The sequence below is a fragment of the Helicoverpa zea genome, chromosome 11, assembly GCF_022581195.2.
Source record: "Helicoverpa zea isolate HzStark_Cry1AcR chromosome 11, ilHelZeax1.1, whole genome shotgun sequence".
Lineage (NCBI taxonomy): Eukaryota > Metazoa > Arthropoda > Insecta > Lepidoptera > Noctuidae > Helicoverpa > Helicoverpa zea.
The window spans coordinates 3,165,032-3,309,210 of NC_061462.1; the positions used below are offsets into that span (position 1 = coordinate 3,165,032).

General features: G+C 34.8%; 3 protein-coding genes and 2 long non-coding RNA genes across 12 annotated transcripts in view; 2 read left to right on the plus strand and 3 right to left on the minus strand.

The window, feature by feature from the left end:
• The first annotated feature begins 31,207 nt into the window (after window positions 1-31,207).
• Window positions 31,208-88,437, plus strand: LOC124634773. Of its 3 annotated transcripts, XM_047170446.1 has the most exons (6): window positions 66,545-66,639; window positions 79,089-79,208; window positions 79,564-79,746; window positions 82,270-82,490; window positions 82,776-86,928; window positions 87,009-88,437. In XM_047170446.1, the coding sequence occupies exons 2-6, from the start codon at window positions 79,133-79,135 to the stop codon at window positions 87,956-87,958; spliced, it is 5,583 nt and encodes a 1,860-aa protein (XP_047026402.1). In that variant the 5' UTR covers window positions 66,545-66,639; window positions 79,089-79,132; the 3' UTR covers window positions 87,959-88,437. The 3 variants fall into 3 exon arrangements, with proteins under 3 accessions (XP_047026404.1, XP_047026403.1, XP_047026402.1); XM_047170448.1 differs by lacking the exons at window positions 66,545-66,639; window positions 79,089-79,208 and adding an exon at window positions 31,208-31,456; XM_047170447.1 differs by lacking the exons at window positions 66,545-66,639; window positions 79,089-79,208 and adding an exon at window positions 56,505-56,577.
• LOC124634775 lies at window positions 74,015-75,623 on the minus strand. 2 transcript variants are annotated; one of them, XR_006984910.1, is made up of 3 exons: window positions 74,674-75,616; window positions 74,383-74,596; window positions 74,015-74,265 (listed from the first exon to the last, which is right to left on the minus strand). It is a non-coding gene; the product is annotated as an uncharacterized LOC124634775 (long non-coding RNA). The 2 variants fall into 2 exon arrangements; XR_006984909.1 differs by having other exon boundaries at window positions 74,383-75,623.
• Window positions 88,438-88,990: 553 nt separating the features above from the next.
• On the minus strand, window positions 88,991-96,904 carry LOC124634774 (vacuolar protein sorting-associated protein 72 homolog). The gene is made up of 9 exons (XM_047170449.1): window positions 96,499-96,904; window positions 95,907-96,030; window positions 95,267-95,426; window positions 94,717-94,893; window positions 92,209-92,284; window positions 91,642-91,751; window positions 90,504-90,645; window positions 90,076-90,237; window positions 88,991-89,698 (listed from the first exon to the last, which is right to left on the minus strand). The coding sequence occupies exons 1-9, from the start codon at window positions 96,627-96,629 to the stop codon at window positions 89,506-89,508; spliced, it is 1,275 nt and encodes a 424-aa protein (XP_047026405.1). The 5' UTR covers window positions 96,630-96,904; the 3' UTR covers window positions 88,991-89,505.
• On the plus strand, window positions 91,069-92,086 carry LOC124634776. Its single transcript, XR_006984911.1, has 2 exons — window positions 91,069-91,244; window positions 91,341-92,086. It is a non-coding gene; the product is annotated as an uncharacterized LOC124634776 (long non-coding RNA).
• Window positions 96,905-102,547: 5,643 nt separating the features above from the next.
• LOC124634547 (peripheral plasma membrane protein CASK) overlaps window positions 102,548-144,179 on the minus strand; it is a 232,416-nt gene continuing 190,784 nt past the window's right edge. For 2 of the 5 annotated variants that reach the window (XM_047170163.1, XM_047170160.1), the window contains 13 exons: window positions 111,304-111,495; window positions 110,332-110,496; window positions 109,927-109,995; window positions 109,559-109,588; window positions 109,007-109,105; window positions 108,786-108,924; window positions 108,143-108,145; window positions 107,148-107,192; window positions 105,978-106,097; window positions 105,503-105,613; window positions 105,079-105,186; window positions 104,595-104,770; window positions 102,548-104,236 (listed from right to left, as the gene is read on the minus strand). In XM_047170163.1, the coding sequence (XP_047026119.1) occupies window positions 104,057-104,236; window positions 104,595-104,770; window positions 105,079-105,186; window positions 105,503-105,613; window positions 105,978-106,097; window positions 107,148-107,192; window positions 108,143-108,145; window positions 108,786-108,924; window positions 109,007-109,105; window positions 109,559-109,588; window positions 109,927-109,995; window positions 110,332-110,496; window positions 111,304-111,495 (1,437 nt within the window). In that variant the 3' untranslated portion in view covers window positions 102,548-104,056. The remainder of the gene's footprint in view (window positions 104,237-104,594; window positions 104,771-105,078; window positions 105,187-105,502; window positions 105,614-105,977; window positions 106,098-107,147; window positions 107,193-108,142; window positions 108,146-108,785; window positions 108,925-109,006; window positions 109,106-109,558; window positions 109,589-109,926; window positions 109,996-110,331; window positions 110,497-111,303; window positions 111,496-144,179) is intronic. The other 3 variants (XM_047170161.1, XM_047170162.1, XM_047170164.1) reach the window with 3 other exon arrangements.

Here is a 144,179-nt window from a genome sequence, read left to right on the forward strand (position 1 = left end):
CACTAAATATATGGCGGAACAATTCATTCATTATTCGTAAGGTCCAGGTGTTAGGGTCAGTATATCGTCGACAATTACTTAGAAAGTGTTCCAACCACTGAAACTGCGAGCAAGTAAACAGGATCCTTTTACTGCCATACCACTTAAGGGTTGTGGAGGAAAAGGCTCTGATTGGGGGCAAAGTTCAAGCGGTTAAGAAAGTGTCTTAAAGTGGCATAATTTTGTAACCTGATAGGTACCTAATATTTTGATAGCTGCTAACTTGAGAAACTACCAAACAAAAACTAACAAGCAGTTATTAAAACTTCTTAAGTATATTTATATTTTAAACAACTTTTTGCAAAATCCTTGAACTTGAATTAAACACTTCATCAACATGCCGTCTGCGTTAAGCTTGTTGGAATCAATGTATAGCCACAGATTATATAATAGTTACTACGTAACAGATAAATCACTCCATACAAAAAAGTGCATACCTACTGTTATAAGCACCTACAAGTTCCCCGACTACCTACAAATTCATAGCTGCGTTAGAAAATGAACCTTAAAAGCTCCAGCGCTCGATTGTTATTTCAATGCGATAGCGCACAGTTCAGTGACCGCGACCGTGCCGACAGCGAGCGTAGGGTTGCCTCTTACAATTAAATAGGGAAGCAAAGTTACGCTTATTTGTAACTGACTCCCCAAATCAATGGAGGTGCCCAACTACTTTTCGAGCACAGAACACGCAAGTATCCTATACTTACCTATTACCCCTGGCACAACACCGCTGACCGCTGATACATACCTACTTAGGTACCCAAAATTGGTTTCTGCGCAGCGATATATGCAATGTTCCAAGCCACCATTTAGTTGGACGAGAACTACACCTACTTATACTCAAAATGTTTTTAGCTACAAAACTCGGTAATCATTGCATGTATAAGTGTAAGGTATAAGTATCTATAATTTAAGTATCTAAAGTAAGTTGCTTATTTTTAAAATGACAAAGAAGTATTTTTACTTTAAACAATAGAAACCTATGTATATTCATACATAGGTATAAAATATTTCTAAATGCCTATACATATATAATAGGAAACCTTTATATTTTCCTACAATAATCACATATACACCTACACAAATCAAAATAGTTCTTCAGTTTATTAGATAATTTTAAAAACCAAATAAAAAATTAACAATAACTGACCTGTCTACATCTATAGGTAAATGGAAAAACGTAAGCCTTATATTTTTTCTTTTACTTGATCTGCAACCAAGCACAGCACATAACTGGCCAGAGGTCGTCATGTTCACAAATAAAAATAATAAACATAAAACGCGCGCGTCGCGAGCGGCTGTTGAAAGCCCTGTGCCGCGTGGGGCTACCAGTAACCCAGCGAGCGGTAGGCATTTATCGCGCGCAACTACGTCGAGTGACAGAGGCCTGGTATAGCTCTTCTCAAGAATTTTATCTACCAGTATCCTATATAACATTCCTATATAACATTGCCAACTTATATCAACTGCGCTGACATGCAAACTAAATTTTCATTTTTATCGCCGTCACAGGCACCCTACAACTCGGTCGCGGCGACGACACAGAAAACCCTAGTAATTTACGGCCCAGTAGTTGGTACCGCCTAAGGAAACTGTTTATTATCGCCTAGAGAGTGAGAGTTTGCACTACACCGCTCCATCTTACGTTTTATGTGCAACCAACTTGTTTATTTATTGAAATGCTTATTGCACTGCTCTTCATGGCTTTTGCTTGTTCGCTTTTTATGGAGATGCGTCAAAGCTGTTCCTTGGGTTAATGGAGATTGAAGGCGCTTCATACGAGACATAAGTCGTATTTGGACTTTAAGAGTAGTTGTGGCTAGCTGTGGTTAGCTATTAATCACAACCACTCCAACTCAAAGTATTAAGGATCGGTGCTCTCGAAAGTGACTTGCAAAAAAATATAATAATCTAGTATCCACTAGGTAGGATTCAAAGAATATGGTCTATATAGTCATAAGCCATCCCAGTCCATTCTTATTTATTGAAATGCTTTTTGTCCTTGGATTAATGGAGATTGAAGTTTCTTCATATGGAGAAAAGTTGTTTGGACTTTAGGAGTAGTTGTGACTAATAGATAAGTATCAAGGATCGGTGCTCTCGAAATGACTTGCAAGTTTCGAAAAAATGTAATAACCTAATATTCCACTAGGTAGGATTCAAAGGTCAATTGACTCACGCATATTAAAAGACACGTAAAGGTACCTACAGTAAAAATGAAAATAAAGATGATTATTGCGTCATGATAAAAATAAATTATTGTATCAGCAGCGATTGAATCTTGCACACATTTGTATCACGAATTTCAGAAGCGTTGCCTGCCTCTAGGTAAGTTCTTTATTCATTATTGACTTTTTTCTGATTTCTTTTTTCGCCTATCAGGTTAACCGCCTTCAGTTCATACAATTGAAGGAAACATAAACAGTATTCGATGGGGTCCCATAAATTCTTATAGTCTTATATTCGGCTAATCGCCATCTTGGCCGATAATAGGACGGTCGTTAAAACTAATACCCTTGTTTATTAGGCCCATTATCGTAAGTAATTGGATTAGAAAAATTGATCCGTAAAGACTTATGAAAGTATACCATGTTCTTTCATTTGCTCTGGAGTTTATATGTAGAGGTCCACTTAGGTATGTAGAAGCCCTCGAACTTTAAGAATGATTTGGCTATATAGTCACAGTAGTTGATGACTCAAGTATCTGGCTATGTTTGGTACAATTGTCCACGATGAGTGATTACATACTGAGACACCAAAATGCTTCGGTTGGTTCTGCCTACCATGTAGGTCTTCGATTGTTGTTAGGTGCACAAATCTGGAAGTAGCAAAGAGTCTTGCCTAAATAACCCGACCAAGAAATGTTACACTGAGTATTTATTCTAATGTTATTTTTGTGCGCTACAGTGATACTCCAAATAGAAGGTACATACAAAATTCATGCTACGTCACGCCTTCATCTTCAAAAAGGAAATGCCAAACATACTTTTCTTCATCATAACGCCTCAATACAGACTTTATATCTCCAACAAAAATGATCAAATATGCACCCTAAGCTTCCCTATCTATTTCTCCCTTACCAACGAACCTCACCTCAAACTCGTTAGCAAAGGAATTTTCACACCATTGCTGGCTTTGTATGATTCATTTTGTAGAAGAGTCATACTAAACCATCGATGGATGTAAGATAGGTAGTTTTTGCCGTGTTCGTACCTCGCTATCGAAGAATAAAGTGACGTGACATGATGTTATCGATAATGTGCTTTCAACCACAAGCAACGCAGGGGTGACAGAGAAATTTTCAATGAAAGGCTTCAAGGACAATGTATTGTGGGTACAACATTGTTCTTAGTGTCTGGACGTGCCATGAAAGCGTTTACTAGATGGCTCACGTGATTGGCTCGCTTTGAAATCACCATGCTTTTCATCATGTAGGTCCTATAAGCTTTAGAAATAGGATCAAAGTACACAGAAGATTAAGAGAACATAAAAGAATTGAATTACTTTTAAATCTGATCTAAGAACTGTCTACCACAGACTTGCAAAGTGAATTCAATTGTTTCACAAATAAAACAAATCCCGAACTTAAAAAAAACTCACTAAATACAGAGTAAATACAAACCAACAAAAACTACGAAACAGATAAAAGTTTACGTCCAAAAATGTCCAAGATATACGCGTATTAGGGCATTACCCGGCTTTCCGGGTGTCACAGTTAACCCGTAAACTCTGCTTAAAACTTGGTACAGTTACTCGGGGAATATGGGAACAACGTTTTGGACCAAACCCTTTTATGTCACCCGTTTAGCTGCATTTTAAGCCACGGAGTTTGTGGGTGTAGCGTGCTCGTAAAATAAATAATATTTTATTTTTTCTTGCATACTGTAACAGGTGAACAATGTATGAATATGGTGATGGCAGATTGTATTTTGATTGAAGTACATACGTGAGGTTTTTTGTGAATTCTGTGATGCCAGTAAAGGACAATGCTATTCTTTGTATGGAAGTTGGGCTCAAGAGTTGCCCACAGTAACTGCATAGTGTATTATGTTCCATAGGCTTATAATAGGTCCCAGACCGAAATATTTCGAAATCTATCCCAGGAGTGCTGAGAAAAACTGGTTTGACTCTTATTCAATACTACGAAAAATATGCTTACGAACTCTTAACTATTCCACTTTTATTACCTTAATTGAAATGCATTATAATATTAATCGACAAATACGAGGTATTGAACGAGATTTTTTTTTACCGACTTCAAAAAATGGAGGAGTTTCTCAGTTCGTTTGTATTCTTTTTACGTAAGTACGTGCATAACTCCGTCGTTTACCAACCGATTTAAACAATCATTTTATTGTTTAAAAGGATTTACTTTCCAAATAGTTCCAGGGTCCAGGGTCTGGTGATAGAAACCTTAAAACATTATGGAACTCTCGGAAATTGTAAGCACATATCGAATAAAAACTTGTCAATCGGGTATATGTCTCCGACACCACAAAACTGTGGAGGTTAAGACCTGACCTGACGATGGAGACGACAGTGAGACGAGGGAACTCCTCAACGGTATCTATTTACTACCTCGTGTTTGAGCTTATTTTATTCGTCTTGATAAGATTTTTCCATTGCCATTAAGGATATTAATTGCATGACGCTACTCGAACTTAGGACTGATTGTGGTAGATAGAGACTGAAAAGCAAGAGAAACAACAATTACCTTTAAACGTCTATTTCTGTTTTTTTTTTTTTTTTTTTATCCTGTTAACAGTGAAACCACTATATATCTGATATATATATATATCTCTATCTATCAAGAAAAGAGGTTGTTAGGTTTGTGGCTGCTTAAAATGGCTTGCTAACAATGGCTGGCTAACATTAGAACTGGTTTTTCTCGGGACCTCTGGGACCGATTTCAAAAATATTTGGATTCCGTCTTAAGAGTGAAGTAAAAAACCTATTTTAATCATTCCCACTACTGGGCAAATGGCTTGGGCTTCATAAACTGACTGTTCAAGTTGGACATTAGAACCGGGTTTTCTCGGGACCTCTGGGACCGATTTCAAAAATATTTGGATTCCGTCTTAAGAGTGAAGTAAAGAACCTATTCTAACCATTCCCACTACTGGGCAAATGGCTTGGGCTTTATAAAGTGACTGTTCAAGTTTAACATTTGAACCAGTTTTTCTCGGGACTTCTGGGACCGATTTCCAAAATATTTGGATTTCGTGATAACAGTGAAGTAAAGAACCTATTCTAACCATTCCCACTACTGGGCAAATGGCTTGGACTTTATAAAGTGACTGATCAAGTTTAACATTTGAACCGGTTTTTCTCGGGACCTCTGGGACCGATTTCCAAAATATTTGGATTTCGTGACAACAGTGAAGTAAAGAACCTATTCTAACCATTCCCACTACTGGGCAAATGGCTTGGGCTTTATAAAGTGACTGTTCAAGTTTAACATTTGAACCGGTTTTTCTCGGGACCTCTGGGACCGATTTCAAAAATATTTGGATTCCGTCTTAAGAGTGAAGTAAAGAACCTATTCTAACCATTCCCACTACTGGGCAAATGGCTTGGACTTTATAAAGTGACTGATCAAGTTTAACATTTGAACCGGTTTTTCTCGGGACCTCTGGGACCGATTTCCAAAATATTTGGATTTCGTAACAACAGTGAAGTAAAGAACCTATTCTAACCATTCCCACTACTGGGCAAATGGCTTGGACTTTATAAAGTGACTGATCAAGTTTAACATTTGAACCGGTTTTTCTCGGGACCTCTGGGACCGATTTCCAAAATATTTGGATTTCGTGACAACAGTGAAGTAAAGAACCTATTCTAACCATTCCCACTACTGGGCAAATGGCTTGGGCTTTATAAAGTGACTGTTCAAGTTTAACATTTGAACCGGTTTTTCTCGGGACCTCTGGGACCGATTTCAAAAATATTTGGATTTCGTGTTAACAGTGCAGTAAAGAACGAATTTCCACCACTTTCACTACTGGGCAAATGGCTCAGGCTTTGTTAAGTGACTATCTATGGAGACCATTTGAACCGATTTTTCTCGGGACCTCTGGGACCGATTTCAAAAATATTTGGATTTCGTGTTCAGAGTGCACTATGGAACCAGCTGAAACTACTCCCACTGCTGGGCAAACTTTGAGCCCACACCCTGGCATTGTCCTTTGAACGAAGAAACTTATAGGTATGTGATTTTGAATTGAAAGGTTTATTACTTCAAATTTTCTTTTGTTTTTAGCCGACATCCTACATAAACAGTTTTTCATATAAATTGCATATTTTTGTTTAAAAAATAAAGTAATAAAATATTGTTAAGATATCCCATTTCATTGTTATAAACTTCTGTAAAGTTCTTCTATAAAGTAGATATTCTTAAAGGATGTTTTGGAAGCTAGTTCTTCTTTCGTCGTCTCCTTTAGTCGAAAAGACTAGACAAGTTACGTTTAGTCTACACTAACGAATCACACTCACGACAACAAACAAGGAATGTCCATTACGTAAACTAATACCCGTTACAGTACCAACATTGTGGAATGAAAAGCACCTGTGTGTACACACCTTATTTACGGTGTAAAAAGATGTTATTATTCTTTCAAAATGTACCGCAAAATATGGGAATGTAAATATGGGTCTATAATTTTTTGGTAGAACAGAGGCTACATTGATAAGTTTTATTCTAATGTGCATTAACTGTAGTAATTGTGAGGACGCCACCAAAGACCAATACTTACCATAAAATATACTAAGTATAGTAAGAAAATTAATGGAATCAATATAGATCAAATTGGCGCAGAATTGGATCGATCTCAGTGGCGTGCACTTGGAGAGGCCTATGTCCAGCAGTGGACTGCGATAGGCTGATGATGATGATGATGGCGCAGAAATTCGACTTGGATACGTTTATACAAGGCTAAACTAGAACTTGGAAATTATAATTGGTGATCAATTTTACAATTCTGATAAAATATTGATAACGCAAGACCAGTACCCGCCAACATCCCATAAGCTGGACAATATATCACATACACAAACACAGTCTTGCCACAGCTGTTCATAGACCACCACATATACTCATAAATTACTAGGTGAAGGGTAAACAGAACCACTTAACCTAAAATTAAATATCGATCACAAAAACACTATTCCACATACAAATTGTCATAACGGTTACAACATACGGGGTCACAAGAACCACGTAACTCATATTTAATCAAGATTTACAACATTAAAACACGGGTGTTATTGTACCCCAAAATATACGGTCGGGTCGACCCCGTGGTTACAGTGACCCCGGCAGATGTTCACTGGGTAACTTGTCGCTTGCCAAATTGTAGGGTTAATTATTTTAATTTAAAATGTTTAACGGATTTTAGTGTCATATATTTTGTTAATTTTTTCTCTTTTTTTTTGGTGGTGTATATTTTGCTTGTGGGATTTTCACGCTAAGAGGATTTGTGTATCTATTTCTAGACAGCTATAACGCAGTAACTCTGAACCTACTGTTTCACGAATAAATCTTGCTTTGTAAAATGCCTAGGTAAAGGTAATAATGCTGTGAAACTCAAAAGAAAGTCACGCTATTAAATTGCATTTATTACAAGTGCAAATCTTTATAAAAACTTTTAAATTTTATCATTTAGTAATCTTCAATAATTAAAATCTGAAAAGTCTTGTTCGGTCTTTCCAAAACTAAATCATGAAAAATTCTATACCTACTCACAAACTTGACCTTCACGCGCCACCGTTTTTTCTTCTAAAAACCCTTTCAAGATAAGCAAAAAGAGTTGAACGAATACTAACGTATATACCATCACCTTTTTTCGAAAAACAAAGGGAACCTGAAAACGCCTACAAAGATTACCATCCGCGGTAGATTTATCGCAAATTGCTGGCACTCCCAGTTCAGGCGCTCTGTTATTTCAAATGAAGGGGATTTTTTGGTATAATTTTCGGAGATATTCATGGTGTTTTGATCGAGATGGTGTTTTAATAAGGCAAGTACTTGGTTAATTTGTTTGCTATTAGTTTATTATATTGCAAGCAATATATTTTTTTCAACGGCTTAACTTGGGAGAACAAAAAATCAAGAGTTTTTGTTTTTGTTCTAAGATCTTTATATGCATTTTCTTGTGTTCAAATTAAAGTTAGCTGTCTTATTGTGGAACTAAATGAACAATATCGCTTATCATAATAATAAAGCTTCGAAAGACCGATAAAGGAAATAATAATAAAGTTTACGATATCTTCTTGGGAAAATTCCTTAAATTCACCCAATAAAAGCTAGGGTGTAGTATTCCATAAATCATCGTCCTCCGTAACAATAAATGAAAAAATGGAATCGGCTTGTTTGGACTATTTTAAACGATAAGCGAAAAGCGATATTGATATTTTTACGCCTGGAAAATTTTACTTAGCAATATTTATATTTAATAATAGTTGCCTGTAATGTATACTTGATATAAAAAGAGGAAACATTTTTTTGTTTGTTTGTACCTACTCTAAAGGCCCCGAAACTACTGAACAGATTTGAAAAATTATTTTGCCATATTTTATCCCGGAACGGGCAGTAGCTACTACGGGAAAACGAACAAGCAACATTTTTATTATCCTTTATATTATATTAGTAGCTATAGATGCGATATGTAGGTACCTATTTGCTCGTTAGTTATTTTCATTTTTACGTAGCTTTTGGTAACAATTAAAGCAGAAGTCGGTAATTTTTTAGGTAAATAATATAGGTCTGAATGTCAGATTTGTGAATATAATATCTCCTATTAACCCCTACTGCTTTCCAGAGCTGCAAAACTCACATGCATTGACTCAGGCCCGTATTCAACGCAACGTAAGTTCATAATTCACGCCTCGCCGAAAACAAACGAGGTCAATGGGCTATGGAGATGCTATGGAATAGGTAATTTGACATAAATCCATGGAGAGCCATCGACACGCCTTCCTCCTTCAAATGTATTGCCACTACTGGTAGGTATTACTTCATAGAATTTATCACCTTTTGGAGTATTTTTTACTTCAATTTATAGGTGCTTCATAGTCAAGGCTTGTTGACTGTTAAACTATTATATTGTTTGTAATTCTCAAAATAATGACTACCTACCTATTTCGTTTAAACAACGACAAAGCTGAGTGTTTAATGTGTGTTTTTGGAGATACACCTAACACTAAACTCAAACTCACTTAACGATTAGCTTATAAAAGGCTGGAAGCTTTATGAGCGTGGTCACTATGGTAAAGTGCAATAACAAACACATAATATTGTAATTACAAGATGTCCATTACATATTATGAGGACATTCTTGTCTAGTAGCATTGTACAATAATACAAGTAGGTATCTATAGTTTAACCCGCATCTCAAAAGAACTACTTATATATAAGCTACATTGCTGAAAAGCTCCACCAAAATCCATTTATACCTTTAAGTGAAAGAATAGCAAACATCAAACTTTCACGTCTTCATTTTATTGAGTGAGTTCGTTAGAATCTTTTGTTTTATGATATGTGATAACGATGACTTCATCATCAAAAAATTAGCTACAAATTTCAATGAAAACCACATCAACTCAATACAAACCACGTTCATATTGGAACGTCATCAATAAAACGTCCGCATATAACCCTAAAATGCATTTCACCAATTCCTAAACTTCAGTCCAGTGTAAAACTACATAAAATCGTTGAGAAACATCAGGTGCCAAGCCTCATTATACAGCACTAACCTACGGTCCCACAGCCAAAAGTTCACCGACTAAAGTTATGCAAAATATGACCCATCCGACGAAATTAACTGGTCAAACTTTAAGCTTAGTAGATAATGTTTTAATGCGACGGTTTCAATATGGTGGTTCAGTTTGAAATTTTGTGTGTGTGTGTGTGTGTCTTTTGTTGTGTGTTATGGTGTAATTATATGACGTTAGGCATGTATGCTGAAGGTTATTCCTATTTGTTGCGACTTAGAGCTACACCGGAGAGACTAGCTAGTAGCTATTGGTTGGGAGTAAGATCCGACGTCGGTCCCTGTGCACGTTAAAACTATTGAACCGATTTAAATGAAGTTTGATACACAGATAGTCCCCAGTCTAAAACGTAACTTAGTGAGTGATTCTCTCGAACGTATAACCGCGAAGAGCAGCTAATATATATCATATCATGATAACATAAAAACAGAGATAAATTGACACCTCCCCTGACAGTCTAAAGTCGACATTAATCTCTTCCATCCGACCAAACAGTGACCGAAACCTACAATTACCAGTCATAACATCTTCACAAATCGCGTGATTTCAGCCAGTATATTAAAAATACATTATAACTATAGTAACACATCCTGTATGCGTGTCCTGTCAGATTGTCACAAGTGACAAGTGCTACTTACAAACGTTTGCTTAGACTAAATGCTTGCACGCCTGTCGTACATAGTTGTACCGCGTGCGATAGTTCTGCTTTGCATGCGTGAAACTAAGTTCTAGGGAAATGTGGTTGGTGAGGTGACTTGCTTGTTGAATAAATTCTTCTTTTAGTTGAGTGAGTTTAAATTACAGGACTATCCGCAATACATTCTGTACTATCCGTACATTCAGGTACACATGCACTCTCTGAAGATTCTTGTCATACATATCTATCTGATCCTCGAAACACGGTCCTATCCTATCGACACGGCACTGATGTGTGAGGTTAGGCCTTACCTTAAATCATCTAGCAAGCACTAGTGCCATAGTGTTTTCAAATCTGCTTGACGTTTCCTGACGTGATACTTTAACAATGAATGTAGCTTCTCAGGCACATGGTTTTCAGATCCCGGACTACTTTGTGAACCTCTAAGAACCCTCAAAACTTAGCATCCAATAATAAAAAAATACTATCGAATTAAACTACATAAACTGTGATAATGCGTTAAATAAGCGACGGCTTAACTAAAGATACAATCAAAGAACAGTTAGGAACAAGAGCATTTGAAATCCCGTAACAACAATATCTCATATGAGTAAAGGTGTCAGCCTCCCAGAAGGTGCCTGTGGTTGAGGTAAACCCGAGGCGAGATTTCCTAAACTTATTGTTTTAAATTTGCCGTCGCCTTCAATCTTAGACCACTCACAACAAGGTCTATTTTTCTTTGATCCAAGTGCAAAGTAACTTTGTGAAACTGCAATTGAAATTCTACTATTACCAGGTTCAGTATTCCCGTATAAATAAAGGTGGAATTCGCATACGGAGAAAGATAAGTGATTTGCAAAATTACGACTATTACAACTTTTGTCTGACTTTGAACAGCTGTAACAATTTCGTATATGCGAGGATATTCGTTATAAGGCATTTTATGCGTTGCTTATGTTTCACACAAAATGATAAATAAGTACCTATGGTTAATGGTACTTTCTACATGTATGAACAAGTATATCCTGACATATTAATTGCTAACAGCTATAACAATATCTACGTGACTTTTTTATATATTCTACGGTTCATAAACGTTATCTGTTAATTTTTATGGCTAAGTTACCAACACGCACCATCTTTTCTAACGAGCTAGCCATGACACGCTTTCAAATTTTCCATTGAGACACGGTTTTAAAGAAAAAGTGGTGTTTTGAAGGCCATTTTTAAGTGTTTCATGGGATGGTAGATCATGTATGGTCATGCATTGGAAGTTATAAATTAGACACACGAATCTGGTCCATACAGGGAAAGTCGTAGACTAGAAAATTATTTTACGGGACTTGAAGCACTTGAAAAGAAGCCTGCTGTCATTAGATACTAATTTATCCCCAATTACCAATTTAGGCAGTAGGCAAAAAACCTTTGCCATATTTTATATTCCATATTTCATATTAATGAGCATGTTGGATCCATGTGGAATTTTCAATCCAAGCACAAGGTCCTATATGAATGTAGACATACGGTCATCAATATCTATTGCAGTTTGATTGTTACAACTTGAGATACAAGTAATCTTGGATTGCGGATCAGTTCACGTGAATTTTTCGTGTACCATTGTATTGATTCGACATAATAAAATATCTATCGTGCCAATATAATTAATTGCCGTATAAGAAAACAATGCAAATGCGTGCATATAATAGGCAATTACAACTCTTAATTATATTGGAATCGCAAATGTCATAAATGATCTGAGGTTAATTAATATTTCTTTCCTTCCATAATTATTCTCTTTAGTTGTTTGTTATTTTTATCGTTTCATTGTGAAATATACTAAGTTTTCTCGGATAATTCTGTTACAGTGTAAATGTTATCAAAATCTCCACGGTTCTCAAGTTCAAATAAAATGTATGTACTTTACATGCAAAACTCTACAATGTTGTTTGATAAATAAAGTCGTAATATTCCTGTTTTGTGGTAACGCATATAAAGTTACAATTTAGTTTACCGTAAAAAAATATAAGATGTTCCCACCTCTTAACATAAAAAAATAGGAACTACTAAACAACTAAGATTAGTAAACATTATACACACCGTTATACATACTGTTTACAAATTGTTTCCTTTCATGTTGCAATACGAAAATGGAAGGTTTTACAGTAGTAAAGGTAAAAGCTTATAAATTATCTATCTTAACTGAATTTTATTAGAATCTTTCTGTCAATTTAATCACGAAATTAGAAATACACAGAACAATTTTGGCCATCATAACATTAGCAAGTATACACATTGTTTATTCCCAAACAAGTCGCAAGAAATTCCTACTATCTTAACCCTCAAATGTCTACTCTACGAGGACCAAAAGATAAGAATAAAAACAATTGCGCGCAGATTATTCGTACAGTCGAGGTTAAAATCCTTCGGTCGGACAATTATGCGAAATTAGAGGGAATTAATTCTAGCGTATCGCTCGTGTGTACTTTACGTGGCCTTATTTGCATTTCAAGTGTTAATCCCGACGCGTGATAGCAAACAATGGCCGTGATTAGCACGGCGACATTTTTGGGAGATATTTGTGTAAGTTTTTGTCATTTGTTTTGAAGTTGAAATGTTAAAGTTCTTTAAGTTGTGTTATTGGTTAACTTCGTCTAATGTAGGTCAGGTTGTTTAGTTTTTATGTTGAGTTTGATAACTTATTATTTTTAGGAGTCCGACATTTTTTTCTTAATTTTACAATAAAGATTGCTGTGACATTGTTCTGCTCGTTTTTCCCCCAAATTCGCTCTTCTTTTATCCCATTCTTAAACAATAGCAAAAAAATATTGGTACGAAAATCGAAGTCAACATCATTGCTAATGCCAACACTACATTATTTCTCAGTCCCCATCACCTTCACTCAGAAAATCCTTTAAAACAACAAGAGCTAAACCAGACGTCTATTTGAATACATCATAAATAATGCATAGTCGTCACATTTTTTTATTCCATTTTATCATAATATGGACCCTAAAAATACAGCGAAGGTTGTCTCATTTGGAATTCCGACAGACATTGTAGAAATAAACTAAGAGCGCTTTAGTTGCAGTGTGAATCCGTCTAGGGAAATATATTTGTTGGAATTAAACGCTGGTAACATTCCGTGTAATGGACAAGAAGATTTGAATAGGAATTTGGACCGCAACAATAGTGAGTTAACCGTGGATTATGGTAAGCACTGGATAGGAAACTATAGGCTTTAGGTACTGTTCATGTGAGATATGCAATTTTGCCATCAGTGTAACATGGCGTTCTTGATTTGTATTATACAAAAAAAAAAAAAAACAAGATCTAACATTTTCTGTTTCTGATTACACTTCTGACAAATAGCCTATAGGTACAGTATCAGTACCATGAGTGATCCTAACTTCTGAAAGTTCTAGATCGCTGAGTACAATTTGCATTGCAAGGGTGCCTTAAAATGCAGAAAAAAGGTAAACCTCAAAAAAATACCAAATTATATAAATTCATAATATTAAAATATATATCTTCGATTTATAGACATAATAGTTGTCCGAGATCATATATTGTGTACAGCACTGTTTGACTCTTATCCTGTTTCTTTGTACATGGAGCTAAGTAAAGTATCCTTAACTTCATGTGGTCGTCTATGCAGTATAAAGGAAATGTGTAATTTCCGCATTTTGCTCTAGTTTCTAGAACAACATCCAGTCCCAGCGGTGGGCAAAGATAATATCTGAGTTACAGTAGATACCTATGTTTGAGCGTCCCTACTACTATTCGACATTTTTAAATAAAGCCAATAGTTATACTGAGTTTTGAAACTGATAGAGGACTTGATCTTCCAACATGAGGATTGATTCTTTATTTATCCCAGAATGAGGTATCAAAGTGGAAGCACAGATATTTCGAATGCCACAAAAAATGATTTAATTAAAGTGAGTGTATCCCGAGAAAACTTCTTTTCGAAATAAAAAAAGTCTGTCATATAGGATTTGTGCAGCGTCTCAAAAGTGAAATCTTCAAATCGGCTCAATTGAGTTTCAGTGCCTTTTGGGCACAAAAATCCTCTTTAAAATATTTGCTAGCAACATTTACTACATTGTATTATAAACGCTTATAATATTTAACCATTTTATCCAATAATTTCGATGGTTACAATCTAATATCATATGCTTCATGCTCTCTCCTTACGGTTTAAGTGGAACCAATTCATTTATAAAGCTTTGTGTAGAATTTTACACACGATTTATCAAACAGAAGTTAAATATGATAAATGGCGAATCTATACTCGTTTGCAGAGAAATAAATAAACATAAGGTCGACGACCTCAGTCTAAGCATAGATATCTGCAGTCTCTTTAGGTACTACTATTTGTAAACTCTTAAAAAAATTGTTTATAGTGAGTAAATCCGCTAGTAGAAAATGTTTTAAATGAGTATTTTCAATTTATTTATGTAATTAGGTAGACTTTTATTACCGGAACTTATTTATTTATGCAGTGCCGTAGGTATATTTTATAATAAATTGACTGGATTAACATCGCCTGCGATCTTTATGGCTATGCAGATAATGTGGGTAATAAATTAAATTATAATTAAAATTCATCTATAGGTACTCTATACTAATATTATAAAGAATAATCTTTTCTAATTGTTTGTTTAAACCCAATGGCTCCGTAAATTCAGGACCGATTAGAAAAATTATTTCACTGTACAAAGCTACACTCTTCCCAAGTAACATAGGCTATATTCTATCCCGGTACGGGCAGCAGTTCCCATGGCCAGTGGGTGAAACCGCGGCAAAACAGCTAGTATCTAATTTATAAAATGGAACTAAGGTTCTATATGAAAATTAGTTAAACTTAGATATTAAAAGCAATGTGTCGCATGCAAATACCAATAAGTTTTTATTAATCAACACTCAGCAAAAAGTTTTTAATTAAAATATGATTTGTCTATTTATCAGCCAGTCAGTTTAGAATCTAAATTAAAAATCTAAACTCAACTAATTAACTTAATGAGGTTGTACTTCAATTTATTAAGGGCTGTAGTTCTCGAGATTAAAGTCGTTAAACCGAAGTTATGACCATACTGACTTTTACTTTAATATCCCACTTATTATGAACGCGATAGTTTATGTGGATGGATAGACTGATTTCTTTCAGGCAAAAAACTAAGGACAAGATTTTGATGAAACTTGGCAGTACCCGCGACAGTTAAAAAACACAACCCGGTGCAGGAATTTGCTCCTACGGGACGCTGGTCAAACCACCAAGCATAAGCTACTATGGAATACGTGTAAATTCTAGTGGCGAAGTGGCGCTTCTTGCCAGTAGAAATAACAACCAGATGGCCACAAGATTTAGTACAGTGGACTTTATAGAGTACATGTGGTGATAAGTTACGATTATTCATAACTTGCTCATCAAACGCTCATCTAACGTTTCTTACGTTCACGTAAAAAACTATACTGAACAGATTTTTTGGATTGCGTTTCAAAAATGTATGAAATTTGTATTCGCTTTTAAACAACTGCAAGAAGGAGGCGTTTGCTCAACTTATTTTACTTACTTATAAAAGTAGGTGTATCTAATATTTTATAATTTTGATATTTTTTCCAAAAATAACTCACCAAAGTACCCTAAGTTATTCATAGACCAACCACAGTAAACAAAGCATTATAATGTTGTAATATTTTTTGGGTTGCGCTAGCAAGGCATGAAATTCGCTGCGGATTTTGGCCAGCGTTTTGAGGAAAATACCCCTGGGCTTGTATTTTAATTTTGTACCTATTTGCAGCGGTGGTATAGAAATTTGTTTAGCGATAGTAAACAGTGGTTTTTTAAATTGTTTAAATAAATTGAATATAAATTCTTAAGATTGCTAACTGTATTGTAAAATGTAGGTATATATCAATGTGTGTAAGTATACAATACATGTAAGTATACTTTTTTATTAAAAAAAAATGTCATTTACTTTTTTGAGGTTTTGCAATTCCACTTCATGCCAGAAAAAACATTGTTTATAATATATATATATTTTTTATGAATTCATGGTATTTACAGTATTTGATTTTCAGCGGGACCGATATAAAAAATCAGCAATTTTCACACAACATGCCCGCGGCCCCGTCATGATCCTAGCGGACGGTAAAAACACGCCATTTTATGCAAGTATTTAAAATTACCAGACCGACTTTATCAGGCAAAGGGAATTAACTCCATTCTGCCAGTTCAAAAAAAAAAGAAATACTTTTTGTTTTATTCTTTCAGTACGGTTGCCAGTGGGCAGTGAAATTTTAATTAGGAAAGTTATTTTGCTTATTCTCCTTTTTCTGAGTCCTTTGCTCCCGATTTTCTTCGCACCTAAACCGACCTTAAACAAACAAGATTAAAGTTGAATTTTGTTTGCATAAATATTTTCGCCCCACTATAAAATTTTATCTGTTGTATTTTTAAAGGCAAACGTCAGTACGGCACGGTTTACTTCGCAATGTCAATGCTTTGAAGTTTGCAAGAAAGTTGTAAAGGGCACTTTTTTAGTATCGGGTGTACTTGAATGAAGGGCGGTCAAAACAAAGTCTGGAGACGTATTGCGTAACTATAATATGATTAACATGTTTTTACATGTCTGTCAATCTCAAATGTTAGAATGAGATGATGCCCTTAAGTATTACTTATATTTAATTCACGTTTATAAGTTAGGCTGTATGTTTGGAATCAAGATTTTTTTAAATATTTTTTTTAACCCACCACCGACTCACCTAAAGACTTAGGGCCTTACTACAAAAACTTTAAACCCCGTTTTACACTTGTCTAATAAAATTTTGGCTGCAAAATGAACCATATGTCAACGTCATAATTTGACATTTTTTTAGACAAGGCATAAACTGACGTTTAAAAGTTTTTGTGGTAAGACGGTGAATGTTTAGTCTTCAGTGTGATTAGTTACTTATATCTGACTAGCTTCCGCCCGCGTAGAGTTCGGTTATGTCGCGTTTACAAGAAAATTCTTCAAAAGTCCGGGATAAAAACTACTCTATGTTCTTTCTCAAGATCAACTCTTTGTCTGTACCAAATATTATTAAAATCAGTTCAGTGATTTAGACGTGAAGAGAGTAAAAGACAGACAGACAGAGTTACTTTCGCATTTATAACATTAGTAGGGATAGAAGAAAGAATTAACGCCTTGTTCTAGGAAATCACATGAACCAACAATACCTCAAGTTCCGTAAAAGAAGTATAAATAAGAAGACTTTCAGAAGTGAAAGGACAACGATTTCATTGACTTCCCTCGATAATTAATTCCTAGAAAATATAAGAACTAATTAGTAAGTGGGTGCTTTCAAGCTCCTATTTATATTACGGAAGTTTTCAATAAAGGAAAATATTTCTTCTTTGAAGTGGTTTATACGAAAAAAAAAATTGTGTATGTGGAAAAATGGCTTACCTTTGGTACCCCGCAGTTTTATCCGCATCTCGGTTGAACTTCTTCGTACCTGGACAAAATAATAGCCTATGTTACTCAGGAATAGTTTAGCTTTTTAACAGTGAAAGAATTTTGCAATTCGGTGTAATAGTTCCGGAGCCATCAGGGTACAAACAAACAAACATGTTCCTTCTTTATAATATTAAAACTAGCTTTCGCCCGCGGCTTCGCCCGCGTCAAGTTCGGTTATATCGCGTTTCCAAGAGAACTCTTCAAAAGTCCGGGATAAAAACTATCCTATGTTCTTTCTCAAGGCCAACTCTATCTCTGTACCAAATTTGATTAAAATCAGTTCAGTGGTTAGCATAACAGACGGACAGACAGACAGAGTTACTTTCGCATTTATAATATTAGTAGAATAGAAAAACCTGTAGAGTAGTCCCTCTTTAAATTACGTGAATAAAAAAATTTAACTTACTCTTTTTCTACCACTACTTATTATAATGGATAACACTATTAACCTACAAATTACATCTAAAAACAAGACTGAAGACGTACAAATATGCTGTACATTCTTTCCTATGGTTTCTAAGTGCACTACTGAAGAGATTCCTACATAATTGCATTATTGTTGCACGTGGCATGCATGCAGCAACCTTACAAGTCTTGCTGCTTGCATTTTTATAAAATTATAATACTTTGTCTTTTATGATGCTCTTTCCTTCAGGAGGGTATCAGGACATAGATAGATTTATTATTTGCACTAGCTTCCAACAGCGGTTTCACCCGTTTTCCGTGGAAACTACTGCCTGTATTAGGATAAAATATAGCCTGTATTACTCAGAAAGTGTAGCTTTCCAACCGTGAAATATTTTTTTAAACGGTTTTATTTAGCTCACCCCGTTTTTAAATCGATACAGTGGTTTCAAAGCCTTTAGAGTAGAAACAAACAAAAATGTTTCCTCTGTTTTATGTTAGTATAGATTTACTCTAGCTTCCGCAGCCGGATTAATAAGAAGGAAGACAAAGAATAAAACCTATATACATATAATCCCTGAGTATTGGTGATTTTACGACATTGACTTTTTAATATTTTGTGGCCATGCAATGTCAGAGTACATAATTTATTCGAAATTTAATATGTATCTGTTATCCTTAAGTCGTGGTGGCCTAGTGGGCAAAGACCCAACCTCTCGAGTATGAGGGCGCGGGTTCGATTCCAGGTCAGGCAAGTACCAATGCAACTTTTCTAAGTTTGTATGTACTTTCTAAGTATATCTTAGACACCAATGACTGTGTTTCGGATGGCACGTTAAACTGTAGGTCCCGGCTGTCATTGAACATCCTTGGCAGTCGTTACGGGTAGTCAGAAGCCAGTAAGTCTGACACCAGTCTAACCAAGGGGTATTGGGTTACCCGGGTAACTGGGTTGAGGAGGTCAGATAGGCAGTCGCTTCTTGTAAAGCACTGGTACTCAGCTGAATCCGGTTAGACTGGAAGCCGACCCCAACATAGTTTGGGAAAAAGGCTCGGAGGATGATGATATCCTGATCATCCCGTAAATTGGGTATGCACATTATCAACCTACACACTGGTCGGAAATCTAACAGCATTATCTATATTAAATCGCTATCCGCCATCCATATATCAAGTGTTAACAAATTACCCAATTAATGTTGCGTAAAGTGTAATTAATGCAGCATGCACGTTAATGTTATCAACAAATAACGACTATATAATTATTTATTAGCTTTATATTATATCGTAGTGGTGGATTATCATTTCGGTTTTTATGCACGCGAGTGTAATGACTAGAGTTATCCAGGTTTTTGTTTGTACAAAACCATGTATTATGTTGTCCCAATTTTTCAGTATTTTCCGAATATATTTCAATTGAAGCTAGCTATTGTCCATTCAAAATCATCGGTTTATCAACAAGACGGTTGACCCACTGTTATGAAAGCTCACTTTTGTGATTAAAATAGACTTCTTGATTCATTAATCAAATTCGCCTTTTCTTATGCAGGTAGTTTTTCAAAAGTAGTTTGACAAAAGTCTAGTCATTGTATTATAATCTCATATTTTTATAATCCGTAATTATGCATATTTATATTACCACACACACTACATATTATGTAATAGCATGATAATTTCGGTTTCACTAGTATTTTACACAAACCAATCTAATTTTTCAATAGTCATGCCAATGAAGTTAAGTTTAAGTTAGAAATGTACAGTCAACCACAAAAGCTCTCTAAGTAAGACTATAATATATAATTTTAAAAAATATTAATCACATAAGAAAAAATATTACAAAAATAGGCCAATGCTATTTTCAAAAATATAAACCATGATAGCTTTATCGGACTCAACTATTTTCAACAATGTCACATTATATTCTAACAATACATTAATAATCCTTGTATGCTATATAGTTTACATTATTTTAAGAACAATACACTTATACAGCATTTTTAAGGCTTCATACTCATGGCCATAACCTTTAACCATTCATGAACTCGTATTTTAAATTAGGTAATACTATGTGTCATTATCGTCTTAAAAATTATAAGTCTTACATAAGCCTTGACAGTGAACATCGTCTACGTAATACAAAATTATTTAGCACATACCATGGCGAACAAATGACGAACAGAAATATCATAATGGAAAATCACCTAAGAAAGGAAGAAGTGTGAATTCGAGTGTTCGGGGAACGAAGAACGGCTATTCTTACTTACTCCATTTTGGAACCCACTCATTTTTGTAAAACCAAAAATCTTCGAGAGATACATCAAGGAATAAGCAGGTCTTGTTACTGATCGTTTTGATAAAGCCCACTGAATGTATTTGACCTAGAAGAAAGTGCCTGACCTACCTGCATTATGGCATCTCCGCTCATCTTTCTTTCTTCTGTAAATTGGTGCTGACTGTACCTATGTACATTTTATCAAATCATTGTAAAAGCGTTTTGGGTATCATTCAAAACGTCATTTTGTCAGTTTGTTACTAATGATTAACTTTCTTATTTTTACGTATGTTATGATGTATGATTTTTATTATATGAAAATATGAGTATTTTATTCTTATGTTATGTAAATACTAGATTGTACAATAAATCTAATAATTATCTAATACCTATCATGACAATCATAATTTTATCTATTTTCTAAAAATACTAAACGAAAGTTACTTTTTGTAACGCTTTCACATGCTGAGCCGATATAGATGGCTAAAATTAAACTTTAATACACATAAGTCCAGCGATTCCTAAAAGTGAAAAGCAAAGATTATAGACGTAATGATATCGGTTTCTATAACAATTACGTACATGATCGGATTATTAGATGTCATTTAGTAGAACTTTTTCTTCATAGTGTAATTGTTATAATTATCTAGTCACGTTTGAAGAAAGGTAATTTGTATCAAAGCGTCCATCAATCCGACTGTCTATTTTTTGCTTGAACTTATGCTTCTTTAATATAATTATTTTTGTCTATTTAAAAACTGGCACTCAACTGTATCCGGTGAGACTGGAAGCCGACCCCAACATAATTGTAAAATACAAGGCAGATGACAATTTTTTTGATTCATTGGAGTACTTAAGTACTTTGTCAAATGCCCATACTCATGTCCAAATGCTCAAAATTATTTCGATAGTATCTGTATACGTTAACGACGAAGTAGGTACGCGCTCCATAAAAAGCAAGTGGCATTAGAATATACCCATACATAGCAAAGACATGATGGGTTTTAGATAATTGGAAGTGGTAAACAGGCACCGATGTTTATGGGGGTACTACTTCAGAAGCGGTAAAAGTTAAAGGAATTTTTCAATTTCTTCGTACAAATTGAAACTTAAAAGCTTAGTAACTATTGGAGATAGGACCACAAAACGAGACGAACAAATCAGCATTAGAATTCCTGCTTGACAAATTAGAAGTATTTTATTTTTTCTGAAAAGAAAAGTTAACTTTCTCAACAGATTTTACACTTACTGAAAAGGATTTTGTAAGTGTAACCAAATTCTTACATATTTATATTTCTTTACAAGAACGAAGAATACAGAAGTCTCCTACTAGACATATTAGTAAAACAAAATTCCACCTCATTTTCAATACAAACTAGCGTATCTGTGCCAAGTTTGCTGTGTCGTGGTGGCCTAGTAGGTAAAGGACCAACCTCTCAAGTATGAGGGCGCGGGTTCGATCCCAGGTCAGGCAAGTACCAATGCAACTTTTCTAAGTTTGTATGTACTTTCTAAGTATATCTTAGACACCAATGACTGTGTTTCGGATGGCACGTTAAACTGTAGGTCCCGGCTGTCATTGAACATCCTTGGCAGTCGTTACGGGTAGTCAGAAGCCAGTAAGTCTGACACCAGTCTAACCAAGGGGTATCAGGTTGCCCGGGTAACTGGGTGGAGGAGGTCAGATAGGCAGTCGCTTCTTGTAAAGCACTGGTACTCAGCTGAATCCGGTTAGACTGGAAGCCGACCCCAACATGATTGGGAAAAAGGCTCGGAGGATGATGTATCTGTGCCAAGTTACGTCACTAAAAACAATGCTTTGTCCATCTTCTTAACACGAGCGGAACCGCGAAATTAATTGCTATGTAACATCGACTGCTCTCGATTTATTTATATCGATTGTATCTCGATAGCGAATCGCGTTTTACATACATCATCGCGTGGTTTGTAGTGGTTGTACAACGCAGGATGAATGTAGAAGGTTAATAGTTTAATACTACTTAGCAATCAAGACCAAATATAGCATCTTTTCAGATTTTCATAAAAAAAATATCGAATAAATGAAAAGCCAAAGGGTTTTTTGATGCCATTTTATAATTGTTTTTATTGTATATGTATATAATTTTATTTTTTTGGTCATGTAAATACCTAGGTATAATTCATTATTAATTATTAATATTTTTTTTTGGTGGAAAAAAAAGCCAAAGAAGCAGAAATAATTGTTTCAAATCCAAAAACAACATCTTTTAGGAATTGTTGTCCAGAACAATAGGTATTGTTGATGTCATCAAAATATGGATGGAGCAAGAACCAAAATCTCAGTTCCTTTTTAGCACTGGCATCTGGATAACGTTAGCGTTCCCTAGAAACACCACAAATACCTGTTCATTCGACGAAAGTAAAAACAAAAGAAAGATGGCTGACGAGCATTCTTCTTCATCGTCATCTTCCGAGCCTTTTTCCCCAACTATGTTAGAGTCGGCTTCCAGTCTAACCGGGTGCAGCTGAGTACCAGTGTTTTACAAGGAGCGACTGCCTATCTGACCTCAACCAAATACCCCTTGGTTAGACAATCATCCATTGGAGCCATCTTCTTATTCAGCCAAATAGACCTTTTGTTTTCCAAGATTCAGTGTTAGTTGTTCCGTTACGAGCGATTAGTTACAATTATCGAGTCTAATTGCAACCCGGCGGGAAAAGTCGAGAAATAAAACAATGCGATTTTTTTGCAGTCGCGAGAATGATAGTCTTAGGTACTTAGTTACTGCTTTTTAACTGTCTTCAGGTATAATGGCGAGAAATAACGTTATTCAGATGTATTCTATATTTTTTATTACCCTTTGGTTGATTAATCTTGTGATTGCGATGCGACCAATTACTGCAGTGACTGCCGTTACAAATTTTTGATAGGGCTAAAATCGTTTTGTGGTTTTTAAGTAACTCTTCCAACTTCCTGCAACCGGATAAAAAATTATCCATGTAAAATCAAAATCAAAATCTTTTTATTTCACATAGGCCTTTGCAGGCACCTATGAAACGTCACATTAGTTGCACGGTTCCAAAAAGTTGGTCTCATGGAGAAGAACCGGCAAGAAACTCCATAGACACTCTTTTTAAAAAGTAATATAGTCACAGTACAAACAGTCTATTACATAACAATAGTAAGCTCACAGAATTATACAATGCAAGAAAGTTAAACTGTAAATCTATACAATGCAAAGGGAGAAGAAAAGTCGTTTAATTGCCAGGGAAGACACACATGGAGAGATGAGTTATCGCCATATAATATCTTTATCGTCAACAAAGTCTTGAATTTTATAATAAGCTTTTTTAATTAGGGTGGATTTTAAAGTGTTCTTAAATTTTATATCCGTGAGATCGGTTATACACTTAGGCAGCTTGTTGTAAAAACGGACACAATTCCCTAAAAACGATTTATTTGATTTCGTTAATCTGAATCTCGGAACTACTAGCTTGTGTTTGTTTCTTGTATTAATGGAATGTATATCACTTTTAACACTAAATTGATTTAAGTTTTTGCGTACGAACATGATATTTTCTAGTATATAAAGAGAAGGTAGTGTCAGTATGTCAATTTCTTTAAATAATTCTCTTAATGACTCGCGAGGGCCGAGGCCATAAATTGCACGAACTGCCCTTTTCTGGAGAACGAAGATTGAGTTTACGTCAGCCGCTGCCCCCCACAGTAAAATACCATAGGACATAATACAATGGAAGTAAGCGAAATACACGAGCCTAGCAGTAGCAACGTCAGTAATCTGTCTTATTTTTCTGACTGCATAAGCTGCGGAACTCAGCCTCTTTGACAGTGCTGAGATGTGGGCACCCCATTGCAATTTAGAGTCAATGGTGATGCCCAGGAAGACGGTTTGATTAATAACATCTAATTTATTATCGTCCAGAACGATATTGAGCCCTACTGGTGTTACATTAGGTAAAGAGAATTTAATGCATTTCGTTTTGGAAGAATTAAGAAGCAAGTTATTCGCGGCAAACCACTTGCTCAGAGTAACCAAGCTATCGTTTACGTCTATAGGACTAGATTCCTTTCTGTTAATTTTGAAGACAAGGGAAGTGTCATCAGCAAATAAAATAATATCAGAGATCACAGACATCATATACGGGAGATCATTTATATAAGCTAAGAATAAAAAGGGACCTAAAATTGAGCCCTGCGGCACGCCCATTTTTACTAATGACCCAGATGAAGTTGAGCCACTTACGTCCACTACTTGCTGTCTATTTGACAGATAAGAAAGGACGAGCGCGAGAGCTTTACCACGAATTCCGTAGTGGTTCAGCTTACAAATGAGAGTGTCATGGTCAACGCAATCGAACGCCTTAGAAAGGTCGCAGAAAATGCCCACAGCATCCCGCGAATCTTCCCAGGCGCTTAAGATTTGGGTGATCAATCTTGCACTTGCGTCAGTGGTAGACCTACCCTTTGTAAAGCCGTACTGACGGTCATGAAATATGTTGTTTAAATTAAAATGTCTTAACATCTGATCGAGCATGATCCTTTCGAAGATTTTGCTAAAGGCTGGAAGGATTGAAATAGGTCTGTAGTTGGAAGGGTTTTTCTTACAGCCTGATTTAAAGATAGGAACAATTTTGCTGAGTTTCATCAAGTCAGGGAAGATACCGTTGTCAATGCAAAGGTTAAAAATGTCACTAAGTATTGGGGCAACACTCTCAATAATGGAATTAATGACTGTGACAGAAAAGCCCCATAAGTCCTCAGTCTTTTTTAGATTTAAAGACTTGAATGCTCTTTTGATCGTGTAATCAGAGACATATTGAAACTACAAGTCAGGTATATTTCTACTGAAGTTCTGTCGAAGTAACGTCTCAGCTAATATTGAAGATGAATTAAGGGACTTGGTAACCTCTACGGGAATGTTTGAAAAAAAGGTGTCAAACGCATTGGCAACCTCTACCTTATCTGAGATAACAGCATTATCAATAACTAACCGCGGGTCAGCATCCCGCATTTTAGTTTGGCCGGTTTCAACATTTCTAATATTCCAGACCGTTTTAATTTTATTGTCTGATTTGGCTATTTTATTACTAATTGATTTCGACTTAGCCAAAATACATACCCTTTTAAATATCTTCGAGTAGTTCCTTACATAGTCATGAAAAGTTGGATCAGAAGTCAATGACCTTTCGTGGTACAAGTTATATAGGACATCCCTGCTTATCCTAATCCCTTTAGTAGACCATTCACTGAATTTAAATTTGTGAGTGATTTTAATAGTTTTTTTCGGACATGACTTATTAAGTTCCTGGCAGAGTGTATTTAATAAATGTTTAAATAGTTTATTTGGTTCTTTACAGTCCATGTTAATAGAATTTAATTTATCCGAAGTATTATCTTGAAATTTTTGCAAAGTTTTTTTGTTCAATGGTCTAAAAGTAATTATCTTATGTAATAAATTTATTTTATTAGTTTTAAAACTAACAAGCTGACCTTTGTGGTCCGACCGTACACCAGATATTAAGGAAGAATGTTCGATATTACTGTTATTAGTAAATATATTATCAATACAGGTACTAGAAGTAGCCGTAATTCTAGTGGGATCATTAAATAAATAATAAAGATTAAATGAATTAAATAACGCTAAAAGGTTACATTTATCAGATGACTCAGTGAGAAGATCTATGTTAAAATCACCACAAATATAGACTAATTTATTACTTTTAATAACTTTTGAGAGAATATCCTCCATATGAACGAGAAATAAAGAAAAATTTGATGCTGGTGGTCTATAAACGCATACTATTATATGGCTTTCTATCTCTGCACATGCTACTTCGCAGACGCGATCAACAGAGCCAGAGGTAATGTCTAATCTATTTTTAAATTTTAAATTACTCTTAGATAAAATTATTGTACCTCCACCCTCAGCTGAAACTCTGTTAAACACACTGGCTGTACTTCTTCAGGTTCTAGATTGTACCAATAAATTAATTCGTAACAGCACGAAAATGGACACAGCTACTTTTGCATTGTAATATGTATTGATAAGAAAAAACTAAGGAAGTTTTCCACAGATACGGAGGTTACAGTAACTATAAATAGCAAAAATTAGCACCTATATGTATATAATATTTAAATTTTTAATATTTACATTAATAATTTACAGAACCATATTCATCGAAAATACTTACATCCGCCAAACTGGTCCTTTTCCGTTCAAAAGGACCAGCTGCTAAATGCTGGAATTAGCAAGCTACATGATTGGCGTTTCAGAATAGAAACTAGTTCTTAAGTAAGATTATGTGTTTCCTCACTTAGAAAGTTGATAGGTTTTCCACAACTTAATTATAAACTGAGAGGCGAGATTCCGTAGTAACTATAGGTATTGTAGAGATGTAGTATTTAGTTAGAAACTTTTTCATTGTAAGGTTTTATTTATTATATTTGGTACTGCCCGCACAATCATTTTAAATTCGTTCTATGAAAAATAATAGATTAGATGACGATAAGTCAATAAAAAAATAATAAACACCAATACAAACTACTTTACAAGTACATACACACTCTCACGCACACACACATACCCAACAAACACACACACACACACACACAATAAGATAAGAATATAACATATTAATATATTTCAGTTTTTTTTTTTTTAGTAATAAGTATAGATTTAATAAAACTAAACTAGGTAATAAATAAGTACTGCAAACCTCTCCTACCTCTTTATGCTGTGCCCTACCGGGTCCATATTGTTTCCAATATATTGTTTAAACTTTATAAAAATACCACCTGTATTACATATGGAACGCAAATAAAGATTTGAATTTGACATTTAAATAAAACTACTTTTACGGATTTTATCGCGTTATATTAATATTATTTAATCACGACGTTTCGGATCCTTTACAGCATCCATGGTCACGGGCAGACTAAGGTGTTGGTCGTCTTGATATATTAGTTACAAACAGCTACCCTACATTTTGTTGATTATTATTGACAATCCGATTCACGCAAAACGAGCTCACTGTATCCATAGGTCGTACCGACCGGTCGTAAACGTCGGGATTAAATAATATTAATATAACGCGATAAAATCCGTAAAAGTAGTTTTATTTAAATGTCTAATATTCGCGTAAGTGTCAGAAATCAATTTGAATTTGAATTTGAATTTAGGATTTTTATACTGAAGTATGTCACTTCACCACTCGAGCCCGTACAATAAACGTCGTGATCTTGAATCGAGTTTTTCATTTGAGCAAGCGAATAGTCTCCCGGTCCTACAGTACTATCAGTAGAGATTTACTAATTCAATACTTATAATTAAGTAAGTACCTATTATGCATCCAATTCCTTACATGATTTCTGCATCTTTTGATAATGTTTATTGAGGATACCTCAAGAATATACAAGATAGTTTAATCCATTTCAATGAGGTAGCTCCTTTAGGAAGCAAAAGGAACCACGTTATACAAACACTTTGATTTGAATTTTCAATACCATCCTTTGAGCTACCGTGACAGGTAAAACTAAAACCTTAAACAATCAATGTATGCGGCAGCCTGTCATTATATAGGTGATTTATATGACCTTCAAAAGGTTACAATTAAAAATAAACATAGTTTTTTTCCCTTAATTAAGTAAATCGATTTTTGTTATCGTTCACACAGGATTTAATAATGAGGTGTTATCTAATAAATTATCTGGTTGAAGGTCGGTTAAAACATTGTTATATTAGTTCTATTGTTGTTATTGAGAATGCGCTAAATAAATAATGTCGGGACACCTTTTCACACACGGTCGGTTAGCCCCATGGTAAGTTATTAATTAACTTGTGTTATGGGTGCTAACATAACTGATAAACTACATATAGCTACATATATATGTTATGGACCATGTGATTAATTCGGGCATTATTTATAATGCCCGAGCATTATGAATAATGTCTAGCTTTATCGGGCCAAGTGATTAATAACTATCTTAATTATTTATCACATTGTACGGGCATTATTATACTGCTACATAATAGTTGGGCAATTTGATAATAAAGCTATATTTTATGCGGTGCGAGGGTGGCAGTTGTTCTAATGAATAAATCCTGTTACTTGCTACATATTTTATGATTATTGTTTTAAATTATATGTTCTATTTTAATGGGAAATTATAAGTCTAGCCACAAAATTATTAATTGGACAATTGTCTTCTAATTTACTAACTCTGATCTCATTTTTCTTGGCTCGTTTTTTTTTAATGGTAGAATTTAATTTGGATTCAAAACATTGTATTAAAAATTTAACTTAGTGACGAAAATGAATCGCTGCAAAACCGACTCCACGTAGTCTTGTCTGCCCTACCCCTAGAGTGCAATTCAAACCGCGTAGGCGCGGAGGGGCGAGGCGGCCTGCGAGGTGAGGCGCAGATAGTTGAAGCGCTCGCCGCCGCGGCTGAGGCTGGCCGGCTGAGCCGGCCAGCAAGCCGAAGCTGCGGTGATGAGCGTGAAAACCATCTGCGACGATAAGCTCGCATGGGACCGCCGGAGCCCCGCAGCGCCGGAGCCGTGACAGAAGCCATGCTTGCTGCATGTTGCATGCTTACTTCCATGCATAAATATATTTTATGATGTCATTTAAGGCAGAAGTCCTTCATAATTAATCCAAATCATGAGGCTGATTATTTAAGTGGTTTAATATTTAGTTTATTTTAAGTTAAATGTCAATAACAATAAAAAAAAGAAATTAAATATGTTTGTATTACTTTTCCCAAAAGGTTACGGGCAATATGTATAGTGCCCGGTCAATTTGAATAATTATTATCAAATTGCACTCTCATATTGGGCATTTTTCATAATGACCGGGCATTATGTATACTGCCCAATTTATCACTTGGTCCATAACATATACATATTAATAAATACATATTGTAACACCCAGACCACGGCCAACAAGCATGCTCATCACACAAATGTCGACCGAACCGGGAATCGAACCCGGGACCTCAGGTTCGGCGGTCCGGCTTGGTGACCATTGCGCCATCGAGGTCGTCTTAAATTCGTCTAAAGGGCATGGCCTTTAATAACTAGTGTAGGTATATTTATTAACTAAACCTAGTGACTCCTAAGCTCTTATGTTTGTCATGTAGGTATATTTATTAAGAGTGATATCTGATAAGCGGTACTGTTGGAAGTTATTGGGATCCTATAAAGGAAAAGTTGTTATTTAGTGATTATTTTTCCGACCCAAATATCGACCAATAGAATTGCACCATTCGACGTCACGTGGTACAACCTACATGGTATTATACTGATTATTTTTCCGACCCAAATATCGACCAATAGAATTGCACCATTCGACGTCACGTGGTACAACCTACATGGTATTATACTGAAAATTTTTTGAATATTTTCTCTGGTCGTTGCTACGTCAAACTGACAGGTTGTGGCCGACATTTGGGACGGAAAAATAATCTCCCGAATACCACACGAGCTTCATAATTATCTGGCATTTCCCTCAAGGTTCCCTGCAAACAAATAAAGTCGTCAAGTTTTTCAGGAAAAATCACTCGCGCTTCGCGCTCTTTATTTTTTAACCTGAAAAACTTGACTCCTTCATTTGTTTGCAACGAACCTATCGGAAAATACCCGATAATTTTGAAGCTCTTGTGGTATTATAAGTGAAAACTTCATAAAAGTTTTTAATGGTACCAAGTCTTTAATCCCGACATCTATTATCAACTCATTGAATTTGAACTTCTGTCTAATAGTATTAATTAAGCTTTTTATCCATGTAAAATAATTTCAATCTAATTAGAACATACTTTAAACATTAGTTACTAATGTTACGAAATAATATACCCATCCTTCGATGCTGGATGGAGTGAAAAATAACGCTTTGCCAAAGTAAAGACTTTACAACTACAGAAGTACAAAAATACACAATTTTCATAATGTGATCTGAAGCGTTAAAAAATGATGTACCTACACAAATAACTCTATTATTAAACCGTTACAGTATGTAATAAAAACTTTAAACAACGGTAAATTTATACTACAGAAGCGCATAAGTGCCACTTCTAGCACTTCACAAATAATGACCATATTCTAAAAACACACTAATTACTGAAAGAAAGACACAACTGTTCTACATTCTTTCGCAACACAAACTACGTAATCAATGTCAAAATGAGAACAAACGCCAAAACTATAACGTTTACTCTAATAATTATGCAAGTATTACGGAAACAAAAGAAATGTGGGAGTTTGTTACGCAAAAATTCGGAAGTCACACACTAACTGTAGACTGTAGACTGTCCGGCTGACGGCTTTCATGCAAGATCACAACGTTTTCTATGCTTGTTTACAATTATTATGCTCATTCCAACCATTGGTACTTGCACTTTCGAATCGACGCGAATGACTAAGTAAGTCTGTAAAACTTTCTCTCTTTTAACATGTTACCTATAACGTCCATCCAATGGAGCTTCTTCTGATCTCCGATTTGTTTTCTTCCATTTTTAATTTCATTTGTCGTGACGTCACAGCGATTGTACTGCTTCAATGCCGCCAGTCATTTGCGTTCTAACATGAGACCAACGCGGCCGCATTCGCCGTTCATAGCAATACCATAACAGCTAACAGCGCGTTCGCTGCGTTACGCGAAAATCTCTTCGGTATTCACGGTAACGTTGTAACGTTAACGCGCGCGTTTTCAGTTTTGCTATCGTTTCGTGTGTTGATAAGGATTCTGTTTTACGTTTTTCTGTTGTGACTGATGGGGGATTGTGAGAAAATTGTGGCGTTTGCAGGAAATGGAGTGTCATTAGCGTAAAAGGTAAGTTAAGGCGGTTTTTGTTTCTTATTAATGATTGTTTTTGTTTTGTTAGAAAAAGATCGTTGGTACTCGGTTAGACCGCGAGTTGTTGTAGTACCGAAGTTTACAAAACTCTTGCTGAGCGCTCTGTATTTACTTTTAAAAGGAAACTTCGTGTTTCGAATTACAATCGGTGTTAGTTTAATAATAAACATAAACTATAAGTGAAAACTTTTACAGCTGTACCTGTAGAACTCTGAATTGGTGCTTGTTGTGAAGTTTATGAAACTGCTCTTGTTTCTACGCACACAAACGTACTCGAAGGTAATAATTAGGTAAACCATAATTAAAAGCCGGTCAAACTTAAATAACATGCTTCTTATTTAGTACGCGCTAATCTCAAGAACTAGGTACTGACCCGACCTAAAGATTCTTTCAGTGATATTTTATTTATTTATTTATTCTTAGAGAAGGCTTACGGACTAATCACAATATTATAAGTAACATATTATAAAACGAAATTGCCAACAACAAGCCTCCACAGATAATTTCAACCTATCGATATAGTGTTTACAGAACAGAACTCTTCAGGTCTCTCCAGTCCTGAAGCCATAGCGCTGGATAACGCACTTCTTCCAGTCTGCTCCGATTTCCGGTATCTCGGTTCGCTTATTCAGGGCGATGGCGAAATAGATCGGACAGTTACGCACAGAATTAACGCAGGATGGATGAAATGGCGGCAGGTAACGGGAACAACTTGTGACCCTCGTATTCCCCTTAAAGTTAAGGGGAAAATTTACAAGAGTATGGTCAGGCCTGCTGTCTTGTATGGATCAGAGTGCTGGCCCACAAAAGCGACGAATGAAACACAATTGCATGCGGCAGAGATGAGAATGTTAAGAGGTATGTGTGGAGTTACGCGAATGGATAGAGTGAGGAATGAGTATATAAGAGGAAGTTTGAAAGTAGCACCGGTATCAGAAAAACTGCGTGGAAACCGGCTGTCGTGGTATGGGCATGTGATGCGGAGGGATGAGAGTCATGTTGTGAGGAAGGTGATGAGTATGAACGTGGACGGATATAGTGGAAGAGGAAGACCAAAGAAACGATGGATGGATTGTGTGAAAGTAGATATGGTAAGAAAGAATGTTACTTGTGAGATGACGGCAGATAGAAGAGTATGGAAGAAGAAAACATGCTGCGCCGACCCCAAATAAAATTGGGATAAGGGCAGGAGGATGATGTTTACAGAACAGAACATTTTATATTATATAGAAGATGGTTAGATAGGCTGTTTTTTACCCTGGTAATTTAACTAGTTCCCACAAAATGCGGCATGGAATAGAATCGCCGGCAAAAGCCAGTCTTGCTATAAAAAAGAAACCTTAAATACTTCATCAATATACTTCCTCTTTTACCATGAAATAAACAACATAATTTACATACCTTAAAACCACCATCGCCTTTGAGCCCTTTTAACCAAAGGGTAGACTAACTCAAGGTCAAATTCCTTCGCGGTGTGTACCAAAGGAATTTGACCGACGTCATTAGAACAAGAGTAGGTATACTGATGTTCTTACCTACGTATGAAGGTAAGGTTTATTACTGAAAAACAATTGAAGAGTTGTAAATCGTAAACTAAAAAAAACTGTCTGTAAGATTATGGTCGTTGCTATTTCGTCTTGTAAGAGACAATCGCTATCTCATAATTTGCCTAGCCGTTTCCTTACTTTGATAGTGGACTTATGCCCATTTTCACAAACAATCTCTTAATCTAAGTGCCACTTAGAATAAGGGCTCTCCCAATTTTGACATAAATAACTATGGATAAGGGATACCTAAACTTTGGTGAAAACGAAATTCTTATTAAGTGTTCCGTAAATGCTCTTAGGGGATCCCTTAATTTAGGTATTTGTTGGTGAAAATGGTCACTACAGGCTAATAGGATAATAGAAATATAAAAAGATTAAACTCACCTATTTTATAATTATGTATATTGGATTATTAATTTCAATAAGCAAAAATAAAAAGATCTTAAACTACTGTTTACCCAAATGCATGCTTGGATTTTTTTACTCATTAAATCTAACCCTACCTGTCCTTCCTGTACGGTAACTTTATTTTAATAATATATTTTTTTAATCTAATAATAATAATATCTAGGAAAGATAGATCAAAATTAAACATGTATCCCATTTTATCCCAAAATCAATAATTCCCATTAATATTGTACACTACATTGCAACAAAACGTAGCACAAAAAATAAACACAGATTAGTATAATCATGTTATCGTGACTCTGCACTGTAAACAGTTCCACCGTGAACAATTTACGTAGGTTCGGTCCACATTGAAAACAACGTGACCCAATGATATTTAACTATTTACTGTAGTATTCATGTATAATGCTTATGGTAGAACTACGCCCGTGGATAAAGACATTAGTGACGATGAAATTACTAGGTACAAGTTACTTATCGGTGCCATGGTTGGCCTTCAAATGTGGAAGCATGTAGTATCAACAATTACGTAGTTTTTATTGCATGAGTATTTGATAACTTCACACTGGATATTAAATAATCGTAATCTTAGTCAAGCAGTCGCCCAGAGCGCCATGTTCGAGGTTGAGGGAATAGAGAGTGCATCTGTGTCTGCGCAAAAGCTGGTGCACCATATTATGGCTTGCGCAAATTTCTGATCTCCTTTTGGAGTTCAGCGATGGCCAAGAATTGGTCTGGACTATTAGTATTGATAAACTTTCCTATGTTTGTAGGCGGATTCCAGGCTATCAAGCTGAAGCCTAAACATAAAGTTAATCACAGTTTTTCTTAATAGTTTTAACAATACTTCTTAAAGAGTAGTTTAATGTAAATGGTTTTAATTGTACCACACAGGTGTGTCCCGGACACATAACACACACATTAATACCAATGACACACATGAATGCAAAGCCAAGGTCACTTCCCGAATCTTTTCATAGTACACAGCCGCCATGATGAAACACATTATAAATAAGATAATTGTCATTACAATAGATACCATGGCTGGCGGTCACGATTATTAAAGGAACTCGTTTTTTTTGCAACTTAGTGTAATATGGTTGAAGTGGTCAGTGAACTTTGCAATGTCGGTGCTTAATATGGATTGAACTTTGTAATTATCGTTTTGGGACTTTGTTCAAGTTATGATGGACAGAATCTAAGTTTTATTTATTGCAAAAGATTTAAACTTGGCTTTCGTAAACTCCATTTACTGTTTGTGTTGTTTAAACGTTGCTTATCTGGAAATTTGTCGTACCAGTATTTGGTTAAATATTTATAACCTACTTCATTCATGTAACCTTTCATATATTTTCTTACAAAAATATTCAAGATTCACTTTAACAAAGTTCTTCAGAACCTCAAAATCTGCAGATAATTTCATCAAGAGAAAATCCAAAAACATTTTAACTTTGAACCCAAACTGACCTAAGTAACTTAGCACCTTTTGCAACTACACTTCATTCATTGATCAACCACCAAATTTCCTCAACCAACAAGGAAATAGTCTAAGAGTTACATTTCATAATAGCACCCTATTTACTCTATAAAACTCTTTACAGTTTAAAACACGATTAGTCAAGGTTAGTCTAGCTTGAAACCATTGTGTCACTGAACTGTAAGTCGAAATAGATCTATACAGTATTTACTTAATTGAATAGAATCTTTTTTGTTAGTACACTTTGTTGTCTGTTAATACAATAGATGACAATAGATGTCTTCATATTAGCACATTGTTGATCGTCTACTGTTATGTGGATTGTTGTTTTGGTAATGATTTAATGTTGCGTATTAGCGCCATTATTTAGGGCTATGAGCAACTGTTTTAAGTATTTAGTGGAGTCTCAATTTCATTTTTATGTTTGCTTAGATTCTTTCCTTACTATGTTGTAGTCGGCTTAAAGTCTAACTAGATGTAGCTGAGTATTATTGTTAAACATGCAAAAACGTGCTTAAAAATCTGACTTCCTAAGCCCAATTACTTGGGCGAGACTATGTATTTAACGGCCAGTTTTTTCATCAAAAGTTAAAGTTAAAGTAATGTCTAAAGTAACGGTCAAATACGTTTTTTCAAGGCTAAAGTGACAGCAAAACTAATAGAAAAATTGAATTTGACCGTTACTTTTATTTTAGACATTACTTTGACTTTTACTTTGGCTTTAACTTTTGATGAAGAAACTGGCCGTAAGTCTTTTAGTGATACTGGCTGGCAGACTTTCAAGATTCTGACTACTCGCAAACTTGATACTGCCAAGATGAACAAATGACAACCGGGACCAACAATTTAATGTGCTTTTTTCTAAAAAATTAAGAACGCATTATGACATAGATGGTCAACCATCCAGCCACAAAATTAAAATCATCACCTTTAGATCTTAACATCTTATTAAATTAACGTTTAACACTGTTAAACAGACCGAATATAAATAGTTTTTGGCATAATAGATAGTTATTATGTTCCGGGCAACCTTTCTAGCATCTGAAGCTATTTATTAAAGTGTTACATCAATGCCTTATCTTATTACATTATAATTATTTACCAATTTCGTCTAGATATTACAATCGCCTAGTATTGTAGTGTCGTTCACCTCAATAAGATTGCCAATGTTTTGTAACTGACATTATTATCTAGAATAATCTTAAATAGGAATTATAGATGGTGGAATTTAATCTGATGGAGCTGTCCTACTTTTGTATAATGAAGTGGTCACCCTACCCTTCTATTACTCTTTCTTATTATTGTAACTATTTAATTGTTAAATCATTATATGGTATTGCTATGTTAAACGCGAGAAACAAAGTCTAAATGGAATAACTTCTTTATTAATCCTACTAATTTAATTAAGAGGAAACATTTTTCGGTTGTTTGTGCAACAGAAGTTTGTAAAGGTTTCGGAACTACTGAAACGAATTGTAAAAATATTTTACTATTGGCAGGCTGTTCAACAGTAACGGAGGCTATATTTTGTGTGGGTACGGAAAGAAACTGCGGGGAAACAGCTAGTTACCTAACATAATTAAATGACTATTTTCCATCGTAAGATAAACTTCATCTAGCTTTTATGATAATTATGTTTTCTTGTTATAACTGTCACTTGATTACAGTACTTTACAACTTCAGTAGTAAAAGCAAAGATTTCTTATATTTTAATCATCATTAATTTTATTTAAATTATGCATGGTAATTACTAATTATGGTTTGGCTTTCTACTATGGTAGTTTTCATTTTGCTTGTGCGCATTTTCTATGTATAGAAATCATAATAATATTAACATAATGACACACTATTATTTCAACTACTTGTTTTATAATTCAGCCCTATCATCATCACATTAATATGAAACTATAGTTCGGCCATTCAGAGAATGCGTTCCTGACACGTCGCGATTGAACTGACGACGTAACTTTGCAATGGCGTTGCAGTTACGATAAAAATATTTTTGCTGGTTGTTTACCGTTTTAACAATTGAGGAGCATTAAAACAACATTATTATATCAATAATCAATGAATGTAGTTACGTCGTCAGTTCAATCGCGACGTGTCAGGAACGCATTCTCTGAATGGCCGAACTATAATTAGAAATCGCCAATAGTAATAAAAGTAAAAACACACAATTAAAATAATACAAGCCAATAAAAAAGAACTTATTTTTTTCTTTTATCGAAGAAAAAAATAATGTTAACTCAATTAATTATTTGCAATAAAAATTAGCAGTACCTATCATAAAAAAAAAAACTTCAGTAATTTTAACGACGCCTTACAAAGCAAATAAACCGGCCAAGTGCGAGTCGGACTCGCGCACCGAGGGTTCCGTACAAATGCTGTATAGATAAAAAGTGAGTTTCGCGCCAACCGTTCAGTTTAGAACAATCATAGTTATGGTAATTTCGTGAGAGTCAAAATAGTTAATATTTTTTATTTTATAATATAACTAAAATAGTAGGCCAGTACCTTGTAAAAGTTATTTATATACAACATTTTATAGTCATCATTCAGAAATCTGATTGAAAATAACTAATTATGTCTTAAAGGTCATGGGGCATATCTGACCCGCTTTGTAAAAAGTGGCGGACATGAATCAAAGTCGTTTTAAATCGTGGAGAATGGTATGACGTTTCTTTGAATATAAATATTTTATTAAAATTCCATGGAGACGAATGTCCAGGATCGTTTGAAAAATATAAAAGACAAGCAGTTTCAGAGGATTGTACAGGTTGCAATGCTAGTTTTTATTGGTAAAGACATTTCATAAAGAAGGAAGGTGCCAATCCGGATGACCAGGATCTGATGAGGATCTGGAAACCCAGAGAAATCGAGGGCAATTCTTGAATATTGTAGGCACGCATCGAGTCATAACCAGACATGTGAGTGTATTTTTGAGGGTACTGGTAAACTGAAGGTTTGGAGCTGATTTGATTATGGAGACTACAGAGAGTCAAGGGAACTCCCGAACGGTATGTTGCAACTACCACGTGTTTGGGCTTATTTTATTCGTATTGGCGAAGACTTTCCACAAAGATAGGTTTGACTGCCATTGTGGGATCGACAGCTAAGATCAGATATAGTTATGGGAACTCCTTTACAATTTATAACGTAACCTTGTGTTGGAGCTTATTTTATTTTAGGTGATGAGAATTCACTACTAACTTGGGTTAAAGCAGCCATTGCAGGAATGGGATCTTTTATTTTTGAGGGATTAATCACCTAAAGAGCCCCAGTTTCAGGTTTTTTTCCGCCTGGTTTCTAGAGCCTTGACAAAAGTGTAATTCTGTCCCTTTCTTTGTTTTATAAAGTCGGCATTATTTTATTTTGTAGCATTTTACAAACAAATCCAACTTCAAACATATAAAAAAGCAACAAGAAAACAAAAGCAAGAAAGAAATTAAAAAGATGTTAGATGCATCGGTCTAGAAGTCGGTGTCTAGAGGATGCATCTATATTTATTTAACCACCGAGATCTAGACCGATGCATATAAACAGTTTTCTTGTTGTTTTAGAAGTTGTTTTTTTTTTGTAAAAAGTTTTTATTTTTATAACTTTTGTGAAAAGTTCTCGTCAATACGAATAATATAAGCCCAAACACGACGTAACTAAAACATACTGTTGAGGAGTTCTCTCGACTTTCTCACGTCTCCATCATCAGGTAAGCTCTAAACCTTCACTGTTTGACAGTATCACCAGACATACATCTGAGAATCAAGTTTTAATCCTATGCATGCCTACAATTTCTGATAGTTGCCCTCGATTTCTCACGATTTCCATCATCAGATCCTGACCTGATGACAATGGAAATAAACGGCGAGTATACTCTTTCACTACAAAGAAATGATTTCTCAATTCCGTCAAACTTGGTCGTTTAAATTCCCCATTGAAATGAGGAAAATATTTAATGTTTACACCTGATTTTCTCTAGATTCCCATGGTTCACATTGATGCGACTAATGCCATAGTAAATCAGAGCCTTTATCATTATACTGTGCTATATTTCGTTCGTATCCGCCGTGGGTATGGTTTTCATACTAAGGTACCCAATGACCATTGAATGATTTAAAATTTTTCACAGTTTAGAGGCCATTATATTTAAGAAGTGTTTGATATGAATTTCACTTTTTATTCAAAACGTTAATATCTCTACGCGTTCATGTGAAAAAGGGTAGGTAGTAAGTTTATAATTATTAAAAAAATATTTTATGTCATGTAAGCAAAAATAATATTTTAATATTTTATGTAACTTCAAATTTATCATTTTCGCAATTTTTCCTTTATCTGTACTATATAACGTTGCTTCGTGCCGAATTTTAAGATTCTGAGTTCACGGGAAGTACCTTGTAGGTTTTGATTCCCTAGCGTGTGACGGAAATTCGTCTAAGGTGTCGGTAAAACTGCTGTATCTTTTGATCGCGTTAACTTAGAAGTTTGATTTTTTCATTGCTTAAAGGGACAATAGACCTAGGTATTTGGTATAAATTTCAATTTGGTACCTTTATTCGTTCGTGAGAAATAAGGTAGTAAGTTTCATTTTATTAAAATATTTTTTTTATATTATATAACAAAAAAAATGAGATTTTCGCAATTTTTCCTATATTTGCATTATATAACAATGCTTCATGCCAAATTTCAAGATTCTGAGTTTACGGGAAGTACCCTGTAGGTTTTGATTCCTTTGCGAGTGTCGAGAATTTGTTGAAAATATCGACATAATCGGTTGTATCTTTTGATTGGCTTGGCTTAGAAGCTTGATATTTTCACAGCCTAAAGGGACAATAGACCCGAGTATTTCATGTGAATTTCAGCTTGATACGTCCACGCGTTCTTAAGATAAAGGGTCTTGACAGACAGACAGACAGACAGACAGACAGACAGACAGACAGACAGACGGACAACAAAGTGATCCTATAAGGGTTCCGTTTTTTCCTTTCGAGGTACGGAACCCTAAAAAAAAAACATTATAATTAGCAAAGAAGCGACAATATTATCAATAATTTTCTCGTACACTTAATTGCAAAATCCTCATAAGCATTTACAGTTGGTTGCATTAACATACTTTGTACCGGCGGCGGCGCTACTTACCGACAGAATTTTAATACCGTTATGTAAAGGTGCATTTGCACTTGCATTGATGCGACAAAATATGCGTCATACTGTGTACAGCTCGTGGCTTTGGTCACATTTTTTTCAGGTGAAGATATGGCCCGAATATGTGAAAATTTAATGATTAGAAAAAAATAATCCACTTTAAATAAATGAAAATAATTATTAAATTATTTTTAACCTTTAGGAAGTCCTTCTTTTCCTTTTTTGTGGAAAATTATCAAATATTTCCGCTGCGGTTACAGCGTGAGGGAGTGTCAGACTCTTACTCAATAAAACCCACCATGTTCCCTCTTAAGCTCTTTGTGTACCAGAGCCGCGGTAACTGTTTCGAACAATAGTATAAATATTATAATTCATTTAATTCCCGATTCCAATATACGCTGATATTCCGTAAATAAACTTCCGAAAGACGTATTGACAGTACAACGTCAAAGTTATTTAAATACAAAGGTTTTGGTGTTTTTTTTTTTTGATGGCAATCTTTTTATAACAAGTATTTTTATGCCATTTCAAAAATATACAGCACAAATTGTAAGTAGGCTTAATATAATCGCGTTTTGAATACGTGTAAATTGTTACATAGCCTTAATGACAACGTCAAAGTAGCCATGAAATGACTGAAGGAAAAAACGGGGATAAACTATAAAGCAGAAATGAATACATGACGGAAAGTTAATAAAAATACTTATTACTTTCATTAAACAAAAGCAACAAAAACTTTAATTAATCCGTCAGAAGTATGTCAAAATAAAAAACACCCAACCGATTAAAAGATCCGATTTCTCGATACAGTAAAATCGATATCGGAATCGGAACTCGTTTTATGTAACAATAAATACAGTTTATGTGCGTACGACACGAAAATATCGTTAATAACGATTCGAAATGAAATAAGTATAATATTTATTAAAATGGTTGTCCATGAAATAAGTCGTAAAAGTTTGTTGTATTTTGAAATCTCATCTGTAGAGAGAAAATTGAAGTACTTAAACAAAAGAGGCATGAAGAACGAAATGACTAGCGGAGATGTCATAACGCAAAATCTCCTAAGAAAGTAGCGCGCCAAAATGCGGTTGTTCGGGCGTTAAGGTACGTTACTAGCTCTGTCCCTACACACCATATGGAACCCGCCCATTATTTTCAAAATAAAAACACCAGTCAACAAGGACCAATCTTTGACAGTTCGGTTTCAATTTGACAAGGAATCGTAGCGTCTCGTTAGTCCTAGTAACTGGTCACACCTTCTGTACGTTACTTGACCTATAAGAAGGTGCCTGACCTACCTTCCTTGTAGCATCTCCACTATCTTTTCTTCCTCCGTGGAAAGAGGATGTAAAAATGAAATATGTACACAGCAATTATATAAAATAATTAAAATTTTAATACGTTCTGTAGGAAATGGCTTTACGGTGCGCTGTCGACCTCGTCGTATGCAGATAAATTATTATAGTATTTTTCTGTTGGAGCGGTTCCTGTTCAGCTGTTGTAATACAGCGTAATTAAATATATTTCTGAATATATACGAATCTTCCCTATTTCTGTATATTTAATTATTCCTGATCTGAATGAGATTTTGCAATAGTGAGAATAGAAAAAGAAAGAACTTTCGAAAGAAAAAGAGGAAGAAGCGAGAGTAAATACAGAATCCGCAACATTCTTGATAGAGTGGCTTTCTTTTATTAGGCTCAGACACGACTAAAGCGCAAAAACCGCAAGTTTAATAAAAAATATGTCAATTATACGACCCGTGACTGTTACAAAAAATATTCATACTTCTAATATTCATAAAGCTCCAACTATTGTGATGTGCTGTAAAGAAAACCAGTTTTATCTGTCAATTAGGCTTCACCAGCCTAAATAAGTGGCGGCAAAGTCGCATTAGTCACCGCGCCGCGTCCGATACAATTGGGCAGACAGGCAGCGAATCGTATTGGATCTACTATGAAGAGCTACGGGAAATATAGATGGTCTAAAATGTCTGAACAAAGAGCCTCATTTGGTCTTTAATGTAGAAGGTAAAATTTTACTGCGTTGATAATCGCGAAAGAACTTTTAGCATGCAGATTTCTTTTCTTTAAACATTTTTTGATACATAGATAGTTTTTTCGACACGTTTACTACTACTACACACTAATGACAAGTTTACTAGCTTAATTCAGCAGTTTTTTTTTTCTGACTGCCTACTGAAAAATTGTTATTGTGTTTGTCGCGTTATTACTCCTTCCCAGCAAAAACATGTAGGAATACGTGAAAGGCAGGCTTTTGGATTCCAGGTTGCGGTCACAAAAAAAAAGTGAATAAATGTTTTTAAGATGGAAGTTCCAAAAAGAAGAAGAACTTCCAAAAAAAAGATGGAAGTTCGACATAAAAACTATATCCTTCAAGGTTGTTCTTTTCCAATTTCCAATGAATCTGAACATCAAAATCTACTCTGAGTGCATCATGCATACTTTAGTGTTCTAGCTAAAGCGTGTAAAACAGACAGTTATTTTCGCACCCATCATATGATTTATTTAAGTAGGTTACGATACAACAATATGTTGTTAAACTTTGAAATGACCAGTTATTTTCAAATACCTATAGCTAGTCAGGTCTGCCTAGTGACATCGATCCATGGAAAACCAAATGATTAGCGGAGGTGCCATAACAGAAAAAAGCCTAAGAAAGAAGCGCGCCAAAATGCGGATAAGCGGGGGACCGGGGAACGTTACTGTTTTCGCCTTTACACACCTTCATTGGACCCGACCATGTCTCTGACTGACTATGTCTCAAAGAACCTAAAAGCTTTGTTAGTTCACTCGTAACTGATCATTTTGGTCATGCCTACCGTACGAATTTGACCTAGAAGAAGACGCCTGACCTACCTGCCTTATGGCATTTCCTCTCATCTTTCCTTGCTCCGTGCATCAAACGCAGAATTGTACACATTGGTACACATGCACTGTGAAGGACTATTGTCAGCTTTGCTTTGACACAAACGGAGTTGCGTTTCGAAAGTGTGGAACGTGGTTGCCCGATATTCTAAGTTTGAAATATGTCTGTACAGTCAACTGCACAAGGTGTTTGTTGGTTTTATTTCTACAAAAGTTTAAAACCGTAGTTGATAATTTCTCTGTTTTAATCAAACTTGAAATTTTTAATTTTAGATTAGATAATAATTAACTTTTAATTATGACGTTTAGCTAGTTTTATACTACCTATGTTGATGCAAACTAAATTGCAAAGATGCGGATTGGAGGCGTAACATTACCTTTGATGAAAGAGTATAAACGTTTTATCGGTGACTGTACTGGCCGCTTTGTAACCGCTTTGTGCCTTCTGTGGCTTGAAAAAAAAACACAGGATTTGTGGAACACCGTTGCCCCTTTGAAGCAGTATAAGCAAGGTGTCAAAGTATGTGAAGTGCATGATACTGATCCCGGTTACGAACTTCAAAACCTTAACCATTTTTTGGCGAGCTTATTGCCAATAACAACGAAAAAAATCTTGAATAAAAGTGACTGAGTGAAATTTTTTTATTGCTTAAATATTTTTATTTAAATTCAGATTTCATGTATTTTATTTTAAATATGGGATTTAGTGCTTAGTATTTTGCAGTTTGCAGACAGGTACAGTTAACCTGTCAAGTAGAAAATAATATGAATTGAAAAGTTATAAAATACATTGAATTTAGCAACTTTTTTCAGCAGCTTACAAAAATACATATAGACCATATCTTTCCTCTACACTAAATTTTTTAGCGACAGTTACAAAAGCAACATTTTGAAACAATGAAAAGTAGAACATCCACACAATATTTCAATCAATTGTTCTTTCATTGTTATATTTCAATGGTCGGATCATTATTACTAATACTTATGATGTCTCACACTGTAATTCAATAAGGTGATGAAGATAGTGTATGAGCATTGTATTCAGTGGTTTAGTGACCTGGAACTAAGATTTCAATTTAGTCTGCTCATGAAATATTTTAGTGTCGTGGGAGTGAAATATTGTAGTAATTAACCTCTTCTTAGTATTTACACATTGTATTCTGAAACTACGTAGATGTACAAAAAAGAGTTCTAGCTCTAAGTAATATGAACTTTTATCAAAATGTGAAAGCATCATAAGGAAAATACCAGCCTAGAAAAAAAAAAGCCTAGAAAAAAAGTACAACAGTTTAAATGACAATATAAAACGTTCTAATTAGAAATTAACGATTTCTTACACCAAGGTGGGCGGTGTACTTGAAATTAGAGCCGCACTTTCCTTTTTGTGAATTCGATACCAAGTTGTCACTTTATACCCATTACTGTTTTTATTACAACTGATGAGAAGAGTCAAGAAGCTTGATATATACCGCCTTGAAGATGAGGAGATAATGTCTGTTACCTTTAATGATAATACTAATCATAATTGAGGTGAAATAAATGAGTCAATTTGTACATAGAAATACTCTGTGCTTACAAAAATCTACAGGTTAGTTACTGGATAAAAAGTAGATAATGCGAGTTTTGTAAGGCCGTAAGCTAAAAACCTCGCAGATAGGAAACTTTCAGTTGGCAGATAATTTGTTCACCCATCTGAAGAATTTTTTACAAGAGTAAGGAATGTTTCATTTCTTGTTTTGGGCTATTATCAAAATCCAACAGCGAATAGTGATTCCACGAAACACCAATGCAGGAAAACATTGCAAGGAAACTTAAACTTGAAAATAAAAAATAAACAACTATGAAATTGGTAATCTGAAAGCGTGATGATCAATGCTCATGCCTTTTCTTTATAGGAAAACCCAACTGTTGTATTGTAAATAGACCGAATTTTATTTTAGTTATAGCTATAGCAGCCCGCGCTCTTGCTTGCTTTCTGAGCGAACCACTTCGCGCACCCGGGTAAAAAGCCTAACCTACCAATAATATACAATAAATAGGTAACGTATGAACCTACTTAACTATAAAATATTTTTTGAAATCAGTTGATTTAAAAGTAGTTTCTTCCGTTTTATAATACAAGTTTTTACGGATAAAACTATGATATTTTCTTAATAGTTATTCTTTGTATTAACGCAAAGTAAATAACTATAAGTAACAAGACCGCCTGACTATTCTATTCTACTTATTTAATCAAAGTATATAAACTAGCATTCATTCTCAATTTAAACTTAAAAAAGTCTTGTTCTAAACTCCTATTATCATTTTCTCAACCTTGTTTGTCGTCTACACTACTCTTAAATAGAAAGAAAACCGTAGGAAACTGCTCTAAGCCAAGTTTTGCATAAACTATTGTCCTTAATTACCGTAGTTTGTAAAGTTTTAAATATCAATGAGGTTTTCTTATGTACTTTGTAGAACGGATTTTGTATCTGCATTACAGCTTAAATAAAATGTGTTTGTCGTAAGTATATTCGAAAAGTATAGGACATTAGGTATAGTTAAAACGAAAAAAAAATTGTAGTAGTTATCAATTAGGAACCCAAATTGTACCACTTTTTGTAATAAAAAAAAAATATTATAACAAAAAAAAAAAAATTTTACTACTAAATGAACACAACAAACATTTATTTTTAGATCCTTTCCAAAAGAAAATGTTTATATTATTCGCCCAAATCTTTCTCGTATCTTTATTATGAACAACACCCACGGTTCTATTTATAATTTACCAAAAATTCCACCACCCAAAATTGGCATCAATTTTTCAGTAAAAGCTTATTCAATTACATTTCTGAGACGTAACATGTAACAAATAACGACACAAACAATCGAACAACAAGTTCAAACGTTTCCTCAACTTAATAAACGTAATTGCACCTTCAGTTATGGTGGATTTCTAAAACTGATCCGCTGTTTTGCGATTACAGATTGAATTGTGACATTATCATCTGTCTACGCTTTTCCCAACTATGTTGGATTCGGCTTCCAGTTTATCTGGATGCAGCTGAGCACCAGTGTTTCATAAGAAGTGACTGCCTATCTGACCCCCTCAACCCGGGCAACCCTGGGTAAGACTGGTTGTCAGACTCACTGGCTCCTGACTACCCGCAACGACTGCCAAAGATGTTCAAATGACAGCCGGGACCTACAGTTTATAATGCCCTCATAAACACGGTCATTTATGTCGAAGATATACCTACTTAGAAAATTTGTATAGGTATTTAGATGGTGGGGTGTCGTGTTCAGAGATAAGTAAATAAACCGAATACTAATTAATACACTTTTATTTTCTGACTCCAATTAGGTTACATACGATTTGGTACAGTCACAATATTTAGTAGCGTGCGTTGGTAGTGCGATATACGGGACAACTGGGGAGGCGAACACAATGCAAGTACAGTATGAACAATATTGATGCGTCAACAATTAGTGTAGGTCCCACTACAGGTACACACATCTTTACGCACTAGGTCTATTAAATGAGCTCAATAGATATTATGTCTTCCCATCTCTACACAGAACATGGATAGATAGCTTATAGAAATTCGTGGTTAAACCGCTCAATTCAATCTGTCATTATTCATTATGAATGATTGATTTTTGTGAAATCTATAAAATTGGTGTTGCGTTCAGTGAAATGATTTAATGTAAAAAAGCTAGACTGAAATTATTGCGGACATATCGTGTCTTGGTTTAGTGGTTATTGATAAATGGCGGTTTGTGCAGACATTTATATTGTATACAATATTTGTGTAATATGTTACGTAACTAAAAGCTGTAAATATAAATTTCTAAGATTGTATTGTGATATATTTACAAACACTGAGTACTGAATTGTAAATGTGTAATATGTTTTTTTCTTATGCATAAGTCGTTTGAACTCCTACAATATCTTAAGGAGCAATAAAATTACGGCTACACATAATTATCTTAAATATAATTGTATGAACTTATATAGCTACTTATAATGTCTCAGAGCCAAAAGCAATATTTAAACTATCGCTTTGTAGCATCCTTTTTATTACAAGCTTTTATTTAACTTGCAATGTATGTATGTATGTATGTATGTATGTATGTAACTATGTGTGTTCGGGTGGAATTTTACAACTCAATTTTAAGGCACTTGCCCTCAACCGATTGAGCTGCAATTTTGCATACATGTTTAGTTTGGATGACAATGCATGTTAAGCTATGTGACGTCATCCTAAATCCAACATGGCTAAATATACAAGATGGCGGACTAGTTATTTTTAAAGTACCTATACAATATGGGTATCAAATGAAAGGGATTGACTAGTAGAACACATTGCACTTTACGAAATAAAAATCCAAGATGGCCGCCGCTACAAAATGGTGAATAACCTATTTTTTTCAATCCCATCCATATAGGTATCCAATGACAGGCAAGTAAAATAAAGTGCACTTTACCAAATCAAAACTAAAAAGTATAAAATAAATTGAGGTAAAAAAATCTTTAAAAACAAGCTTTTATTTAAATGCGCTAAAAATAAAAAAAATAAGCTTTTACTGTAACTTTACTGATTTATGTTTTAAAAGCTTGTTGCGATTTTACTAAGAAAGTAAATACGAGTACTTAAATGTCGCGACAAGCTTTTAAAACATAAATCAGTAAAGTTACAGTAAAAGCTTATTTTTTTTATTTTTAGCGCATTTAAATAAAAGCTTGTTTTTAAATTTTTTTTATTTTTAGCGCATTTAAATAAAAGCTTGTTTTTAAAGATTTTTTTACCTCAATTTTTTCTTACACCATTTTATGCTAATCAAACATTAAAGTCAAATTATTTTTTTTTTTTTAATCAAAATAGGTCTACAACAACTCTTTCGAAACGTCTAAGCTAGTTGCAAGGTTCCAAAGAGTGGGTATCATGGAAGAGAACCGGCAAGAAACTCCATAGATACACTTTTCAAAAAAAAAAAAAACAATACTTCAAAATTCTTATCCAGACCAAAGTTTAACGTAAATTCTCAATGCATTTTATACAATATTTACATTTACTGGAAGATGTTCCGTACTCTACTGCGAGCACTAACGGGAATGCAATGTGAGTAACCTCTTTACGTCTTTAGCAAATCTGTATTGAGCGCCGCGCCTACTTGCATGTTAATCAGAGGTGGGATTTCATTTGTTTTTTTGTTTGTTTGTTAATTGAATTATGAGTTGTTTATGTATCGTTTTATGTGAACGATTTTATGTAATTTTGACCACTTCACTGTCCACGATGCAGACTCAATAGGTAAACAATTGGTGTACATCACATAAATATGAATCCATGGGACAGGGAATTATTAAGTCAAAAATTGCATAAATTCGTCAGCGATCAAAAGTGTTTGAAGGTCAATTATACCAACAGTGTTTTTTTTATGAACTTAAAAACAGCCTATCAAATGATGTTTATTATAGTGATGGAGACTTTTTAAGCAAATGTTTTAATCCAGTTCATAGATAGGTACTTTACAACATATAAGTAGGGAACGTTAAAGAAACAAATAGTAGGCCCAAACTTCTACCAGAGTTAGATTACTCGTTTAGCGACACTTCCTACAAAATCAAAACAAAAAATAGGACACTACTTGCCCAACTATAGTCTAGACATTGACAGGTCATTAACCTCAACACCTGACGGCTATTGACCTTTTTACAAGCTTTTTTATACAACTGAAGTGAAGTAGTAAACAGTACTGATCTACCAACACTTTCTTAGAACAAAAAACTGCATCAATCGTAATGCCGCTTCACTATTCCTATTTTAGATTCATTGACTAAAACATTCGATTTAAAGCTTTATCTTATTGACTATAAGCATGAATTTTCTCTGATGACAATTATGAGTATTTTTTCTGTTTCAGTTATACAAAGACAGAAGCGTTTTTCTAAGAATTACATAGGTTTATTTATTGACATGGCCATTATAAAAAAATACACCTAAATAGTATGCTCTATATCTGGAAGCCATTAAGCTCATTCGTCGTTTTATACATCACATTTAGAAGAATATTAAACTGTTTTAGTATCGAAAAGCTCCTAAGAAATGACTGAACAGTCTTAGAACTGCATAGCAGAAAAATAAGCTCAGCTTTTCCTTTAAGCCCAGTTCTTATAAACACGAAACATGTAATTTTATGTAATAAACGTTCAAAACTACATACGTAAATGAACCTCCATTTATGCACTAACCATTATCAAGAAAGAGTATCATGTAATAGGGCACTAACTCCAAGATATTTACCAAATACAGAACTCATTCAACAAACCTCTTTCTACAACACCAAGCCATAAACAACATTAGTTATTCTAAAACAAAAAAGGTTCGATTCAAATAAATTTGAATTTATTACAGTACCAATGATAACGCGAGGTGTCGTGCGTGAGATGTTACAATGAATAATGCAATCAATTAATTAGTATGGTTAATTAATCCCGGGTATTATACGCTGATCTGTATATTGTGATGGACAAGGGACCGAGTTTTAATTGTTATCAAAATATTATGTTATTGCCGTGGTTTCACGAGCGGCCTTAATAATGGTAAGTGCATCTGGAATGAAACAATTTTTTTTTTTTAACGACGTCAAAAATCATCAAATGACCCCTCCATCTGTGGGTTAGCAGCGGTGAGGGAGTGCCAGACTCTTACTGACTAAAAACCGTCGTGTTCCGTCATAGGCCTTTTATGTACCTACCAGGGTCGCGGTATCTCTTTCGAACAACCCGCAGCCCCGGCAGGCCTTGGCCCTACTGGGCCCCGCTGGGATGAAACTAGATTCCATCAGTGGTTTACGACTTATAGGAGCAACTCCGCTCACCGGGATAAGAAGTAGCCACTAGCCTTCCTCCATGACTGGGATCTCTAAAAAGGAAAAAGAGTATTTCGGTCCAGTAGCTTCTGTAATGGCGCGTTCAAAAAAACAAACTTCAGTTTTATAATATAAGTATCTATTGAAATAATCTTGCTTGTTTCAGCCATTTTACTATAATTAGGAATTAGTTAAAAATAAATAAACAAACAGTCATACTCTTGTCACATATTTATAAGTTAAGTTTTATTCTATGAAAGATAGACTTAAAGTGCTGTTGCTACTTAGAAGTCAGAACTAGAGACTAAACTTCATAAATATAAGTAGGTTTAGAAACCAGACCAGCAATGACATTTTGACAGTCATCTATCTTTCGTTTGTCATCTACTAAATGACGGTGACGAAAAAGGATTTAAAAGCTGACTAGGTCTTAGAAAGCAAAAAGCTTTATAATGTGTCTGAAACCACGCAGAATACAATTTGATCCGCAATATGAACCATGTTGAGTCACTGAGTCACTGGTTCAATTTCTGATACGAAAGCATCCTCTTACTCAGATATACTATACATAGATAGAAAGTATACTATACATAGATAAGTGTCATATAATATATGTGAACATGAAACATTTTATAGTTCAAGGAAAAACTTTGTACCAGGGTTGAAAACGTACATACATAGGATCTAAGATAAGTAAAGAAAATTTTCTAATCGGATTGACTTTTATGAGAAAGTATTTGAGTCAAATTGGCCCTTAGAATACATAGCCTAAGCTTATCTGTTTAAAGTAATTAAGATAACGATATATGATATAACCTGTCAACATAATAACCCTTTTAGAAGATAAAGCTTTTTAATGGACTTGTCAGTCAATGAGGAAAAATCTTATAAATAATATTTCTCTAAATACGTCTATTAGTGAATACAAAAGATACAAACAACAATATAAAATTTCACTTTCTAATCATAACATTCAAAACAGTGTCTCATTCGATTCGCTCTAATTCTTACTCGATAACTCTCAATGAATCGATTGAAAATCAGTCCGAGCTTAAAAAAAACGTAGATTAAAAATATAAATTAGAGGTCGACTAACGCAGATGCAAATCGATAATGCAAATCGAATAGACTCGACTCAATTGCATCGAAAATCGAGTTACGTATAGCTTTTATAGAATATTGTTAGTATCTGATGGTTCGCATATTTATTAGATAGTTTATTTTGTGTCGGCATAACTCTATTATTCCGATAGCCGTTAATTAAAAAAGCAATTTGGTGTCTATGGTTACATCGGTGCTCTATTGATTTTGACGAGCTTGTTGTTTTAATTGATAGTGGGAGTTCTTTATGATAACCTTAAAATTAAAATGATGTATAATTTATGATAATTTTAAAACAAACATGACCGTCATAATTTTGTAGCCATAATAATATCTTACATCAATTTATGTAAGACATAATAAATACGCAAACCATATAATTCAAGTCTCAAGTAGGATGGTAATTACAGTGTTAAAGTTTCGAATGCAAAAAATCGTAGGTATCGATATAATTTACTCGTCAAACGTTCGGCGCGTCTCTAAAAGAAATTCGAGTAATTAAGGCAGTGGTTTTTGAGGTCACCCAGATAAATGAGGTCGAAAAAACTTAATAAAGAGAAGACAATAATAGATAGTTATAGAACTCACACCTTCACAAACCGAATCTTTTATTAACGAACCTTTTTTACGAAGTTATTTAATTACCTTTTTGTTCTATGAGTTTTCAGATTTCTAATTAGTGAAAAGAAAGTTGATGAGCTTTAAATATGGTCGCTCAATATGGCTTGGTTTAGGCAAACATATCTTTAAAAGTGGGAGGCCAATTGGCCATTTGTCGTATAAGGCATGTTGTTTAAACTTTTTTGGCCTTACTACAAAAACTTAAACGTCTGTTTTACACTTGTCTAAAAAAATTGTGGCTGCAAAATGAACCATATGTCAACGTCATAATCCGACATTTTTTCAGACAAGCCTTAAACTGACGTTTAAAAGTTTTTGTGGTAAGACGGTTTGTCTTTATGAAGGTTCCTAATAAGAGCAAAGAATAGAATCTCTCTAATTTGTTAACCTCAATTTCTATGATAACGTAGGCGATGCGTAGGCTAATTACCTTTGCCTGTGATGTTAGACTTATCCTCATTTAACTTATGTTCATAAGTATAATCATAGCAAATACAACAAATAAAAAAGACATCAAATAACATCTGTAATTAACAGACTGATATTTCAAAGCGCGTTCAAAGAAAAAACTTTTCCACTATATAATATACTTTTTAGTACAGAATGAAAGTGAATCGAACAAGCAACTATGTATATAAAACAATTACTTGAATACCTATTACAAAATAACACATTGCAATAGGAAATAAGATTATCGTCATTACACGTTCTGGCATATTAACGTGGACAGTAAAATAATGAGTAAATTCGTCACGCTATGCAATGCGCACAAGTTGTAAGTGAAGGAAGTGTTCAAGCATTATATGATAGATATATATCTTATTAAATGTTATATAAAAACTATGTTTCTATTTTTGTTAAATATTCTTTATCATTTATATTTTTTATCGAATATAAAAAAGACGTCAAGACAACAAGTCAACAAGAATTGCCAGATAGTTTTAATAAATTCCAATGGCGTAAATTAGCGTCTTTCGGTCTTAGGCCTCGGCCTCGAATTTTGCGGGGCGGCAGCGACGGCAGCGCGGGCGGTCGCCGTTTGACTGGAGCGCACCGCTCGTTGCCCGCTCCCGCGCCGCTGTATTCGAGGGCCGGTCCATTTTTATTATACGCGTAAGATCCTGCCGCTCCCGCGCCGCCGCCGCTGCCGCCCCGCTGCCCGCAAAATTCGAGGCCGAGGCCTAAGAAACTATAAGTCCTGAAGTAAGGCCTCGGCCTCGAATTTTGCGGGCAGCGGGGCGGCAGCGGCGGCGGCGCGGGTGGTCACCGAGTGCACCGCTCGTTGCCCGCTCCCGCGCCGCCGCCGCTGCCGCCCCGCTGCCTGCAAAATTCGAGATCGAGGCCTTAAGGCGCGCGAGATTACTGTAACATGTATATTTTTACACAAACATAAGACCATATTTTATTCCGTTACGGGCCTAGTGCCCGTAACGGAATAAAATATGGTCTCGAATGCGTATTCACACGGGATGCGGGCGAAAATGCGGGAAAACTGCTAGCAGGTATTCAGTAAAGAAAAAAGTATTTTTTCTACTAATCCTATGCGACATCGTCATTTAAAAAATACGGCTGATGCAGTTAATCCACTAAACGCACAATTAATTAATTAATTAATTTTCCTTATCGAAAATTCCGCTAAACAAACATAAAACTGCATGAATACGATTTTTAAAACGAAAAATAATAAACCAGTGGAGTTGTTATGATAGAATATATTTTTATGAATGCTATATTTATGAGTCGTGATATTTACCTACTGAATTATAACATTACGAATAACGTATGACGTTATTCATACAACTTCAGTCATAATACATCAAGATTTAACTCTCTTTAAATAAATAGGAGGTCATTCCCTTCACATATCATTATTTGCTCAGCATAAACACAGTCTATTCTAAAACTCTTTTACAGAAACAAAATTAATGGCGTCCAAGGCCGATTTGTAGCCGCGGAGGCTGGTCTCATATAAGGAGATCAGCCAGCGGCGCAGGACATATTATAGTGCACGAGCATTTGCGCATACACAAGTGCACTCACTATTTCTTCACTCTTGTAGCCCGATGGGACGGCAATCCGACACGACCGGAGAGAGATCAGGCGCAGGGCCGACATTAACGTGCTCTCCGATGCACGGGTGTATCAATCACCAATTTCCACTACACTATAGGGTTGGTTTGTGAAAATTTCTAAAACCCATAAAGTGATTTCGGCCCGAACCCGTTATCTCTTGCACAGCAGTCGCGCTTGCTACCACTAGACTACCGAGGTAGTCGAACAAAATTACTCGCACATTGATTGCGTACAATTATCTCATACTAGCAATTTACTCACAACACAAAAAACAGCATACAAATACCTATTATCATAACAAACATAACTGAGATGGTTTTCCGACATATTTCTTGAAGAACATAATTATCTTAGTACGTATAGATTCAGCTGACCGAAACGGCGCCAGCACTTTTAACTGGCTGAGGAATTTATATCCACAGTAAATTATGTACTCAAGAGTAAAGTATACAAACACGCAAGTTAAGTAATATTAGTAAATAAACTAGATAATATAATAAAGAAGATTTTTTGGTTTGTACCTACCCTAATAGCTCCGAAACCACTGAACTGATTTGAAAAATTCTGTCACTGTTGGAAAGCTACACTTTTTCCTAGTAATATAGGCTAGAATAATCTCTTGAAGTATCGATTCTATAGCATTACATCAAACACAAATATTTTATATCTTGTCATAAAGTATGTGCAGCAGCCAATACCCAATTTTTCCTTTCAATTGTAATTTTGAAAAAGTAATTAAAAACTCACTAACTGACCACAATAGTTACAACCACTTACCTTATGAGGTAATGTCCAGGTATATGCCGTAACAGCTAAACAGTACTTAGGCCTCGGCCTCGAATTTTGCGGGCAGCGGGGCGGCAGCGGCGGCGGCGCGGGAGCGGCAGGATCTTACGCGTATAATCAAATGGACCGGCCCTCGAATACAGCGGCGCGGGAGCGGGCAACGAGCGGTGCACTCGGTGACCGCCCGCGCCGCCGCCGCCGCCGCTGCCGCCCCGCCTGCCCGCAAAATTCGAGGCCGAGGCCTTGCACAGCTTCGATCGGTTGTATAATTATCTTCCGCCTAGGCCTACACCTAGCCTTTCTCTATGTCTAAATACTTTTAGATTTGAGTGATGATAACAATGCATATTGAAGATATAAGTGGTAACTTTTTTTTCATGTTTTAGGGTATCAATTTTTTTTTTGTGTTGGAGAAGTTCAGTCTGCGTTCAATCCAGTTCAATCTTAGTTGTTTCTCAGAGTTATTTCCAATGATTTTTGGGTTTTTAGTTTCAGCCAGACAATTAACATGCAACTCCATTATCAACGTCTTAGTAAGAGTGAAAAACTTTAGATTACCCTTGCGACATTTTTTCCTAGTAATGCAATTATCTATATAAAAACAAAAAGGCATTTTTGAGGTACATTGGGTCATGTTGGTTGTCAATGAGGGTTCAATATTAACACCATTCTGACCAAATAAAACAACAAACACTACACAATTCTGCATCAATGAACTAAAATGGACCTACTTAGGTTTCAAGTTGTTTTTGTCAAGTCAAGGAACGATTATTTTATTTATCACTAAGCAGAGTAAAATAAACCTTAAATCGTGAGGCAATAGAGTTGAATTTAGCCTATTCAAAAGCTATAAGTACAACAAAAGCATTGTAGTCCGATCAGATTAATTGGAATTAGAGGATTAGCGAACAACAAATCATTTGAAAAGAATAAGGCAAACGAGAAATGTATTGTTGAAGGTCTATTGTTCTAAGATTAGAATTAAGTATCTACTAATCCTTATACCTAGGAGAAACTTGATCACTTTTGATCCAAGCAGTTTTTTTGTAACTGTAAGGTTAAGCTGCTTCAGCCGCGGTAGGACATAAGATGGGTGGCCAAAGCTTCAAATAGATTGTAACCATAATAAATTCAATGTCACAAAGTAGTTGTAGGTTTCTTTTTTTGACGACGTCAAAAATCATCAAATGATCCCTCCCGCTGTGGGTTAGCAGCGATAAGGGAGTGTCAAGCTCTTACTGACTAAAAACCGTCGTGTTCCGTCATAGGCCTTTATTATGTACCAGGGCCGCGGAAACTCTTTTGAACAACCCGCAGCAGTTGTAGGTACCTACGGTTTTGTTTGAAAATCAGTTTTGTGGAATTTTAAGAATCCAAAATATTTTCTTCCGGGTATACGGATACGGACAATATAAACTACTTTATAATTCCTGGAATGAACCTTACTGAAGTTGTGAAATGGCTAGGCAATGGCATAATAAAAATAACCACTTCTTTTTCCAATGCACTAAAAAGCTATTAGCAATCTTAAGCACTAGTCAATGAGAGAAATTCTCTTACACTAATGTCACAGAGTTCAATGACCTCGCTCAATGAGGCTTACCGACGATAAAAATACAGTAAGTACTGCTGAACGTACCAGTTTGCGGATTACTTATCGTAAATTAGCATATTCATTAGATGTATTCAACTGGGTTCAACGAAATTAATGTTTACTTGTAAAAAAAAACATCAATCCTCTCTTTTGGGAAGGCGGTTGAAAACCAAAAATTTGAGATGACAATTGATTGTTTTGGGAGGAACGTAAAATTGTGTCAAGGCTGTCATTTGCACGTCTTTACAGCCAGAAGGGTAAGGGTAGTCAGAAGCCAGAAAGTGTGACAACTAGTCTTACCAAGGAGCATCTTATACCTAACCTGGGAAACTGTAAAGCAGTACCAACTCAACGTCATTCGGTTAGACTGGGAGTATAATTCAGTATGGCATGATTTGAAAAAGGCTGGACAGATAGTGCTTTTCGTTTTTTGCTAAAAAAATGATTTATTCGTTTGTTTTAATAATAAATCTTTCAATTGTTTCAGGTAAACTTCTTACAAGCTGTTAAAACATTCTGAAAACTGCAGAATAATTCTGAAATAGCTATGAACGGTTTCTTATGTGATCTCACCAGTCATCCTGTTTATTTCATAAATGAAATAGGTAAGTAGGTTATTTTATTCAACCGATATTAAAAATATTATATTTTTAATTTCTCATAACATCATATTTACCTATATCCTATGGAGATAGTTTGATTTATAATTCCGTAAACTAAACTAATATTGCCGGTAATTATTTTTCAAACATAATATAAATGCTATGCCTAAAGCTATCTGTATACATTAGATATTCAAAATAAATATTTCTTCATTAAAATTAAATAAATTACACCTCTCTTGTTGGTTGATTTATTTATAAACTTAGGAAAAGGGAACCTTTTTTTGAAGTGCAATTCACATCAACTTCATAAAACAGCCAGTCTTTTGCACGGAAACTATTTTGAAAACGATAAAAAATCTCACACAAGCAGCTATGATAAGCATCCATAGCGTGTTACAACAAAACAACTTATACACAATTATGTAAACAAAACAAAAACAAAAAACAAACGACAACAATAAAATCGCTAACATCAAGTTTTTATCAAACAAGTTTGACAATACACGCGATGCTCTGAAACCGAAAGCAATTACTGATGCATTTTCAACCTTATTGACTTGGTAATAAGGCACCCACGTTCCAAGAACATGATATAACATTAAGTAATTGTATAGAGAACGGATTAATTGGTGATCCTTGATTGGATCTGTTGATTAATCTCGTTTTAATTATGTTGTAATTGTTCATAGATGCTGTTTTCACTGTATTTAATGCTTTCCTGGAAAACTATTGTTTGTGATTACGTTGAGATAATGGTAATGATGAATAGTACCTTTGTAATTCGTGGAATAATTCATGGCTCAGTAGCAGACACATGGAACAGTTGATCTAAGGTTACTGAAAAGTCTCATTTAGTAATTGGTCCCGACCGTCAATTGTTATCTTTGTCAGATGTTACTGGTATTCAATCAGAAGACAGAAACTCATCATTTATTCAAATAAAGGTAAAAAATCAGCACTTTTCAAAAGTCAAGTGCACATAAGTCAGTCTTCAAAACGCCGTTTTCCCTAAATATGTTCCGCTGTTTTTGCTGGGAAGAAGAATTGATGCAACAAAATACCCAGCTATAAGGTTATGGCACATTATAGCGGCACCGCAACAGCATGGCTCCACACCAGCATTTAAGGTGTCATTCAATTTAGAGCATTAAATCGTGTATATTATAAGATATTTCGTAATGTCAATATAAAAAAGCCAACGGCGAGCAGTCAGCGTGCTTGCCGCTTCCACACAACTCGACTCGCCGCCCGCGTGCTGCAAGCGAGCGGTCCTCATGCGTACAGAGCGCCGACGGCGTGCTAATTGCGCGCCGACTCCGAGCCGGCAGCGAAACAACGTCATTGCGTCGTGTTCAATCATAACATCAATCATAATCGTCTTAAAATAATATTGAGTTTGCGGTGACAGCAAGCTTACACCTCGCGGCCGGCGCGCGGCCGGCGCGCCAACGGAGCGCCAACGGCGCGCCGACGGCGAGCGCACAGCGCGTGGTTAGCGCGCTGACAGCTAGCCGTAGTCTTAATTCGAGGCGACGCCGTGCTGCTGCCGTGCTGTTGCCGTGCTGCTACAATGTGCCACAAGCTATATACGTCCGGCAGTCTTTCGTACCAAGGGATTCTAAAATACTTGCTAGTAGGTTTTCAACTGCATGTTAGAAGTCGATGATGACGTAGATAGTAGCCTGAACTGTTACATAACTGTCGGGGATTCCTATCTTAAAAGAAACTCGATGAGAAGTCACGTAAAACAAAACGTGGAAGGTTAAAATGTCATGAATTCGTTATAGTCTATTCGAATTGACTGATTCTGTTTATTTCTCAGTAAGAACAAAAACCTGTAGCTAAATGTTATATAAAATTATTGTTCCGGCGAGTGACTTGCTTCAATAGTATCGGTACTTGAAGTTATGATTCAAGTCAGGCTATACAGTCGAGCATTTTTATAACATCCTGAACAGTTTACGGTTCTATGTTTAAGGATAGAGAAAATAAGTCAGCGAGATGCCTAGGTATTCCAATCCTATACACTAACGGCCAGTTTCTTCATCAAAAGCAAAAGTCAAAGTAATGTCTAAAGTAAAAGCAACGGTCAAATTCGTTTTTTCAAGGCTAAAGTGACAGTAAAACTGATAGAAAAAACGAATTTGACCGTTACTTTTACTTTAGATATTACTTTGACTTTTACTTTGGCTTTAACTTTTGATGAAGAAACTGGCTGTAAGTAGGTAGTGCATATGTTAAAGTAAAAGTCTAATGTTTTTATTTCAAATAGGCCTTTGCAGGCTCTTATGAAACGTCACACTAATTGCACGGTTCCAAAAAGTTGGTCTCATGGAGAAGAGCCGGCAAAAAACTCCATGAACACTCTTTTTAAGATGGTATATCTCTTTTCAACAAGGTTTATGGTATCTCTTTTTCACAAGTTTTAAAAAACTATTTGCTCACGTTTGTAAAACCTGAACTAACAGTGACAAAGTAAAGCCACTAATACATTGTGACGAAACGAACATAATGTACCATTAACTCGTTTATGTTTGTTCTAAATAATTTTACGACTCTGGCACTAAATAAACCTAGAAACATAGGGATGATACTCTTTTAAAGTTTAGGAGATAATAACTGCTGATTTGAATGATTTTAAGACATCTGTAGGGTTATTAATCAGACAGGTCTAAATCTAGAATGTGGATGGATTTGATTTGATGATGGTAAGCCCTGTAAAGATAGTATGTGTTTTTAATAAATAAATAAAGGGAAAGACCGAGAAAACAACAGATAGACTGTGGTTTATGATATGGCTGGGTAATAATTAAACTCGTAGGATGACTTCAAAAGGAGGATGAGGATGACTGCTGTCAGAAATAGTCCTAATAGCTCTAGAATAATAAGATTAACTAAGGTACACTATATTATACTATAATTTTCCAACAGCAAAAAATATAACTTGTCTGCTCCCATATTTTAATAGAATTTCGCATAACACTTCAAAGTCAGTAGAGATACAGACGTTTTACCGTGAAAGCGTTACAGACACTTTAATCAGGAATATTTGCCGCCATTTAAATTCACATACAAATCTAGTCCATAATCCAGTTAGGCCAACAGGTAGCCCTGTCTAGGCCAGAGCTAGTAAATTACTAGAACGCCTAAACAAGTTTTACTCGCTTACAAACCGCTTTGGACATCCAATGTTTAAGCCCTCACGTATTTAGGTTATGAACGTGATATTGCGGACAGGAAAAAGTACACAGTCTGGATTGAAGATATTTTTTTTTTGTAAAATTATTTTTTTAATGAATTTTTGCTCTGACCAAAACATAGTTGAAAAGTCTAGACATCTAATGATTTATTAAGGTTTCGAACTGACGAAAATGATGGGTAAATCAAACACACATACCGTAAGTTGCAGAAAGGTTCAATAAAATGAAACCTTCCTTAAATTTATTGCTAACACATGTTGTTTTGTTGTCAAAGAAAGAGTCAGCAATATATTTAAAGAACATTTAACTATAACGGATCCTTCTGCAACTAACGGTATACCAACTCTAAAAAGCAATCAAAACACATTTCCATAGAACGGTATGTATCATATATCTTAAGTCTATTTCCTTAGAAAAAGGTGCACATACATACAACAGTTACGTTCGCGGATATACCAACATCAAAGGTGAGGCAACGTAATTTCAATCTCATGATCACTGGTCCATAGCACTCGCATCAGCCATTACGACATAACTGTCGCTTGTCGTATTACATATTTTATGAGTTTACTACATTTTGCTGCAATGCAGTGTAAAATAAATCTTGCTGTTTGAAGATGAAGATTGAAAACAAAGATAGAGGATTTAATTTAATGATATTTTTTGGAAAGTAAGTTAAGTCTTTAGCCCCGGCTAAAATTGTAGGCTTTTACGGATCAGAAGCCAGATTCTAATAACTAGTAAAACTAAAAAGGTATTGTTTTATTGAAAGCTATTTAATACTAGCTTTCGACAGCGGTTATATACGCATCTCTTGCAAACTTTCTACGATAAAAATATATTTTAATTAAAGAATAAATTCGATACCTAAACATGTTCTCAGCAACACCCAATCAGAAACAGATCCCAACAAAATTAGTATTTCGCAAGTAATAAAATGCGCTCCAGTTATTTTTGTTCAAAATATGCAAATTCTATCAAGTTGTCTGTGGAAACGATTGCCAATCCATAACATAAAAAATATGTTGTTGCGTGATATTTACAACGAACAATTTGTAAGTAACAATAAATTGTTAAAAGTTTTGCAACTATATTGTACGTTGCGCGTAGTGAATGAAAAAATATTGCTGAAGGTTTATTTCTGAATCAGCTGTTATTTTAAACGTTTTTAATCCTACAATTATTTTATTACTAGCTGGTGCCCGCGACTTCGTCTGCGCAGGTTTAGTATTTCGAACAATATGTTTACAAATTGTAGCCTATGTGTTATTCTGATGTATAAGCTATATTATTGTAAAGTTTCATTAAAATCCATTCAGTAGTTTTTGCGTGAAAGAGTAACAAACATCCATACATCCATACATACAAACTTTCGCGTTTATAATATTAGTAGGATTGACATTGTACAATCGATTGGCTAGCCATTTGATTCAACAGTTATTTCAACGACTTGGCTGCTGCATATACTTACATTATACATTATATTGCTGTCCCATCGGGCATATAATCCCATATGAGAGTGAAGGAATAGAGAGTGCACCTGTGTCTGCGCAAATGCTTGTGCACTCTTATGACCAGCGCAGCTGGCTGATCTCCTGACATGAGAATAAGCCGCAATGTCTAACAAGGGTCTGGAAGCCATTATTATACATAATAAACAAAATAAAGTCACAAATTATCTAAAACTCAAAAGGCTTAAAAAATAATTTCCTATCTACCTTTAGCTACAACGGTCACCTAGCCACGTACGTACCTCTTCAAACTAAGTCACACAACTTCATTACGCTAAGTTACATCAAGTTAGTGACTTACATTAGTGTAATGCCTACATGCATCGAGTACATTAACGATTATCGATTAACTTAATTAAGTTCGGTTAATTGACTTCGGTGTACCCGTGTTAGAACTATGCAAGCTTGCTTAGATAGCTTGGTAAATGATGTTACTAATTATGTTAGGGACCTGTAGAGGTTTATTTATTGAACCTTTTTTTCTACATTATGTAAGAACCTTATTTGTAGAGACAATAAAAATGGTAAAGTAAAACTTGCTAAGACATTCACACTAGAAGATTTGTCGCGCGGATTTTAAGGTTCCGTGCCCAAAGGGTAAAACGGGACCCTATTGTTTTCGCTCCTCTGTCCGTCCGTACGTCTGTCACCAGGCTGTATCTCATGAACCGTGATAGTTAGAGAGCTGAAATTTGTATAGATTATGTATATTTGTTGCCGCTGTAACAATAAATAAGTACTGAAAACAAGAATTAAATAAATATTATGGGCTCTCATACAACAAACAACAATTTTAAAAAGAGTAACCACGGAGTTTCTTGCCCGTTCTTCTCCATAGGAAGCTACTTTTGGAATGGGCAACTAGAATCAAACTTAGTTATAATTTTGACGTTCATAAGTGCTTGTAAAGGCCTACGTGAAATAAATGATTTGACTTTGACTTTGACAAACGTGAGTCTGACTCGCACTTGGCCGGTTTTTTTTTCCGGGGCAACGCTCAAACGCAAATGGATTAGATTAGATCTTGAAAGTACATGGGCTACTTTTTATCCAGTTGCGGGAAGTGGTTCTTATGGGACATAGATGAAACCGCTGGGGGCAGTCAGCTATTAATAAACTACTAACAAATCTATAGTGGCTTTGTTGCCATTGATATGTGGTTGACCGCACAATTAATTATCACTAACAGACTATGTTTAAATTAGAGTTAGAATTGTTTAGATCAATAGGTTTATTTACTTTGTAGGTACGGAACGCTGTAAGGCAGACAGACTAGAAAAAGGTATTGTGAAATATAATTGTTTTGCAAAAATATTATCTAACTATACCTAGGTACTCGTTTATAATAGGTGACTGTTATATTTTACTACAGGTTTCGAACTTAGATTTGTAATCAATGTACTTGAACTACTTTACGTTATGTTAAAAACGAAAACAAATAATAGTAAAAAAAAAGAGTTTTAATTACTAAGTTTTGCAATTGCATAAATCTAAAACATTTCGAGTAACAAAATCGATTAGAACCGATGGAACCGACTAACACTTAATCATATTCGTATGTCTCGTCAAATCCAACCGAATTAAAGATGCGTTATAATGATATCGATTATCTCATTAGCTGTAATTCACTCGGCATCGGAACGTTAATAAGCCATCACTTATAACGTGTACTGGAATTTAAATTAAGCGTGACGTTTAAATTTCTCAGACGTGATATGATATTTAATGTGGATGGTAAATAAAAGAGTTATTTGCGAGAAGTGATATTTTAAGTGCAACAGAAAAAAGTATAATATTGTGAGTTATTTTATGTATCACTAAAAAAAACTAATAATTCGATATGAATAAAAAGTCAGTCATAAATAAAATATGCAAATAACTCTGTTAATGTTTTTGTTTTAAATAAACTTATTTGTCAAAAATACATTACTGCTTCCTTTTATATGTTTTACAGCAAATAATGAAAAACCTACTTAAAATATACCACTAAATATAAAACTAACAAATTACTTCCCCAATAAAACTCTCTTATAAAAAAAGAAAAAAAAAAGACAAAAATGCAACAGCAAAAAAAAAAACAAAACAAAACCGCTCCGCAATAACTTGCACAATTAATTTGTCCTCACGTGTAACTCATATTACTTGTACACTGTCGACCATTGTAAAGGCACAGTCCGTGGTGAGCGCGATGCATCCACTGCAGCTGACATATCAATTATCTCGAACATTTCGGTTCTCTCCCATTGTATTTATATAACCGCAATACCTTTGTAATTTGCACATCATGTGGAAAATGAAGATGGGAAAATTTCCTGTGTGGTATTGGAGTTTTGTTACGTTAAGTATTGGTATTTGTAAGGGTAAAATTACGTAGGTCTTGTTGGTCGTACTCTTAGTCATAAAGACGTTGATGTCCGCAGTTGACAAAGGGCATGATGAAGCATGATGAGAAATGATGATCACCATGCTGGACATGCTTCGATGGTCAGCGCAGTGTGGAACATTTTTATTTGTGGAAGATACTGCAACTCATATTCTAGAAGGCATTAAAATATACTGGTGCTAAGTGGAGGTTATACCTAACCTACTCCATTCGAGTGCAAGCGCCTCAACTGTTTTTCAACAGGATGCCCCAAGGGCAGGTGAGATTGGCAGCAGGATAGTGATTCCCCTCCCAAGAAGACAGGAAGATTTATAAGAGGTTATAATATGTACTGCAGCCTGCAGGTATTTTTTAAACAGTCTTAATGTATAAAAAATACGAAGAATTGAGAGCCTACTCCTTTTTTAAAAGTCGGCCTAACAAGTTAAAATATAAACTCGACTGTTTAGTTTCTGAAACCTTAAAGCAATTAACGATCATTTTTACAAAACACAATTGCGTTGCAGTCATGCATAAAATTTTTATACCGGAGAAAGTAGAACGGGTAAATCAATATCGTTTTCGAAAATCAATGAAAACGATACTTTTTCGATTCATTTGATAATTTTATTCGATTTTAACGACTTTGTATTTGTGTGTACAGGACTATTATTATTTTGCTGCCGTAACTAATATTATAGGTCCGTCTTGAAGCAAATTGCATACAGTTTAAGAGTTCAAAGACCTACCTCTTGATTTGTTTCTGCTAATTACCATCACCCATTAAAGATAAATAATACATTACACCGGAATATGGTGTAACCTTTGTGCCAAGATTAATTATTAATTATTTCAGAGATAAGATTAAGCCATAAAAACAAATTAATTTCATGGGTCTGTTTAATTCCTAGCGCCATAAAAGATGACCTACTCAATTTCACCTACGAGACCTACAAGACCTACTTAATTCAGATTACTAGACCAGTGTATTTACAAGCTTATGTCAGTCAAGATTATGCTCCCATGTTGAAAGCCACCCCATTTGTCACTCGCAGTATAACCACTGGTTAATTTCTCTGACAGTACCTAGGCTTATAGAGATTCTAGAATATTCTAGGCCTAGTAGACTAGACTGACGACTTACTGCGCATTACAATAAGCGATCCATCCATTGTTTTCGGTTAGAGATTGAAATATTATATAATTTTTTGAAGCTAATGATCCGGAATCAGTCATATCAGGAAGAAGATATATTAATTGGTTGATATAGTTGAATGAGCGAAATAGTTATACCAAGGTAAATTACTTTTATTTTATATTAATTAATTGTGGTAATCAACAACTATTTTTAAATGCTCTAAGAAAATAATAGACTTAAAAAAGACTGAATTGAATTGAATCAAACAAGTACCTACACAGAAAATAAAAACACCCTAATTGAGAACCTCCTCCTTTTTGGGAAATTGCTTGAAAAAATATTAAATTTTTCATACCTTTATTTTAAGAAAGTTACGTAACTATTTTTTGTCCAAATATACATCTTATCAATGCATCGAACAGTAGTCATACCTAATCTGACAATATAAACGGATGTTGTAAATACGTGGGCATTTATGCATTTATCTTATATCAGATAGTGTCAACTCCTTGGCACACCTTTTTTTGGTAATTAGATAGTAAGACAAACACAAATACATAACCTATCATGTTGCATTTTTTTAACGACGTCAAAAATCATCAAATGACCCCTCCCGCTCTGGGTTAGCAGCGGTGAGGGAGTGTCAGACTCTTACTGACTAAAAACCGTCGTGTTCCGTCGTAGGCCTTTGATGTGCCAGGGCTGCGGTAACTCTTTCGAACAACCCGCAGCCCCGGTTTCATTGCATGTTGCATTTCACTTAATGATAATTATTTTATTCACAATTAAGTTTATTTATCGATTAATAAACTGATATTGATGATGATACATATACTTCTTCTAAGAATGCAAGTGAAACCGCGGGCGTTTAGTGTTTACATATTGTTAATTAAGTAATCATTTTGTAACGCGCACGAAGCGTGTCGACTCTTGCGCACAGATTGATCTATGTCGCATTACAGTGGTTAAGGTTTTGTTCATACGTTACGACTATATTTTATTTATTTTTGCTAAGTCATTTTTCATAATATGAAACCACATATTTTGTTTTAAAAAATTGACCAGTTATTACTAAGTATACATAAAACACAGCAAAATGGACCCAAAAAAAATGAAAACAGCTCTATTACCTTCAAACTAAATTCCTATAATCTAATTCTATTACCTTCTACATATTATTCTTGCGTACCTTGTGATTGTTCTATAATATCAAACCATTAGTTAAAACAGTAGGTACCTTAGTATTTTGTTTAAGTAACAAAATGAAACATCTAAATGACAGGCTTATTTTCTTGGTTACACACTCATTTAGAAATAAAAGAAACAAAGCTTAACCAACCATTACATGTAACCTCTTCTTTAATGATACTATTCATTAGTAAGTAACGTAAGAAACAAAAAACTCACACACGGTGTTAATGTTTTCCGCATCACAAACACTTGTAATGTTTTTTTATTGTAATTTAGACTTATCTTGTTTATGTTCAAATCACGTGCAATACAAAAATAAATAAATAAATCTTAATTGTTTTAGCAATTAATTTAAGTGCCGGCTTTTCCTAAGCAACTTCTTCCAAAAATAAACTAAACATGTTTTAATGTTTTGTATTTTTACTGACCTGAAGCCTAAAGGTTTCTTTTGTAAAGGGCTTGGAATGTCAATCATTAATCAGTTAAAGGAAACCCTTATCTACAAGATACGCGCACTTGTAAGTCGCGTGTTGACGAGTATGTTATCTTATGGCTCAAGAGTCGCGCGTCTGAACACAGCCTTCTGATATAAAACAATTGATAGTGAATAATTTAGATCAACTCACTCAGTGCTCTTTCTACTTGCGTGAAAAGTGTTCGGTTAACATATTTTTATTTCAAAACAAAATAATTTTAACCATATTTTTCATTGTGTTGAAGTTTGGTCGCATTTTCTTGTAAAATTGTAGTTTTAAAGCAGTGAAAGTATTACCGTTATAAACGTGTTAAAACAAAGAGTGTGTGTTACGTAAAGAATGTGGTTTTGTGTTATTTTTTTGCATAATGTGCAATTATTTTAGTGCCATATGATTATGCAAATTATTATGTGTGTATGAAATGTTTGTTTTGTAAAAAGTTCTTCATAACAGATGTGTGAACATCCTTGTAAACATAAGTGATAGCATGATCATTATAAACACCATTACGGTGAACTTCTTTCACGTAACGTAAAAAGACCCTTTCTTTTTTAAGTCGGTTAGTTGTGTCCAACCACTATCACATACCACAAAGATTCTGACTAATATGTTCATTAATATAGTTAATTTAAAGCGTGAATTTTCAGTTTATTACCTGTAATTTTTACTGTAACCTTAAATATTCTGTAGTTAGTGTTTTCTTGCTTCAGCCGTAATGTTAAACGGCTGAAACGAGACATCATTTTTATTGATATTCAATGGGGTAGTGAGAAATCACTCACGAAATTCTTATTGGTTCATGATCATTATCTATCATCTATGAATATAAGACACTTTCTTCTCCACTCTTCTTCAACCGAACATATTCCGGTTTACTTAAAATAGTCAGTCATGCACTCATTAACAAACGCAGTGGTTCCCTCGCCCATAATAGTGAATATATCAGATTTTACGCAAACTGACTACGTAGGCTACAAGCCACTTATTTTTACATCTAAATAGAAAATGTACGTGTTTTCAAAGATCTTAGATTAGAATTACAAGATTTCTATTTAGGGAAATTTTATAATAACTTAATGCAGTTGGATTATTAAGCGTACTTAGGAATGCTTTCTACATTTAGCGCAGTAAAATAAACAATTATTGCTCAGTTTTTTAACTTTCATCATCTGCCCAGCCTTTTTCCCAACTATGTTGGGGACTTCCTATCTGACTTCCTCAAACCCAGTTACCTGGGCAACCAAATACACCTAGGTAAGACTGGTAATCAAACACACTGGATTCTGAATACTCATAACAACTGCCAAAGATGTTCAAATGACAGCCGTGACCTACAATTTATTATGTTCTAAGAAGTCACAGTCATTTTGTTAGTGTAAAAGATATTCTTAAAAAGTACACACAAACTGTAACTATGAACCAAAAACCTTTTATAAATTATGCAGCAAAATTCCGGAGTAATACAATTATTAATGAATATAAATCTAAAATTTAAAATAAATCCAAAACAAAATAAAAACAATAATAGCACGTTATCAACAGAATATCATCCGATAATCGGTATTGTTATTGGAAATGCATTACCTAATTTAATATATGTATACCGAGGCTATGTTACAATGACATTAGCTTAATTGATAATTTTAGTACTGATTACATTATATAGGTATACCTACACACAATTATAAATACGAATATGAAGTTTGTTCATCGGAGTGGGCTATATTCTTATATCAACATTTCATCATTTTCCTGGCCTTTTCCCAACTATCTTGGGGTTTGTTGGGGTCGGCTTTCAGTCTAACCAGACGCAACTGAGTACCAGTGTTTTACATGGAGCAACTTCCTATCTGACCTTCTCAACCCAGTTACCGAGGCAACCCAATACCTATAGGTTAATGAACCAATTTCTTTGCATTTTGGATACCTAAGTACCTACTACCAAATATATGTTAATTTAGAGATGTTGTAATTTTTTGTTGGCATGACGCCTACTAAGACTAAAATCTAGCACTAATTAGCAAACCTTTTAAAAAATAAAAATAAAACTATTGTTTATTAAACTTAGGTAACCTGGCCTTGAAAATAATTAGGTCTTATGCGAAATAAAAAATATTATTATTTATTAAATAAAACTTTAACTAAATCTATGGATGCTGATCATGTGAATTCCATTCCATCAAACTGAGAACATGTGATTTTCAATATATTACTTACATAATATAAAAAAACAATCATTCATTTTTCGACACTATCTCATGATATCAGCATTTCTGAATTAATAGAAACACCATGGTCTTTACTCCATTGACATAAGGTTCAAAATTGCACTCACAGTTACCTATATTTATCTCGCTACACAACCTTCACGCTGAATGTTACAAGGTAAAAGATGCTGGAATCTGAAATCCTTGAATAAATAACGTTTTTGAAAAGTATGTACAATTAGCTAGATATGTTATTTTAAATACGTACTAGTTTCCTCCCGCGGTTTAGCCCACATTCCAGGGCAACTACCACCATAACCTAGAAAAAAAAAGATCCCGACGAATTGAGAACCTCCTCCTTTTTGCGAAGTCGGTTGAAAAAGTAGCCTACGTCTGTCCCCAAGCTCTACGTATTTCTGGGCTAATTTCATAATTAATCAGTTCATAATTGCGTAACTCAAAACAAAATTTACTATCGCATTTAAAACGTAAGTAACGTAAAACGTAAGTAAAGTGATATACATATAAAGTAAAAAAGTAAAGGTTTTTATCGTAATATTTTAAATTAATTTGTTCAAGCTTCAACCATAACTATCTGCCAGTACCATACTATACTACACAGTACAGCACATTTTATTCAGCCAATTATTTTAATAGAAGTGCAATAAATTGGCTACGTTTTCAAACATCTCTGATTGTTTTTCATTTATCATAATTAAAGCAGTTTACTTCTATTATCAGGAATAGGTATATAATAATACAAGCTGTTCCCTGCGGTTCTATCTGCGTAATTAGCAAACAATTTTTTGCTCCTGGATAAAACGTAGCCTATGTTCTTACTGAGGCCAATTTAAAACTTGTAATATTCTTTCCAGCAATCCATTCAGCATTGGTTTGGTAGTCACCTTCCTCTATGTATAAAAGTATATCCATCTACATAGGTATATATAGATTTTTTAGTCCGTTCTGTAGAACGGGGTATAGTTATCGGCACGAATCTTGAGCTCTGACCTTCACCTGCGCAGAAGTAATTTATTGGGTCCTTTTTGTGGTATGAAGTGAGGCGCGGGGCGGGCTACAGCGGTGATTGGCCCGCAGCGCATCGCGCCATAGCCGTCACTCGGGATTGGTTCTTTGCTAATAAATCACTTCTGCGCAGATGTAGGTCAGAGCTCAAGATTCGTGCTGATGACTATACTCATTAAAACTGAAATAAAATCAGAGAGACCAAAACTACCAACTTGCTATGCCTAAAGCCTATGGCCTTTCTCATAAAAAGATCCACATTCCTCCACAAAAAAATTCCATGCCATAAACTTATGATCAAAACAAAAGGCATTCATGTAAGTAAACCCAAACTTGTAAGATATTATTTTACCGATAACTATCTGTCGAAACAACAGATACAGTATAGATAACAGCAATATTGCGTTACACCCACAATCCACAATGTTTGAGAGTTTCACAGTATTCTGTTTTAGTAATATGTTGAGAAGTAGAATTCTAGTTCAAGGGCGATGTCATACTCCTTTGTTTTGATCATGGAGAACAAAATAACTAGTGGAGGAGCCATTACGGAAAATCTCCTAAGCTAAATTCCTAAGTAGCGGGCCAAAATGCTGGTTTTCGGGAGGCAAATAACGTTACTCTTTCCATTCTCATACGCCTTCTTTGGAACCCGCCCATTTTTTTAAAACCAAATCACCAATCAATCAAGACCAATCTTGGACAGATGTCTCAAGGACCCCAAACGCCTCATCAGATTGAACAGTAACTGATTGTTTACGTTAAACTTACCGTAAATTATTTGACCTACAAGAAGGCGTCAGACCTACCCGCCCTATAGGATCTCCGTTCATCTTACTTCCTCCGTGGCTTTGATATAACTGGCTGGTAATTTGTGATGCGCGTCAATTTGATGTGAATTTCTCATTGTAAACCTTTGTTTTTCGGAAATAGGATGGAAATGATAGTGGTGGCCGTGATTTCTTACACGTGTATGAAGTTTAGAGTTCTTTGTAGAAAAAGTGAGCTGAAATTATGCCAGTTTATTTGGTACTTTTTTTGGTTTGGTTTTTTCTTTTTTTTACTCGTAGCTAAATGTTGAAATGTGCAAGCATAAACATTTAATCACGTATTTGAAAACTTTCCAGTCACTTTGTAAATATGTTATCTGGCTCATATTAGGTTCATAAAAATAAAATAAACGTCATACAGTACTGACCTACTTAAACATTCATTTTAACCTTAAAACAATAGATAATTTCATAAATCATCATAAAAAATACATACTTATTCTCTTTCTTTCCCTATATTTACTTAGGTATCAGTTAATGTAAGAATAAAATGTGCCTTTATACAGGAATGAATTTTAAGCAGTGCGCAAAAAAAAACTGGGGGTCCAGAATCGTTAACAGAACATATCTGCATCATCAGTAAAAATTTTTTTTTCATTCTTTTGTCCGCCCTAAAATCAGCAAAATATGGATACCAACTATTCGTACGCGCGCCGAGCGGAGCTTGCGTCGGTAAACCGGTTTCGCGTTGCCGCCGTGCATACTATGACGACTGTGACCGTACTATCGGTTACAAAATAAACATCTTTAGATATCAATAACTTTTCTTTTTTGTACTAAAACACTACAAAATAAAAATATACGTATCTATAAAACTTATTTAACTATAAGTTGACAAAGTTTGCGCACTGGATAAAATTCATTCCTGTATATATGCACACAAGAATGAATAATCGAAAAATTAATGCAATTTCACAAGAGTAGTTAAACATACTGTTAATGAATAAAGTTATCTTATCTGACAGTTTTGTCGGCGAGATAAAGCCTATCAGGAACATACACATACTATGTACATCAATATGCATGGAAAAACATTTCGTGTGAAAAATGTCGCTTACGACGTTTTAGTTAAAGAGTTGAATACCTTTTGTATAAGTATGATCGAAAAAGAGCTTAAGTGACTGAGCAATAAGAATAAATTTTGGAAATAAATAAGTACATAGATAGGTATGTAAACTTGTAAATTATGAAGTTAAAGATAAAATTGATGTTGTGTTGCACATTTTTATTATCTACAACACCTGTGACTTTCTTTCTTTTAACTATCATTTTTTTACGTAGAGGGATTTTAAAAGATCAAGGAAATTACATTAGAATATTATGACAATGGAATTACGTATAATTTAGTTTAGTAAATTATTGTAATTAATTTATGCAAATGTCTCATTACTCATTTCATTTCCAGCCCTTCAGGAAATAGAATCATCTACAGTCACAGATCGTTAATTTGTCTTTATTTTAATAATTAGGTAATTATTTTATGTATTTATTTTAAAAAAATACACTTTTAAATAATCTCTTATCATTTTCTTTTAGATTGTTCTGCAGATCTTCTTACAAAGATGGATTTTACTTTAAAGGAGAATGCCCGTTTTGTTAGGAGATTTGGGCCCCCAGAAAAAAATTGCGTGCCATGGTGGTTTTAACTTTATTTTGAAGAACGACAATTACCTTTTCAGACCCTGAAAACAATTTATAATTTTTTACCCTAGTTTCCGAGAATTATTGATTTTTTTCTGATGAAGAATTGAGGTTATTAGACAATATTTTTTCAAAAACAATTTGCGTTAAAACAATAAAATATTTTTAGTATTAATATTGATTCCCAAATGAAATAAAAACATCAGATATCATCTTTTCTTGCTAAATAATATGTTAAACTGTTTATCTTGCAGTCAGCGGAAGTAGGTTTTGCTGGCACCAGTAGAAATAAATATACTTAGGGCTAAATTGGTTGGAGGAGCATGTGGCTACGTTACAACAACCACAAGGAGATATCTTAAGTTATAAGCTACTTGGTCAGATTGCACTTGGGTGACCATCCATTACAAACTTCAGCTGGGTGGCTGCTAGTACTTACATTTAAACTGCTGATTCTGGGTGCATTATTTAAACTTGTTATGAGTAGCTAGAATCCAGCAAGTGTGACAACCACTTACCAGGAGGTAACATGTTATAACCCAGTGTATCGGGTATGGAGGTCAGATGGGCAATCACTCTTTGAGCAATACTGTATTCAGCTGCATCGGTTAGACCAGTGGTTCTTAACCTTTTTGACATGAGGGACCACTTTACTAAAGTTTGTCTTGCCGGGGACCACCTCATCGGTTTACCTAAATTAGCACTCATTTCTTTATTATGTATCAAAAAAAATATCTGAATTTTTGGGTCAGTTCTACTCAAAGCTAAACGCATGTCGGCAGTTGTGTGCAAATACAATTAAAGAAAAACTTGCCTATGTAGTTTCCAATGCGCGAGCGAAGCGAGCGCGAAATTTTTATTGGACTTAAACCAAATATTACGTAAAATGTAGCCCAAACGTACTTAACTTTTTATTTGTTGACAAATGCAAAAATATGGGCATATAGTTTCTGAATACGCGAGCGAAGCGAGCGCGAAAATTTATCGGACTTAAACCAAATATTACGTAAAATGTAGCCCAAACGTACTTAACTTTTTGTTTGTTGACAAATGCAAAAATAAGGGCATATAGTTTCTGAATACGCGAGCGAAGCAAGCGCGAAAATTTATCGGACTTAAACCAAATATTACGTAAAATTTAGCCTAAACGTACTTAACTTTTTGTTTGTTGACAAATGGCAAAATATGTATATAGTTTCTGAATACGCGAGCGAAGCGAGCGCGAAATTTTTATCGGCCTTGAGCCAAATATTACGTAAAATTTAGCCCAAACGTACTTAACTTTTTGTTTGTTGACAAATGCAAAGGTAAGGGCATACGGTTTCTGAATACGCGAGCGAAGCGAGCGTGAAATTTTAATTATTTTTTAAGACTCAAAACCAAAATTACGTAAAATGTAGCCCAAACATACATTTTCATGAATGGGGGGACTAGGTACGACACATCCGATACATGTACGTCCATGCGAAAACCCCCGCTCGCAATTACAAGTCGATAAAAATTAAGTTAGATAACGTTTAGCAACGTCGTCAAAGCTAAGCTTCGCGGACCACTTGGAATGCCTCCAGGGACCACCAGTGGTCCGCGGACCACCGGTTAAGAACCACTGGGTTAGACTAAAAGCCGACCCCAAGATTGTTGGCAAACTGGTAGGTACCTAGTATATACGAGTATGTATGACATATATGACAGCATCTCCTGCAAGCGACATAGTAAAATCACTGCCCTGCTACTTAGTAAGATCGCTGTGCCATCTATGATTAGTTGTAGTTTATTTTAGAAAGGGCTTAATTATAAAGGAGTTTAAAATATAGTAAATGCTATACAGATGTTTAATAAGAAAAAACACAACCAATTAAAATAATAGACATTTATTCTTCAAGGAATATGTTGTCTAGAAATTGTGCTGGAGCGCTTATATCATTAAAGCGGTGGCAGTGGTGGTGGTACAGGAATCATCATATCTGTAATTATGTTTCCATCCATGATACCAGTCTCCGGTGCAGACTCCACAGTGTGTTGGCTACTGCCAGCAACGGGTTGCCTCCGGACTTGTCTTGATGCAGCCGCCCAACAAGGAACACAAACTCGTTCCAAATGCAACACCTAATAACAAAAATATTATATTTAGATACTTGATATTCATTAATATTTAATTAGTTCAACACACACATACATATGCATTCATACATTAAGTTTAAATAAATAAGAATAAACACTTACGTGATGTACTGGTGTCCATCTTAGTATAACATTCCTTTGAGGAACTATCTTGACTGACTCTATGAGTTCTGCGACTTGCTGTTGACAAGCCACATGCGTAGCATATGTTTAGGTGTCCACGAGCAGGGGATACAAGTGACAGATTTGAGTTAGATGCTGTCTGGTTTTGTAATAATACAAAACATTTCACACACAGGATATCATCAGAAGATATCTGGAAAAAATGACAAAATAAAATGTAAGGTAGTTTAGAGACGTGTGAAATCCACAAACATAATAAAACAAACTTACCAATGTAGGTGTTTAGAAGGATAAGCATTGGTTCATCTATTTCTTCAATTTAACGTCTACGAAGATTAGGCCCTATACGTAAAGAGAAATTAACACACTGGCGAGACAAAGAGTAGTTTACTCGACTTCTACCAGGTGCAGACATTTTTCCGGAGTAAAACAACAATATCACTAAAAACAAGAGTCCAATGCTCACGAGTCAATGTGCTCACTTATCATTAAGAAAAGAGTCCAATATCTAAAAAAAAACCACTGGAGGCACGAAAACGATTAGCTCGACAGTTTTTACGCAAATTGTAACTATCAGAAGCAAATACGGAGGAATAAATTCAACTCTACGCATAACAACCGGCACGAAAACAATTTGAATGACGTATTGATTTGACAGATAGACTCGCGTTCCGAGTAGATGTTACCATGTTAAATATTTTGTTAATCGATTTTCTAAATCGATTTGTTATAAATAATATCATTTACTAATTATTGTGTTATTGTTGTATTCCATGTATGGTGTTAGGTGTAACCGTTTTATAGATATAGTTCAGTGGTGACTTTTGTTAGTGTTGATATTTTATTGTTTGTGCAACAGTTATAAACAGTTTTTCTTTCTTCTTTTCTTGTTTACTATTTACGAGTGCATACTTAATATATATACTTGTACATTTTGATATAAGAGAAAAATGCTATATATTATATCGATATTTTCAATCGATCACCTCGTTCATTTAAATGAGATAGTCTGTCGTCTACCTGGCAACATTCACGTTAAGTTTTAATGGCGGAACTAGCTTAGATTCAATAAAATAAATATTAATTATGTTTTTCAATGCTAGGGTACAAGAAATTCTGAAAAAAAATAGTTAGTTTTATAAAATTAGGACTTGATTTTTAATAATAAAATATTCTTGACACTCTATCACAAATAAGGGGCCCAACGGGTGGCAATGTCCTTTGTTCAAACCAATTAGCAATTTGTAATAAATCTTTATCTGCCTAGCCTTTACTTTACCTAAGTACATATCGCTGCTTCAATTCAAAAGTACCACAAATAAAAAAAATACAAAAGTATTTTTATCGCAAAAATGCAATCGTAAGTCTGTAAATGAGCTCCTCTGTAAAAAAGTGTAATTTTTATATATGGTAGTTTTGAATTGAAGCAGCGATATGATAAGTATATGTCAGATTTACTTTAAAAAAATCATACCTAATGAATCGACTCTCGCTATACAGTTAGATACTACACAAATACTTACTACATCGGACTTCTCCACGCTTCGAAAAAGGCACGTACGAGCTAATTTCTAAAATTACTTTACAATTCGCAATAAATTCTCTAGATAATCCTATCTGTTGAGTCTCATTAGCATTACACATTGTGTATAGTCGTCCAATGTTTATTTACTGATTAAAAATGTACCTTTGTGGCTGATTCATTAAGTATCTTTTGTAATACATACATTACGTTAGCATGGTATTTATTGCCTTGCCCTGGTGATAATTATTTACAAGAGTATTAAGAAAGAGTTGAGACTGGGATTTTTTAATGTTCACTAAGAAAGCATTATTTGGTGTATTAAAAAAATCATCAAAAATTGTATAATTTCAGAAATATAAACTCGCTTTGGACTAGTTACCAGATATAAAACAATATCGTGAAAAAGCGGCGGCGGTGGACTCAAGGTTTATTTGTCGAAACCATAATGACCTATCTCTACTACACAAATCGGTCCAGCATTTCCAAACACCATCTAGCACAAACAAACAAACAAACACTCCCAATTTCTATATCAGAGCATAGATGACAAAGTTCTAAAGGTACACTCATAGCAAGATAAGATAAAATGATATTTACGGAGTCCGGTAATAAAAAACGACTAGTTGATAGTAATGGTCACCGCGCGTCGCGTTTGATACGGCCTTTAATTTCTCTCTGATATTATTATACCCAGTGATAATGCAATAGTGATAAAACAGATTATTAGTAAGTTGATAACGTTGTGTTTATAAATATCATTTAATTTGTTATTATATAGTCGCGTGGTTTGCGGGAAAGATTTTTGATAAGAATGCAGGCATAGTTTAAACCTTTTTCTTGTACAAAGGGAGTTTCGATATACGTTTGCAATTTGCTAATCCATGAACTTACTTAAAATATGGAGTCAACTAAAAAGTTCTTTAAGGGTAAGTGATTCACAACAGTTCACAACAGAAATGGTATGCAAATTGTCTTGATGTAAAAGGTGTGACTGAAGAAGTAAAAATATAAACGTGTTTATTTTTTTGTTTTTAATAAGATAGTTTTTTTATCATTGTTGTAAATATGTAAATATCTATGTAAATAAATAAAGTAAGTTTTTGTAAAACGTATTAACAGAAGTGCTCGTAAACGTGATTTATCTACATTATCCTACATAGGGGTAAGGCTGTTATTACACACTTTTAACTAAATACAAGAATGCTCTCTTCGAGTTTAGCAGCATCTTTGCCCCACTTTCTTACTCCCTTGGTCGGCACATGTCGGCACTCTTGGTCGGCACTCTTAAACCCTATGAAGTTAATTAGGTAGTAAGGAAAAAAATCAACGGAAACGCCACACTTTCAAGGTTTAGTCGAAACATGAAACCACGTTAAGTCAACAGCTAAAATGATTGCATCATACGATACATAAGATATATATCTATATAATACGATATTTACCTAGCACCTAATCCTACCGTACAGAGTACCTAATCTCAACGTATCCAGGTACAAAATTTACTTTTACAAAACTTTTTGGCCTATTGAATAGTTATTGCAGGAAACAACTACGTGAGTTCTTTTTAAGGAAAATATTTACTGCTTAATCAGAACCTATAAAAAACTTCGGCCGTTCAGAGAATGCGTTCCTGACACCTATCAGTTAGTCACGACTAGTGATGGGCACAACATAACACTGAGTTCGTTACCGTTCCTTCAAAATGAACCGCCGCATTATTTTAAGATTATTTTCGTTTTAAATTGGCGGAATCATTTGTTTTATATTTTAGTTATTTAAGTGGAAACCAAAAAAAGGTAATATTCATATAATAAAATTGTTTTATTTATTCTTTGTTACAAGTACATTGAATTGAATGTGCGAACAGAATATTAATCAGACTCCGATTTGCTTGAGGAGGTGGTGTCTTCATCATCATCTTCGCCTACATGTATAATTATATTATTATCAATAACAGAATCAATCCTGATATCTCGGTCTAACAAAAGCCGGGTAATCAAATAAAAACAGATCGAAAACACTTGAAAAACGTGGTCTATGCGCACGAAACGACAACGGACGACTGTTTTAGCGTCACAAAATGGCGGCCCATAACGCCATTTGGGGTTACCATTTTTAATCTAAGTATAAAAATGCGGTTTGGTCATAGTTTTATTTTTATATTTCATAAACGTTATAATTAAGTCTTATAGTCCATTATTTTCCAATTCTTAAAAAGAAAATCAAAACGTATTATTTTATATTATAACTGTATAAGAACAGATTACGATACTTGCCTGTTATTTTTAGCACAGCACTACAAAATATAAACCGCTGACATAACCTTGTAATAGCGCAGTATAGATTTAGAAAAATATTGTTTACCAAGTTATTTGACACTCAGTTTGGCACAAAATTATAACATTCATTGATTATTGATATAATAATGTTGTTTTAATGCTCCTCAATTGTTAAAACGGTAAACAACCAGCAAAAATATTTTTATCGTAACTGCAACGCCATTGCAAAGTTACGTCGTCAGTTCAATCGCGACGTGTCAGGAACGCATTCTCTGAATGGCCGAACTATAGTTTACATCATTCATCTGCCCGGTAAATAATCTCCGTTATCGCACAAGATTTAAACTCACATCACACCTCATTCTGATAATAACTCTTCCGTAACTAGATGAATGCGACAACGCCTATTTGTCACAGGAAACTAATAGTAAATGATTCACCTCACACATACTCAATAGGTGTAATAGGTGAAAACTTAACTCTTATAAATGACTTACCGTCAGTTGCACAAAGGTCCATTAAAGTTAAAGCTTCTTTAAGTCTATTGCTGACTCTTTCTTTGTCAACAAGATAAAATGTGTTAGCAATAGATTTAATGAAGCTTTAATTTTAATGGATCTTTGTGCAACTGACGGTTGGCCCAGCTTTATTTCTTAATTTCATTGGTATCAGAAAAATCTTAAAAAATGAGGTTTCGGTTAGGTTGTAAGCTACTTATTAAGTATTCACCATGAATAATGTCTTTTATAACTGTATCTATTCATAAAAAGTCGAGAAATACTTAAGTAGGTAACTAAAAATAAATGCGACCAAAATTCAACTCATTTTCCAAGAAATAAAAATCAGAGCTTCCTTTTAAAATATCTTAGTTATTTTCATAGCTTTCATGTTACAAAGATAATGGCGACTCAAAAATAGAAACAAAATGTCAGACAGCATTGAGGATTTAGTGAAACGGTACAAAGAAAATGTGTTCAAAGAGAAGCACCCGCGAAGCATTGGTCAGTATGAAAAAAGGTTTTTATTTTCTTCAAAAACTTTAACTTCGTTGAATTTTTTAAGCGACCCACGCTTCTTAAACGTCTATTTTGGGTAGTATTAAGTATTATATTTTTAGTTTTCCACGAAAGGTATGATGAAAAAACAAAGTTCTTTGTTTTTTTTTATTATTATTTAAAGGCATAGCTTAACTGACATACTTTAACTGTTCAATAGGGAATATTACGAGGGTTATGACAAATATATAGAAGCAGCCCACCAAAAGTTTAGCAAACTTTTTTAACCAAAACCAATGAACTCCTGTCTTGTCTGCTACTTACACCAATTCTTAATCAGATTTTTTTCTCATCATTCCAGGGTTGTTCACGATACCGGAGTATCCCGAATTCGAAGCGAACCGAGGCATGTGGTCTGTGGCCCTGGACGCCATACTGACCACGCTGCGGTATCTCGCGCCGGCTACACTACTTACACTATTCTGGGGGCAGCAGAGTTTCTTGTTCAGAATTTTGAAGCATATTGACTCGGCTTTTAGAGCTAGTAAGTATTAACGAGCTTAATTTTTATTTAGCTATTATGATATTAACCTTTTGATACTTGGTAGTAAGCTAGTTGCATATCATAGCTGTGGTTTTAATACTACGAAATGACTACGCAAAATGCAGTTATATAATGTCGGGACACCTTTTTCACACACGGTCGGTTAGCCCCATGGTAAGTTATTTATTAACTTGTGTTATGGGTGCTAACACAACTGATAAACTACATATAGCTACATATATACATATTTATAAATAGATATCATAACACCCAGACCACAGCCAACAAGCATGCTCATCACACAAATGTCGACCGAACCGGGAATCGAACCCGGGACCTCAGGTTCGGCGGTCCGGCATGATGACCACTGCGCCATCGAGGTCGTTATGTGTAAATAGTTTTAAAAATATTAAAAAAACTCTCTATAACGAGATATAAAATAGCAAAGGTACCTACATAGCTCATCAAAACCAAAACATTTATCGCTTTATCACCCATTGTTTTATTATTCGGAAAAAAAGATCGTGAGAAAATTTCCCACAGTTCTCACAGTCAGACGTATAAAAATAGCTAAATTCTTACCTAAATAAGTAGTAGCCAAGTGTTTATTTATTGTTCAAAGAATTTAGTACAAACTTTTATCTCGACCTAGAATCTTATGAAAGCGAAATTTAAGGAGAGAGCACAAAGACGAAGATAGCTTTGAGTTTTCTTTGAAGAAAGTTCTTTTCAAAATTTTAGTGGACACCTCCTTGATAAAGGACCTACGTTTATAAAGCTTGAGGTACGAAAATATGGCATTCTTCCTGCCTTCAGGTAGATAATTGGTTAGGCAGCTACTTAGGTACCACCGACATTTAGGCTTATTGAATTTACGTTGCTTATTTTGTCTTTGAAAGTTCAAATGATCTCTCCTAAATGCTTGTGAGACTTCTTGTATATAGCTTTTAGCATTGAGCTATAGAGGAAATTACCTATCCATTAGGCTCACGTTTATGTAGGGCACACATATAAAAGATCAATTAATATCCGCTTATACTGCTCTCTAATTCCCATATCTACCGTCTCAAGATCTCAAAGCGCTCATTTTCTCTACAATCAATCAGTGGACACACAGCTTTATAAGAAAGAACTTTTACCAACAATTCACATGCAGAACCGTTAACCTTTGGCTCGATCTTTATCTTTTGCATAAAATTGTTTTTATAACTCAGTTTCACTTACTTTATGACCAGTTTATGTCTAATCTCAGTGCAGTGTTGGATAAATAAAGACTTTCCTCCGTATTTGCTCCAGTGGCAATTTTAAGCAAGTGGTTTTAATAGTGGTGCCATTTTTTTGGAGTGCAGTGTAAATGTTAATTGTGACTTGATGATAGCAAATGGTTGGTTGTTCTATCCTGTTGGTATGTCTGTCTTTTTACCAAACTTTTATTAAGTCGACCTTCGTGTAACTATGTTAATAATGGAATCTAAAGTACCTTACTAATTTATATAATATCTTGCATGAATTGCAGCGTAATGAAAATTGGTAACGAATGTGGTTGAATGGATGTGGTTTTGATGACAATACAATAATATGGTACTGTTGAACTGATTTGATGATGAAGATGTAAGATATGAACTGGAAATTCATGATAGTATCATAGTTGTTTTTGGTCTTATACTATACTATTAACTCTTGTGATGAACTTTGACCACAATAACGTTTCAAACTCAAATGGTGAAGCCGGATGTTTTTTTTTCTACTGATTTTAAACAATTAATTATTATTTACTTAGCAGAAATGAATGGAAGGATACAACCTTATAAATACCTGCAATTACAAAGTAATATTTTGAAACATTTAATTCATGAACAAAGGTAATTATAACACAGCTGCAATCATATTGTCTTCTCAATGAACGGGGAAATAATGAATGAAATAATATGGCATTGGAAAGTGTTTGCAACTGTCAAGTGCAATGATAAATGTTTTTCATTGCGTGTTTTGTAACGCGGTATCGGATGAACAGTGTGGTTTCCTCACGGCTTTTTTATTAAATCTAAGATTATGTGCTAATGGAGCTATTCATTTATTTCTCGAAACGGTTTTATTTTCATATAATGCAAAAAAAAACGCAATCTTAAAGCATTATTCTTTCTCTCCTCAATCAGGATATAGGAGATAGGAAGCCAGGTTTAATTGGACTAAATAATGATATCATTATTTACTTTTTATATTTTTGCAATCCTAATAATAGGTATTATAAATGTAAAAGTTTGTGAGAATGTATGAATGTATGACTGTTATTCTTTCACGAAAAAACGGCTACACCGATTTATTTGAAATTTGGTATGTAGATAGGTGATATCCTGGATAAACACATATGGTTTTTTTTGTATCAACACAAAATGTAAACAGTTAATTATATGTGTAATGTTTCTGATGTGTAACTTAGCCTAGAGCGGCCACTACTTCGACCAACTTCAGCTGCCTTTTATAAACATTGAATCTTCAATTGTTTTTCTCCATTGTCCACAGTAGTCTTCTCAAGCGAGGAACAAAAGCAAGCAGTGCTACAATGGCTCGCGTCGGCTGGTCCCGTGCGAGTCGAACACCTGGACACGGTATGGCGGCACGGGTGGGTGCTCTGCGGCGTGTTAGACGCGGCCCTGCCCGGCGCCTGTGCAGGCCACCCGCCCACGAGGCTGTCTCTGAAGCACGCGCAAGCTATAGCCGACCATTATCTTGGTGTTGAACCTGTGAGTCTGACTTTTTTTATGGAACTTTTTTAAGTCCCCAGATATCTGATTGTGCTTAAAGTCACAAATTGGTAGGATTCTTAACCGACTTAATATTCCTCATTTTAGTATTCCTAATTGTTTTGTTTTCAAAGAATAGTCTCTTACGATTGCCAATAACTATCTAAATCTGTCTCAGAAAACCTATGTATCTAAATATGTAATTACGTACCTGTCCCAATAGGTTCAGACGTTTAAAAAAAATATGTTATAATAATAACTTAAACAAAACTTTGTGGTTTTCAGGTCTTCTCCCGCCAAGAGCTGGAGTCAAACGACTCGTTAAGCAGACACCAAGAATGGAAGCTCGCTACTTACCTAGACCGCATTCGACAAGCACTTTCGAAATTAACGCCTCCTGTTTCAAAACCTGTGTCACAAAGAACTTCTCCAGAAACCACACAATTCACTCTTGACTATGTTGCTAAAGGCTCAGGATTAACTGCAGCCCAAGTGAATAATAAAGCCTATTTCAAGATATATCCCACTGCTCAACAAGCTTTAGATCCTGGAGAAATAACCATCCTAATCAGAGGGCCTCGAGACACGTATGGTATGACTGTATTACCACCGATACTGGGCAAAGCACAGATGATCCGACAAAAGCTCTTGGGTCTGCAATCAAAACAAACCTTCACCGAAAATGTTCTACCAATAACACAAGGAGCAACGTACCTAAGAGCTTATGGTAAAAACGATATGAACAAAACATATTACATACCAAAAACCAAGTATGATATTGACATCGAAGTAGACACAAGAAAGGATCATGCGAAAATAGGATACGTGGTTAACATGGAAGGGAAATATTCCATCTCGATTACAAGCAGAGGTCAGAGCATTGTTGGTTCACCGTTTACAATTACAGCTTCCCACAACATCATAAGTACCTTAGAAAAAGACAACTTCTGTTTAGAAGATGGCGAAGAAATAGATATCGTTGACGTAAAAACCGACAGAAAAGTCGTTTTACGAATAGTAGACTTCGTTACTGAGAAGATGTTATTAAAAGAAAATGGTACTCTGGAGAAAATAAGTGATGATGAAGCTAAGATTTTAATGGCAACCGACACTGACAGCGACATCTTGAATTTCGATAGTGAAACGTATTCTGACATCGAGAGTGAAAAACAAACTGCGATCACGAGTAAAAGATTCAATAAAGTTGCTTTAAAAATCTTAGCTATGAATCGTGTTTGTAAAATATTTAATAATCTCGTGGCTGAAAAACAATTTACACAATTGACAAAGAACGATAATTTTATGCGATCAAGGACCAAACAAGAGATTCCTGATATCGTAAATTCAACTCTCACAGAAACAAATATCAAGCCTTACATTATACCAGAATTGCGTGAGAAATTCATTGTGCCGGAAAGTATCTCAGTTTCTCTTAGAGCAGAAAAATCTACTTACTATGATAGTGAACCAAATAGTTCTTGGACTGAGATAGAGAACGTTAAGATTAACATTCCCATGGAATCCGCGAGAATAGATAGTCCCGATAGCTTGGACGGATACAATGTATCAAACGAGGATCAAGAGGATAATATTTCTGACAGGATGACACCATCAAGTACAAACAATCCCTTCCTGAATGAAATGTTTGAAGAAAATTATGTCGCTTCTAAGAACTTAGGACCATTTGTAGCTTCAGAATATGAAACAAACAACTGCCAAAATGAAGAGACTCGGGATAGTTCAATAACTATTGTAATTGATCCTAATGTCACACCTTCACCAATCAATAGCAACCCATTTATTGAAGTAGATGACATTTCTCCACTAAAACCAGATCCTATAGTGTTTGAAAGACCAAAGACACCGGTCTTCAAAATTATTTCAGGAGAAAAAGTTAATCGCGATGAATCTGTGTTCATTGACCCTAAATCTGAGCTGGTTAGTGAGGAAGCCCTCGGCAATGAATTTGTAAATCCCTTCTTCATGCATCATCACCAATCTGCTACTTTTGAGCAGCCACCACCATTGACAGATTTTATCATTGGAGCTCCAGTTTCCTTGCCGCCTATGTTGAGAGCTCGTTCTCCTGAGCCACAATTGAGATCGTTAGTATTACCTGGTACTGAAAAAAGTAAGAAAAGCAAAGGTAGTATTAACCAAGAGAAAAAAACTGAGGCAGTTCCAGAGTCACTGTTTTCAACTGCTTTGCATAATAATTTGAATTTGCCAAAAGGTAGTAAAACTGAAAATATTTCGTTCGAAAATGCCTCATCTACATTTCATAGTTTGGAGTCTAATTTGACAGAAACCATAGATAACTCCAATGAATCGACAACAAGTGAGAACCCGTTCGATCCTTTTCAGAGTGACTCAGAAAGAAATCTTACGCCCAGGAAAGATATATGGGATTCTGCGTATGTAAGTATCGATGACAATAACAGCTCTCCAGATAGCAATAATAACGAAAATTCAACACTGTGCGAGACCATAAGTAAACAGAAGTTTTCTCCTAGTGACGACCATTTTGGATTAAAACAAGAAGAAATAGTAAACATGGGCCCCGCTGAAAGAGAAATTTGGCAAACCTGCAACGAATTAAAAACCGAACCGGGTAAATCTCAGGAAGAACCGAAACCGCATAAATGGGAAATTAAACGACCAACGTTCACACCTATCATTGAAGAAAGCGACAGAAGCATATCATCAGGCACAAAAGATCTATCTAAAACTGATTTATGTTCAAAACAAGGGGAGACTGACAGTGTGACAGTGGCATTTGCTGAACTAAACGACATGTACCAAGAATACTTTCCTAATTCAGAAACCAGTTCCATAGCCGTTGCAGATGAAGATAAACTTCATTGCATGGAGGTGGAATATGTAACACAAACCAAGGATGTTAGTGTCGATTCTGCATCTGAAGTATCAGATGTGAAAAGACACGATGAAGAATTTGAAGGAACGATTTCTGAGGTTCAGACAAATGTCACTGAATCCATTTCAGTAAGTCAACCCCTTCGTATTGAACATAATCAAACCCTTGAAAATAACAAGGGCCATAAAGATGAAACGCAATTCGGTGAAACAAGCCGTAGTAATATAGTACTCGAAAAGAAGAAGTATTGGGATGAAAGGATACGCCAAATAGAGGCAAAATCAGCAGAGACGTCGACACTTCCCAAGAAAAAGCGTATTCCAGCGAAACAGTTAAAACACGATTCACTAAGCAAGCGAAAGGGCAAACAAATAGTGAAAAATTTCCTAAGCGCAGGGGATTACAGTCAAGTCAAAAGTGTGAATCAAGCTGATGATAAAGAGCTAGAGAATAAAGTACATGAGCCTGCCATAAGACATATTTTTAAAGATGAATTAAGTTCAGATGAAAAATCACAGTCAACAGATGAAAAATTAGTTGAAAGATGGAAAAAATATTGGGATGAGAAGTTAGAAACAGATCAGGTAGAAGTTGAGGCTATTGCTCTGAAAACGAAATCCCCCAAAATTAATAGAATCACCCAGAGCCCATCACACGAGCCCCCCACAAGTTCAAATAGAGTTGAAGTGCCTGTAGAAATTAAAGTGGAAAATTACAATAATAACGATGTTTTATCGATCACTGCACCACAGCCAGTCAAACAAGAATTACCAGAAGAAGTCTTCAAGGCATTCGAAACAAGCCCTAAACGATTCTTTGGGACATCAAGACAACAAATATTAAATAAAATTGACACATTTTTAGGGAAACCAGCAGCTGCTGATGTTCCTTCAACAGATGTAGCCGGAATGTGTCACGAGAGTGGTCTAGTTTCTAGTCGAATATCTTTGTTCCATAACATGTCTAACACGGAAGAATTACCGTGGGCCCGAAGGAAAAGTCAATCAATGCAAAATGTTAGTCAAAAACGAGACAGTGATAAACACGCAGTAACTTTCGAAGAACTAATAAAGGACACACATAATGATATTCCTAAGCATAGAATCAACGAAACTAAAAATGTCATCGTAACTGACGCTCTTAATTTGAAAAACAAAAGAGCCAGAATGGTTCATAGTGCACATAATCAGACCATGGATGAAACCCTTTACGTACCTGAAGAATCAGTACAGTCACCTAAATCAAAAGACCACGTTAAAATGTCAGAAAAAGAGTCTAGTGAGGAATATCAGCCTACTGAAAAGAGAGGCGAGACTCTTCGAAAGAAGTCATTCAGTAAATCAGAGATGGACATTTTCAACAAGATTCCAAACGATACAAGCGATGACGGCTTAGATAAATATAAATCATGCGACGAATTGCCTAAGATTAATGTAAAGAGTTTCATATCACTTTATGAAAGCGTAACTAAGACCGCTACTGCGCCAAAACCAGCAAAGAGGGTGTTCAGGACCGGTTCTGCAGATTCACAGAGATATTCCCAAGCGAACAGCATAACTTCAGGTGAGTTTAAATTAAATCCTAAATTAGTTCTCTAAAGACAGAGAAACATCACAGTAATCAAAAATATAATATAATTTCAGATGCTGTACATAGGCGGGCCATGGATCGAGGGAGTGTATCAAACTGTGAATCAAAGACGACCACCCCAGGAGTCACGCCAACTAATATGTGGAGCAGCAGGGATTCAGAAACAGTTAGCAACCTGAGTTTAGACACTAGAACGTCCGGCTCGTTTGACGTTAATATCGTTTCTCATGACAATAAGGAAACAACGTACCTTAGCCTCTCAGACATTGAACTAGAGATTGTAGAATGTAGTCCAGATAAGTCTAGCGAGTCGTCACCTGAAAGAGAAGTAGAACCAGCTCACATAGAATATAAACATAGATTCAAATTAGCAAAAGAATTCTTCCAATCAATCGAAGAACTGAGCGAAACTAAAAGACCACGAAAATTAAACGAATGTGAACAGCTCCTGCAAAAGCAATCAACAGAATCTCTCGAAAGCGAACGACCACAGAAAAGGGTAAAGAAAAAGATTAAATCTCATTCCATGCCGTCGTCAGAAATATCTAAGATATGGAATCAGCTACAGGAAAGCCAAGAAAGCAGTTCAAACCAGAAACTGGTAAAGATATCAGAGAAATTCAATGTGGAGGATTTATTTACCGACGTGACTGAAGGGAAACTGAGTCGCCAGGGTAGTTTAAGGGGCATACCACATAAGAAAGCAGTGCTCGAAGCATTTCGATCTATGGAAAACATTGCGGATAACACCATCAACTCTTACGAAATTGCTGAATCACAGTTGACTGATTTCGCCAAACAGCATACCGTGACTGTGAAAAATGCTCAGACCTATTTGAGTGAGTACCCATATTTGCCGACGACAGACCCGTCAAAATATCATTCGAGATTGGACGTCAAAGCATCTGGTCTTATCTCATTGAAGGAACTGAAAGAGAGGAAGCCGCGAAGAAACAGTGTGCCTGACTTAAGATTAAATCCTAAATTCACTGAAGACCTTTAGATTATTTGATGGTTTCTCTTTTCTAAAGTATTCGAGACAATATTTGACAAATTCAGCTAAATAGGAAAGCATCGTTTTCAGCGTTCAGTCATTCTAAAGGATTATAGTCATAATCTTAGAAATTACAGTATTTACTAGTACCTAAAAACGTAGTTAATACTCAGTTTTATTTTAAGTATTAGTTATTTTAAGTTGAATTGTATCAGATGGGCTCTATTTGTGTTCTTTGAATATTTTTTTATGTTCCATAGTCTCTGTTTTGTATGATGATAAATTGAAATATTAGTATGGCTTTATAACATTATTGAATTTTTTTAATACATATTATACAACATTTTTGTATTTTTTGCCAGCTTTGTGTTGCTATTGTATTTCGCTAGTTATTACCATGTACAATTTTGTACAGTTATTGAATCTAATTATTAAGTTTTAAGATTTTACTGTAACTATTTATTCTACATTAAATAAAATTAATATTTCTTTCGTCTTCTCATTCATGTCTTTATACAAAGTGTGTCATTCCTAATCACATTAAATTAAAAATGTTAATATAGATTAATATACGTCAATGAACAGAAAGCAAACATAAGAATACGCAAAAATAATATTTTCGAACAAAGTAGGTGCCTAAATAGAATAAAAATCTGCGAGTATTAGAACACCATTTTAAAAAGTGGGTGGAGTAGAAATCAGCATTTATACATAAATAGTTCCAAAGTAGAATGGGCGAAATGTTTGGATGTTGGTCTTCTTTCCCTGTATTAATGAGTCGTATGTCATTTGTAAGGTCTTTTTAAGCGCAACATTTCTTACTAAAATACTACTCACCAATTGTGAGTAGGTACTTTGGATGTTAGAGCATGTCAAAGGTTTCTATCGATGTGAGCTTTCAAGACAATATATCCCTCTAATAGTATAGGTATGTGATAGGATTTAATGTGTACAGGTATGACACACCCGATATACCACTTTGTTATGAAATAAACTGGGTCAAAGCTAGTAATCAATTATGTATTATTAAAAAAAAAGGAATTTTAGAAAAAAGACATTTTATTTATTTGTTAACTATACAAAAAGGTGTGGATTTGAGACTTAAATTTATATCAACTGAAGCTAACTGTGAGATATATTTACACAAAAAAAAAAATATTGAAGATTGAGAAATCAGAAAAAAATACAAAAAAAAGTTCTCAGGTTTTAAGCAGTTGGTTGAAAACAAAATTATTTAGCTGTTTTGATGCAAAACAATTGTATACAATTAATCTACCCTACCACTATCAAATCTCTCCATGGCTTTAAGGTTGGCTGTAAGAGAACCCAATTCTGGGTTAAGCTCGCCATTGTACATAAACTGTCTTTATTATTTTATTATGTATTGTTAAGTGTGCAATAAAGAATATATATAATTACTACTATACAGATAAACTTACAACTAATTACTTAATATGTATCTAAACGTATGTAGAAGCTTGATCAGCCCATCGCCATTGAAGCCAGGCTCAAAATCTACCATACAATTACTACCAGATTGAGAAACTTACAACGAATTATTTAATATGTATCTGAACGTATGTAGACGCTTGATCAGCCCGTCGCCACTCCAGCCAGGCGGCTATTTCCGGGTCGTTCCTATCACCTCGAGCCTCTAACTGTTGGTAATAGGCTTCGCGAATAATACGGAATGCGTCTACGCTACTGTATGGTAACTTCGTTACAGGATCTATGTAGCGAGCTGGTTGTCTGTAAAGAAAAAAAGGTGTGACAATTTTTTTAGGTATTTTGTAAGTATAGTAGACGGTAGTGAAGTTTTTCCATAGCAGATTATACAATAACAATTATTGCGTTAGCTTATCGAAAAATCTGAAACATACTTAAGAACTTATAAGTTTTCAGATTGTAATAAGCGAAGTATACCTACTTTTTTTTACTAATTACCTACAACCTACATGTAGGAATATATTTATCCTTAAGAATCAACTAAGAACAAATAACTCAGGAACATTGAAAAATGCTTTCAGTGTTGCCCGTTTATCGGGGAGGGCGGAATTGGGTGGACCCCGGCTGCAGCTAGTTAATAAATAAACCGTCAAAGCGTGCTGAGATGTTCTAAAACTTACTTAGTAACAGCACACAGCATTTGTCTATGTTTCCTGGGCCTTGGTTCAGGGAAACAAGACCTAAATGCCTCGTCGTTGATGTCATTTTCAAACGTCAATAGTGTCCGCTCATAGTACTTAATGTTATCCTTTTTATTCTTCTTAGCCGGTTTCTCTTCTTTACTAAAAATATAAACATGGTTTATATTAACTTTTACTAACACAATCCATAGTAACTATGGCTAAACAGTTTCAGGAAAAATAAGGCAAAATTAAAGCAACTGTCGACGGAAGATTGCTTAGTTGCAAATATAAACAAATATTCAGAAACCGATAAACCAATTTGATTAAATTTTAGAGGGAGATAGAGGAACAAATGTCAATAGGCACTTTTTCCCCGAAAAATAAAACTGTGTGAATAAGAAGCATAAAAATAATACAGAACTTACGGCACATTTTCTATATTAACCTCTTCATCAGGTCCGATGAAGTCCACATTCATTTTAGTTCCTGGTTCAATTTTTCCATCAGGTTGGTCAACCGTTTCGGTCTTCACATCTGTCATTTCTATGTCGCCTGGTGTAAGTAAAGCTGGAACATTTAAGTAAAACCTTATAAAACTTTAAACTTCAACGGAGCTTCTTAAATGTAGGCAGACAGAGAAGTATTGAAGAAGAAATCATGCTTTGTCTCACTTCAAAGCGCACTAAAGGCTCATTTCTATTTTATTTACCAGAAATTATGATTTTTTTTTATCATATAGCTGCAAATATCAACTTACTACGAATATGCCTATTCACATGTAAACATGTTTTGGTACATTAAAGGATTTTGGTAAGTACTATAAAAACGAAGTCCTGGTGGCCGAGTGGGTCAAGAACCAACCTCTTGAGTATGAGGGTGTGGTATCGATTCGAGGCAAATACCATTGCAACTTTTCTAAGTATGTATGTAAATGAAGCCCTTTCACACTTCATTTAATTTGAATTTCCCGCGCATACTGCGGCTAGACATACTTTAAAGTATTATCTGTGGTGACAGCACTTTTTCCTCTATGTTCAATATGGAGATTTTTTACAATTGCAGCCTTAGCGAGGTTCATTAGAAATAATTCAAATAATATCAATTAATACCATTGTTAAAGAGTGAATATCTGAAGCAATAGCTTTTAATGTTGTTTCTCTTTACAGGTTAGTAATAACATTTATATTTTGTTTCATGTAAGACTAAGTTGTGTTTGTAATTGTGATTTTCTGATGTTCTTAAAATTAAATTCCTCTTTACAGAGCAACAACTTTAGTTTTTTGTTTCAACGACAAACAACATATTACATGTATATACTTACTAAGTATATATTGGATACCAATGGCTGATAAATAAAAGGTGAAAGAAAACATCTTCCGGAAACCTGGACTATAAAGTCTGAAATAACCAACCCGCATTGAGCAAGCATGGCGATTAATGCTCAATCCTTCTCTGTGTGAGGGGAGGCCTGTGCCCAGCAGTGGGACGATAAAAAGACTAATAAAAGCAAGCACGGTGAATGCTATTTTTAGTTATTAAAGAATGAGCGGAAATGTTTGTTACCTTCTTCAGTTTTAATAAGATCACTCAGATTGAGTTCATCTAATGAGTTGGACTTTTCATCTTCCTGAGGCAATTCTTCTATCAGGCAGGGAACCGCAAAGGTATGATATCTGTGAAATATACAAGTATATAGTTTACAAGTCAATTTCATTTTAGTGTCATACAGCATTTCCAGTAAAGGAATCAAAACACCAATGGCTGCGTTACAACGTTAAATCAAATCCATTTTATTTTCAGGCATCAATGGCCCATAGGTTACCTTAAAAACTAGCATACATGTGTAAAACTATACATTATGTTAATACATATGTTAAACATTTAGGCTGAAGAGTTAATAGCACCACATATTTTCCCAGTCGTGAACGGAGCGTCTTGGGGGCTGTCGTTGACATTCGAAAAGTGCTGGTTTTCAACTTGTTCAAAATACATGCTTTTTGATTCTAAATGTTTTATTTTCTTATCTTATTTTGATTCTATTTATTTTAAAAGTAAATAAATCAGCTAACAAGTGCAATACAATGTTACAGTGTAAGGCAAAATATAGAAAAAATGAAAGTGATCACTTACCTAATAATAGGTCCAGTTATAGTTTTCTTTGTGGGCCTTATCTTTTTCCTCTCCAATTCGATTTGTTCAAATTGCTCTGAAAATTCAATTGAAATCATTGTAAAATTCACATACCTTTACATCAATTTAAGGCACATGATGGAGTATAAAGGGGGAGTACAGAATAGTAAGAAATAAGGGTGACATCACTAATCAATTGGGCTAAGAGTTTTGTTTCCCATATAGAAAATACATACTTAAACTTGACTGTCATTGAACATCCCTGGCAGTCATTACGGGTAGTCAGAAGTCAGTAAGTCTGACACCAGTCTAACCAAGGTGAATTGGGTTGCCCGGGTAACTGGGTTGAGGAGATCAGATAGGGCAGTCGCTCCTTGTAAAGCACTGGTACTCAGCTACATCCAGTTAGACTGGAAGCCGACCCTAACATAGTAGTAGGGGAGGCCTAGAAGGGATTTTGGGATTTACTCAAGCGCGGCAGATTAGTATATAGGGAGGTACCTATTACCCCATTTAACACCTCCACCAAGTATAAGCCCTGTATATGTAGCCGCGTGTCTAGAATAAAGGATCAGATTAGTAAAAAAAAATATATCATCTGACATTCTCCAGCGCGTCAGATTAAGATAGGGTAATCTGACAATTTGCGATTGACGATAAGAAGTAGGAAGGTTACAAACTTGTAAAAAAAAACGTCATCTTGGTGTTCTCGAGCGCGGCTAATTTTTTTTTATTTTGAAGGGTATAATTCAACGTTCACGAAAAATATATAATCTGACGATTCCCATAAGCCGAAGTAAGGAAAATTAATCGATAAAGTTTAAAGCGTGCAGCTACGTGATTATACCGTGCCGGTATTCTCCTCCCAGGTTTCTATTCCTCTCTCTCTTTTTTCAATTCAATTCATTTGCAATAAGTGTTGATACATTTTGGGTCTTAAATAATCTACACTAATATAATAAAGCTGAAGAGTTTTTTTGTTTGAACTCGCTAATCTCAGGAAGTCATACATAGTATGCAGATATACTGTTTTTAACGAAGACGATTCATTTTATTGGATACTTTCGTTAAATACGTGTGCCTTCCAGTTGCATTGTTTGTCTATCGTGATACCGAGAAATGCCATTTCGTATACTTCTTGTAATTTATGTCCTCTATAATTACTCTTTATAGTCTTCTTTTTATACAGTCGTGGTGGCCTAGTCATCCGGTTAGACTGGAAGCCGACCCCAACATAGTTGGGAAAAGGGCTAGGCAGATGATGATGAGCCTTATTTTTTATCTATATGTATTAAATTGAATAAAATTAGTTTTTGTAAGATTTACGCGTAGATAATTCCGTCAAGCCATGTTATTATAGATTCAATTGTATTGTTTATGTCACATGTATATTTATCAATGTCATATAATTCAATGTAATTATTATAGAAATGTATGTAATGTATGAGCAGATTGGTACACTCCGCCAATAGCAATTTCATACATATCATTGGATAGGCCTTTTTATCTAGAACAACCTTTATTATGACAGCTTTGTTGAAATGTTTGTCCGTTCTGGGATATAGATCAAAAAGTGTGTAAAAGTTAAAACTAAATAATCTATTGATATCTCAAGTTTTAAAGGAATACCAAAGTGCTACAACGTGTATGTCTTGTAAGTACTAAGTACTTGCTGTGCAGACATTGGTATCCAAGATAAACTTGACAGTAAATACAAACTTAGAAAAGTTGCATTGGTACTTGCCTGACCTGGAATCGAATCCACATACTTGAGAGGTTGGTTCTTTACCCACTAGGCCACCACGACTTAGATAATGATTATAACAAAATTAAAAAACAAGGACATTGGTGTTAATTTTTCAAAGAAAATTAGGTTACAGTATTGATTATTATTAGTTTTAAAAACTTTCCATTGTCAGATTAAGCGAGTCTCTCCAGATAATCGTCAGATTATAAGATGATTACGTTAAGGGTACATAAATGAACCATATATATCTTAATCTGACGCGCTCGAGTATTTCAAAATGGCGATTTTTTTTTGCAATTTCAAATAATGGCCACGAGTTTAGGTCACGTCTAAATCGTCAGATTATTGCATAAGAGACTTCGTTTTGGTTCACTTAACACCCCTTTTGAAAATCTGTCGCGCTCGATAAAATTATTTTTTTTCCCATTTTTAACCCTTACCTACGACCACCCCCACCATGGAAACAGTCAGATTAATACACGTATGTTTTCAAAATGACGTACGACGTGCATGCTATTAATATCTGACGCGCTCCAGTATGTCCATGCAACTGTTTTTTTTTACATTTTTGAAAGTTTATAGCCGCTCCACCCACCGATGAAAGTGTGTGTATGTCAGGACATTTTTTTCTTCTTATCATCTAAGCTTCGCAATCTAATAGGTCTCATTGACGCTCGAGTCACTCCCGGTTTAGCACTCTTGCCTCCCCTACTATAGTTGGGAAAAGGGCTCGGAGGATGATGATGATAGAAAATACATACTTAAACTTTTAAGATTCTCTTGTTCAGTAATAAGTGCTTCTGCCAACAATTCTTCCTGTGTTGGCATGCGGTCTTCAACTTTCTTGACTTTTTTCTTTTTTAATTCTGATCTTATCTTGATTCTTTGCTGTGTTTCCGCTGACTTGACCGCAGTACTTTGCCGAATTGATTTACGTTCTGAAAATAGATATTTAACAATGACTTAGTATTAGTATTAAAATTTTTCATACTATTAGGATTTTAATCAGTTGATGTAGAAAATTAGACAGTCATATAGAAAATTGGATAAGTGCAAGCATCTTTTCAAAAGTGCAGAAATAGTAATTGGTATTTTTTTAATATCATGTTACTTTATTATTGTTACCAAATTAAAAAAATGTGCTTGGGAAAATTTTAATAAAATATATTTTGCAATATATCCCCATTCATTCAAATAGTGGCTATGATTTGTCTGTCAAACAAATAGAACTCCTATTATTTAAGATTTAAATTAAACAATACTCGGGAACATAAATGTTAATTGAAAAAGTGAGATTTTCATGTCTCTTACCAACAGACGCATCCAATGCTATTCGCTCAGCTTTCTCAGTCTTCTCTACTTTAGGCTTAATTTCTTTTGGTTCCTTTGCTTTTCTTTCATTTACCTTTTTTACTTTATCACCCAATGATGGTCCTGGTGCTGAACCACCTTTTTTCTTTTTATTTGGATCCTGGGATAAATAAGTAATTATTGAAATATTTTATCGTTACCATTGAAATTCATTAATTATTCTTTACGAGGTCCATTATTTCTTAGTATGTCATACTGATATTTTTCGGCAATTACTCAGCAATTAGCAACATTGTAATAACATGTCTAGCCAGTAAGTCTGACAGTCTAATCAAGGGGTATTGGGTAACTGGGTTGAGCAGGTCAGATAGGGCAGTAACTCCTTGTAAAGCACTGGTACACAGCTACATCCGGTTAGATTGGAAGCCGACGCCAACATAGTTGGGAAAAAGACTCGGAGGATAATATAATAACATGTCTGAATGCACCCATCTTAAATGGATGAACCTATTTAGATGCATTATTTTGATTTTAAGTTTGCCAGTGGTCGTTCTTGCATGTTTTGTCAAAACCGCTGTAATATCACTTTAATGGAATAGTAATTTATATAAGTCAATTGTCAATTAAAAACTAGTTGTACCTGATAGACTTTAGTGCCTGATTTCCTAGTCCGTTTCTCCTCCGTCTCTTCGTCAGATTTAGGTTCATCATTTTCATCAATACTAAAGTCTGAATCCACTTCATCATCTACTTCTTTCTCTAGCCTGCAAAAGGAAGAAATAGGCAAATACTTTAAAACATAGTATATGTAATTTGATTGAACTTAGTATTGTGGTTTAAATTTTTATAAGATAACTAGCTTTCACCCGCGGTTTCACCCACGTCCCGTAGCCGGATGGTGACAAAAACCTTTCCCGGGTCTATGTTACCTCCCCTCTAATTTTCAGCCAAATCGGTCAAGCCGTTTTCATATTATGTCCTGACAACGGAAAGCGGGTTTCATTTTTATATTTATAAGAATAGGATGGGCAAATGCATTGTTTATGTGCATGCAAATTGGCTATTTTGTTCATTTACCGAGTCAATACATATCTGTCACTTTTACTTAGATTAAATAGGAACAAAATCTACCTTTAGGCAGTCAGTGGGAATCCTCGGGAGCAAGGTACATGAGTAAAAGTATTAGCAGTAAAATATAATATAAATTATTATAGTAACTGATTTAAACATACATGTAATCATTATCTTCTTCAGTTTCTTGAAAGCCTCCGTAAGTTGTCGCATAGAACTCATCATCTTCCTCCTCGTCTAGAACTTTGGCGAGAAGGTTCCCCGCATTAGAACGACGTTCTCTCTTGTCCATTTTAATACTGCAATATACGAAGATTTGTTTCAGAAATTACTGGAATATTCTGATAGTTGAGAATAGCTATTATGTCGCATACAATATGCATACAATACACAAAACAACAAAACCGAAACTGACAAAATGTCAGGTGTCACTGTCAGTTGTCATGTCATTCATCACATGACAGATTACTTACGTGCTGCCAGTAATATAAAACTGTAAAGTATTAGTAGAAAATGGACTAGACCGGTCCATTTTTAGTTTTGATCATTCCGATTTTTAGTCTAGTCTAAAGTCTTCACAATGGGTATGTAAAATTAGAATCGAGCTACGCTGGCCGTTACACCAGTAAACGCCCTACATCTTGAGAAAATTATGATAATAATGAATGAAAATGGACAGTTTGGTTTTCATTTATCATTAATCTTCCTTCATATAAAAAACAGGCCAGTCGGACTCACGCACGAAGGGTTCCGTACTATTATTTATAAAACATTCTATGATTATAATACATTCCATATTCTGTGAATATTTCAAGCATTGTCGTTGCCACTGTTGCCGTTATTGATATCGAGTCAAAAATTAGCAAAAAAATCACGTTTGTTGTGAGCCCCCAAAAAAATGTTTTTATTATAGTTTTCATTGTGTATTTGTTGTTATAGCGGCAATAGAAATACATCATCTGTGAAAATCAACATCAACTCTCTATCAAGATGACAGGTGACAGGTGGACAGAAAGACGGGCGGACAGAGGAGCGAAAACAATAGGGTCCCGTTTTACCAAAACTCCGTTCCCGTTTGAAAAATGAGTTGCCGTTCGTAAGTCTCTCTAATACTCGAGAATGGCTGGATTGACTTAGTTTATTTTGGTTTTAAAATGTTTGTGGAAGTCCAGGGTAGGACGGGATTAGCTAGTGAGGAATATAATATAAAAGGGTAGGTATAGATAGTAGTATGTATAGATAGGCACACCCTTCTTTTTTAGCTGTTTCGAGGCCTGTTTCTGTTCGGACGACGGACGCCCCTAGTCTGTCGCCCGCAGTCCGCGCCCTATGGTGGCCGGAGATCAGCCACCCTTCGACGCCCACGTCTGCTGCGGGCGGGGAGAGCAGTTTCTCTCTCCCTTTCTGCCGCCTCCTTTAAAACCATCACATCCTCACAAAAGGAGTCGACGATGACGGCGTTCCAGCCATCTTCGCTGCTGATCATGCAGGACACGACGGCCGGCAGCGAAAGATTTCCCGCAGCATTTACCACCGCCACTAGGTCAGGGCGCTGCGTTGCCCATGCTGGGCACACCCCTTTAATATGTACTCAGGATACTTCTTTTTATTCTCAATATCCAATCACAAATTAAGATAATGGAAATCAAAATAAAGTTTTTTTTTAAATATATCTCTCTAGCATTACCTACCCGTCTAAAGTTCAAGGAGGATAAGGTTATCTAAACAAGGAATAATAAGGAAACATCTTTTTGTTTGTTTGTACCCGAAATTACTGAACCGATTTGAAAAATTCTTTCAATATCTGTGGAAGCTACATTACAGATACCGGCACGGATATTGGGCTCTCGGCGGAAGAGTGGGGATCGCTTTGCGCACCCGTACGCATAAGGCAATAAGGCAGTAAATCGCTTCTGCGCAGGTGAAGGTCATGGCTCGATATCCGTGCCGATAACTGTATCCCCGAGTAACGTAGTATATATTTTATCTGGATAGTTCTCATGGGATGCGTATGAAACCGTATCGAAACAACCAAGGTTGTGTAACAAATAACACTGGTCAACAGCATTTTTGGTGCAAAGGTCACATATATCATTTCTTATAGATTATTTGATACGTAATCGAAGTCCAGAACATAAAGTTGCACTTGCACGTAGGGATTTAGAGATATACCCCTCCTAAAGTACCAAAAACGCGTTTTTTACCGATATTTGACGATTTTTTTGAAGGACAGCAAAATTGTTTTTTAGTTTCTATCTATAGCATTATATAGTACTACTCTTCCCGATTGAAATTCATTTTTATTTCGAACGCTAAGAGTTTAAATTTTCATGAAATATGTATACAACTACGATAGTTCGATCTTCCCTATATTTTATTTGGCCTGTTAGTATGAAAAAACTACACTTTATATTTAAAATGGTATATATTGAGAAAGAAAACTTGCAAAAATATATACTAAAATGGGGTTAATGCGGGGAAAGTAGTACTATATAATGCTTTAGTTAGAAATTACTAGAAAATTCTGCTGTCCCCAAAAAATTACATCAAATATCATAAAAAAACGCGTTTTTGGTACTTTAGGAGGGGTATGTCTCTAAATCCCTACGTGCTAGTGCAACTTTATGTTCTGGACTTCGATTACGTATCAAATATTCTACAAGAAATTGCACCAAAAAATAATAATAATTTGTTGACCAGTGTAATAATCCGTGTATTCGTACCAGAATACAGTTACAGTCATAAATAACGTAGTGTGACATAGTGCATCGTGAAGTGCTACTAACATAGTCTTAAGTTTTTATATACTAACAATTTTGTATAATATGTATGTTAGTCTTTAAGGTATATCTATGGGCCAATGCAGCCTGAAAATAAAGGTATTTGATTTGATAAATAAAACAAGTTAAATATTTTGTGCCGTTTATTCAATTGTTAACAGTTATAATAAGATTTTACGTCAGTCATCTTTATTTGATTCAGATAAAAACCCACTTTTCGTTAGTTTTTTGTCTAGTTTTTGATTACGTACCGGTACATCAAATTCATTCATTGTAGTTTATGGATACGTGTGAGTTAAGTCGATTGGAGTCACTCGAATTGAGTGAACGAAACTACTAATCGACTTAAAACAGACTTTACAATTTAAGAATATTAGTAGGTAGATATTACATTTAACTATAGTTTAAGTTTCGTTCATTTCATGTGATTTTACATTTAAACTTCAATTACACTTAATATTACCTACTGTTTTGGAATACCAATCCTATTGATGTGACACAAATTATATAAGTTTGAACATAAAACCACAGGAAAAATAACCCTTTGGATACCTAGTGCTATAACTGAGATAAGTACACAAAAAGATGACTTATTCAACTAAATAACACATTCTTAACTAAAATAAATCACATGAGTAAAATTAATAATAACATTTTAGTGACAATAATAATCTTATAATAATTTAAGAAAAACATGAACAAACAAAAAATGGAATGTTTTTGGATCAGTTGTTGCTTGTGTTGCCATTAACGATAAAATTGATCTTTGATAAATATATTATTATTATTAATTACATATAATATTATTTAATATACTGTGAGATATAATCTCGAACACTCATTCAATCAAGAGCAGCACTAGCCACTAATAATAGAGAAAAACCAATTTTATTCGCTATTATTATTCGTAAAAATGTCTTACTTGTAAAGCATTTTATTATCATCGAAAATTAACAATATATTTATTTTAAACAATAACTTTTCCCTAATAAATAAATTCAGTTTTACATTTGCATTAACAGAAAATATTGAAATGGGACCAACTCTTTTTATCATCAGTGTTGCAAGTATGCTTTCAGCAATATTATTAACGTCATAATGTCCCAATTAATATTGTTATCAGATTGGAAGTTTCATCTTTCACATAATTATTATGCATTTCTTTCCAAGAAATGTACATTTTATTTGAAATCTAATCCTATAAATATATATTAAAGAAACACGTCTTATATTTATTAAATATGACTTTAGCTAACAAATCTCTAAATATTTTTACGCAATATTCATCAATGTTAAATAATGTATTTTTGTATTATATGAAATCAATTAGAAATCTAAATTGATGCGAAAGACGCAATAAAGTTTTAAAAATTTAATAGCAACGTAATTTCAGCCATAAAATGTATTTCAATAAATAAGTGCAATATTTTAACTGGCAACATTAAATATTTTCCGGCTGTCATTGAACATCCTTGGCAGTCGTTACGGGTAGTCAGAAGCCAGTAAGTCTGACACCAGTCTAATCAAGGGGTATCGGGTTGCCTGGGTAACTGGGTTGAGGAGGTCAGATAGGCAGTCGCTTCTTGTAAAAGCACTGGTACTCAGCTGAATCCGGTTAGACTGGAAGCCGACCCCGACATAGTTGGGAAAAGGCTCGGAGGATGATTAAATATTTTTAAACAAAACATAGACAATAGTGCTACCCGCCATTTGCGTTTCTTCGCATCGCCATCGTCACTTCGTTACAATATACTATTTAAATTCAATATTGTATGATTAATTTAACTACATTCATTTTCTATTGATTGATTATCTTACATTAGAATAATTACAAAAAAAACATGATTAAAATAGCAACAAAAATGTAAAATGATGACACGAATTTTTAAGTTCCAAATAATATTAATAACAAAATTCAAAAGCTGTTAATAATTTTACTTACCTTATAAATAATTATTTGCCATAAGTGGTTGCATAACTTATGAAAAACGAATCATAACGAATAACAAATCCAATGTAATAATATTTATAGAATACCAAGTATAATTTATACAGAATTTAAAGTACCATTTATATTTTACCCCACTCTCATCGTTACAATAATATCATAGTCTTCTAATTATCATATATTTACCAACCAATATCATTCATACACAAGTTAGTTTTCTTTATTTTATTTCATGCTACATTTTATTATTTCGAGCATTTATTGAGCAATCATGCACATTATACTTGCGATTCCATAAATGAACATAATTCAACAATGAATATAAATAATAAACAACCCTTACAGCGAACCCTACTTAGCCTAATTATATTTATTAAAAGTAAAAATAGTGAAACAGTGAGAGTTATATAGTAAAATTCCACTACTCGTTCGTTATATTTATATACAGGAATGTATTAGTGCAGGCGTGAAATCAAACTGAAAAATAGAACTCCGACTCCAAGATCATGCATTGATAATGTAATTTATTAATAAACTATTTCAGAAAAACATTCAAGTTTCATTCATCCTCCAATACTCACTCTATTTTTAAGTCACTTCGATCAAATGTGAAGAATTGATAAAAATACTGATGAAAAAGCTTAATGAAGAATATTTGTAGATGGCGCCACGGACGACTGAACAGTTCCATACTTAAGCCCTATAATGTGGGACCGTTGTTACTGTCCCACACTTGAGCCCTATAGGACTAAGTATGGACCCGTATTCCTTTAAGTAACTCCTTAATCATTCTTTATTTCTTCTCTTTTTTTTCAATAAAGCATTCCATGGCACCATATCAAATTATTAGACTTAGTTTAGTTCAATCGCAAAGAACCCTTAAAATAAAAGCAATAAGTACAGATAAAAAAGTTTTTAGTGTAAACTATAATAATGAAAAGAAATGACTATCAATGATTCTTGCAACCCTGTGAATTCTAATCCTGTGATAAAGTCAATAGACCGGTTTCCAACTAAGGAAGAAAGTGGACACTGTGCTTGATAGTTTATACGTCTAAAAATGACAATAGATTTCTTTAAAAAATCTAGAAACTTCTAAAGTTATATTCGATCATGCAAATTAACAATAATACATTTTGGGCTACATTTGACTGATAACCCTAAAATTTTTAATATAGCAACAATAGGAGTTACAAGGGGACTATTTTGTACTTAATATGGCGACAGCATTATAGGAATTGCATATTTTCAATTCAGATAGAATCGAAGCGACGGTTCATGTACGACTACTTATATTAGTTTTAGTCGATTTATACAATTCACTAAACAATTTGTCAATTTTTTAGACGATTAAGACAAAACTATCACCCAGTGCAGTTAATATGAATTCTTTAGTTGGAAAACGACAAGATTTTACAATAGTTTACTAAAGGTAGGATAGATCTTAAGTTTAAATGTCGAAGTAAACATTTTGAGCTACGGTACATTTCTAGAGAATTAGTTTTTTTTTGTTAATATAAATTATGTACTAATGTATAATTATGTACATTGATCCAAAAATCTTGTAGTGACATGTGCAGGTGTATTTCAAAATCGTATTTGTTTCCTCAAAAGTGTCTGGTAGTACATTTGGCACATATCGTGAAATTGAGCTAAGATGCACCAAGTTAACAATGCAAGCGCAATTTTAGACTTTGTGTTACTCGTAATAAAGTACTTTTTAGTATATTAAGAGTAAGTAAACAATATTATAGTTATCACAATAATCAAAAATTAATACTTGTTCAAGTAAATAATATTAATTGAGGTCTTTCAATGAAATTGTAGATAATATCATTGCCTTAATAAAATAACAAGCGCAGAGTTATCAACTCTTTTGTGACGTGTACTTAGAACTTACTTTGTAAGAAAATAATTAAAATATCTGATTTGCTCTTTTTTGACTGATAGACATTAAGTTTTTCTGCCAATTTATTTCACCGTACATAAAAAGGATGGTATCCCGAACGGTGTTGCCAACATTGCATTATTTTCTACAGAAAAAAGAGAAATTCAGATCGATTGGGCCATAATCTTTGTTCACACAGCAAACAGGATCAAAGATGTCATACAATCTTATATGCCTATGAATTATAAAGCTCTAATAAAAATAGGATAGCAAAGTATACAAAACAGTGTCTTATTTTTATTGAACGTGAAACAAAAATAGTACTTATCATTCTATTGTTACTTAAACAGTTGTGTCATTTAAGTATATTATATAGCTTAAAAGGTATGTTGACTTGTCAATGTCCTGTGATGTTTTGGTGTTAATTCTGCAAACTTTGATCTTTGGTTTCTATAGTTCATGGGCCTTTGTAAGTTTGTAGAAAAATGGACTGTGCTTTGTAGTTTTTCTCGATATTATCTACTCCAAAAAAAAACTTACTTTATGTATTTTTTTGACTATCCATAATCGGCATAGATAGTCAAAAAAATGTTGAACAAAACTTGCGAAAATTTATATTTCAAATCGCAACACAATTAAGCTTTTTGCTAAGAAAACGACCCAGAGTACCTAGTGTGAGTTTTGCAAGTTAATGTTCTCGATGCGCAAATTATCATACAACTTAATTACAGAGCATTAATTTTTGAACTGTTAATTTAGTAAAGCTGTCATCGGTTTATAATCGTACTACAAACGCGTTCACTCACGAAACAGTAGGTAAACGTTGTTATCCAGCAAACTGTGATATTCAAATCATGTGATGGAAAATATTTCAGCCGACTTACAGTTACGTACCGAGAGCATTAATTTGCAAAACTCGGAATCAGCGCTCTGTACTTATATCTGCGCGTATGTTTAGACTTAAAAAGAAACTGTGACCTTTGAGTTTCGGTGTTCCAAGGTCAAGTCAGATAGGAAAGTTATTGAACCTATTTGCAAAAACAGTATTTCTTATTTGCAGTCCATTTCCCGCGGTGTACTTACAAAGAGTCCTGGTCTCGGTGTCAGTAGACCCAGCAGACGGGCACCCACTGCGGCGCCGAGCGCATGCGCAGTAGCGCCGCCTCCAGTTGGGACAGCGTGTCGTCGATGTCGTTGTTCACTATCGTCAGGTCGAAGTAGTGCCCGTACGTACGGCGGAGCTGTTCCGATTCACGGACTAGAACTTCTAGGGAGCCATCGTACTGGAAAGTTAAAGGGGTAATTTAGATATGTTTGAAAATTGTCGCTTCTAAAAATCTATTTAGGAGATTTTTAAATAAGTACGTCTCAGCGAATCATTACGTAAGAATTATTGAGTAGTTGTATCTTAACTCAGGAGTGTAGTATGTATATACCGAAATAAGTATAGTAGGTAAGACAAGAACTAAATAGATTGATCGAAGGATTGTAGTAACTTATTTTTGTTCCAAGATGTTTTAATGATGTCAACCTCTCAAATTAAGCTTCTTATGCACTTTAGCACATTTGAAGCGCAAAATTTGCGCAAAACTTGGCTTATGCGCTAACATTTTGCGCAACCTGTAAAAAGTTCATACTCACATCAGCAACATTATTAAGCGGTGGTGCAGCAATAAACACAACGTATGGCGCGAACTCCGCCGTACGCAATATCTTGAGAGCTTGCGGTTCCACGTCCAATATGGCGATTCGTCGCTCTGAATGTATGCGACGGATTGTTTCCAGTTTTGTGCCGTACATTGCGTCTTCGTGGGTACCTGGGAGTAGGTAATATTATTACCGGAGGAGTTATTAATAAAATATGAGGTTGGAAGAGAGTAAATATTTGTGAAATAATAGAAGAACAAATTATCTGTCATCCCTATATTTGAAAAAGGTACAAAATAGATCTTTAATTCGTTTCTTTACTTTGAACCCAAAGGCTCCGAAACTACTGATCCGCTTTGAAAACATCTTTCACTGTTTGAAGCTACACTATCCCCGGGTCATATAGGCTATATGTTATCCGGGTACGGGAAGTTTCGACGGGATGCGTTTCTGATGTACATATGAGCAATTGTTTTACCATATTCCAAATACTCGTTGGCTGCGATGTCGGCCATCATTTCTTCGTGAGTCACGAAGTAATAGTGTCTGCCATTCTCTTCGTCAGTTCTTGGAGGTCTTGTGGTGTCTGAAAAATAGAATAAGATTTATGAATTTTCAGTTTTTTTAGAAATTCATAAAATCTGTTGAGCTAAGTGGTTGGCCGGCAAACAATTTCATAAAGGAACCCACCCTAATGTTAGGCATTGATCTTTTTATCTTATTTTATTTAACCATTTAAGTATACAGTAAACAGATTATCGTGTGCCCCCATCAAATTCGAAGCTTTGATTGTCCGAAGTTAGCTCCTATACTCTTTGGTTTGATTGGTCAAAGGCTATTCAGAACCTATGAAACCACGTAATCAAGATCCAAATCTGACATAATAAGAGAATGTAACTCACGTGGAATAGGATAAGCATATTGATCAGGATGTCGCGAGATGAGTGTGTTCTTTATGTGTCGCCGACCCACGCCGTGAGCACCCAATAGCACGATGGTTTTTCTTTGGAACGCTGGAAATAAATAAATAGTTTATTAGTAAAATAGTATTACAAAATGCGCAATTTAGAAATTTTTATCCCCAACATCCGCACGGATTGATTGAATATATGGTTAAGCAACGCTTGATGCGATTAAAGTCTTGATAAATTCCTCCGTGTATCGAAGGACACGTTGGTGAATCACGGCTGTCTTTTGAACTTATTTGGGTATCGTTACGGGTAGTCCAGCCATTTTGTTATTGAGCTGCTCGTGTCTGGGTTCAGGAGGTCAGATAGGCATTCACTCCATATAAAAATGCATAATGCATATGCTGCTCAGTAAAGCTCGATGTAGGATATAATGGTTTTAGGTTTTGTTTATAACATGTGTACTTACAAGGTAATTTGACGACTTCTTCGTAAGTAACTACGTCCAGTTGATCGAACACAGCGTTATGTTTCGCTAAATATTTGTCCTTCGACTGTTTCTTCTTGCGTCCAAATATGGAACAGTTCACTGAAACAACATTTCAAAGTAAAATCATTAATTCCTGCAACTTATGACATTCTTGGTATTGCAAATGAAAAATAAAAGCTTTGTTTTTAATTTTTTTTAATTAGATTTTCGATTTTAAAACATGCTCTTTTTACTTTTTATTTTGTGCTTTTTTAGTTATTTTTATATAATTAACAAATAGTTACATGCAATATTTGACAGAACAATTTAAACAGCATTTTTGTGCGTCTTTTCCTAAAAGCATTTATCGTCATCAAAGATGTTTCAAAGCGTTAAAGGATCGTTTTATCTGTATAAAACTTTATAAAACCATAGTACTTCAAAATTGAGAAATAAAGTTATAAATCTTTTAACAGATCTAAATGTCTTGTTGTAAAAAAAAACAATATTTTCGTACTTTGCATAATACGAATTAAAATTCAAAGGAGATGTCATAGGCTAGTTTGACATCATCCCACAAAAGAAATCTAAAGCATACTCTAAATAAAAATACTTATTAAATAGCTACCAGTATCTACTATTACACAGAATCTACAGCTAGATAATACAAACATCACTGAAAGAATAGCTTGCGGCAAGGTAGTAGAAACAAGTCTTATAAAGATCAGCACGTTAATAAAATACAAAACATTGAAAACAGATTTCAGAACATAATACCACGATGTTTTGAATTTAAGACACTTTTATTTTAGGCTTACTTTTCAAAATGACCATTCAAAATCTGTTTTATTATTCTCAATTTATAGCAAAAAGGTGCTCTAATAAGTCACCATCCGTAGCATCAAAAGTATTGATACTATAATAACACAACCATTAAATGACTAATTTAAAGAATACTAAGAATACTAAGTTGAAGAATAATAAATATTATTATTAATTTATTATTATTAGGTAGTTGAAGAATAATATTTATTATTCTTCAACTACCTACTACTACAGAAAAACGAAAACAATCGTAGTTCCATCTGATCCCATAAAACCATTTTCTCCATATTACTGCCAAAATAACGAAATGTAAGTTAAACCTTCAATCTTAAAACGTATGGATACCTGTATTCTCACAACCGTCGGTATGTGACACGCAGCCCTCGGCTCCTAGCCGCACAACATTACAATACGGATCATGCAAACGGAATGGATGGTATAACGCTACACGATTTGGGTACACGCACTGGGCATGTTTTGTCAAAAGTTGTTGAAGACTAGGCATCTAATTTATGAACCATATAAAACAGGACAAAAAATATCAATGAAATTAAATAGGAAGGAAAAACCTAAAATCATATTGTATCATACTCTCAAAGTAAATAAAGATAGCGATTGAAAGTAACGAAGAAATAGATTAAGAATTAGAAAGAAATGACATATATAGCCCCTACGCCAGTAAAGTGACAGAAATCAAATAATTCATAGATATTAACAAAGTAATAAGTAAAACGATATTAAAACCATTTACTGATGCTCCTATCTTTATTAAAATTCATGACTGTATTCGAGATACATTTAAGTTTGGTCATAACTGTTAACTGCTAGCGCCGTAGCTGTAGTAAGTCTTCTAGTTGAGAAACTTAATTGTTCGAGACCAGAGGCTATTTGATAGATAATATCAGTAGTATTAAATGCAACTTTAGAGGCAATAACGGATATTGATTTGCTACCATTGCTTTTGGACATGATAATGTTTAGAAATTCTACGAGGGGAAAACTCTAAAATTGATAGTACATTCTTTTGACAAAACATAGCCCAATAATGACAATATAGTAATATTAAGGTTACACAAACTCCCTTTGTAAGACGGAAAGACATTATAGATATGTTTTGGTTCTCCTAAAGAGACCATTGCTACGAAAGATCGGAATGGGCATTTTGGTAACAAAGGTGGATACATATTCAGGAATACGGATATAATGTCTACTTGTTTGGGATATATTAGCCCAGTTTGGTACCATGCAGTTTGGTATAGGTACACTTTCATTAGCATGGTTAATATACATGGGAGCTTGTATCACTGAAAAAAACGAGAAGAAAAAGCAATTTTACATACCGACTGCTTCGTCCAATGATGAAATTGAAAGCATAACACGAAATTAATGTAAGTTAGGTAGGTAATGATATTAATATAAAGCTACTTATTATTCTGGATTAATGTATAAATCATATGCCATCATCAAAGTTGAAACAAAGAGAAGTATGGCGACAGATGATAACTGTAAAATATTTCAAGTGTTTAACGGTTACTGAAGATACATGTCTTCAAAACGTCAGCCAATTCCATTTAACACGCAATCATTAAACATAATTTCGATTCTGATACCAGTAACCATTTCAAACCAAGAATCTAGTAGATAATCACATGATCACGACATTTATAGAGATGCGACACAAATTCAATGCATCTAAGACAAACATTAGCATAGTGACTTGTATGACGACAATGTTCATAACTTGACCGCGTACATGAAAACTCTAAACACAAAGTTGCATAGACTAAACACAATAAAACATCAAGTGTCATGAGTCATGGAATACTTGTATACGCTGACCATCCAAATGAAAATAAAACAAAAGAAAAACCACGTCTAACATTTAAAGCACCTAAGTTCGTCAGACCTTGGAGTACTTGATGCCTTAACGAGAAAGTTATACGATTTGAGTTCTTGTATCTACTGTACTATTGACGGTATTACCTTGATCGGTGTTCGATCTTTCCGCAGCAGCACAAGCTGCTCGCCACTCCTGCAGTTCAGGGCTCGGTACAAGACCAGCCGAACCTCCCGATGCGTCTTTGCGTGCTTGCCACCAATGAGCGTCATCTTTGCTTATGATCTGTAATGAGCGATTCCATGGTCAAGTATTGATCATAAAGTTTTATCTTCGTCAAAAAGTTCGTCAAAATATTGCGTGTTACCTGCAGAATATCACCAGTGGTAAAAGCGATACCAGCTTGAGCGCACGGAATCAATTCATCTTCTAGTGGGTCATAATCGAATTGCGCTCTCACGAAAATCTGGAAAAAAATTAACAAGTTACAAATACATGCTTCAGCAGCAAAAATGAAATGATTAAACGGCGAATGAATATTGGATAAATGATGTTATAATTATTATGAAAAAGTTTGAAAATGTGATAATGCCACGCATAAATGGATGATCATGATTGATAATTATGATGAAAGGAATGCCAATTCAAGAGCAGATAAAGTATTAATTTGTTGGATTAAAATGCAACCAAATCGAAAGTGCTGGATCAAAAGGGGTGAAAGGATGATGGTAAAGCTGATGACGTGAGATGAGATGAGAGTGGAGCGATGACAAAAGAACAACAAGCGCACAGAAACGGAGGAGATCGCGGGGTCGCGCAGCCATGCCCAGGTGACATACAACAACAGAACATAACACAACATAGAACAGAACACATAAACATATCACAAAGTAGCAACGGGTCTGGTCTCGCTACTTACTAGCACGGGCGAAGGCTTTATCCGGAAAAGCTAGTTAGAACAAAAATACAAAATTTAAATCTCTTCTATTACCAATGTGTTTATGCTCCAAGACAAGCATCTCTTTGTGAAGAATTTGTGTGCGCTTGTCGCCTTATTTTGCTATTTTAGTGAAAAACAAGCGTTAGAGTCACACTACTATCTATCGTGTTAATTGCAAAAACAATATTTATGTATATTTTTAATTTCAATTCAATTCAAACTAGTATTAGCACAAACTGAGCTACATTCTACTGTTTTAAAACCACACTGACAAAAACTCTGGGTGTACTAAAGGATATCGTCAAGTCCTTGTATGCTCACAAAATAGTAGATAAAATGGGTGTTACCTCGCAGGGTGGCGGTGCGGAGCGGTATGAGGGCACTATCTTAAATGTCACCGATCCACGAGCTTCACGCTGTAAAATTTTATTTGAAACCAATAAACACACAACATATTCTTTACATTGACGACATGATATTTTTTAGCCTAAGTTGGACAAAAATCCAAAATAAATAACATGCCATTTGAGTAATTCAGTTTAGTTAACATTTTTGCCTATGTTTAAACTTTCTTTACCAAAATACACAAAAAACAAAAACATTACATATTCTTGTAATTACTCATTGCACATATTGCGTGCCCTCAGCCATTATAAGACTAAGCTCCGAGCCAATATTTTTGACCAAAAGATTAACTAAACTCTCCTAATTACAAAATTCCCCTTTGCACCGTAATTTATCAAAGCACATACCAGCATCCTCTGCAACTGAGCAACCGACTGGTTCGCAACGGGCGTGCCGTTGATCTCTTTGATCTCATCGCCGACGTGCAGGGTCGCCTGTCTGTGTATCATTCCCCCGTGCATGATGCGGGCTACGATGCATCTCCCGTCGTCTGCTAATTTCAGTGTTATCCCCTGCAAATGCGGTTTGATATCGTTAGTGCCTTTGAGGTTCATCAAGTGTTTTAATCGCAAATAATTTTGTCTTAAGTCTAAATAACAGGTCTTAATAGACCTTTATTGAACGTTCTGTGAACTAAGCGTGGTGTTTATGACGTGTACACAAAATTCGAGATCAATAAACTCCAGAAAATATTCAATAACCCTTCGATTTTCTCGTAAATCTAGCACCAACATTGTATCCACAAAAGAAACTGTAAACCAATTTCAACATTGAAAATGTTTGGATTGCTAATTAAAATTTCGCGAAACGGAGATTTTCATTAGCAATATAAGCTGTCACCAAAATGTGTTTATAAGTAATTAAACATAAGAATAATTTTAATGAGCACGTAGATTACACAGACAAAGGAGTAGATTAGTAGATAGACGGTTGAGCGAATTTGGCACTGATTCATTGATCTGCAACGATTAAACTCACGTACCTATCTACACAGCTGAGACGACATTCAGTATTTGCTAACCACGGTAACAGAACAAAGGCCTTTGAGATGAGTGTCAATATTTATATTTCTAAAACCATTCTGTCTCGGTCGTGTTTTTGTTTTAGATTTTAGGATTTTCCTTGGAGAATTCGAAATATTCCAGCTCAGTTTTATCTCGTCTTTGTAGCGACAGTCGTTGTCATTTTTTATTTAAGAAAGCTTGTAGAAATGGTGGTAATTGTGGTATGAGAATTATCTTATTCTGAGACATTGTTTAAATATTTATGAAGCACTCCTTTCTTTAGATCAACTCAATTACTTTATTATAATTTCTTACCATCGGTTCATCAGTATTCTTTTGGAACTGCACGAGGCGGACCCTGGTCACGTTCTCGAATTCTGGTTCGGTGTCGTCCTCATCTTCAGGCGGTGGTGCGGTGGTGCGGCCGTTGACCGGTGGCGGTGACGCCCGTAGAGACTCTTCACCGTACACCTCGCGGGCGACCACATCATGTGCCTGAAGTAGAGCCTGGAAAGAAAATATTGAGTCGAGTAAAATCTTAAGAAATCAAATTTTATCAACACGCACCACCGCTATTTACGTCTATGTACACGACATGTTTTTAAAGCCTTAGGTACACATTCATTAATATTATTAAACTAGCTGATCCCGCGAACTTCGTATCGTTCAAACCTTCCCTGGACCTCTACAAACATTTTAAAACCAAAATCAGCTCAATCGGCCCAGCCTTTCTCGAGTTTTAATCAGACTAACGAACAACAATTCATTTTTATTTATATAGATATAGATAGATTATTCAGAAGTAAAACCTTCACCGAAGTCAATAAACACCAGTAAAGTAAACATTATAGTCTCAATTTTATTTTTGGACTCACGTTCAGCTTTTAACAAAATGTTAAAAGCTCAAATTCAATTCAGCAGCTACACGCTGCATACTGAATGGCAAATTTAAAATGTTCTGCGTTTATGCCTACAGCAAGCCTCTTTCATTTTACGTCCAAGCGATTTTTGGCATACGTCTGTGGCCGGCTGGTAGTTTATCCCCAACAACCGATGCCAATATTGCACCAGTCTCGTAATCCACCAAATGTATCGGTGACCGCAACGAATTTCCCTCAGATATGCAATCGAGAATGATGAACGGCTGTGTGATCGCCGAAAAGCTCTCGATCCGTATTAATTGCTCAATTCCCCGTAAATTTTAGGAAAAACTAACGTATTGCCGACATAAGCTGGAATTTAGAGCCTGATTCGATAGTCAAGTGCTGTAATATTTTCTGTATGTAAAAATATACGTTAATCCAAAGTTTTCTTTGATAAAACAAATATTTTTGTGACAAGGAATTTCTAATTAATTATAAAATATACATTATTATAATTAGTAGGTAAGTAATTCAACATCAAAGTGAAATTCGATGATACGCATTTGTCTTTGACTGCTATAAGGATTTTATTCATCTGAGAATTACAACCATATTGTATGAGCCTACAAATTGTACAGAGGCTTCCTCAACTTATGCTCCACAACTGAACGAACCTTAATTAGTTTTGGTTCAAATTATTATGCCTTTATGATCAAAAGTTGTATGCGTAATTTCTCCAGAATTTTCGGAAATAATAAATTAGAAAGGTGCGAGTTCTGGCTTTCACCTTGAAGTACTTAAGTAATTAAAAGTAAAGTTAAGACCTTTCACGAATTCAGGGTAAGATAAAAAATTGCACCAAGTTTTCTAAAAACCTTTTCATCAGGCAATTTACTTCTTCCATTTGGGAATCGTCTGAATAATTAAAAACAAAATTGTGAATGCAACTGTGGAACAGTGAAGCGAAGTCCCTTTATTCACTGCTACACTAATTCCTATCACAAAAACAGCAGTGCCCATTCGTATGGTAATGCAGAACCGTGCAGCGCGACTATTGTTGTAGGCGAGCTGTTCCGTGAATTCTGTTTATTTGGATAAAACATAGATAAATCCAGCTACGTGCTAATGCGCCGCCACAAATCTGCCTAAGCAAGGCTTATATGAAGATCTCCTATCTGTTCTGCAGTTTAATTATACAATTTTAGTAGTTTGCCGTAAAAGTGATAAATACGTGAGGTTGCACACATTGATAATAGAGCACGTTCTGGTGCTAATGGAGAATTAATGGATTACATGGCAGTAATGGCGATGACAGATTATGAAACAATCGAGGAGATTATTAATGCATTCGGAGGTGATTAAGATGATATTGTAAAAGAAAATAATATGAGGTGTACGATAATGGACTTATTTTCTGATGGAAATAAAAATGAATAAATTCTGAAGTAAACAAAGACACTGTAATGAACTACGGCACATAAGTATAATCACTATAATTTACTTTTAGCGTATAATGCAAACAAATAAAACTTAATCGAACAATACCTGTAATAACGAGGCTCCGAACAAAGTTGTATCAGATTCAGTTTGCTACGACGACAAAGGTATTGTCGATGAAATTATACCATCGAAGTATAATCGTTTTATTTCCTTGCGACAAATCTTTCGATTTTGTCGAATGAATATGCCAGCAATACATGATCCGGCCATATCAATAAATAGCTCTAAAGATACTGATGCAATAAGCGTTGTTAAGCTATTCACTTAAGTGGCAGCAGTCAAGGTAATGGCTTTAACGGTAGGTTTCACAATATAATTAATCTACAGCACTATATTACGACGTATTACCATTCCTAAGCCATATAAGCTGCGGATGTTCGCTTCAAGCATTTCCAATTTGCCGACAACCGCACCACACTGCACGTTCTGTATTCTAGATTTAAGTACTTAGTCAATTTTCGATGTAGATTCCATACTGCATCTTGAACTACTGTATACCATCAAGCCATTAGAGAGTATTGAAAAGCTCGCATACAAACCAGATAGCAAAGTGGGTTTGATATTGTATTCATTTGACCTGCCTGCGAACAGCGTTGTATACTATTCCTATTTTGCGATGCGATGACCCAATATTTTTATTCGAACTTGAGATTAATGTCATGCTTCAGTGAGCTCAGCCAGAGCCAATATCGAGTTTCCAATACAAATGACGATATGATAGCCACTTAAAATGTACTTCTCTTGATCGAAGCTGCGGAGGAAGAAATACTCATAATACACCAGTTCCTTTTTTCGTGATAACCTTTTAAGAAGCCCTTAAATATGAATATCATGATTCCATCTTAAACTGCTGATCAAAACTCTAGAATGGGGTTAAAAAATAACCCATTCCAAAGCTACAAAGTACCTTTACCGTCATGACCCGTTTGAATCAAATACAAAATTAAAGTATTCCCCAATAAAGGTTTCCGTGCTCCAAAATTGCTACAGGTTTGCGTGTCAATTTATCGACAATCAGACTTTAATTCAATCACATGCTGCAGCTCAGGTGCGCGTTTGACAGTACTCAGCGCGTATGTTAATTCGAGCATCACGGCCACATAGGTAGCTATGTAGCCGCTGGCATCACTTTGTCAAGGCACTGGATAGCAATATAATACTGACTTAGAATTGTTGCCTGTTGAGACAAAGTCGAAACTAAATGTATTACGATCACGTTTCTGAGTGTTATTGGATTGTGTACCATATATTTTGAAGATTGCTTACTGAAACAATATAAGCGATAACCTATAGATCATACTCACTCAAATTGGCGTATGGTTTTGAGAGCTCATTAATTGCCTCTTCTAAATAACCCTCATGTCCTCCTCCGTAGGTTAAATAATAACATTATTCATTTCATTGTTAGCCTCAAATTAAGGAGATATAACGTTTTTATCAAATAAATAAAAGAAAATAATGTTAACGCTTACACGTTTACGTCAGTTGAAGAAATCTTCAAGTATAATCTAATAGCGTTCGTACTGAACGCTTGCAGCTTGAGATTTCTATTTAATTTCATCCCTCCGACGGACTTGATTCTTGAAAGGCTTGGTGGAATACGAGAACTTGTACGAAACAAATCAAGAAGCAGAGAAACTTGATTAACTTATTTTCTGGCATTTTCACATTCAAGTAACTTCTAACAGGGCGACAGATGTAGCCTAAAACAGAGATGTATGAATGGTAGGAAAAGTATATCTACCCATTTCTGACTTGTTTATTCACGCTCAATGATATCTTTAGGGCTCGGGGTGCATTCACTTTAAGTAAATGTCCACACGACGATTTAATATAAAAAACACCACCACACCAAAAATTGTCATTGGTTTTTATGAAAATATGAACTCGTCGTCAACAAAGCCAGTGTCCTTGTAATTTAATTTTCAGACTGATTAATTACTCATGTATAATTAGTAATTAAAATCAAATAGCGCGTTGCCTCGTTATGTAATTGACGGGACGACATGGAATCAAACTTGATGCTGATTTTCAGTTTATCCTTCATAGCTTTTATAATTGATTTTTGCATACATAAGAAATGTACTTTAGAATATATTGAACGTTGTGATCCGATCCTTTCATGTAAGCAGCTGGTAGATTATCTTGGACAGTCTCTTTGTTACAAAGTGTAATATTCTAAGAACACCCAAAAAAAATCTCAAAAGAATAAACAAAGAGAGATCCTTTCGAAAATAATTTTATAAATAGCATTTATCATTAACATAATCTTCTATCAAAAAGAAGAAATGAAATCAACAGAACAAACGTAGTCGAAGAAAGAATTTGTAAAGTTAAACACAAAACAGAATATCCCAGTATGAAATCCGTTCTGCTTAAAATAAAACAGATTAAATGACAAAAACAACCGGCATTATAAATCGAAGTCAATAACTCAAAGGAAATATTTCAGAAAGGAAAGAAGGAAAATGTAACAGTACGTAAGAAAAATAAACTCTATACTGTAATGATCTAAGATGGGATTCAGGATGTAGCAACGGATATTGAACTTTTTTAAATATTAAAGAAATGGCAAAGGAAATGTATTTTATAATGCTGCAGCACCGTGGACACTTAATATTTTATTCTGCGTAAGTAAAGGGAAATCATTCCAAGAAGACATAATTAGAAAGACCTTTTTGACTGTTATTTTTAAGAACATTAAAAGCTTTACACGTTGATTGCCTTCGTTTAGTCACTGTCCTTATTTCATGACAAATGATGCTAAATTTTTGTTTTTGAATATTTTTAGTGTCATCATTGCGTACTTATTGATTTGCTTTTCGATGTCTTACTTATCGATAAAGCTGCTCTTTGCACGTACCAATCTGTACCTGAGGAACTGTAAATCCTATGTTCCCAAGATAAGCCGAGGATTACCCAGTCTTGGAGAAAACTTTTACCTGTCACTACACAAACGACATCTTGGACGATTCCCACTAAAACATTAGCGATAAATAACTTGGGAACGTCTCACCCTGCGGTTTTGGGACATCTGATCCTCTTACAGATACGCACTTTATTGTTTTATGTGCCACTTAGATTTAGGTACGGGTCGCTTGAAATCAATTGTAGAATGAAGCAATTTCTGAAGTAGCTAGTGGGATCTTTTATTTTAGCTCAAAGGCTAAGAAATCAATTACGTTGATTGGACTAGGTTTACACAAGAGCCTCGCACAATGAACGTTGATATTTCTCACACAAATTCACTAAACATGATGAGATTAGGTGTATTCGCCTACAATAAATATGTGATGCTACCATTCATATGTGTGCTTTATTTATGAGGAATTATGAGGAACCTTGGAACAATACGTATTGTTTGTTGTATAATGTTATACGTGCGTTCACTATTATATCCTAAAGGTACACGACTATGAGCATTGCGCAAAAACAATGGACCTTCGGTGTTGGGGGATAGCTATTAATAATTACAATGTTATCGACCTACGAAATGAATGGTTCAATTTATTTAGGATTACGACCTATCCTATTATGTCGATATTTGTCGTTTACCACATGATATAGTAAAGTCAGTTATAATGAAGCAAGTAAAAATTGTCGAGGTTTAAGCTGGAAATACAAATGGCACACAAACTTTGTCCGGATAAAACAATAAATAAAGTCAGCGTTGTTACGGTAAACAATAAATCCTTTTGATATTACAGTTGAGTCTCGCCCGATGCAGTCGGTCGGTATGACAGTCGGTGACAGCGTAATACCGCTCCGTGAGCTGCCGCGGTACAGCCAACTGCTAACAAGTCAGATGTTAATAAACTTCAGCAAAGACTAGGATCAAAAAAGCAATGTAAATGTTTGGACGTGGTGGATGAAAAATTGCTGCGTGGTCGCTATAGCGTTTTCCAGCACACGTGCATTAAATTTATAGTTGTAGGACCAAAGGAATGAAATATAAGCGCAAACCATGTATAATTTTGTCGTTTATCAGGAACTTGACAAACTTTTTACCAGAATAGTTAGTGTTCTGGCTCACGAGATATTTTTTGTAAACCTAGAAATGCGAGCTATTTCAGTTTGTAGAAGAGGAATGTGAACAACGGAAAATAGAGAAAGCAAATAGTTTTACTAAACGTGACCTGTAATAAAACAAGTTTATAAAACTGTGTAATATGTTTCCATTTCAGTAAGATCTGGTTGATCACGCACGAATAACAAATGAAGTTGTTTTGAGCATTGGAATAAAAACAAAGGGATAAAGGGAATATCTATAAACATTACTAAGCCAGGTTCATTCGCCATGAAAACAATGCGGCCATAAATTTCAGTTAGACAGCTTAGTTGGTCAATTCTGCCGATGTATCGGCTAAAACACTGGAAATTTACGGTAATGATGTAACAAAAGCAATTTTGTGTCATCAGCCTATTCAATATTCGTGAACTGGACCACGGGGAATTGAAATAGCCTATTCCGATAAGCTACTTAGATGTTCGAAGTTAAATGTGAAAAAATAATGAGGTCTGATTTCGGTTGCGAGATCGCAATCGAGAAGGTTCGATATTTCTGCCTTCCTATACCTATTGCTTGTTATGAAAGATTTCATGAAATATTTTGAACAAATTTCTATTCTATTATTTTAAGCCAAAAAATGCATAGTAAACAACAGATGTCACAAAATTCAGCAATAAAAAATACTTCTCCGCCGTATATCAATGCAAAGTGCCATTTACGTAGCGTGGGTGGCACACTAAATTTCCCTGTGCAAGGACGCGATTTATTTTTTATGTCTTAATACTGTCATGTATTCGTGTCTGCGAAAAGGGTTCCTACAATGTATTCTGAAAGTAAGCGTTTATTAATTGATCTAAGAATAATAGAACTGAGATCATACGTTTAAAAAAGTTCTGAGGGCAATAATCTCCAAGATTTCAAGATTTTTGCTACTGGATAAAAAACTCTAAGTTGTTATATTATAAGCGTAACTGCAGAAGAAGGTGGTGAATTTACAAAACGTTGTACTCTCAATAAACAAATATAACGGCATAAAACAAGAATGTCACATGATGCCGACGAAATAATAATGCGATGTAATACGAAAATTGTATATTACGCTTCCGGAGCAGGCCATGTACGAGCTAAACTACACCGCTTTGGCATTATGCGTGAGCACAGTACAAGTGTTGCCATAAATCTAACAGATATAACAGATATAACAACATTCTGCGGAAGAAGCGAGAAAAGCTGCATTAATTTATAACACTTTTTTATCAAAAATAAAAATAATGGAACGCTACAACGAAAATTAATGTACACATTTATAAGACTTCTCAACGTGACGAGAATGACAGCGTTAAACGCACAGATGATAAAAACGATCCTTGGGTGGTGAAATAAACGAAAAATGAACTCATTATCTTTATATGACCTATAAATCATCCTAACGGTGTAGATCCAAAAAGATGACCCTTCTAATATTTCTCAAGAGGGTGTAAAAATTTATTAGGACTTTATAAGAATTACGATCGGAAAGCTGTATTTCATCGATCATGTTTCAAGAAAATTACCTTGTTGTCTACTATCTTATCGATCTCATTATGGTCATTCTTTCTGGATTCGTTCACGTCAGTGGAAAAAAACAAGCTATCTAACGTTATTAGACTTCGGAGGACAGTAGACGGAGCCACAGAACCAATTCAGGAGATTTATTAATGTGTTTGTGAGCCGCGACAAAGGCCGGATGACGCTTTCACGTTGTTTGATACAAAAAAATAACATAAATAACAGTCAAAACATTGTTCCTCAGTTGAATGTAGAGCACAGATGTGTGGAACCTTTTGAAGCCCAGAAAAAGGTTGGAATGCGCTAACAACAAAAAGAGTACTTCGAAACCTGGATAAATGTGAGCAGAAATTGTTGTAGTACACAAAATTCGAACTTTTTTTGACAGTAGTGGAACCAGCATGGCTGAAAAGTGAAGCCTATGTGGTAATCTGATCACTGTTCGGTCCAACGATCCACTATATATTGTAAAATGTCATAGGGATACATCGTTTGTGAACACGTACGAGCAAACGCAATTTGGATGAACACTAGGTAACCCTGTAGAATTGGTTCAGTATAGCATTTGTTTATTTTAAAGTCATTATGCTAGTGAATGTGAATTTACTACGCAGAATATGTACGAAACCGTATCTTAAAATGGCCCTCACCCAACCGCATAAAATTTATAAATTGGCCATTTAATATCTCGAAACACACAAACCAGATGGAAAGTTAAAAATAAATAGGACAATATGTTAACGAACGGGCTCCCTAAACTCTTTCAAGGGACATATTTGGACAAAAGCTCCACCTAACAAGGTCGAACGGAATTTATTTCGATGATCGTAACAACAGGTGAAGGGATAAATATTTACAGTCAAATATTGTAACTTGGCGTGTGGGAACGAATACAGGAACGCTGATATGAGATTACCATTTCTTCAGATTCAAATCATGGCAAAGCATTTTTAAATTTGAATACGCGCGGGTTTAGTGCCTACGGGCTCTTTTTGCGAAGTTTAATAATTGATTGAAACTTCTGATTGGAATTCCTGATGAGATGAAATGTGTACCGAGAATATTGATTCGACACGATAGCTGGCGAATTTTTATTAAATTTTTGTGCAAAAGTATAACAACACAGAAAGCAAAGATTAATAAGATTTACATTTGCTGTAGGATAAAACTCCAAAGAAGATGAGAGTATTAAAAATGTTGTGAAAATTAAAAGTTATATCTATGTTGGTCGTCACAACCAATTGGTATAGTTAGTTAATTTAACATAAAACTTTCTAACTTTTTAAACTCGTTAACAAGTTACGTTTGCTTTTTATTAGATGTTGTATGGTTTACGCTACAAAAGAACACTGTATTACTTTCAAAATTTTCTATATCAACTTAGTTTTTTGTAATATATTTATAACTAGCCGTTCCCCGCGGTATTACCCGCGCCCGGTGTATTTTTTGCCGCTCTGGTACATGGTGAGCAGTAGAGTCTACCTACACTTATAGTTCGGCCATTCAGAGAATGCGTTCCTGACACGTCGCGATTGAACTGACGACGTAATAACATTCATTGATTATTGATATAATAATGTTGTTTTAATGCTCCTCAATTGTTAAAACGGTAAACAACCAGCAAAAATATTTTTATCGTAACTGCAACGCCATTGCAAAGTTACGTCGTCAGTTCAATCGCGACGTGTCAGGAACGCATTCTCTGAATGGCCGAACTATAGTATTGGTATACTCATATAAGTTATGCTACCCTGGTACATGGTGAGCAGTTGCATCGAAATTTCGTTATTGGTATACTTTACTAAGTGAATTATGCTGTCTTAGTACTTTACTTTTGTGGTTCTGCGGCATTCTGTAAGTTGGTTTTTGTCTAATCACTCCCGTCCCGGGAATCTTACTCGCAATTTTTTTTTTCCTTATTTGCTCACCGTTTAGACCTACCCTGGACTACGACAAACATTTTAAAACTAAAATCAGCTCAATCGGCCCAGCCGTTCTCGAGTTTTAGCGTTTTAAAATTATAGCTCTGCAAACACTTCGCTTTATATTTTATTTAAATTCGTTAAATACTTACTCAATAATCACTTTGGTATATATTGTATTTTTATCAGCCTTTACTCTGAAACAATCTCGATCAAAAATAACTTCGCCAACGAAAATGCGATGAGAGCACCGAATCATAAAGATTTCAAATCCTCTCCGCATATATACATAAGAGTTATGCCACGTGACACCTCTACACGGCCCTCGTATTTTTCGTGCATTTTCTCCCACCTTTATATTCCTAAAGTTCGTCGGCTGACACCGTTCCTCTAATCGTGGGACCTCATATATTTACAAGCATGCTTTTACTACCGGTGTCACGTAATGGCTTTACTCTTCCCAGTTTCTCCATTGTTTATTCCTACTGCTTCATTTCATGACGTTATCGTCCTAATTTGTGTAATAACCACTGTCACGGTCTTGTGATTAACTAAGACAGATAATTTTGTACCTAGAGCCGTCGTAATATACCTCTGGGGAGTATTCACGCAGGTACTTGCGTGACAATAAACCGGGTTATGACTAGTTGTTGCTTATTTAGACATTCCACCTTTCGGTACGTGATAGGCCTCCGACATGTAATATGAACGAAATAAGGGAGGGATTCCACTTGCATAGTCCTACGTTATTTGGTCTTCTTACCCAGCAATGAAAGTCTGATGAGATAAGGTAAATACTTGGAAGAAATTCTTTTTGCGGAATGAAAATGATGGTGGTTAGGATTGCATAAATTACATTTATATGTGAAGGAGGCGATCGGTTGCGGCAGAGTCAAATAGGATGATAATGGATTTGGGGGATGAAATGTAAATATTCAATTTGACGCATAAGCATACGTCTTCCGCAAATATTTAGTTCATAGATATGGATTTTAATAGCGGTATGTATGTAAATGTCATAGGCGATTATCACACTGCCCCGCATGATGCAGCGTAGTGCGTGGATGCGTTTTTTCCGTTGTATGGAAATATCTCCGTTTGTATGGAAAACACGCATAGTCCAACACACTGAAAATGCATCCACGCGCGTTCATGCGGATCACGCACATACATGCGGAGAAACACGCACCCCCGCGCGTAGGTGCGGGGCGAGACGCAAGGTATGGCACACTGAATCCCGCAATGCCGCGCGTGATTTTGAATGGGCGTGACGTGTATATTTGAAAATGGAAATCGCTGTGCGTGAATTTACAAAACGCACCTACGCGCGTGAGTGCGTGAAAAACCCGCACGATGATGCAGATCTGCACTCCCGCAGGAACGCGCGTAGGTGCGTCGACACGCAAGATGCAGCGTGATGCGGGGCAGTGTGAAGATCACCTTACATAATCATCTCCACTGCAGAACTCTCAGTGCGTAGATGCATGTGATGTTTAATTTAATTGCTGCCGTAAAAGTTAACGAGGTCATGCAATTACATGATCCAAGAAACAGCTTCAAACTTAACACTCCCTGGGATCATTTAAGAAAACTTGTGCAATGTCAGGTCCACAAATGTCATGATACGAGCTCATACTTAGCTCTCGAACAAATGGCAGAATGCAAACATTACGCAGTAAACGTATTTTTCTTTTAAAAATGCCAGTGAAACTTTGTCAAAGTAACCTGAACCAATGACCAAACTTAAAGTCCTCGTGTGTTTAAGTGCACTAAAGTTTCAGGAGTTTCCTCAAAGGATTTTTGACGTTCATTAAGTACCCGAGAAATGGTGGTCGTGAGCGCTGGAAAGACTTGGGAAGTGATTTTATACTTCGTAAGGTATGAAGTTTTTTGTGCTTTACCTTCCGTGCAGCTTCAAGGAAATTTTAGTATTACTGAACTTTCTAGGTGGCCAAACAAGTTTGAAATTAAGTATTTTCATCCAACCGTTTCGAGAGGACATAAAAATAATCCCTACATTAAGAAAGTCAGGAAAGTTATGTTGTAAGATACATATTTAAATCGAACTTGTAGTGATATCAAATGTAATGTAAGTAAGTAATTTAGACTTTTGTACGGCCGATAATACCACAGTAAATTCCTAAAAACATTCTCATGTATCTCAAAAACAAAAAAAAAAAAACCGGCCAAGTGCGAGTCGGACTCGTGCACGAAGGGTTCCGTAAATTACAGTTAAATCAACCTATCTCAAAAACTATAAGAGATACTTTGATCAAACCAAAAATCGTTGAAAGAGTTAATTAGCATGCATCACCTCTATTTTTTTTAGAATTTTATACCCCGTAGTTATAAAAATAGAGGGGGGGGGACATACTTTTTACGACTTTGAGAGCTGATATCTCAAAAACCGTTCACTTTAAGAAAAATGTTTTTTAGAAAACTTTATATCATTTTAAAAGACCTTTCCATTGATACCCCACACGGGTATGTACATCGAAAAAAAAAATTTCATCCCTCAGTTACATGTATGGGGGGCCCCACCCCCAATTCTTTTTTTTACTATTTAGTGTCATATTTTTGTAGCGGTTCATACAACACATATTCCCATCAAATTTCATCACTGTAGTACTTATAGTTTCCGAGTAAATCGGCTGTGACAGACGGACAGACGGACAGACGGACAGACGGACATGACGAAACTATAAGGGTTCCGTTTTTGCCATTTTGGCTACGGAACCCTAAAAACGCCAAGATGTCGATAGCAAAGTCGATTTCATAAGCAAATAAATTACGATGGGAGTATGCAAAACTTTTGGTGTGAGTAAGATCAAAACTGAGAATATAACTCATGCAAATTCAGAAGTTTATATAAACGACGCCGTCAGAACTTTCCAGATAGTTTCATTAGTTTCCAGACACTCGATTTCTTTCTTTTTTCGCGAAGTTATAGTTATGTGTGGAAAGTGTGAATGGCGTTTGGAAGTTGAGTATAAAGTGTAGTAAGGTCCAGTTCACAATATGCATTGTTATTTACACACATTCACTAATTTAAAAGAGTCTTTCTGTGATTATCATCTTGTTTAGGGGAGACATGAGAAGTACCTAATTGTTGCATTAAATAACTTTCAATTTACTTAAGAGTCCGATAGATATCATTTATCTATTCATACTCGCGTTCCAGTTTCCAATCGAAGTTTAGCTAGGATTAAAGGTATTCTAAGTTCAAAGTGCTTTCGTGGCCGGTAGTGAGGTTCGAAACTTATGGTGTACTACCGCATCTCAAGATTCTAATTACGACTATTTGCATTCTGGTAACATTTCAATTCAGTTCCCAGAAGTAACTCATAACCATAAAGTAAATACACAATGATGAATTGAAAGCCGTGTTTAATTTAGGAACAAATACGGACTTCTTAATAAAAGAGAGTGTGGTTAGAACAAGCAGTAAATACGGTAGGTTTATAACACATAGAATTTCGCTGAAGACTAAAATACAATCCTTTGTCTATTGACATACAGTATATACAAACAACAAAAATATGGCCGCCATTTATCATATTCGGAAACAAGGCCTTCTCGAACAAACAAAAGGTACAAAGGAATCAGGGTCTTAAAACGGGGGTAGTAAAATACCCGCATTCGTTAAGTAAATAATCTAAGTGGCGTAAGTAACCAAAACATGTTTTCATGTAAACATTCCAACTTACACGAATACTATCGCATTTTGACCTTTCTAAGGGTAAGTATGGTATACCAATGTAGACTTCGAGTCACATCGAGATGGACTTTTATACTTATTGCTAACAGAATAGAGTTGAAAATTCGGCATAAGAGACTCAAAGATATGTAGATGTCGTCGCAGTACACATTTTGTTGTTTCCTGAATAGATTAATACTCTAACAACAATCGAACAATGAGACGACCAAATAAATAATTCTGCTGGAATCGTAGCAATCCAAATTGTACCACATCCTTCTGGGAAACAAGACTTTCTTATTTACGAGCATTTTTACAACTACTTTAAGCTTCATATAGGGATTTTATAGTAGCGTTTTTTTTCTCAGACCATTGAAATGTGTCAACTTGGAGGCTCGGATATAGAAGCATTTGTTTTCCACTTTCCTTGGCTATGCAAAGGTTTCAGTACAATGGAAACACTTCTTCGCATAGTGCGCCCGTCGTAGCAATAGTGTTGGCAGTAAAACAATATCTCTCAAGGCCGTAACGATAGAAAAATTTGTAGGTTAAGAAGTAACATAAGAATCTAAACTATTCATATAAATATCATCTCAATAAAATAATGTAAGGATTCAGTGAACTAGGACTTGAAAAATATATATTTTCATTTCGGAACAATGGAGTAAAGATTTGTCCGAAATATTGCGAATACTATGAATAATAATGAATATCTCAGTTTACGTTTTTGTGTCTGTTACAATATAAATTAAATTATAATATATTACTGTTGTAAATATTTCATCGAGAGTTAGTAAATTTTAGGAATATCAAGTATCCTAGAAAGTCTGAAATTGCGAGGTCATTTCACATTATTTCTGAACGGTGAAAGGTAGGATTCGAAAATTATCATTTCAAACTCATTTTCTTTGTCTCTAATTGACATAATGCAGAAGATTCTTTTATCTTCACTCTTTCCAACTAGATTTTTATTGTCCAAACATCTGAAGTAGATGGGACACTTAGCAGCACTATTCCAAAAGCTTAGCCTACTGAGTTTGCTCGTGGCCCGTATGTGGGGCACTTAAAATGTGAAACTGTTGAAGAACAGAGCAGAGTGGGCGAACAAACTTCGCTTCCTAAGTGAAATTCACACAAACATTTGAACAAGACCCCTCATAAAGGATAGGGGACTTCTAAAAACAATCAGAAAACGAAATGCATGGAAGACAGATTAAAATCTACATGAAGATATAATAAGTTAACGAATTAAACATGAAGTTATGAAGTTTATTACGAAAGAAATACGGGGACTTGTTGTTACATTAATTTTGTTAAATACTAATAAAAATATGAATCAATTAACTGCGGGCATCATTATCGTTTATATAGGGAAAATCTTGATACTTCTAGCAAGTGTTTTCAACAATATTTTCTTCAAAGAACAGCCAAACAAACGTGAAGGCAGTTCTAATTGCCTAGCCTGTGTGTCTACGATGATAACCAAAGCTTTACTCTGCTTAGTTGACGGTGAAAATAGGTCAGCAACAACTGCTAGAAGCGAAATTTTTCTTTTGCTCTAATTGTAGAAGGAAAATTGAAATATACTAGAAAATTGTATCTGTTACATAGATTTAGATTCGACGATAACAAGCTGTGAAATGAGAAGGAAATTAATTACCCAAGTGTTGAACTGAAACAGTGGTTTTGATGTCACAAGCCATTCCATTTGTCATTAATCTTTTGAAATTGCGTTCCGTGATGGCAGTCTGAGAGAACTATGGTCCAAATTGCCTTTTGAGTTGCATTGACGCATAATAATTCTATGACTATGTCGTTAATGTGAATAAATTGAGGTTTCTGGTTTACAGTTAAAATAACACAATGTACTCACAAAAATGTTTAATACTTTCATGTTTTACCATATCCTCTTAAAGTCTCGAATTTGTTGTGAAATGTATACCAAAAATACGATCTAGACCGGTGTAAATAGCTGCAAAGAAAATATAGACTCCAAAATACAGCTACAGCTAAACCCGTAACGTTTTGTTTGGATTGTAGCCAATACGGAATCAAAAGTTTCTATACCAACTAGACTGCGGATGTAGATAAGAATCCAAAATCTATTTCCCAACAGATTTGCAAGATCACGATACAGCTTCTATCTTATAGAAAATCAAATTGAAGAACGACGGTGAAATATTGCAGTTTTTAGAATGAACAACTTTGTAAAAAAACATCAAATATGGTTTGAATACAAACGACAAGAAAATCGTTCGATTGAAAGTTCTTTACGAAGTCGAAGAAAAGTAAATGAGTCAATTTGTAATTTTGAAGGAAACATAATTCAATTTGAAAGAGGTCAGAGAAAGGTTTGCAGGTATTCAAATATTCAGGATTGTTTTTTTTTCTGTTTAGCTTAACTTGGGTAAATTCGGTTAGGAGCTTTGCTGCGCTGAGGGACTACCGAGAAAATTTTGTGCCATTCAACAACGTAGAATTTTAAATGAATAGAGGTGGTAACTTTTAAGGTGTTGTCAAAGTTTCAGCAAGAGAATGAGTTATAGACTAAAACGTGAGTAGGAAAGAAATACGTTATCACAAAAAGCAAGTAAACTTTAGATTTTTGTTTGATAAATAAACGAGGAAGGAATTAATAAAAAAAATACATATCTCAAGGTTTTTCTCAAAGTCGACGTAGATCGTTGTCAGTATTTAAAAGTTTAAAATTTAGAATAAAACGAGGCTTTAGAGACAACCAAAAAAGATCGCCTCTTGAGGATAAGGCTGTTAAAAGTTGCAGCACCGAACTTGGTTCGCTGTTCTAGGCAACGGTAGTGGTGTCGTTTGCGGAGGCAGAATCGTGCAAATTTTATTAGGAGAAACGTGGCTTAGAAACAGTGACACATTAGCACTACAAAACAGAAACGTTTTATAGGATAAAGAAAGTATCAAGATTAATAAATCCAACTAGTCATTAATAAATGGAATAGTGCCGCAACATAATTACCAAATTAAGCAAACAAAACTTTATTTATTTAAGTGGTATCAACATCAGAATAAAGAATAGTTTACAATAATGAAGTACTAAATTAAATTCATGCAAATATTTGTTTATGAACATTAATAATGTGGTTAGCAATAATTTTAATGAAACAGCTAGCTGTACGCAAAATATAACTGACAATATGTTTGAACTTGGGTGCTTTTATTTATGTGTTTCATTGTAGTTTGTAGGGCGTTATTGCTTTTAATGGAGCGTATCTTAATGTTCAGGCAATAACGAAGTCGTAAATTGCTTAGATTGGTTATTATATCAGTGTCAGATTCATGATCATGTATGTGCTTATAGGGTTCAGATTTCATTATCATGTTAGTGGGTAGGCTGTACTTCTTTCGCCACGTGAAGCCACAGCGGGCAATTTCTTGTCAGAATTTATCGACACCGTTGGAAGAGTAGTGTCAAGAAACCGCGTTTAAATTAACTCATACGAAGCTTTAATCTCATATTCAATTTTAGCTTAAAAGTTGAATTTTTGATCTGAAATAAATCCGATTTAACTTTTATATATGTGATATTTTTTAATATTTAGCTTTGGCATCAGATCTCAAATAAAAATATACGTTTTAGTTTTCAGATCCGTATTGCAAATATTGCATTGTAAATAGAGTTAGTATTTTTATTTAAAAAATGAAATAACATACGATGGGATCAATACTTTGATTGCGTAGTCTAGAATATCAGCTAGAAACTTTTCCTATGATAGACCGTTGAGTACAAAGTGCTTGTTATTTGGAAGCTGATCTGCCGATGAAAGGAAAGCCTATGAGTATGTACGTGGAGGCTACTTATGCGATAATTCCGACGCAAATGTGTGTTGGCGATAGGCCAGCGTAGTGTAACTGTTTGGGGGAAATTATTGCATTTTTTAGCAGTACCTCGTACGTTAGTGGCACGTGAAAACGGCTATTGTAAGTCACTGTGTAATGGACGTTGTAATATAATAGGTATTTTGCAGCTACATCTTGCCCAGATGTCTATGTCTTTTTGTCTGTGTACATGACTAATTAGGTATGTTCTAGATTAAGTTCAGTAGTCAGAAGACAGCAGATAGATTCCGATCCATTATGCATTATTATATTTCATGTGTTTATAAATTATTGTTTTGATATTATCTGAGTTAACAATAAATAATGTTAATTTAATAGAAACATTGCCAGAGTTACGTAGACAAAAGCCCATTTATATTCTCTAACATGGTTTAGAATAAAAAATAAAAAAATAAAATTTATTACGTAAAACTTTTTTAACACAGAATTTTCTTTATATAGCACAGAAAGTTGGTACATAGTATATTCTTATATAAAGGTTAAATTACAGCTTATAATTAATACAATTGTATGACTAATTTAAATAAATTACAGGTATACGATGTTTATACTAGGATTTCAAATGTAGTATGTTGCGACCTGCCTGATGTAGGTTTATACAAACCTGTGTTTCAGGAAGAATCTTACTGCACTACAGCACAAAATCCGCTTTAATTAGAATATTGGGTTGTAAAGCTTCAATCTAATAGTAGAAACAAATGCATTATGCATTTCGAATATTCTGTTATAAATTTCATTTATATTTACGAGTCCATGAATGTATTTCACATTATGAATTGAGCCGCAGAAATGTAATAAGCATTATTTAACTTCTGGGAACTGTTTGTACTCCGGATATGAAATGCGGCGAATTGTGCAAACGTGATCGAGAAACATTTTGGCTGTTTCGTTTTTCAATACAAATGTAACAAAATGTCAGCACTTCCTATTTAAAACGTAACTCTGTTACTCCCAATAGCTACAAACATTTTATTAAATAAAGTTGCATGGTAGATTTTTGTGGGAATGTCACCCAGTAGCAGTAAATCATAAACGTACAAGATGCCGTAAACATACGCAGTGAATAACTCTTTATTTCATGTGAAAAAGTTCTATATGAGAACCGAGAAAAAAAGTGCTTCAGAACTTTAGATCTTTGACCTAGACCTTGGATTAAACTTAACATACAAAATAAAGTGAGAAAAGAATAAGAGACTTTCGAGATGACGACAAATTCAGAAGTATAGAGGAAGAATTGCTATACCAACCCTAAACAAAGTTGTGGTAAGAGTAGGAGGATGATGATGATTCGCTCGTTTTACTTGTTGTATTAAAATAAACCTCAGCTTGAAACTGCCTATTCGAACCCTTTGATTCAAGAAAGTGCTTTAGTATTATTTACTTTTCTAGTGATGATTTATACTCAGTCTAGATATCCTTTAGTAGGCAGGTGTGATCTGATTAGAATCCTACCTGCCAAGTTTGTAGACTTTAAAGTTTCGAGACAGGTGATTCAGTACAGTAGTGTTTGACTTTCACACACACTTGGGGGTAATTAATCTAGACCAGCTACATTTGTATCCCACAAAAGCGATATACATATGTTTTGTTCGTGGATGTGTGATAATAGCGTATGTAAAACTGTTAGAAAGGACAATAATATGAGAGAAATATATAGGTACTTAATGTAGAAAAATGATTATATTTATCTTAATTGCTCTGAAACAGCAGGATCGATCTGAAGTAAAATTTTTGTGTTAGGAAGCTTCACTATTACTGGCTACATTTTATTCGGAAATGGGAAACAGTTCTCACGGGACGCTCGTGATACCGAATTTACTAATTTTAATTTTGTATATCGAAACTGAACAAAATTTCTCAGAAGTTAATAATTAAGTTTGTAGTTTCCATTACCTGTGCCGATTCTAAAGTTTTTGACCCGAATGTAGTCTCTTGAGTAAATAAGGTAATACACAGCTACGTATACTATTACATATAATATAGTACATAGTCATACTAAACTAATTAGTTAAGAAGTAACATACTACGTCTGTGTGAGTAAGTCATTAAACGAGTGTTTACTACGCAAGTTTCGAACTTGGTTCGTTGGATTTAGGAAACGAACGTGCACGCACTAATTAACGGGTATTTGACAAATTGTGTTTGATGGCGGAATTACGTGAGAGTTATACGAAGTTGTGTTTATGATACACCTGTTCAAATATAATTTATTGCTTAGATTTTGTTATGATGTGAACTGATATAACCAGCTGGCTGGCCGAAAGACGTCCACTGATGAAAAAAGGATTCCCCTAAGCTGGCGGGATTTGCCCATGCATATTTACAGCGTTGAAGATGCGTTTTGGTGATCGGGTAACTTGTTAAAATAAAGACTCTTTTCTTAGAGTTTGTACAGTACAGCAAAATGTAGGCGTTTTAATTTAAAGATTTAGTATGAGTATTTTTTCCACCAAGCTCTACATTGAAAAACATGTTAGTAAGTCGAAATAAAAGAAAGTATGTTAAATAGTCTGGTACCCTTAAAAATCCCGATGTATATCAGAGCCTGGGTATGGTCCTAATGTTTTTTATCTGAGAATAATAGTCTCCTATCGTCGTGATTGTTAATGTTTAAGGAGTTAAAGAGGTGATATGGTTAGTGCTTTTTATATAAAAGCTAGTTGTTCAACGATTTCATCCGATTTCAGTAGGGCCTATACGATTATCTTCAATCGCCATAAAAAGTAGGGACTTGTAAAGTCATAAAACTTTTGATTGGAGGCGACAATGCTATACTACATAGTATGTGACACTACTAAGGCAAATAAAAGTTATATAAAATATATAAAGTTTACCGTGAAATAACGTGAATATCACATGTAATTGCAACCAGTTCTATGTATAATAACCCCTAACATCAATTCGGAAAAGTATATTGGGAAAGTTTTGTTAACAGGTAATCATGTCATATTTATCACTTTCATTATTTCTGGTAGCTGAGGGAAATTGGGTGTTTCATCTGTAGCATTCTTACACTCTTTGATTGCCTTTTATGATATAACTTGCACGAGGTTTGGTAGCTTCCATGATCTAGCTAGAGTACCTATTATCTTCCATAGTTATACTGCTTTATTCGAAAATGGAGCCTACCACTATGTCCAAAAAACATAATATTAGTACGATGCTATGTGAAATATTACAGAGAAGAGGAAAGAATGAGGCAAGCGAGAAAGAAGATAACAAATATTATTCTTCTAGTGTCATTATAAAAAAACAGTTCACCACATAATGAAGAAGAATACATTACGCCGACACATCGTGTGCATTAGTTTTAAGAATATTTGTTATGTATTTATAGTATGTTTAAGTTTTTATAGATATAGTATTGTATATATATATTGATATGGTGAATTTTTATGTATTAGTTTATAAGTATTGTAATGTACGATATATGTGTATTTGTATTTTTATGGGCCCTAGTTGCCTGAAATAAAGGAATAAATAAATTAAAGCACAAAAGCTTCATTAATTTTAAAGAATACAAAAACACAGTCGTATATCTAACCTTGCCACCATTGTTTACCGTCTCAAAGCATTGTCTGCAACTACAATATCACTTGAATTTATATTCCGTAGACTGGAATAAAATGCATTCACCGTCCGGATAATGTCTATCTTTTCCTTCATTAATATTTAAGTGTTTGCAAAAAGTATGAGCGGAGGTTGAGTGAGTTGTACGTCACGTGTCAGTTATTGTTGTGAATATTTAAAAGACTCGTTGGCTTGCCTTTTACACTGTTTTCCTTTTACTTTGTAAATGAAGGTGTAGCGGGTTTTAAGTAGATCGTTAAGTAGCTTGAATTTATTACTGCATTTAGTGTACACGTCTTTTAGGGGTTGTTATGATGGCTTGAATTAGGAGTTTGTCGCTTCGTCTATACTATCCATTACATACGGTGTTTGTGCGTGCATACGATTAAAAGCTACGAAGTCTCTATTCCAGCACTTGTAAAAACAATATATGAGCTCGAGTTTTCTGTCCGCAGACCCTTTTCGTAATAATTTATTTTTACTGCCTCCTTATAAACAAAACATATTTCTTCTGAAATTGTAGGTGTACTCTAAAACAAAGTAGTTACCCCCAGCTGAACCAACACCCCGAATATTGGGAAGGGTTTATCAATTTTTCGCAACAATTTGACGCTCAAATAGTCTGGTTGGTGAAGTACGAAATTAAACGGAGCTCTGAGTGGGAAGCCAGTAATGATCGATTGGGTTATCCGAGTGTGCCCTACGGGGACTATAAAACTTAACTGAAAACATGAAGGTAGGAAAAACGAAGATGGAACGATTGTAACTGGGGTCCCGTGCCAATAGAAAGACGTTTTTTTTTTGCATCTATTGCAAGTGTGCCTGCATGCACAATTGCAAAGGCTTTTGGTTTTACTGTTCCTGTTTTGATTACGAATTTGTGTTGTACGTTTTTCTTTATAGTCGGTTAGATGATGTTTCATTGTTCTACTGTAACATCCTTGTTTAAACGCGTTAAAAAATACGAGGACGAGGTCCAAATAGAATACGAGGTTAACACCTCGTTTTAACCAACTAGTCATTTCATAAAATATTGTTGGAACCTATTATTTTTTTATTTAATTTTAAGCAATGAAAATATGCATTAAAACGAGGATGATTATTTACCCATTCCTGATATATTTTTTCCTTTGTTATAAAGTGATTTTATTTTGCTTCCCACATAAAACCGTCGACTTCAAGAGTACTTGACTTTCAGTGTCGTCTTTGAAAGTTGAAATCCTCTTAGGGGTATAAAAGAATCATAAAAAGATTGAAAACTTAAGGTAAAATAATAAGAACTTCAACTTCTTTAAGCCATACTTAATTATCTAAGCAAGAGAATTTAGTTACCTTTAGGTATAGACAGCTGGCAAAATATAAAAAAAAGCATTATTTATTGGTACGAATAAAAATGGTATAGAGGTGAGTCCTGATACTCAAGTTTCATTTATTTCAGTAAATAAATATTCATGATAACAGACAAGGTCCTTCATGAATATTCTCAGAAAACACTAAGTACGGACTCGACGTGTCGGTAACTATAATTTCAGAAAATTGTAACGAATTTGTTTTGTTCCCTATTATTTACAAGTCAGTTAATTCATATTATATAAAAACATACTTAAAAACAAAATATTTTGACGAATTGAGAGGCAATCCTCCTTTTTTTGACAGTCAGTTAAAAAAGTTTACGTAAATCAATTGTTAATTCGTTAATTATTTTTCTGCTTTAGACAATCTTTAAATTTTACGTGTGGATAAGCAATAAACACAGGTATCAGGTGTACAAAACATTTTTGATGGATGGCTACAAAAATTCCGGCTGTATTCAACACCGCCCACGTCACATTGTATAAACTATTCATACATCAAACACAAAAATTCAAAATTCATCCGTATGTGACAACGAATTATTCAAAATGGGGAAAAACAAAGGCACTATTGCTATTATTTCTTTTTTAAAAATTATACATACACTTCTCTCTTTGCAAGGAAATTGCATTTCTTGATGGTCTGGAACTAAGTTTTCTTGATAAATGAGAGTTTTAATTATCATAAATTGTGTGGTATTTTTTGAGGTGGTAATAACTTGGTCGTAGGTATATAGCAAAAAAGTGTTGTATCATACTTAATATATCTACCATTCATATATTCGCCTTTTAAACATTTGCCTTTATTTATTGTAGAAATAATATTACTCGTAACGTCGATCAAAATCAATTCAGGTTATATTTCAGTAGTGAAGATAGCTTATACTACAATTGACGTTGTTGAATTTACAAAAATGTACTATTAATTTACTTCATTTCGCAGAGTGTTCGTATATCCAATTCAACAAAGTTTTACTTAGGCGGAATTTGCCATCTATTCATTGTTTTTAAGGGCTCTGAATGTCTTATCTGTTTTTCTTCAAAGCCAGACAGAACTTTGATTAGTGACGCTTGATTTAGTATCCTTTTGTTTGGAATCCAATCACGTTTACTTGTGATAGATCCTGTGCCAAAGATGTTTTGGAGCCTCGTTATTTGAAAGCCTTGTTATTACCGAATAACTGGTACACGAAATACGGCCAAGTTTGTTCCATATACTACGATCGTATCTTTGGCTTATAGGTCTCTGTTTAACTATGAAATACTAGCCTCTGCCAGCGTCGTTCGAGTTGTTTGTAAACGAAATATGGCCCAAAGCACTCGAAGGTAGATGGTCTGTTGATAGAATGGGATTTAGAATTGCTTCAATAGATTAGAAGCCTTTTCACATAAATTCACACACCTCGATAATACGTGTATGATTCAAGAAAGTATGAAGACTACGATAAGAAACTTCATAATAAAAAGAAAATCCCCTACAAATTACCACAAGACAAAAACTTCAAACGATAGATAAAACGCTCCCAACGCAGAGGCGGTTATCTGCACTTTTTATAGTAATAAGCTCTTTGACGCGATTCCATTCACTGGCGACCGTTTTCAAAGAAAACTCTAGTCAAATAGTGGGGGAAAATGCCCGACCTCTCAGGAAACTTTTTATCTCCACCTTTAAATGTGATCTGGTTGAAAAAAGCTGATTAATTGTGAATAGTGGTAATAAAAAAGAAATACAGGTGTACCTACGTCTCAGTCCATTTAAGAAGCAATAAAGCCAAGCAATTTGTCTCTCTTGAAGGCATCGGTATATTTTGAAACTGTAATTTTAGTCGAAACGTTTCTATTTAATTCTGTGCCCTACTTGGACAATTTGTTTTTAAATTGTAATTGAAAAACGACGGTCTCGATTTATATTCTAAAAGCTTTTCATATAGTCGTCCATCAATTCGTGTGAATATAGGAGCGAAATCAATTTTTCAATTGAATGTCGGCTGAAAAATATTCACAGCTAACATAGTTACGTCATGATAGCTCCTAGTTTTCCGATAGAATACTGTGAATAGCGGAATAACATAGAAACAAAATGGTTGTTAGTTTAGGGCACCGAATTTTGTGTGAAAAACGATCATAACAATTGAATTTTGCGATCGATACATAGAATGAAAGGAAATAACGTTGTCCAAACATTTTGTCCTTGAAGAGATTATTATTTTTAGCACTTAATTGTTTTTAGTAGATTTGTTTTATTGTGCTGTACTTTGACAAACTGATATAAACTTTCTTGTAGAAAAATATCTTTAAGATTTTGAGAACAACCAGTGACATATATTTGGGACATAGTCCAGATTACTGTAGAACGAACTTCTTGAAAACAATATAACATTGAAGTTGCGATCGTTTATAAACTTCATGGTACAGACGCAGTAATAGATAACATCTGAGAGAGATTTAGAGGTAGTGCAGACATGCGACAATACTCGGTCGAATATAACTTAGGAAAGACAGAAAACACTATATTAATGTGACATAAGGTAAAGGAAATAAAATTAAAATATTTAACCATATCCGAAAAGTAACAACAGAAGCAATGAGCGAATTATCTGGGTAAGTAATTGGCACTTGGGTCTTTAAGAGATGCCTGCACAGTTACATAATAAAAGGGTTAAATCTCTTCCTTCCTTGATAGATCATTCCTTCATATAGATACTTTTATCAATATCATGGACACTCTAAATAATGTAGTTTCAGCAGAATGGATGGCAGGCAAGACTGTCTCCCACCAACCCAATATGTTTGATTGTTTTCCATGGTATCATCGGCTCTATAAAGACACGTGATGCGGACTCTAGGCCATTTCTTCCACAAATGTTTTCCCAAATACTTCGGGTGTTGTCGGGTAAAGTCGGCTATTGTCGTTAGCTGCTTAACATCCTCGAATACAAGACAAATCTTCTGACAGATCAGTGAGCGATGACCTTCGCTGCATAAAGCATGTAATTAATTATTGTCTTATTGTACTTCCTGACTACGAATGAGGCCGTCCTGACATTCCCTCGGGTGTCGTCACCGGCTAAGTGTGAGAACGGTATTTGTAGCATTAATAATACTCTAGGATTGAAGGATTTGTGAAACTTGTAAGCGGATTTGGATTTTTCTTGCCGAAGCCCAACTAGTATAATCCAGTACAAAAGCCTGTGTTTTGAACCATTAACATTGTTTGTATCACTTACAAATAGCCAATTACAGTTAACTACGTGTTCAAATTTGATTACATAAAATTAAATTTCGAAACACGCCTACAGGGAAATTAAATTAAACAATCAAAATTAATTAACATGAAATAAATTGCGGAATTTCTTGTCGACGAACAACAGTGTACACAGTCATGGATGATTATATTATTTTTCGGAACACTTTGAATATTTTTTAAGTTATTTTGCTTTTTGGAGCTCAAAAATGAAATAACTTTTTTAATGTGCCAACATTGCGAAAAGTTTTTCCTTCATAAAACTGCTGCTACATTTATTAAGATATTTTTTATAGTTTTCAAGAAAAATATAATACGTACCTACATGAACACGTGGAAAGTCTGAAGTCCTTTTTTTTCAATAAAGCCCTCTTTTTAATAAAATACAATAAAAGGTGAACATGTCTTACAATTCTAGGTAATAAGACATTTAATCATCAAGATGATATATCAACTTTTGTAATAATATTGTACTGAGAGCACATTCGTAAGACCCAATCATATTTGACTGCTTCGTAAACGTTACGATTGATGGATGACCACGATAATATTACTGACAAAGCAGTTTAGATATATTCTAGGATCACTTATAATGGACACGTCAAATAATATTGAAAACGATTTTAAATCAAGAAAAGATTATTTGGTCTAAAATATTTAATGATGATCATGTTAAATGTCAAAAATGTGATAATAGTATCATATTATATCGTTTATTGCATTCCATAATGTACATTAGGTGGAAAATATAAAATGATAGTCACGATTATGGACCCTGATGGGCACAGCAAGATAGAAGAGAGGAAGGCGTTTAATGTACAATAGAAGTAGTATATTATTTAATTAGTTAATAGCTTTCCTTTATTGCGTATAAAGTAAAGAAAATAGTAAAGAAATAAGAGACGGTTTTATATAAAAAAGCCCAAGTTTGTAAACAAGACATAGATACCAAGACAGAGTAAAGACAAATATCTATGGCGCACTTGACAAACAGTTCAGGTTCCCATAACGACTTTCAATCGTGTGAGGACTGCCGAATCGTGCGAACCGCGCAATGGACCACGAAAATACTTGCCGCAAAAAAGCTTATTTGATATATTGGAAGATTTTGGCTCCCCAGAGGTCGGATTTATACTGTCCCCAAGCTTTTGCGGCTTATTTATAAGCGGTATCACATTACATTGATGGATGAGTGCCTTTAATGGATAACTTTAGTGCAGATAGTAAAAGACCGTGATTTACAAGAAAATAAACAGTTGTGAGTCATCGGTGTTCGGGTCATAAGGTTTTAACGATGGATGACCACGAGCGATAATAATATCGCAAAAACTCTTGATTTTTCATTGAAAGGATTGTTCGCAAGTGTCACTTCATGCATCACTTCTGAAAATTTGAATAGGAATTCAAAGTTGTAAAAGCGCAGTGCCAAAGAATAAACTTCCTGCAGCAATTCAAAAGGCTAGGCGGAATAAGTGATATTTTGAATATTACATTGTGCACGCTCGCCATTCAGCCCTCGATATCGAGTGCAGAGTTTCTCTGCGATACGATTCAGTCCTGTCACTACGTCGGTCAATCTTTTATGCGAAAGATTTATACGAATACGATAAAGTCTGCATTTGGAAATTCATCGTTGAATTTTTTTCCATGAATATTTTTATCGGGTGTCTATTACATAGCAACCGCATTACACTACTTATGTTTAAGCCCTGAGTGAAAAATGCCGAACTTAGGAGCAGGAGTCGTTGTAGGTACTTTTACACTATAAAGTACATCACAAAATCGGCTTATAATCTTATAGCAGCAAGTCAAGGGTTTTTCCTGTGGGACAGGGCGAACCCTAAGGGCGTCACGGTCGGTGGAGGTTAATGGACGTCAAATGTCTTCAATTTTGTGTTATGTATATGACACACCGATTTTAAGATGTTTTCTTGGACTTTTACGAGGTTTTAAAGGGAAAACCGGGATAAAACATCGAACATTAGAGATTTGTTGCAATTTGCAAGATCCAGGATCTTAACTGATATTTATGCGATGGTGAAAGATATTTTACTATAAGGATATTATATGCGTCAATTGCTGCCAAATTGCTTCTAAAACTACGCCAAGCACGTATTTCCATACGGTAAAATGTCCCTTTAATGTGACACATTGTTCAAAAGGGTTTCTTATGTGGGTGTCCTTTATAAACTCGCCAAATAACAAAAAGAGGGACAGTGCCCTTCACTGTTCCCTCACAGCTTTTAAAACTGGGCGAGTACGTTCTTCCTTAATATTATTATGACGCTTTTTTTCTGTTCACATTTTAGGAAGTCCTTTGTTTAAACATATTTCGAGGCTACTTCAAAAGCATTTTTACGAGACCCTATTTTGTTTTGAGAGCGTAAATTAAATTATATTTATTTTTTGGCGAAAGTAAGGAGGGAATGAAGACAAAGACCGCTACAAAGAGGGTTTAATATTGAGAGATGGAATTTACTTTCATAACATTATAAACTACAGCATAAGACTGCCAAATACGAGAACATACATAGATACTACATATCAGGTGAGCGTTACTCCATCTTCGGAATTACTACCTTACATGAGTATATCCTACATTTACAGGATTAAACAATTAGTACCTAATCTTGTATCACGAGTGGTGCGTGGGAATTTCGTGTTGTACGTTTCGTAAGCCAATTGAACGCGATCCGCAGTTAGGTCGCTCGCAAGCCATATAGGTGAGTTATCGGGAATTGCTACCTACCAATATTATTTCAATAGCGAGAAATTGTCGACATGATTACTAAGATAGTCAAGCAGATGATATATACCGAAATGTTCAAAGTGTAAGAAAATACAAGGAAAGGAAACGTAAATAAATCATGACTTTTGGTTAATTTTACATCACGATTTCGGGAAATATAGGCGTGAAGCCGAAATTATACAAGTGGCGTGTTCGCTGCAACATGCATGCTACTAGTTTCCTCAATCGTAAGAGTCGTTAATGACGCCACGGGAACGCTTGAACGCTGTCAAAGACGCAATTACGGGAACATTAGTACTTGTGGTGAATGCATGTTTAAACGTTCTTGAATAAACATTTCAAGAATATGTATTTGGTAATACGACGCGTGATCGCGGCGTATCGATATACGAGTTCTATTTCATTTTTACAACTTTCGTGGTCTGTCATTACGTCTGAGTTACAAAAAAAAACTAATATCTGCTTACCTGGCAAAGAAAATAAAAGCTGCAAGCCTTGTTATCCAGTCTTTTATGAGAGAAGCTAGCTATTTGTTTGGTTAAAGCAAATTCGGCCATTTCGGGTCCCACGTAACAAGGTCATTTCGCATAGTACCCGACACGAAAACGCTCTTTGCTTGATGAAACAATTTGTATAAACGGATATTTTGCCGTTTTGTTTGTTTGTGCGAGTTGTGTAATTATAATTTGATTAATATCTGCACGTGTGTTGGGTAAACTTCGTTTTCGAATTTGGAGTTTGTTATTGTTAGTGCTCGTGTAACGGGATGACGGAAATGGGCCAACGTTTTTATTTTGTTATATTTTAGGCCAAGTTTTCCTTACCGCCTTAGCAGATTAAATACATGGGCTTCTTACAGGTCAGCCTATTTTTATTCCTCGCATGAACACATGGCAAACAAACAACTGTTCTTTTGCGAACTAAACTAAATATCCCACAGTTTCAAAAAAATACTATTTAAAAACCTGAAAACCAACATATTATCGTAACAGCTAAAAGGGAGAATCATTGAAATGAATCTGTCGCGGCGGACAAACAACATATTTCGCAGCTCATCGTTAAAACTTACCGTCGTCATTCCGTTGGCGCCACTTAAGCACGTCCCACAATAACTCTAGTTTCGAATTTTGTCACACATATTATCCTGAAACCTTGGAATGGACGGGAATGGGGTATGCTGGCTTTATGCGGGGACACAAGTGACTAACACATCAAAGATGATTGATGAGCTGTTGTTAAGATAATTTTCTGACCAAGGTTTATTTTATTTTATTTGCCTTTTTTTAACTTATTTACTTTCAGACGGAGTATTTTCTCAGAAGCCTTAAATATTCTCTTAGAATTTTCACTTTTTAAAACTACTTTAAGATGTTTCAGTTCCGGTACCAGGAAGAAAGGACAAAGATAATTTTTAACTTTTTTCCGGAACATTTCGCGAAAGAGAATTTTTACTTCATACTTTAATGATGAAATAGTATCTGGAATGAATTCAAACCATTCCTGCGTAAATGTCTTATCGTGTACCTTTTTTGTTAAGTTATCATCACAATGAGATATTACTGTAATTTCTTGTAATCTTTTAAGTAAGGTAGAAAGTTCCCTTCGAAAACTTTGTACAATGTATTTTCTGCTAAACGATTAGAAAGTTCTGTAACTTCTGAAAAATATTTGCTTTCATACGATTGATTGTTTAGGTAGTAAAAATAAACCGAAGGCAGTTCTCAGTTACATAGAATTTCTGCTTAATTTTTCCAGTAACTCAATATTTTCCTGAAAAGTTACCGGAGCTGTATAGAGGTTTTAACAAACTTTTGTATACAACTAATAGTGTAATAAAGAAACTTCCTGCTTGTATTAGTTGGTTCAATAAATAGAAAAACTTTGCTATACTGTAAAAGTGAGTAACAATGAAAGTTTTAAAACACTGATGATGTTTGTACATTTGTTACAGTTATTGTTAGAAATAGTTTTCATTGTTTACCTCAGACACAAAAATGTTTTGAGATTACTGATAAATGTTTATTTTTATTCGTTCGCATAAGATTTAGTTGGAGGTAAACAATGCAATTAAGCTGACATGATCTAATGTAATTGCTAATTATATGATCTTTATCTTAATGCAAACTAAGGCACTTAATCTCTATGTTTTTTTTGTTGAGAACCACTTTTCAGCAGTTAAGTAAGATAAACCATTTAAAGTTGACAGTAAAAACATTTTCAGTTATAATTCCTGTAAACCTGACGCGAACAAATATTCACGGTAAACTCCAGCAAAGGATTTAAAATTGCTTTGAAGAACTTTAATCATTAATCCTATCCGATAAGACTGTGAGACAACTGAAGAGTAATTTACTACACTAAAAAAACTTAATTAAAAGTGAGATCAAGGTTTTTTCTCGACACCACGAGGGAATTTATGTAGAATTAATGAATCAAGACGATTCAAGCTGTTACGAGGTCTGAGGTATTGAAGTAGATCTTTGAGTACATTTCCCTCACTGAAACTCGAGAATTGAAGTGTTATTTTTTTGAATAAGGAAATATTTTGGCATTGATATGAGAAAAGAAGAAACCTTTTACTTTAATGAAAGGCTGTTTTTGATAGACGCGCCCTCTTCCACCTGTCTTATTGAGCGGCAGCTTTATAGTAAACTCCATAGTTACTCCCTTAAACTTTCTTTTAGATAAGACATAACTTGATTTCGATTCCTGTGTCATCTCGGCACTCAGTTTATTTCATTCGCAATTCTTGTAAGTATTATACTTTTGACAAAAAACTTTGTAAGTTCAGAGTTTTATTTTAGTATGTTTAGGAACTTTTCACTTTAGTGAATCCAGTGAACCGAGCCGATAATAAAAACTGATAGTAGAACTTTAGGAACTTAATAACTTCGTCTCTTTAAGGTTGCTTTTCCTTGTCACAACATCACATTATTAGCGTATTCTTTGCTTTGAGAGATTTTCGTTCTTAACTAAACTGCTAAACGTTCTGAGTCTGTTATATGGGTGATTTTTTCAGTTTCTATAGATGAGTCCAATTATACACAGGCTTACTAAGGCTTAATAATGTGATCATCTACCAAGAATTCGCTGTAAGCTTAATTATTTTTGTTTTATCGGATTAAGAGAACAAAATCCCCCCTTAATCAGGTAGACTACAACCCGCAATACTAGTTCCCAAAATGTAACTCGTAGGTACGACATTTAAAGGTCACTCAGCGAACACCAATAAACTCTGATACGAAGTTCAAGCTTACCAACATCCCAAACTCTAAGCTTTTAATCAATGGGATTAAGCCTTAGTAAACTTGGCGGAATGCGAATCGGTCCGGATTGCTATAGCCATTTGTCAGTGGAGGCGAAAGCAAAATCCACAGCCCCTATTTACAGGCCACTCGATCGTTACCTAGTGAGTGCTCGGCTTCCGAAATAGCGACAACAATAAATCTAAAACCAGGGCCGGATCCGTACTGTAAATTAATTCCAGACAAGCTCTAACTTCTGGCGAACCAACTTCCCAAACGCTGGCCGACAAGAATTATATGATTTATGTAGCTTACGAAGTGTCTAGCATAGAACATTAGTGCTTAAAATCTAAATGCACCGTGTTTAGGAAAGCGTTAATGTTAGTTCGTGTTTGCACTAATTCCAAGTTACTTAAGCGCGCTTTGACAGGATTTTCGCTGCTTATTTAAAGTTTGGTTTTACGTTAACGCTGCAGATATACAGGTGTGTTCGTAAACTAATAGATATGGAGGTAAAACAAGTTGGAAGTTAAAATACAAGATAAGCGACTACAAAGAAAATAACAATACACATATGTATACAAAGGTATTTAGATTAATTAATGTGCTTATTTATTCATTTACTCATTAGCTACGTGGGTTTGTTAAACAAAGCTTAGTCGATCGGCAGTAAGTAACGTAAATGATCTTTGGATCTCCCTGGAATACCCATATTTACATTACCTGTCTTGTACAGATTCCAAGGTGCAGACAATATACATCCCTTTATCTATGGATCCAGCTTTAGACTGGCTTTATCGACGAAAACCGGGTCGTCAACATAAATAACAGAGAATATGTCAGCTTTTCAAAAAGACAGGATATCCTTACGCTATCGAAATCTTTACTGGTTCGCACAGTGATAAAACATTACTGTTGGATTTATGGATCATCCTTTGACAGACTAAAATATTTCTTTATGAAACATTTTTATAGTAGCAACCGATCTCGATAGAGAGGCGTGTTCCATTTATATAGAACATAGGTACATTCTGATTTAAAAGGTTGAAATAGTATAGAATTTTATTAAGCGTTTCACTTGTCAAAAAATAAATGAGAGTGCAAAAGATTTTAAATAACGAACAGTAAGTTTATTCTTTTGTGTTTTTTCAACGACGATTGTTCGGAAAGCTATAACAATTTAATTAATTGTTTGAACGTCCTCATAAATTGAATTCGAGAATGAACAAGAGAAATCGAATAATGTTGATATTAAATTATTTATTTAACCTTTTTGTTTTTATAAAGCTACGACTGCATTGTTTATTGAATTTTCATTACTATCGGAGCATCGTTTGAATTAGCATAATTTCAGGCGTGATAACATTTGAAAGCATTGGTGGTTCGTGCAATTGACTGCCTAGTTCAATCATCTGTTCTATAAATTGGCTTCAGTAATGAATTAGCGGTTCCCATAAATCGAATATTCCCACTAATCGTCGGCAGCCAGGAACTGACGTGATCATAATAACGGTTCATAAATTGCTATCCATTAACCAGTGCAGTTCTGTTTGAGTTTTGGCCACTCAATGTTGTAATTAAAATGTATTTATTAACCACATTAATGCCTACATGTAAACGTT

Bases quoted from the DNA above. Each gene is read 5' to 3' on its own strand.
- LOC124634773 (XM_047170446.1), top strand. From the start codon at position 79,133: ATGTCAGACAGCATTGAGGATTTAGTGAAACGGTACAAAGAAAATGTG. The intron at 79,209-79,563 runs GTCAGTATGAAA...TCATCATTCCAG, and splicing joins GAAGCACCCGCGAAGCATTG to GGTTGTTCACGATACCGGAG. The intron at 82,491-82,775 runs GTGAGTCTGACT...TGTGGTTTTCAG, and splicing joins ATTATCTTGGTGTTGAACCT to GTCTTCTCCCGCCAAGAGCT.
- LOC124634774 (XM_047170449.1), bottom strand. From the start codon at position 96,629: ATGGACAAGAGAGAACGTCGTTCTAATGCGGGGAACCTTCTCGCCAAA. The intron at 94,894-95,266 runs GTAAGAGACATG...ATCTATTTTCAG, and splicing joins AGCATTGGATGCGTCTGTTG to AACGTAAATCAATTCGGCAA. The intron at 90,646-91,641 runs GTAACAAACATT...TAAATGTTCCAG, and splicing joins TCTTATTAAAACTGAAGAAG to CTTTACTTACACCAGGCGAC.